This window comes from Excalfactoria chinensis, chromosome 5 (genome assembly GCF_039878825.1).
Source record: "Excalfactoria chinensis isolate bCotChi1 chromosome 5, bCotChi1.hap2, whole genome shotgun sequence".
NCBI lineage: Eukaryota > Metazoa > Chordata > Aves > Galliformes > Phasianidae > Excalfactoria > Excalfactoria chinensis.
In genome coordinates, this window is record NC_092829.1 from 1214842 (window position 1) to 1347764 (window position 132923).

A 132923-nucleotide genomic window follows, 5' to 3' on the forward strand; every position below is an offset into this window, starting at 1 on the left:
TTTTTGGACTTATCCAGAGCTTTCCACAATGCTTGTGATTTAAACCAGACCTGGAATACGAATGCAACTCTAATATTTCTACCTTACTGAGTTACAGTGATGAGTCAAAGGGCTGGCTGAGGCTGAAGGCAGCAATGTATGTATATGGAGCTACGGCTGAAATCTCCCTTTGCATAGACACCTTGTCAGCTAGGGCTGGATCCAGAAGGTTAATAATGTTCTGTCCTTTTGGCTAATTCTGCAAGCATGGGAAAGAGAATATGAATTTAATTTAAAATCTAGACATTCCTTCCAGCACTGGGATGGAGAAGACAAAGCTCATTTCACCAGCGGGTGGGGGGAGGCACATCCCTAGCTCTGCATCCAGGCTAAATCTGGCCTGGGAACTCACTTCTAAGGGTGCCTGAGCCAAAGATATGGGGAAGTGGTACCATTCTGTGGGAAAGAATGAGGTTGCACCCCAGTATGGGGTGGGGAAGAGGAGCAGGTGACTGGGATGCGCATCAAGCATCTCAAAGATGAGCACCCCTTACTGTCTGGGTGCAGGTGCAGCAGTGGGGAGTGCCCCCAATGACTCACCTGAAGGACCAAGGGAGGGATGTGAGCTCAGGGTTGAACTTGTGCAAGGAGCAGAGAAGTTCTGCAGACAGACGTCTGCCCAGTGCTGGGAATGGGCACGGGGCATTCCTCAGCCCAGCCAGAATCCCTTCACATGGCCTCTGCTCCTCTTTCAGCCCTCATCCCCATCTTCTGCCTTCTCATCCCCCTGCCAAATAAATCTGCTTTGAGTTTAAATAAATGCCGTAGTGTCCTAAAAGTCTTGCTGCCCTGGAGAGGGGAAAAAAAACACCAACAAAAAAAAAAAAAAAGGAATTAAACTGAAAGAGAAATAGTAGATGTGCATCTTCTTCCCTTTGGTCTCTCTGAAGGCAATTAAGTGATGCAGGGTGACTGTGGACAGGTACATGCAAATAATAGGATCAAGGCAGCAGTACAAAGGTTTGTCTCCCAATCTTAATGCAGGTGTGGGAGACACAAACCAGGTGGCTAAAAGGCTCCTTTGTTTGAAGCTGTCAGGAGAAGAAGCTGATAATCTCATGCCTCATCCCTAAACTCTCTTTCAGCCGTGTCAAGGCATCTCCTCACATCAGGAAGTCTGCAATGACATGGCTATGTGCTAAGCTCAGTTAATGTGGTCCGAGGTTTAAACACTTCAGGTTGAAAGTGGATAATTGGTGGTAGTGGATTTTAAAAGCTCACGCAGGTGCCTTTGAAAAGAGGTCAGGAGTCAAGTGCATCTCTCCTATGAGAAATGGTGAGCCTTTCCTAAGGAGATCAAAATTCTTCCACGGAGAGCCCCAGGGCCTTGTAAGAACTGTTATTAATTTAGTTCTGTATGTTCCAAATAATGGAAAAACGATACCACATGTGTACACGCCTAGGAACAGGGGCATGGTCTCTCCGACAGATAGGATTTCACCTGGCTCTCATGGGCTGTTAATTAACTAATCAGCTCTCAGGAGCAGCACAGCAGCCGATCTCCCAGCTGAGACATCCAAGGATGCTGTGCCCTCGGCTCAAATGGGCCCCATGGGGATGAGGACAGGCTACCAGCAAGCATCCACCTGGGGATCTGGGGGCTGCAATGCCTCCTCTATGGATTTTCAAAGTAACACAGGGATGTGGACTCCCAGGGTGCAGCTTTGCTGCCATGGGTTGCTGCAGCCCTCTGTTGTCCTGGTTGTGATGCATCGTCCACTACCCACAGGCTGAGACCACCCTGCCCCTCTCAGAGCCTTTTCTCAGCAAAGAAGGCTCTGCACCTAACCCATGTGCACCTTTAAAAGACAACCGCTCTGCCCCTTCACTCCATCAGAATCGTGCTTAACTAAGGGGAAGTTAGAGCAAATTAACATCCAGTAATTTTATTTTGGTGGATGTTTTTGTGTGTGTGTGTGTCAGTTGCAAGACAGAAGCTTGCCTAAACACGCAGCACATGAAAGCAGCTCCTGCCCATGGCAGATCGGGTTGCAAAGGCTCTGTGACTGCACCGAGCTCTGCCCAGCCCAGCCCTGCACCTGCCCAGAGCTGAGGGAGCAGATCAGGGCTCAGTGTGGGGCGAAGACAGCTGGGCGGATCGGGGCCAGGAGGAGCTGGTTTTGTCCCATGCTCTGCATGTGTTTGAGTTTGCAATCTGAGCACCCAGAGTGACATGTGCCAGTAAAGCTGGAAATAGCATCACTATTACTCATATTTGCATTGGAAGGAAGGGATGGCTATTGCTAGCTCCTAAACCCACAAGCACACACATCTCGGGGTCTACCTATGCAAACAGCCCCTTTGCTTGGAAAATCACATAATTTGGCTGTTTGGAGCTTGCAGCCCAAGTAAGCACAGAGAAGGGCGTCACATGAGAGCAGGCTTATTCCAATTACAAGAGAGCGCAAGGAATTTGCTCCTTGAAAATGCTCAGATGAAATTATTGATGTCCTCTGAATGGGATGATACGGCGCTGTTGGCAATGGCACACCTACCCATCCTGCTGGCTGGATGCTCTGTGAGCAGGTGGCCCTTTTGCCAACAAAATAGCTGTTCCCATCTGTCCCCCTGAAGTCTTTGGCTCCTTTCGTGGCTGGGGCCAATCTGGGAAAGACTCCCACAGATGAAAAGATGTTACAGATTTGTTATTATTCGCTGTACACTTATTCATCTTACAGTAGCACGTCAGAGATCAGCATGGGGCTCTGAGCAGAAACAAAACCCCCAGTACGGTCCCTGCTCCAGAAACTATGAGCTCCAGCTCCACATCCTCTGCACCAGTGCTCAAGGCTCACCCATCCCATCTCAGCTTTATACAGCATAGTGTGGAACTAGAAATTGCCGGGACATAAAACCAAAGCCTTCCCCTCTGCAGTGCGGAGCATGGGAATTACTGAAATGCTTCATTTTGTTTCGGTTTCTTAGATGAGAAATGATCAAACTGATGCTTCCTTGCAGAAAAGGTTCGCTTTTGACAAAGTGATCTTTCCCAAAGGGACAAATAACTCATTCAGAGACATTTCTCCAGCTCCGGCTGTAAGGAACTTAAGAACAGCACTTCTCCTTTTTTATTAATATTGTTTGTTGGTGAAATGGCTTAATGGCTGTGGGGTCAGTTGACAGATAGGAGGTAACATTGTTCTCCTCCTCCAGCGAATGTAGTGTTTGGCATGACTTCAAAATAACCCTATTGTTTGTCATCTTCTCAGAATACACTATAAAACCCCTGTTAAAAGGGAAGATAACGTTTTCTAAGCATAAGTCAAGTGCCAGGTTGCCTTTTTTAAAGCTGCCTGATGAGAATTAATGGTGTTGGATCTCCTGTTTTAAACACATTTGGCCAGGTTTTCTGGAGGCACCTAATTTATCTTGAGGCTCTTTCATCTATTATCTAGCTGTGAGCTTGTTCGTAGCTCATCAGCCATCCTCGTTTTGACAGGGGGCCTTGTGATGAGCAGCCAACAGCGCGCGGCGGCGGGGCCGAGCATATCTCTGGCACGGAGGTGATGGGAAAGGGCTAACCTCCTGCCACTCCGCCCAGCACTCCCCAAAAACAGAAACAGAGCCCAAGACCGTCACACTGAGCCCTTCAACATGTCAGATCCCAGCTATCGAGCCACACAGCAGTTGTCACCTGTTTCCCCGTGTGGGAGCTTGGGGGAGTTTTGGGGAACCTCCTGTTATCGAGGGGGTGTTCTACGACAGAGAATCGCTTGGCTGAAAGCACAGATGGTGTCCATTAAGCCATCGATAAAGAGGAGAGAGTGGCAGAAGCTTTGGAATAAAAATAATGTTATCTAACGAGGGGAGGGAAATAAAGATCTTATGCAAAAGCTCTTGAAACAAAATAGTGATTTTTCCATGGTTTGGACACCCAGACAAGAATGATCCTGTATGTGATTCAGGACCGTCACAGATGTGCTGCAAGTTTTGGGCATCAGCTCCAAAGCCCCGCAGGAATCAGGCGGAGAAGTTCTGCAAAATAAAGACGTCGCCTTCTTTTTTCTGCTTTCAGCACGGATGGACGCGGGCGCTTGGAGCAGCAGCGACAAAGCTGCTGGGAAGTTTGTCACCATAACACTGGCTGTTTATGCTTTGTGTGGATGAAAGAACAGCTTTCTTCAATTAGGCTTTGTACTTCAGCTGCCAGGCGGGTGCCGGCCGTCTGAAAGCCCAGCTCTCGCGCTGCTTGGCCCTGGAGCCAATGGATGCCATGCACGTCAGCAGCTTCAGCATGCTGCCCAGCCAAGCCCTCCTGCTTGTGCTGGGACTAAATGCGAGAAAATGGGAGACATCCAACCAGCAACAGCAATCGTGTGAATTCTATTGTATTCGGTGATTCTCTTTGGATCGGGCCTCGTGCAGCTTTCTTAATGCTTTCCCTTTATATTCCCTGCTCCATGCAGGTGCAGGGAGCTGACATACCAGCGAGAAGCCTGCTGGTTCCGAAAGAACAGCTCAAGCTCGTTTTGAAGCCAATGGTCTTGTGGGGAAAGCAGGCTCTTTCCATTGACTTCAGCAAGTTTTGAATAAGTTGCCTGGATACCTAGCGTTGTAACAGCATGAGTGATCGGTCGATAGACATTTGTTTAATAAGAAACAGTGCATGGGAAAGGAACTGCCTCGATACTGAAGTGGATTTATAAGACGCTGATTGCACTTTGTCATGCAGTTCTGCAGATTGAGAGAGCTGGAGTTTTATGGCTTACCGGAAGCTGATAGCAAAGCCATGGCAAAAAATCAAAACACAACACCCATGGCAGCCCTTCACAGGGAAAACTGTTGTATAAATTAGGGCCCAGAGGAGTTTGTGATATTGCCTTGGAATTCTTTTAGAGTGAAATGTGTTTCCTGGGTCATACTGTGGCAGGAAAAAAATAAGCAGGGACTCTGAGGTGTGTGAACGACAACATTTAATAATTAAAGCCAAACATCTTTATACCCAAACAGGTATTTCCATCAGCAAAACTGTGCCAACTGAACTCTGTTATTTCTCATCTCTCCTTCAGTGCTTGTGTCATTCACCATAACCATTCCATAAAAGGAGGGATTCAGGGGTTGTGATCTTCTCCAGTTGGGAACCTCGGAGGCGTGGTGTGACCTGGGCACACACAGAATCATAGAATTACCCAGGTTGGAAAAGACCTTGAAGATCATCAAGTCCAACCGCAGCCTAAACCATAGTACCCCATGCTGAAGCCTGGGCAGCTCATGCTCGTCATCTCATGCTGAAAATGGACTCAACCATAGAGGATGGATGAATACGCCCAGGAAATATTTTCCCTTGTGCATCTCCCATGCTGGCTCTTTAGATTGGATATTAGGAAAAATTTACTCTCCAAAAGAATGTGCTGCAGTGGCACAGCTGCCCAGGAGTGCTGAGGTCACCATCCCTGGAGGTGTTCCAGAGATGCGGCACTGAGGAACGTGGGCAGTGGGCATAGGGGGATCTTGGTGGTCTTCTCCAACCTGAATGATTCTGTGATTCTCAGCAGGACTCTTCCAGGATCAGAGCAGGCCTAGGAAGCTTGGGATGGATGAGTAGTGAGTGGCATTGGTGCATGGAGAAGGAACAGAACTGTGATTCGGATGGCAGCAACACTTCTTGGTGGCACTTCATAAGTGGTTTCTGTGGGACTAAACACAACTGCCGGTGCTGTGAGACCCTGCGGAGAGAGAACTGGTCTTCACGCTCTCCACTCAGTCACTCTATTTTTTTTTCCTTTACACTCTTAATGATAACCAAAGGAGAAACAATGGCCCATGCTTGGGCACATGCAGATCTCCACATCTGAGGTCCAAATGCCACCAGGAGCTGCTCCAACCCACAGCCTGGCAGACTCAGATATGCTCAGTTCTCCTGGGGATTCCCAGTCTAACCCGAGCCGGGTAACTGGGCAGCTAAATCCCTTTAAGAGTTTGGGCCTCTTCCTCAGCTCTCACTCTGTAATTCCTTGTCTTGCAGGTGCGTTGTGAGATTAAACACATGAAAGACTCAAGGCACCGAATGCCGCCGTGATGAGACCCATCTGACAGAAAGATCAATTTGTGCTGGAAAATGCCTGAGATTTTTCTACCCAACAGTAGGATAATTTATCTCCCTCTCAAAAGACTTGGAGTATGTTTTTAGGAAATGCAAACGTTGGTTTTCGCTACCCATTTCTCTCCGTTCCTCAAATAAACTCTGCTTTCCTGCACACAGCAGCTTTGAAAATTGAAGAAGAATCTCATTAACTCCCCCAGAGCCTTAATTGTCCCATTTATTCCAAGGCCCTCCGGAAGCCCATCTTTCAGTGGCTTGCTTGCCCTGCTAACAACTCACCATAATCCTTTCCATAATCCCCAAGAATGCCGATCACTCGGGTGGCGTTGGACCTTCCTTGCTGATGAATTGCAGGGTATTTCATATCCCCTCCTCAAAAACAGCTCTTCTTCTGCCTTTAGTCTTTCAGCAAGAAAAGTCACTTTTATGTCACACATCAGGCCTTCCCCCGCCATCAGCGACATTTTCTCTTAGGTACACAAAAGCAAACAGTTCTGGAAGCTCTTTAAAATACCTGAGCAACTGGTAGTAAATGAGTCATTTCCTGTTGTTCTAACCTTCTTTTTTTTCCCCTTTGGCTGCTGAGAAGTTATCTCAGCTTGGGATGTTAAGGCGGTTGCACGATCCCCTGTGTTTGTGCAGATAAACATTATCTCCTCTCATTCCTGAGCTGATCAAGCTGATTTTATAAACAGCCTTTCATAGTGGAAAGGGCGTTTTTTTTTTTTTACTCTTTGTGAACCTTCCTGGCTGGAGTTTGGCGGATGCTGGCATGCAGGAAAACTACTGTATGTGTGCTTGCATTGCGGTAACTGCAAATCTGTCCATTTCAATCTCTGTTGAGTTAACACACTGGGCAAACTAGGTGGTTTTGCAATGACCTCATCCCAGGATCTCAGCAGAAAACAGCCCGAGTACATAGCTGAGCCTGGAATGCGAGTGAGACCTCATTCATAAACTTCCTTACCATTCCTTTACACTCCAAGGCAGGAATAAAAATCAGCCAAAACAAGCAGAAATGGTGTTCCGGAGTTAACCAAGTGGGAAAATATATAGATGTGCTTTCTTTTATTTTATTGCATTATTGAATCAGGATGCTTTTAACCATCTGCAGGAGACTTTCTGTGGTATCGCATTCACGCTCTCCCTTGAATTATGCTAGAAAGCATATTGTTAAGCTGCCTTCTTTTCCTTCTTTTGTAAGGTTTTTTTGTGTGTGTGTGATATCACCTCCTTTGTTTGTGATAACACCGCCACCTGCTTAATGCCATTGCACATGCAGAGCTTGGAAAAATATGTTATAAACAGCGGGTGGTATGAATATACTGTGCCTCAGAGAAGAGGTCTTAATACAGTGACAGTTGTTTTGAACAAAGCTGTTAAATAGCAAGGGGAGAAATGCAATTAATTTTTTGTACTCTTTCTAAGGACGTCATAACCTTGAAGTCCTTACACCCGAGGCAGACTGTGCGCTGTGAACAGTGAGTTAATACACAAGGTTATTCTGCATTGTTGGACTGAGGACCAAATTCAGCCTGCAACGTCTGGCCTGGAGACGTCACCCTCCAGTGGGATACAGTACTATTTGGGCACACTTGTAGCCCCAGCCAGTTGAGAGTTCCACTACACCAAGCACTTCTAAGTCCTCCTTTGTCAGCTTGGTGGTGAAAATCAGGCTGGATGATAATTGCAGTCACTGGAAGAATTTGTCTGTGGTCTAATCTGAGTGCAACGAAGGATCTCTGGCATGTGCCTCCAGCAACTTGGAGGTCCAAGTGGTCTTGCTTTTCAGTGCTGGACAATCCCAGGAGGAACTTGGTTTCCAAGAGAAGATGACAGTGGGTGTATTCAGTCCAACGCAGCTGTAGGTACGGTACATACACACAATTAGAGACAGTTCCTGCCCTGGAGAGCTTGGATTCTAAATAGACAAATAGATCATCTCCAGATGGCAGAGGCTGGAGTTGGGTTGGTGGGAGAGCACACAAGTTTGTGGTACTGCTGCTTCTGGATGCAGACAGCTGGTCACAAGGCAAAGGGAGAGAGAAATGGAGATGTTGGGGGGGGTCAGCCCACAGGATGGGGCAAGCATGTGGGGATAGCTGCGGGCCGTGGTATGACACATAACAGGAAGAGCTGGAGGAGGGAATGGAGGAGAGAAGGAAGGAAGTCCATCTATGGCAGCTCCCGCTGAAATGCTGGGGGGTGCCAACACATGCCAGTGCCTGGTGGTGAGGAATGGACAAGTGGATGTGATTTAACATTGTTAGACGCTTGGGACTTTATTGTAGAAAGAAGGATTGATGAGGGCACGAATTCCAGCAAATCTGTAAAAGAGGAGGGCAGTGGTGAAGAGCTTTTTCACCTTTCACCACCACCACCAGCATGGAGAGTAGGACTCATGCCTTGAGATCAGAGGATGGGTTGCTCCAGTGGAGCCAAACAAGTAGGACTTCAACGACTTGTATGATGTGAATTGTATTATGTATTATGTGAAAGATAACGAGGAGTCCAGATCAACAAGCACTGCCAGGGATGTGCTGGGGGACTGGGAGCCTCAGCAGCACTGGATAGGCCTGGGTTTGGGCAGTAAGGAGCCCAGTCAGATGGGAAATGTTGCAGGGCCTCTGGGCAAAGCAAGGGAAAAGCAACAGCTTGGAAACAAGAAGCCCTATAAATGCTTGTGGCAGGACTCTGGGTGTGGTGGGGATCCCACAGACATATCTACAGAGGAGAAATACACTGAGGAGAGCTACCAGCAGTCACTGTTGGCTCAGAAAGTCCCTGATCTGCATGTTGGTGGAAGCTGAGTAGGCTCTCGCTGAGGGTTGTCTAGACCTCATACTCTTCCCCAACACTCTTGAGGTGTTTGTTACTTTCCAGCAGCAGATTGTTGGACCGGGGAGACCTACGGTCTGATACACTGGTTTGCTTTCACAGCCCTGCTCTTTATCATTTGCTCAGCTTCGGTCATCCCAGCATCCATTTTGAGGGAATACAGCTGAAGTGAAGAAACCGACGGTTGTCTGGGAAATCTTTTGAGTATTCATTTCAGACCACAAGCACTGTAGGTGGCTCGAAGATTTGGGAGGATGCAGGTGAGAAGGATTTGTGGGAAAGTATTGGATTTCCAGTGGCCAGAACAATAAAGAATAATAAGTGAGAGGCACCTCTCCAAGCAGACATGGGTTTCACTGGAGTGGGACAAAGAGCAGAACATCCACCAGCAGTCGAATGCCACATGCTAATTGCAGGAGTTTACCACCAAACATGGGAAAGCTTTAGTATTTAACTTGGCAAGAAAGAGGTGACTTAACTGGTATAACAGAGATGCGGTCAGGCAGTATAAATCAATGGGCCACAAATTACACAGGAAATTTGGGTCTAGCTTTCAGAGTTGAGGGAGGTGGGAAGATGGAGGAATTAAAACCTGATACCATTAAAATATTGCTTCAGGGCAGAGAAGAACTTGCTGTAATGCTGCTTAGGTTACAGATTGCTGCTTAAAAGGGTCAGAAATACACAACAGGTCACTCTTTAAAAGAACGATCTGGCAACACGAAGAACAAATTTGGAGCAGGTAAGATGGTGGGAGTTGCATGTTGGAGTTGCATGGGAGTGATCCCAGTTCTTCAGATGAAAAAACAGTATTCTGAGTCAAGGTGACTGAGACATAATGAACTCATGGAGCCCATCCCCTACTCTTCAGCTGGGCTAAATTGCTAATAGGGTTGTTAATGGATGAGGGTTCTTATGAGCTGCAGCTGAAGTTAGACCCATCAGTGCCTCCGTCTCACAAACCAACTAGCTCAACTCTGCCACATCAGTGTAGACACCAAGTCTTTTGCATGCACTTGGTTGTGACCAGGAATATTATGGTCTACTAGAACTTTACCTGTTCCTACAGTTGTACTTTTTGCAGAGTGCTGTAAGTTTATTATTTCAGGCTAAGAAGGAATCGCTGTGATTGGTTTGTAAGGTTTTGCAAATTGTCTCCTTTGGAAAGAAGTTCTGCTCTTGTTTTGCTTAAAGACTCTTCATGGCTGATAATACTTCACTCTAGATAAACGGAAAAAACACACAACTAGTTTCTGGTCAGAATTTGTTTAGCTGCATGTTTCAGCTAATGGATCTTCTTTTCTTGTTTGCATGTTTGTTTTTCTGTTGATATATTTAGCTTTCCGTCTAGTCGGTGAGCCTATTCCATCCAGTCGAGATGGATTTTCCAGCTGCCTTGTGATTTGATTAAGTCAAGTTAATTCTCATCAGATGATTTGAAACAATCTGGTCCAACTTCTTCAGATACCTCGTTATTGTTGGTAGTTGCAAACTGATCTCTGCCTGCTCAGAACTGCCCAGGATCACTTCCGATAATTCAGATCATCTGTGTTGCCTTTGGGGACTGATTCAAATTCTGCTAAACCAGCATAACAACCCCCCTTGATCTAACAGGCTTTGGACCAGCCTCCCATCTCTGTGAAACAGCAGGTCGTATATCTGACTAAAGGTAAAGGTTTTGGCCAAATGCCTGCAAAGTGCACTGTAATACAAGCCAGCAATAATCAGAAGACAAATTTTGTATATGTGTGAAGTATTGGTGCCCCTAATGATAAAATGTCCAAAATTCTTGGATCAGGCTTGAAAACAGTGGGCTTGAGCTACTGTTCACATGGGTGTTATGGTTTTATAATTTGGTTGGTGTTGGTATTCCACATCAAAACATCATGTAGGATAATGGGAGTTAAGGGGACAAGTTTTTTTTCTGTGGGCTGCCTTAAATGGGCATGTGGGGAGCGGCACCGGAGGGGAGGTCGGGAAGGGGACGGGCTCTCTCTCTCTCTCCCCGGCGCCCGGCGAGGAGACAGCGTGGTCGGAGTTTCCCGCCTCCCACAGCCCGTCGGTGAGATTAGGATTTGGTTTTCTCATTGTTGAAACTCTCTCGTTGTTGTTTAGTGTTACTGGGTTTATTAAACTCCCGTTCGTTCTCAGATCATCCTTTCTTCGTTTTTTTTTTCCTCCCAGACCCATTCGCGGTCTCCCTACCCGTCCCCTCTCCCGGAGCGCACGTGGCCGGGCCGCGCCGCGCCGTGCCGCGCCGCACCGCGCTGTTAGGAAAGAGAGGTACTTTTGTTCCTGCTCCCCTGGGTTTGTTCCCTTGTCACGAGGGAGCTCTAGAGAGAACCCCGTGACATTTTTGGTGGAGAATGCGGGCAGCGTTCTGGGCAATGTTTTGGGCAGTAGTGAAGTTGCTTATTTCAGCAGCCCTGTATGTAGGACTGCAGGTCCTTATGTTCCTGTGGTCCCGGCTTCAGAGCATAGTGATGTGGGGGTTAGTTGTACAATCATTCTACCTATGGAAGCCAGTGATAGGGATACCTGACTGGCTCCCTTTCAGCCTAACAAACATCACAGACACTGTGCTCGGACTGGCTTATGAATGCTCTGAGTTCCTTAAGTATGACTGGGGTGTCAAATGGGATATGGTGTTGTTAGTCTCTCTGATTATAACAAATATAGTATCTTCCTATAAAACACAGAGAGACTGGCAAACAGTAGTGAGAGACTTAGGAAAAAGGCTAGAAGCATCGGGACCCCCGGTGTCAGGTAATCTTACCCCTGAACACCAGAGGGACCTTGAGAAAGGGTGTAGCTCAGGGGGATCTCAGAACGAACGGATTATGATGGAGATAGAGAGTCTCAAAAATGAGATCCAAACCCTAAAGGAAAACCTCCAAGTCAATCCCAGCAAACCACAGGAAGCACCAGCATCAGTGTCAGTCGCCCCAGTGGAAGGCCAGAGATGGGAACGTGGATCTTCACGTCTGGAACGGAAGGAGGAAGTAGAGGAAGATCCCGGCGAGGGGCCCTCCCCAAAACCACCAAAGAAGGCAACTCAGAAGACTAACAGACATGGAGAGGATAGTGATGATGAGGGGGAAGTCACCATTCCCTCTACTCGTAAACCTATGAAAATTACTGAAATCCAAGGCATGAGAAAGGAGTTCACCCGAGTCCCAGGTGAAAGCGTCGTCACTTGGCTGCTTCGATGTTGGGACAGTGGGGCCGGCAGTGTGTCCCTAAGCTGCAACGAGGCTCGTCAATTAGGAAACATCTCTCGAAACCCATCTGTTGATAGAGGGATCAGCAGATGTCTGGATGGAGTCGCCACTCTCTGGGACAGAATACTATCAGCTGTAAAGACAACTTTTCTTCTCAGAAGTGACTTGGAGCCTGTACTGAAAAAATGGAATACGGCTGAGGAAGGCATTCAGTGCTTGAGAGAAATGGCTGTGGCAGAGATGCTGTATGATCCCATGTTTGTCCCTGAGGACCCACATGATGGCCATGACCCGGAGAAGGTGAGCACTACTCCTGAAATATGGAAGAAGCTCATACGGTCAGCACCGGACAGATATGCCAGTGTACTCTTAGCAGCCGCTAACCGGTATGAAGAAATGGATAGAAGACCTCAAATCTTTGAGCTTATCCTTGCACTCCAAAATACGGAGAGCACACTAGCGCCAACCCGTGCCTCCATTGCAGCCATCTGCCAAGTGGGGAACAGACTGGACCAAGTAGAGAGAATACTAGACGGCTTGCTGAAGAACTGGTCCGCGGCAAGGAATAATAGTGAACCTGTGGCAGTCTCAGCCATCAGACGCAAACGCCCACCTGCTCGAGTGAATGACCGCAGTGAGCCTATGTCACGTGGTGCCCTGTGGAATTACCTGCGTGAGCATGGAGAGGACATGAGGAAGTGGCACGACGAACCCACTTATGCACTACGAGCACGAGTGAAAGAATTACAAAAGAGGTCAGCCAATACTGAAATTGCCTCTGCTGCTGCAGGTAACCAATAGAGGGGCCCTGCCCTCAGCCAGGGGGGGGAGAGGGATAATAGAGTGTATTGGACTGTGTGGATTCGGTGGCCTGGCACATCCGAACCACAGAGATATAAGGCACTGGTGGATACCGGTGCACAGTGCACTCTGATACCCTCAGGCTACAAAGGGACAGAACTGATACATATACATGGAGTGACTGGGGGTTCGCAGGAACTATCTGTGTTGGAGGCCGAGATAAGCCTCACCGGTAAAGACTGGCAGAAGCATCGTATAGTGACTGGCCAGGGGGCTCCCTGCATACTTGGAATAGATTACCTAAAAAGGGGACATTTCAAGGACCCCAAGGGATACCGATGGGCTTTTGGAATAGCTGCTATAGAAACAGACAACATTAAGCAGCTGTCTGATTTGCCTGGCCTATCAGGGGACCCGTCTGCTGTGGGCTTATTACAGGTGGAAGAACAAAGGGTACCAATTGCCATGAGAACGGTACACAGACGACAGTACCGTACTAATAGGGATTCCTTGCTCCCCATCCATAGACTAATTCAACAACTAGAAAGTCAGGGAGTAATTTGTAAAACCCATTCACCCTTCAACAGCCCCATATGGCCAGTGCGTAAAGCCAGTGGAGAATGGAGGTTGACAGTGGACTATCGTGGCCTTAATGAGGTCACACCCCCATTGAGCGCTGCTGTGCCAGACATGTTGGAACTCCAGTATGAACTGGAATCGAAAGAGGCAAAATGGTATGCCACCATTGATATTGCCAATGCGTTCTTTTCTGTCCCTTTGGCCACAGAGTGCAGGCCACAGTTTGCCTTTACTTGGAGGGGTGTTCAGTACACCTGGAACCGTTTGCCCCAGGGGTGGAAACACAGCCCGACCATTTGCCATGGGCTGATCCAAGCCACGTTGGAACAGGGCGGTGCTCCAGAGCACCTGCAGTATATTGATGATATCGTTGTGTGGGGTGATACAGCAATGGAGGTTTTTAAAAAAGGAGAGCAGATAATCCAAATCCTCCTGTCTGCTGGTTTCGCTATTAAGAGAGACAAAGTGAAAGGACCTGCCCAAGAAATTCAGTTTCTAGGGGTGAAATGGCAAGATGGGCGTCGTCACATCCCAACAGATGTGATTGACAAAATTACTGCTATGTCTGCACCCACTGACAAAAAAGAGACACAGTCCTTTCTGGGTGTGGTGGGCTTTTGGAGGATGCACATCCCAAATTATAGCCTCATTGTGAGCCCCCTCTATCAGGTGACCCGAAAGAAGAATAACTTCGCGTGGGGTCCTGAACAGCAGCAGGCCTTTGAGCAAATTAAGCAAGAGATAGCCCGTGCTGTGGCCCTAGGGCCAGTACGAATGGGACAGGATGTGAAGAACATCCTTTACACTGCTGCTGGGGAGAAAGGTCCCACTTGGAGTTTGTGGCAGAGAACCTCAGATGAGACCCGAGGCCGACCCCTGGGATTTTGGAGTAGAGCATATAGGGGGTCGGAAGAGAGCTACACTCCAACTGAGAAGGAGATCTTAGCCGCATATGAAGGGGTCCGGGCTGCCTCTGAGGTAATTGGCACCGAAACACAGCTTCTCCTGGCACCTCGACTGCCGGTGCTGAATTGGATGTTTAAAGGGCAGGTTCCCTCCACCCACCATGCCACAGATGCCACATGGAGTAAGTGGGTTGCATTAATCACACAGCGGGCCCGGATGGGAAACCTCAGCCGTCCAGGAATCCTAGAGGTGATCATGGACTGGCCTGAAGGTAAAAAGTTTGGAACACCACCGGCAGAAGAGGTGTCACGCGCCAAAGAAGCCCCACCATACAACGAACTTCCGGAAGATGAAAAGAAGTTTGCCCTTTTCACTGATGGATCGTGCCGCCTTGTTGGGAAACATCGCAGATGGAAGGCTGCTGTGTGGAGCCCTACACGACAAGTTGCAGAGGCCACGGAAGGAAGAGGAGAATCGAGCCAATTTGCAGAGGTAAAGGCTGTCCAGCTGGCCCTAGACATTGCTGAGCGGGAGAGATGGCCAGTGCTTTACCTCTATACTGACTCATGGATGGTGGCCAATGCATTATGGGGGTGGCTGCAGCAATGGGAAGAAAACAACTGGCAGCGGAAGGGTAAACCTGTTTGGGCCGCTGAACTATGGAAGGACATCTCTGCCCGAACAAAGAATATGGCCCTAAAGGTGCGTCATGTAGACGCCCATGTGCCCAAGAGTCGAGCGACAGAGGAGCAACAAAATAACCACCAAGTAGATCGAGCTGCCAGAATTGAGGTGGCCCAGATAGACCTGGACTGGCAGAATAAGGGAGAGTTATTCCTAGCTCGGTGGGCCCATGAAACCTCAGGCCATCAAGGCAGAGATGCAACACATAAGTGGGCTAGAGACCGAGGGGTGGACATAACTATGGACGCTATTGCGCACATTATCCATGACTGTGACACCTGTGCCATGATCAAACAGGCCAAGAGGATGAGACCTCTCTGGGGGGAAGGGCGATGGGAAAAGTATAAATATGGGGAGGCATGGCAGATTGATTACATCACCCTGCCAAAGACTCGTAATGGTAAGCATTATGTACTCACCATGGTGGAGGTAACCACTGGGTGGCTCGAGACATATGCGGTACCCCATGCCACTGCCAGAAACACCATACTAGGTCTGGAAACACAAATCCTGTGGCGACATGGCACCCCAGAGAGGATCGAATCAGACAACGGGTCTCACTTCAAAAATTCACTGGTGAGCACTTGGGCCAAAGAACATGGCATAGAGTGGATCTATCACATCCCCTACCATGCACCGGCTGCTGGTAAGATCGAGCGCCACAACGGTTTGCTGAAAACCACGCTGAAAGCGATGGGTGGTGGAACATTTAAGAACTGGGAGAAACATCTAGCAGAAGCCACCTGGCTGGTGAACACCCGAGGATCAGCCAACCGAGACGGCCCTACGCAGTCCAACTCCCTGCATACCGTGGAGGGAGACAAGGTCCCTGTGGTGCATGTAAAGAGTATACTGGGAAAAGCGGTTTGGGTTCTCCCAGCCTCTGGAAAGGGGAGACCCCTCCGCGGAACTGTTTTTGCACAGGGACCTGGGTGCACTTGGTGGGTGATGCAGAAGGATGGGGATGTTCAGTGTGTGCCACAGGAAAATCTGATGCTGGGGGAGTGCAGCCTGTGATTCCATGTGTGTATATATATCTATGTATGTACATATGTAATGCATGTTAACTACTGTTCTGTTTATATGTTGATTAAGCATGATGTAGTGATGTGGAATAAGGGGTGGAATGTTATGGTTTTATAATTTGGTTGGTGTTGGTATTCCACATCAAAACATCATGTAGGATAATGGGAGTTAAGGGGACAAGTTTTTTTTCTGTGGGCTGCCTTAAATGGGCATGTGGGGAGCGGCACCGGAGGGGAGGTCGGGAAGGGGACGGGCTCTCTCTCTCTCTCCCCGGCGCCCGGCGAGGAGACAGCGTGGTCGGAGTTTCCCGCCTCCCACAGCCCGTCGGTGAGATTAGGATTTGGTTTTCTCATTGTTGAAACTCTCTCGTTGTTGTTTAGTGTTACTGGGTTTATTAAACTCCCGTTCGTTCTCAGATCATCCTTTCTTCGTTTTTTTTTTCCTCCCAGACCCATTCGCGGTCTCCCTACCCGTCCCCTCTCCCGGAGCGCACGTGGCCGGGCCGCGCCGCGCCGTGCCGCGCCGCACCGCGCTGTTAGGAAAGAGAGGTACTTTTGTTCCTGCTCCCCTGGGTTTGTTCCCTTGTCACGAGGGAGCTCTAGAGAGAACCCCGTGACAATGGGAATACCTTACAGGCAGTAAAGAGCAGATGGAAAAGATCAGCCTAAAGGAAATGAAGTGCTCCTCATGCTATGGAACCCAAGATCTGTGGATGCAGACTGCTGCCACTTTGTTATTAACTGTATGCACCTAAACAGGCATCCTCACAACAAAGGGAAAACCTTCCTTATGGGAAGAGGCCATGCTGAGTGTGTTGCATTCAGTTGTCAACTAAACAACTGAACCCACCTTAGGGACTATCTGTGAACATCTGCTGGCTCCCCATCAGGAAGTTGTTCTCCCACTGATTTCAGCAAAGTCCAAGTCAAACTGAGGACCTTAGGCAGGGATGAGGCTCCTTTGCTCCCACCTCATCCAAGGAGGTGCAGAATCTTCTCAGAAAGGGCAGCGCTGGAACAGGCTGCCCAGGGAAGTGGTGGGCTCACTGTCCCTGGAGGTGCTCCAGAACTGTGAATATGTGGCACATGTGATCTTGGAGGTCTTTTCCAGCATGAATGTTTCTATGGTCCTATGATCTCCTTCATCTACACAGATTAGTACAGCACCCAGTGTTGACCTAAGAAGGAGCACCCAGGACCACATCTCAGCTCCAGGCAGTTCTGACCACCTTCAGATACCAAAGAACCTCAGAAATAAAAACATACCAAAAAGTCATCTGCGCATGGATTTTGGGCATAGAGAGAATTTAAGATCTGCCATCTAAATAAAAGACCCACTCCCAGCCATACTACACTATGAGGGTTTCAGCCAGATGCTGTTGCTTCTTGAGCTGTGGGGCTGGAACTGCAAAGTAGCTGAATCAAGAGAGCAGCCATACAGAAGGAAGTTGTGGAGGAATATGGAAAAGATCTGTCTGCATCACAGCACTCGGTTCATCTCCTTGGCAGGGCCCTTTCTATCAGCAGCACTGCCTAATCATTAAACAGATGGGCTGAAAAACCACTTCGCAATATAGATGGGCTGAGAAGAGAAGCATAGTTTTAAATCCACGTATAGGCTGTTCATTCACAGAGTTTTTCCAGAGGGCTGTCTTTGCTGGGGCCCGGCTGACCACATGGCACAAACAGGTCCATCTATTAACAGTGGGATCCCTGCCCCTGCCTGATGTCCACATGTCTCCTGAAAAGCTTAAGCAGCCATCACAAGATGCTCCACTCCAACTGAAGGTGGAACTGAGGGACATCTGCCTTTTGCATGGTATCACCCAATGAGGTTGGAACACTTTGGCAATGGAAGTGCATCCACACCGGGGTGTTTTTGCCCACAGAGTGTTGGCTACAGTTTCAATCTTTTCATGCATCCAACCAGCAGAGAAAAAAAAAACCAACAGAATTCTATCAAGTGCCCAACATCGTACTTGCTAAATTTTTCTTCCTCTTCCCTATCAGCTCCTTGCTTCACTGTTTTATTTATAGTGTGTTCCGGGCCATAATCAAGTGCTCTGTTGTGTAAGAAGTGGGCAAGAAGACAACAAAAACCCCTTGGGGAAACTGAAGAGCTATCCCTGCTTACCGAGGAAAGACAAGACCCAGGAGGATGTGGTAACTCAAGGTCTTGACAGTAAAATATCCCTGAACTCCTGCACCTACAAACCCCTGTTCCTCTGAGCGGTCCTGGAGCTCATTCTCATCTCCCAGGAATGCAACATCCTTCTTAGAAGCACAAGATGGACGGGGCACTGGGAGCACACTACTTGGGAGGACACTGAGACTGGGGAGTTCTCAACAGGATTGGAAAAGCCAGTGTTTCACAAAGAGGTCATTCACCCATTTGTTGTGGTTATTGATTTCTTAAAAATCAGAGACAGTTTTTTATCCTGGTCCTCCAGCTTCCCAATCAACACTGCTGTGTTTCAGCACGGTGTTCCTTCGCATCAACCAGCCGTCTCCACGTGCTCCTGCAGGAATGGCCATGCGGGACTGCGCGAGTCCTTCGCTTGCTGCATCTCATCTGTGGTGGTGACTTGAAGGCATGAGCTCTTCCAATGGAAATGCACAAGTAGAACAGTTAGGGAACAGCCAGGCCATCTGGCATTTCTGTCACTCCTACTTACACTTAGTGTTGCGTGGGTGCCTGAATGCAGCATCTGAAGTGTTCCTTGCCTGATTTTCATTTGTGTAGTATGCGGGATCAGCTGATGTTTGTCTTCATGGGATATGCCTTTGATCCTTCTTTGAGCCCTACTAAGTAACCCTTATTATGTGTCAAGTGACTGTGACTATGACTGTAGGAATGCACCATCCGAACACACAAGAATGAAGTTTCTGGCTCCTCTGACTGTCAAACAGAGGGGGGAAAAAAAGTGGCTGATTTTCCTTTCTTTACATAACAGCTACTCCATGTGGACACTAAGCTGAGACCTGGGGCAAGAGCTGAGCTGCCTCATGCAGCCAGTTCCATTAAAGAAGAGCTGCAGGTGCCTAACAGAGGTGAAGCTCTAAACTGCCCCTAGGGAAAGCACTCTTGCTGATATTCCATTAGAGATGAAGATTAATTCAGCTACTATATCTATTCATTTAACTGTGTGTAACGTGGGGCCAGCAACTCAGAAATCCCAAAAGACCTGAGTGAAGCCTTCATTCTCAGAAGAAAACACATGGTGTGAAATCATCTCTACAAGGAGACAGGTGCTGTTTACTTCTGAACGGAGTACACAGAGATTTACTAGGTGTATCAGCAAAGCATGAGCTCAACCTGACCAAACAGGGGATACCTTATCACTGGAGAGTGTGCCAAAGGCTGGGGAAGTCTGAAACAAGAGCAGGTACTGCAGCACTGCTCAGCAATGGGGTAGAAAAGGCACTACAAACGTCCAGTGAAAGCGTGTACCTTTTAACCCAACAAACACAGATGTTATTATGTGCTCAAATCAACTTAGGGAGAAAATGAGGGTGTTTCCCACTCATAGAAGGAATGGAGATGAATGAATTAGTCACAGGGTGCAGGTTCCCTAGAAAGCAGCTCCTATTCTGTAAAAAAGACAAAACCTCTTTTGTTTGAACTCCGTGAAATATCAGCTGGGACGCAGCAGTGGGACATGGGTTACAGACAGGATAGCTGTTGCTATCGATCCTGTTTGCTCAGAGAGGCAGTCTCACACAGCAGCATCTGGAATGTGGTGTCTGCCAGTCTAATTATGATGGGAAGAGCTAGAGTTTATCACTTCAGCATGGGCTGAGAAGTGTCTTCTGCCACTAGTGACTCTGCTTGCAGTTCTCCTTGTTTGCTGATGAACTTCTGGATAGCAGTAAGTTGACCTTCAGCTGTTGTCTGGAAGCTTTTCCTGTATTTTCAAGCAAGTGATTTGAATTCTTTCTAACTTCCGATCTACAGAATAGGATTCCTAAAATTTTACGGAGCTGTTGTGAAGATTGTTGATGTGCATGAGATACTCGTGTTGGGACTGTGGGCCAAGGAAGCGTCCCAAGACTATTCTCAGAGGAAGAGAAACAACATTCTTAGGTTTTGAAGAAGCATTACTGTGAATACACAGTAAAGAGGTCAATGTACCCACAAGTTTCCCATAAACACTGGTGACCAGCAGGTAGCTTTGCAGAAACAGAAGCCGGTTCGTAGACAAGAAGACAGCAGATGAAACTGCTGCAGTGAGTTCTGAAATATCAACAGGAAAGGAAGAACAGCAGCAGATCCCAAAGTAGTGACCACGGTCACAACCATGAGCCTTGACCTCAAGGAGCCAAGGGCCACCGCCCTCCCACCCTCTGCTCCTTCCTCCGTTCTGAGGACGCCACCATTCACACATACTGTGCTCCTCAGGCACAGTAAGATGATCCTGAGATCCTGTTTTCCCACCCCATGCTGCTATTTCCCTGCTAGGTACCTTCAGTCTGCAACATGGGCCTCTGCCAAGTGTGATTTTATAAGAGTCAGCCACTACGCTTAAGCAAACTTTGGTTGCCTCTAAGTTCACGGCTATAAATAGGGGCTTTCATAAGGTGGTGCCCGCAGAAGTTCTGGCACAAACAATTTTTAACGTTTTGAATGAGTGGGGCTTGATGGGAAGCCTGCTGAGTGCCGGCCTTGGCAAGCTCCACAAACCTGTTTGGGTTGAAACATACCGAAACCCAGCAGAATGAGCTGTTAGCCTGGCTGAGACCATCGCAGCTTATTGCATAAGTGACTTAGACAGATGTTTAACGGATTTATGTAAGGCTGGCTGAAGTCAAACACAGGTGTAAGAGATGAAAGGGGAATGGGAAAAATGCACTGCGAAGATCGTTTTTCCATTTCTCTGTTTTTTTTTCCCCTGGCTGTTGATTCTATTGCCCTTTCCATGCAATTTCTGTGCTGTGAGTCACCAAGAAAAAAATACACATGCACACACACACAAAAACCCACTATTTTTGTTTACTACCAGCAAGGAATGAAGTTTTACACAAAGCTGTGCTGTAGCTGTACTCGCTTCTCCTATTTCAGCTATCTGGTTTATTTCTGTTCCAGCCCAGCTGCATTTTGCTCCCGAGATGTGCTGAGCAAACATTGCCACTCTGAGGAAGGGGAGAAAATGAAAGGTAGATCCGTGCTGCAGACTGCTCATTATTTGACCTTCCCAGTGTGCTGTACATGACATTTTCGTGCTTGGACTTGGAATGTCTCCAGCAGCAACAACATAAGCTTTCTCCTCCTGTGGTGCAGCACCGGTGCTCAGACCGAAGTGGATCAAGATGCGGTCCTTCAGGAGCATTCACCAGCTAAGCATCTCTTGCAGCCTTCACCCTGGGCACTGCACAAGAATGTTGTCTGTAGAGATAAAATACTGCCTTGCACCAGCTCCTCAGCCCCCACCCCAAATGCTGGGCACCCACCACCAGGCAGCTTCAGTGGTGAGGAACAGAGAGGAAGGAGCAGTGAGGGCCCTGGGATGTGCCAAAGTGGGCTTCTGCCAGCCCATCTAAAACACGTGGACCCTCTCCTGGCTCTCCAGGGGCACGCGACAGTGAATGAATCACAGAATCACTAAGGTTGGAAAAGACCTAAAAGATCATCCAGTCCAACCGTTCACCTGTTTCCAATAGCTCCCACTAAACCATGTCCCTCAACACAACATCCATTCGCTCCTTGACAACATCCAATTGCTCCCTGGCCTTCTCCACACAGGTGATTTGGGCACAAGGCAGGTCTGCAGTACTGATGAATATTTCTAGGGGTGTCTGACCTGACAAACCATCCCCAAACTGAAGGCAAAGCCCAGTGCATGTTTTCTTGTTGGCAAAACATTGGAATGTGATTAGCTGAGGATGATGAGAGGGTGTCTTTAGCCCTGGATGTGTTGCCACTGTTGCAGTTGTCCAGGCAGTGGTACGCACAGCTGCCCAGGGAGGTGGTGGGGTTACCTTCCCTGGAGGTGTTCAAGAACCATGGAGGTGTGACGCTGAGGTCAGTGAGCATGGTGGGGGTGGCATGGGGTTGTGCTTGGGGATCTTGGAGGTCTTTTTCAATGTATGTATTTTCTGTGATGTATGCCAAGCTCAAGTGGGAAGATGGAGAGAACAGTGATCCTGGAAAGTCTTGGAAGAGAAAAAAAAGGAGTAACTATAGCTTGGGGACAAATCCTCAGTGGTCAGTACCCTCAGTAGCTGCAGTGCTGTGCCCCCAGCCCACAGGTAGAGCAGAGCAGCCCAGCACTGATGTTGGCCCCAGAGCTGGTGGCAGAGCCAGGAGCTTAGCTCACATCTCCAGGCTCCCCAGCCAGTCCCAAACCCATGGGGCCATTTTTTCCTCTCTGTTCTGCCTCATTAGCACCAGTAAGCACTTCTGTCACCAGGGACATGCATGCTCTGGTGGGGAGCGTAACAGAAATGCCTATTAATAAATGATATAATACTTTCCAGTTTTCAAGGCTCTCTGTGGCGTCCACTCAGCAGCCCTGGCTCAGTCAGGCTCTTTTATTTACACCCTCAGCGCTGCCAGATCTGTTGTTTGCCACAGCCTGGGCTTGCCCAGAAGCTGATGAAGGATTGACTTGAGCTGGCCACATAGATGGGGACCAGGGCACCAGCAATGCCAGTGGTGAGGCAAGCATGGATGGATGGGAGATAACAGGAAAGGGTCCCCGGTGCTGCATGGGAGGAGAGGGACAGCTCTGTAACAAATGGTTCATATTAGCCCCAAATTCCCCATCCCCTGGCTGGGATGGCTCTGCATGCACAGAGCTGGGATGGGCACTCACCCGGCACGGCTTGGAGTTCATTCTGCTCACAACAATGTTGCACAACGGGATGTGTTTTATGGGGACATTAATCCTCACAGCAATGGCCTTAATGCGTCTCACCACCCGAGGTGTATATTAGCTGCCTTTATAACGTATACCCCAGTGGATTTTATTGTTATTGCAGCATAAATCCTGGGGTTTAGAACCTCTTAAAACTCTCCTCTTGAGATCCACCCTTCCAGGGCCCAATCCAGAAGATGGTGAAGAAAGCCCAAAGCCCACACCCTCACCCCATCTCCAGCTGACACAAGGTTGTCTGGCATGTCAACAGCACCAGAGCTCTCCTCTTGCATTTTCCACGTGGGAACAACAGTGATGAGGAGGTTCGGTATGTTCTTCCTTCTTTTCTCTTCAGATGCTCAGTACAGTGCATTTCCAGTGTCTACCGGGGTCCCTGGTGCCATATCTAAGACCTGTATTCCACCAACACCCCAATTCCGGTCACCCTTCTCATCCTTGAATGTCATTTGGAAGCAGATCCCCTCTGTCTGTCTTTTCCTCACTGAATTCCTACAAGAAAAGGGGTAAGAAGAGAGGGAAAAGGTGCTTTTTTTTTTCCAAGTCATTACAGAAAACCAAACCCAAAGTTAATAGAGACAGTGATCAGAAGCTCTGCCCTGGCCCACATGCCATCCATGCAGTGTGGTCATGCTCTAGAACCACCCCACCATAGCACAGGGCTCCGAAGCCACTGCTTTTGGCTGCAGCCACAGAAGTTCCCCTAGAAGCTGCCTCCTCCTCTGTTTCCAACCCTTGTGCTTTGCACCAAGCTCTTCAGTCCACTCTGTGAGCACTAGATAGAGCCTTGTGTTTGCCACCAGAGTGTCCCTGGGTTATAGGCCCCCACACCCAGCCACCTAACATGCACCACGGCCCTAGGAGGTTGTATTTTGGTGCCCTTAGATACTTTCCATGCTTGCCCCACACACCCAGATCTGTCTGCCCTCACCATAAAAACAACCCAGTACTTTGCACCAGAGACCTCCCCACAGCAAATTCACCTCATTGACAAGGACCAAATTGCATTCATTCACTAAGCCTGCACATTTTGGCCCAGCTGCCACTCTTCAGAAGGTCTGTACTTAACATTTGACAGAAATGCCAGTAGTTTGGATGCCTAATGAAACTGGGGAAGGGCTTATCAGCTTATCACTCTATGTTAATGTCCCTTCACATCTGTACTGATGTCACCATGCTGGACGCTGTCCCAGCCCTATGGTGGAGTGTGGTAGTCACATAGGAAAGCAGATTTGGAGACAAGGATGATGGACTTGGGGCTAAGAAGTCTGTTTTGGAGGATCTGGCATGTAGGACCTGTTCTCCCCACACAAGCATGGAGGCCTCCAGCCATCATGCTGCAATGAGTTCCTTGCTATCCTCTGTCTCACCAAAGAAAAGCTGTAAGAAGCAGGATGGTTACCAATTAAACAAAACACCTGGCAAATCTGACAGCAGAGATTTTTGCCTAAAACAGGCCCTAACTAACATCTCAGTGTTCACCTTTAGGCTGGTGGACACTTTGGTCCAGGAAGGCTACTGAAATTGTCAGAAAGCCATAAATTTTTGGACAATCCCTTTTTCATGTTTGCAAGAGCACTGTGGCTCCCTATTAAATCTCTTTCAGGCTGTGTCCACAGACAGACATGGGACCCTCAAATGGGGGCTGTGGTAGGCTGGCTTTCAGGGGTGGTGGCCAGCAGCCCATTTGGGAGGCTAAGTTTTGCTAGACCAGCCCAGTACTGGTGATCCGAAAGGTGCTAAAGAGGTGGGAAGAGATCCCAAAGAAGGACGTTTTGGTGTAGGAACAAAATGCAAGACAAACTCACCAGTTTTGGGTAGCAAGGCTGACTAAGGGTAGCAGGAGAACTTCAGGCATTTTTCTTGAGGCATCTCCCACCTTAATACAAGCAGTTTACACAAACACTTCATGGATTTCTAATTGTTCACAGAGGTCTCTCCTGAACACAGAAGCTGGATTCAACCAAATGGCATCACTTAGTTGTCTCTCTCATTTTAAGAACTGTTGCCTGCAGACCCCATCACACACAGAGAACTTGAAACACAGTAAGATGGGATCTGTATTTAACTCTTATTCAGCTGCACTCCTGTGGCGTTGAGTGGCACAGGATTTTTCCCATCTATTCTTGACTGCACTGTAATTGCCAGTATCATGGAGAGATGTCCCACCAGCTCATGAGTACATGCTAAAGAGGGAACCCCAGTACAATAGTATATAAGGAATTAGAACATTTCTCCCACTGCTGCCCCTCGGGATGCAGTCACCATGCCACATGGAATTATTTTCTAGCTGGAAAAATAATCCTGAGCAACTGCAAGACAATAGACAGCCAGGCCTGGTTGTCTCTCCTTGCTTCCAGGAGACGTGTGTGGTGGATATGTAGGGCTATTTTTGCTGCATGCTGAACATTGTCACAGAGAGCTGATTTCTTCTCTGCTTTGTGTCCAAAGATGACTTTGGAAGCTGAAAACTCGCTGTAGCCATGAACAAACACAGTTTTGGAAGGTCAGCTTGCTGCATTGCTGGCTCAATGGAGATACGTGTGCTTATCTGTTTTGGTTATCGGAGTGACATGGTTTCTCCGTCTGTCATGGAAAACTCATTCACCAAGCAGGAAGGAACTGAAGCTGTAGTTGACCAATTAAGTGCTTTGCATGTCTCTGCTTCCCACTCTTTCAGACTTGGTCACTGACCTCACACGGTGACTGGGAAGATGAAGCTGTCCTGCTCTTTGGATGTCGGCTCACACACACGAGCTGTTTCAGTTGGGTACACACTTCCATCCCATTCACATAAAGCCCTTAGAAACTTTTTCCACTTGTTTTCTTCATCATTACACTGCCTACAGCTTTCAGTGGGGAGGACATCACAGCAATTTTGATCCCTTGGTTAAATCCTCCTCCAAAGCCTTGAACAAGGAAAAGGAAATGATGAATCTGAATTAAGGACTTTTTTAACCTTCTGTTCCAAAGGGAAGGGCCTTGTCTTCACCTTCCAAGTGCAGATAGTGTCACACCAGTAAGTGCAACTTCTCACACCACTGGAGGTGGGGAAAGGTTGGTCACACAAGGGATGTGGTACCTTGAAGCACACTCAATTGCTCAATGGTGTACAGTGAGCTCCTACTACAAACAGAATGGAAATCTTACCAAAGGAGGATGCAGACAGTTAAACACAGAGGCTGGATGACGTGTGACTTAAAGACAGGCTTGAAGTTGTGCTTCCTGGTGTGAAAGGCCAACCTGTGAGCAGATACAAGACTTTCAGGGTTTTCCAGCGTGGCACAAGCCCAAGGTGATCTCAGCACATCACTGAAGACCTTTGGCACAGAAGAACCGAGGAGGGTGGAACCGACCATTATCAACAGGTTTATATCTCTTGCCAAAGCCTTGCCAGGTATCACAGAGCTGAGCCAAGGGATATTTTGGTTTGTGGCTACAGCTCAAGCTGAAGCCATTGAGCCATCAGAGCTCAGCATTCAAAGCCCAGCTTTGGCTGGACTGCGGCCCAAGAAAAAAGTCACTGCTCCAATGGGTCGCACATCCTGCAGGGTGCGGCTGTTTGCACCATGCATGGGATTGCATGGGATGAAGGAGAGGATCTGGGGGGCACTTGTCTGCAAAGGAAGGGCTGTGTAGTTTTTGTTTAGTCTAGTCAGAATGTCATACTTTATATATCCTTCACCATTTCCTCGTAAGGCTGCTTTGCTAATGGATAACTGCACCAGGAAACTTCTGTGGCTAGACAGCCAAAATTTTACCTTATTCACTTTCAACCCTTCCTTATAACTCTGTAATTCCTCAGGATTTATGTCATTCCAATATTTGTCTCGTTCTTCCTCAGCTGCTGCTAGCCAAGCCAGCTTCATTCATTTTAATCTTTCTTCCAGAACTTCCATTTTTCCAAGCTCAATCTTGGTGCCTTTTTTTTTTTTTTCTTTTTCAACCTCATGTTCATCTCATATGCCAAGGAAAAGCTAAGGTAATACGGCATTATTTCCCAACTGAAAATGATATTAGAGTAGCCAGTCGGGCTGGAAGAACTCGTCTTAACCAGAGCTGGTCATCTTCTTTGCCTTTTAACGCTGATAACAGCAACAATGACAGAGACCTAAGATATTAGACCTAAGATATTATAATTATTTTAACATTAAGTGGGGAAAAAAGAAAGCTGTTTGCACAGGTGTGTGACCATATCAATAAACTATTTTTGGTTGCTTCTGTATCCCTTTGAATTTGAGAAACAATATGACCTTTTTTTTTTGCTAGGAATAGAAACATTGAATCACCAAGGTTGGAGAAGACCTAAAAGATCATCCAGTCCAACCATTCACCTATTACCAATAGCTCCCACTAAACTATGTCCCTCCACACAACATCCAGTTGTTCCTTGAATAGTGACCAGCCATGGATGTTCACACTGCATTGTGTAGATAGAGGCTCAGCAGAGTGAACACAGGGATTTCTCAGAAAACAGTACTGATTAGAAAGCGCTCGGTTATCATACCATGCGGGTACATCCAATTAAGTGCATTGATCCTGTATGTAAAATGTTGTGACTCGTCGTCATGCAGGGGCTCATTGTGAGCTGCAGTGGGACTGTCTCGGGATGAATACACCTGTCAAGGAGGAAGAGATGCTATGGCAAGCCAGGTGATGGAGAGGAGTGTTGCCGGGCTCCTTGATTGCTGGTGCCTGAGGTGCTCAGCACTCCCTGTGGGAGATGTGGGCAGGCTCTGAGCGCTGCTTCCCACAGCTGCCCAAAGCCATGTGTGTGATTTTCCATCTTGTTCACCCTTGGGAATGGAGCCATTTCATTTATCACTGTGCTGATGAAGGCCCTGCATCCCCTCCCTGCTGGTGAAGGAGCCCCACACACCCCCAGCCCCCGACCCCTATTTGCCCCATTCTCCCTTTTGCTGACCCAGTTGCTGCCTTCCCACACCTCAGCTCCGTCCCCTTTCGTCTCCTGCTGATCCTCCCAGACTCATGGGCTACCTTTGATTTTAAAATGCTCGTATTCCAGTCCCTTCTCTTCTGGTGGAAACTTTAACAAATGCACCAACATCTGCTATAGTTAGTCATCACACTTAATGTACGGGATATTCCAGCTGGATTCACTCTCCTTTTATTATGTATTGGAAAGACGTTTCATCTGCACTCCTCTGGCTTGGCCAGACACAAGCCCAGACTCACCTCTGCATGTTGTGGACATGGCTGGGGTGCCACAGGGTGCTGCTTGGCCACACACCCACAGCACATCCCATTCCAGAACCTCTCTGCACCCAACTGCCCATACAGCCAAGATGGGACGTGCCTGGGCTGTGGAGAAGACAAGATGGGCTTTGAAAGCAGACTGAGCAGCTGGTAGGTAGGAAAAGGAGGGAGAAACGGGAGAAAGGATGGAGGGAAGGAGGGAAACAGAAAGGAAAAGAGAAAGAAAGAGAAAGGAAGAGAAAGAAAGAGAAAGAAAGAGAAAGAAAGAGAGGGGAGGGGAAGGGAAGAGGAGGGGAGGGAAGGGCAAGCATTTTCAGAGAGCTGGTAAGAGGGTGCCTTGCCATCCCTGCCCTACACAATCTCTGTCCTTAATGGCAAGACCCCCTGGTTTATGCTTGGGCATAAAGATGTATGTTTTTTGCAGGATTTGCAGGTAAATCATTTTAAAAGCTCATGTTCGCCTTGCTAGTAATCAGCCCCTTTGCAGAAGAGGAGGGCAGAACAGCCACCCTGTCTTTGACTCCAGAAATGAACTCAGCTCCGTGGCAGAGGAATGGAGTTGATATAGTGATGGGAACCCCATCCCATAGCCCTCATCTCATGGAAAGCATGGTCAAAGTGCTGGGCAGGGCCTTGAGGAGAAGTAGACATGATGAAGAGACACAAGGCTACAGCAGAAACACACTGAGTCCACGTGCATCCCAAAACAGGCCTTGTGGCTGACTTCACACACAGAATGTGTCCCTGGGAGTTGCCATTTAATTCCCTTTGTGAGACAAGTGGTTTATTTGCCTTCCTAGGTAAATACAGGCTCACGCCATGCACTTGCTCCCCTGACAACTCTTCACAAAGGAGCATTTTTCTGACGTGTTTGACAGTGTTTAAGCAGATGGTGAACACAGTTGTCACTTCTCTCTAATTGTAGGTGAAACTCCCAGGTCAGGAGGATTTCCAGCTGCTGGGGCGTTCTCCTCCTTTCTGGTGTGAAATGAGTCAGCGTAGGAACGAATGGTGCTCCTGGTATTGAGGTGCCTCACACCTGGGGTCTTTTGGTAGGTGGTATTCTGGGTGAGTAAAAGCTGCCCTAGGACAGCTGTGTGTTTTTCAGTAGATTTGGTGACAAAGATGTAAATTTCTATTGAAAATAACGTTGGCAAAAGGACCTGGAGAAAAAAGCTCGATTCCTTCTTTTGAAAGGCGGAGACTGAGGGATAACAAAGCAATAGAGTTTATCCGCGCTATCGATAATAAAGAAAGCCAAGTGGAATCTCCCCGAGGTTACGTTTGGTACTTTCAATTTGAAATATTGACAGTAAGTGGAAGAGCCGTCCTCCTTACAGAGTGACATCACCACAAAGGGGGCTGTGGATGTGCTTCATAAATTTCCCTGAAGTTAGTGCAGGTGACAGACAGCGTCTTCTAGGAAACGGGGACCACTCAAGGAAGCAGTAAATAACTTCTGCCCTGCCATAACCACAAAGCTTGATGTGATGAAATATTAAAAAATCCCAAGAAATGTGCTTGGAAATGGCTGATTCGAGAGGGAAGAATGCCAGATGCTCTTCCAAAAGAGCCGATCATGAAAGTATTGGAAAGTGCTAAAGCACTAATTAAGCGAGATTAATTTCTACGTGGCTAAAAAGGTATGGGAAAATAAAGAGAACACCACCAGAGGAAATATTTACCTTTTCCAGACCTCACAAACCCAATGCTTCGCTCTTGTGAGCGATATCTATCTGAGACTCTAAATTTTGTAAATGTTCAACAGTCACCCAGTTTACTTTGGAAAATTCAGGAAATTATTAATTTGAGCTCACTGATTGCAGTGTCCCAGTGCCCACTCACTTCAGACATTTTCTGTTTTATTTTAATGCTGGAATTTGCAAGGAAATGCAGGGAGAAATTTATTTTTAGATAAGTATATACCCAAATATAGGCTGCAGTCTAAATACCAGGTAGAAAAAGTGTGCATATTTTTAAGGTATAACCTCCACATGGTCTAACCCGAGTGCCATCATTGCATAAGCTCTGGTGTACAGGAGTGAAAATCCCAAAAAATATGAGCATTTGCAACAGAGACTTCCGTTAATAAAATAGGATATTGATAGGATATCATAATACGTGTTGATGCAAATCTAACAAAACATGGCTCTGGGCAGCCTGGGCTGCTGGTTGGCGACCCTGCACAAAGCAGAGGGTTGGAACTGGATGAGCACTGTGGGCCTTTGCAACCCAGGCCATTCCAGGATTCTGTGATGCTACGATTTTATCCTTGCTCATCTCTATAAAGAAATGTTAAATCTAACACACAAGGAAACCATGGTTACTTTAAAAAAAAAAAAAAAAAAAAAAAAAAGGCTGTGATCGTTAGCCCTACAACTGATGTTTCTTCTTTTAGCAAAACCAAACCAGCAAGGCCTGGAATAGTGACAGAACTGCTCGGGTTCACAGGGGCAGTGCCTGAAGTCAGCCCAGCCCTGCTGCTCCATCAGCTTCTGCCCTCCGCCCTACATGCCCATTGCTGGAATGGCCACGCTGTGATTTAAGCCAATATATTACTGTAATTAAAAAAAAATACACAAAGGAGTGAATTTGACTCAAAACCCACCATCCCTCATGCTTTACATTTCCTACAAAGGGAGTGAACTGGTAAGACGTACATGTTTATTGGTTTCCTTCTTTGTGCTTTTACGAGTATTTTTCTCTTTGATGATCTAAACCATATGTTGAGGTACTTTGGAGGATTATTTATCAGTTCCTCTACAGTAAGAGAGAAATACCAGGGCAGAGCCCATAGGTTTGCACACATACGTGCTCCTAAATCATTCCTTGTTCCTGAGCAGCCAAGCTGCCATATTGATAAATAGTCCGTGTCACATTAATTTAATTCTGAATCACTCTGAGACAACGTTTTGTTACAAATATAAATTTTGTGGTGTAATGGAATGTGTTAAGCCTTTAACAAATGAACATTTAATGGCCGCTCACAAAAAAACATAAATAATCAGAAATAAAATTAGTGGGATTGGTAACGAACCTACAGAGCTGAGCAGCGCCGCCTTGCTCCCCATGGCAGGGGACAGGTGGGAGCAGCATCCACATTCCTTCCTTCTCTTTGGAGGCTTCAGCTGGGCTATGAATGTGTGAACCTGACATACAACGTGTTAGACCTATTTTTATGAACAAGCTGAAGTTTGAAAAATAACCCATTGAACGATGTTTTGGTATTGACGTTGATGATAAGCCTAGTAACTTCACTGCACCTGCCCTTCTTTCCATTCCTCTCAACCTTTGCTCTCTTGCTATCATTCCCACATACCTTTCATTTCTTCCCTTTGGCTCCCAGATGGGCTTCACTGATTTCCAGAAAATAACAAAAACAAAAAAAAACAAACCCATTTTCTCATCATGGGCTCTCAACTTGCTCATTTCATGCCTCATCTGTGTGTCAGCGTTTGCACAGTGCCAGGTTCAACCAACATTTTTTTGTATTATATGCATATATATACATAATATATGTATGTATGCATAGATATTTTATATATGTGTTTTTTTTTTTTCCCCAGTGAATCCCAGCAGTGTTTATTAGAGACAGCAGCCCAAGAGGCTGTTCTGGCCTTGTTGGGCTCATCTATGCACCACTGCTTGGAGAACCATTCAAGGATGGGGACCCATTAGTTCCTGGGTCAACTCGAGGGCAAGATGTTAAGCACAAAAGTGTTGCGTGATTAGTGGCAGTCATTGGAAAGGAGTTTTAGTATCTGTGGCTATAGGCAGTTGGTGGACTCCAGCCAGAAGTCTCTCTTTAAGCATCAGAAAGTATCCCTAAAATTGCAAGCCTTTTGAGACCGCGCCACTCTGTGCGCTGCCAAGAAAAACAACACGTAGCACATAAATCTGAAACAATCACTTCTTCCAGCTATGGAGGGACCAAATGACAAAACGCTTAGCTAAATACTTTTTATTTGCATTAATATTTATTCTGAAGCGGTCCAAAAGTCGTTGTGCCTCTATGTGTCCCTGCACGGCTGCTGTGCAGAATTCCCATCCCCAAGGCTGTCGGGAGGACTCCCGCTCCCCTCTGCATGGCTGGGATGGGACACAGCCCCCCTGCACCTCTCACTTCTCTCTGCTGTTTCTCTTTCCTTTGCACCAGGAATAGCAATTTCTGCACAGCTAGAGCACTTCTCTGGCTTTGCTCCCCGCACCCTCGTGCGGTGCCGTCACACAGCATGTCCTCACTGTCCCTTCAGCTCCTGTTCTGTGTTTCCCCATCCGAGACACAGCCCGGTGATATGTACTCAAGGTCCACTGTAAATCAGCAAATCTCTCTCCCTAGGATTTGCTCATGATTTGAAAATCTGACTTGAAACAATTGCCTTTCCCCAAGGGCACCATATGCAACTCCAATATATTAGTGGCGAAGGAAAATATGCTGTGCTTGGCGTTTACAATTCCCACTCTAATTTAGCAGACAGGTGTTTCTGAGGAACAGCTCATCTGGCAAGGAGAAGGAGGGTCGCTGGGTTGGGGCTTTTTTCTCCTTCTCTTTTATTTTCATTAGAAGTACAGATTTGCATAGGAGGAATTGCTTGGAAGCAGGTCGGGAGGAGATAGTTGTACTTGCTTGGGTCCAACCCAAGTTCCATGACTGTGTGAAATGGCTCTCTGATTATCTCCACCAGAGAGGTGGGGGATGCCCCATCCCTGCAGACTCACTCAGGCTGGACGAAGTGGGTGTCCCTGTTCATTGCAGAGGGTTGGGGAAGATGGTCTTTAAGGGTCCCTTCCAACTCAAAGGATTCTCTGGTTCTGTGATTATCAGCCATAACTGGTGGGACAGACTGCCCAGGAGGGCACAGTGTGGTTCCCCTTTTCCTGAGATAGAACCATTATCTGAGGCTTTCAATGGGATGAGCAACCAGCACATTGGTCCCAAAACTTGTGACTTGCATCCTTGCTAACCAGCCAGCAATTTATTCCTTAGAGATAAAAAAAAAAAAAAAAAAAAAAAAAAAGCTAAACTAAATTAATCCCATTCTGAGAGCTAAATATGGTCAGGACAGCTGTGACCTCCCCTGACTTCACCCTGGCTGAGCAGGGACAATAGCTGCCATGTGCCGCCTTCTGTTGTTGAGCCTGGAAGAGATCTCTGATCCCCAAACAACACGCATGTGCACCCACGCACGTAGGCACGCACACACCAGTGTGGCTGAACTCGCAGTTCACATCCAATGGGGAGCCATTGGCAGCAGGACTGCCCTTGCAGTGTTGGAGGGATGAAAGAGCCCCCCTCGGCTTCATAAAATCCCTGTGTACACAAGGGTTTTTCTTTCGTCTACAGATGTCCATTTCTAGTGTTACAAGGTGCAAATTCCGAGGTTCGGCAGGCGCTGGGAGCTGTGTTCTCGTGTTGAAATGCCGGCATGTGGTCCGCGTGTCTCTGATCTCCAGAGCTTCCTAGCATGACATCTTTCATCATCATCATCAAGCCAGAGGATGGGGATACATGTGGCCACCAGATTCCCTTGCAGAATGAAGACGGGTCACATCTTCTAACTCCCCTCTTTCTCCTCTTCCCAGCGATGCTTTAAAGTCGCTTCATGGGATGCCTGGCCTTGTTGCACTGAGCCAAGAGAATGCTGTAAACAAGGGCACGTGCCCAGAAAAGAGCTTGGGGCCTTCTCTCTGGCCAGGGACACTCCAAACAATTCCCATTCTCTTTGAAGGGTCACCCCATGAGCCCGCAAAACTCATCCCCTCAGGAAGCGGGGGCCTTTTGGTTTGTTGGAAGGAAGTGGTTAACTCTTCCTTCACCACCCTTCAGTGGGACGTATTAGCAAATGTGCTCTTCAGTCGAGAGCGAGGGACACCACAGAGTTGGCTGGTGAAGGAGGGAGGCAGGAGAGTGGGATCCCATGGAGCATAACCATGATCGCGCACTATAGAGGTTCCCTTCTCAGGGCACTCAGGGCCATCCGGGCCATCCCACTGCCCCTGGTCCCACAGGTCCCGCATGCAGGAGACCTGCTGGCCCTCTCAGAGACCTCCCTCCGGTGTTACCATTTGCATCCAGTGGGTGTTTCTAATTCACATCAGAGTGGAAACTGCAGTAAGCGTGTGCCGTGTCAGCTTTGGCAAGTCTTGTGACCCTCCCTTTTTTTCCTTTCCTTTTTTTTTCCCCTTCCTTTTTCTTGTTGCTGCTCAGCCCTGCAGAATGTAATTAGAAAATGAGCCATTTATAAAACAAATGTTTCCGGGAGAAACTCCCCTGAACGCCCGTGTCATAAAATTACTGAGTGCGGCATCTGAGAGCACTCGGGATCCAAAACTTCCTCGGGGCTCACCCCTATCCATTATTCTGTCACTCCTTCAACTGGGCGGTGACATTTTACTGGCGTCACCCCGTTCCCCTCCAAATGAAGTTGGCCTTCTGGGTGCTCTGCTACTAAACCAGAGCGCTGCTCCGTTGGTGTCCTCTTCCATCCATTAAAATGGTGTTGGGGATGCTGCGAGCCCAGCTCATTTCCCGGGGCTTTGTTCTCATCCCCCTTCCTAGCACATCTCAGAGGACAAAGAAGGGTGATGGTCCCCAACCAACGTGCTGGTGGCATATTCAGTGCTAAGCAAAGCCCTGGGCTTTGGGTTGTCCCCTCCTTCAAGAAATGCTCACAGCTTTTGCTCAAGGTGAACGTTTTGGGAGCATTCCATAGTTCACCCTCTGCTGAGGCTGCCTTTGCCCAATGCTGCTGTTCCCACTGGACCACCGTACGGCTCACCAAACTTTCCGACACATTCAGAATCTACAAAGTGCTTTGAGATCACTGCCAGATCCCTCTCTGGTCTTCTGGCGCAGCTCGAGAGGCAGATATTAATCTTAACAGCTATATGCTGGCCAGGCCTCGGTTGCCTAAGAGATTCTCTCTGAATTTATTTATTTGGATTTATACAAAAGAGCATAAGAAGGAATACTCCTCCCGGACTCCAGGCTCACCAGCCATAAATCACAAAAACAACTACAATGAAACCACCCACAGTACCTCCTGCCTCTGACACGGCTGTTTTCCTCCAACACCCAGCTCTGCGGCAGCACGTCCAGCTTCCCTGCATGCCTTGGCATCCCCACGAGGAGCTCTCAGCTGCGGCCAGCCCAGGGCTCAGTGCTCTGGGAAGCCTCATCCTCCCTCCTACTTCAGAGCTGCTGGGGCAGCACTTATCTGAGAAGTGGAAGAAGTGGTGGATGCAATTTCCAGCAAACATCTTTTAATAAGATTCCTTAATAGTTCACACTGACTATGTTGAAGTAGTTAAAGTAAATTCACATCGGACAGATATAGCCAGATAGACCTCAAGAGGGTCTTCTAGTCCCTATGGGTCTTCCCGTCCACCTAGTCTGCCCTGACACATAGCTAAGCAATTTCTCCTTGAAACCCTCCAGTGATGGAGTTTCCACCACCTCCCACACAAGAAATCACAGTTCTCACCCTCAGAAAAAGTTTCCTAAAGTCTGACCTCAGTCACCCTTGCCCTTAACCCAATCACTTTATATGCTATCCCCAGCAGACACCAAGGACTGCTTCCTATCTCCCATCCAGCGGGGAAAGTCAAAATACTTGAAGCCTGTTATCATGTTTTCCCTCAGTTTTTTCCTCTCTAGACAAAACATCTCCATTTTTTTTCAGTGTCTCCTTGCAGGTCATGGTTTCTAGAGCTCTGATCCCCTTTGTTCTTCTCCTCTGGACCCTCTCCAAGGAGTCCTCATCTTTTCTCAAGTGCAGTGCCAAAAGCTGGATTCAATATCCAGCCGAGGTCTTCCTGGGGCTGTGTGGAGCAGATGGATTGCTTTGCATGTCTTTGGCGTAGCACTGCTAGCCTGATGGCTGCTTTGCCTGCAAAAAGCAGAGCACTGCCTACTCCTCTCCAATGCGTGATACACTATTCCCTTCCCAGTGCACCAGAGCTTCAGACAGGGTCTCCCCTTATCAAGGCAGTCTTCTCTGACTGAAGGTTATTTGGCTTTGCTCTCCAGCTCTTCTTGCTGAGTTTTAGCCATTTCAGCATAGTGGAAGCAGCCCCTTGAGATCTGGGTACCCCAGGGCCACGTTCCTGCAGAAACAGGGACAGCTTACTCTCATTAAACATTTTGCTCTCACTCCCTCTCATTGCATCAGAGCTCAAGGATCTGTCCCAAGAAGGTGGGAAGTTTCCCAGGGCTTGTTTCCCAAAGCCCAGAAGGATGCTATGGATGCTTTGCTGAGCTGATTTTTGAGGTCATGCTCATCCAGCCCATTTTCCTTTCCACACTAACCCATCTGAAGATCTTCCTTCTGCTCTCTGAAGTGGAGAACCCCCAAACCTTGCCTTGTCCTTCCTTGAAGGTCTGTCTCTTCCTTAGACCACAGAAAAAGAGCAGATGCGGCACTGAGGGACATGGTCAGTGGGTATGGTGGGCATTGGTGGGCATGGGTTGGCATTGGACCTGGGGATCCTAGTGGTTTTTTCCATCCTTAACAATTCTGTGATTGTACAATTATCTGAAAGGTAGAAGAAGAGAGAAAGCAGAAGCAATGAGATGGCTATCATGTGTATGGACACCCTGGTGCTGAGGTTCAGGCCAGGAAAGTTCCTAGCACATGACTGGGCCCAGGAGAGTGAGCTTCATCTATGGTCAGAGCTGGGGCATCAGCTGCAAACGGCCCCATCATCTGGAAAATGACCCGATAAACCCAGCCAGGGTAACTGAGGCTGGAAGGAGTACCAGGAGGTCTCTTATCCAATGTCTGAGCTAATACCAGCCTGCTTAGAACTTTATCCAGTTCAACTTTGAAAACTTCTAAGGACAGAGACTGGACAGCCTCGCTGAGCCGCCAGCTCCAATGGCCAGCTGTTGACTGTCCTCACTGTGAAAAAAGTTTGCCCTTATATCCAGAAATTATACTCAGATGTTACTTGATGTTTCTTCTCTGCACATTTGCCCCAGCCCTAAAGTCTAGACATAGATTTAAACCAACCCTGGTTACTGCTTTGTTGACTTTTTGTTAAAGCTTTATTGTCTGAAGGGTCAGAAATGCTGCCCGCTTTGTCCAGAGCGTGGTCACAACATGGTCCTTTGTGACAAATGAGAGCGCACATGGTGCTGCAGGGTCCAGACCTCAGTGTCAGCAGGAGAAGGAAGCAAGAAAAGGACACTGAAGGCAGCAGGTGACCCTCAGCTCATGCCATGGCCTTTCCCTCAGAAGTAGCTACACAGTTTTTTGAGCTGAAACTGCCTCGTTGGTACGTGTTGGTGCAAATTCTTGCACAGTGGGGCCTGGTCCTGGAGGGGACCTTCAGATATTGCTCCAATTGCAAAATATACGCCATCTCAAGCAGGCACGCGGGGCTGAAGCGCAGGCCGCAGGTGGAGTAACACCATTACAGAGCTGTTGGATGCATCCCAAGCCCCAGGAGCTGGGGTCAGAAAGAACAAAATTAAATTGAAATGGGAAAGAAATCCAAACCAGTCCAGGGTGTGTTCATTCAGGATATTCTTTCTTTCACTCTGCCCTACAGTCAAGAAATAATGACGCAGTTATAATTCAAGCATGGTTATGTCTGTAGCCCTTGATTCAAGTAATTAGATTCAGCAAAGATTTTTCTTTCTTTCTTTCTTTTTTTTTTCTGTTTTCCTTTATTCTATTCAAATTTGTGGTGTCATTTGGGGAGGATAAAGGCTGCCAAACAGTTAATAAACCAGCACATTCTCAGAACGATCGCCTCATTTTACTCCCAACAGACCGGAGATGCACATGGGGGAGCGCAGGCTTTGGCTTGCTGTTGGCATTGCCCGGTCTGTACCTGAGCTAATGGTGAGCCTAGGAAACTGCAGCTACAGGGCAGGAGGTCTGGTGGGTTGCTTGTGGGGTTTTTTTTCATACTGCTACGTTATGCTGTGACCCCTGTGGCCCTGCAGGGGCTGTGGACTCTCTGGGTTATACAGCTGACACTGAGGCACTGCACAGGATGCCCAGAGAGGCGGCGCTGCCCCATCCCTGCAGACAGCCAAGGTCAGAAGGTGGGCTCTGTGCACGGATGGAGCTGTGGGTGTCCCTGTGCATGGTGGGGGGTGGAACCAGAGGGCCTTGAAGGTCCCCTTCCAACTCAAACCTTTCTGTGCTATTGCCCTCCCCATCCTCTTTGCAGGTGCTGGATGATAAGGCACAGCTTCAGGGCAGGACAAACTCATCTGAGCTCAGCTGAGCATCATTGAGCGATGTTCTTGCTGCACCATGCTCTGCTCTGCCCTCCCCTACAGATGTTACCTTGCTACCAAAACTGCACTGTTTCAACATCAACAACTTTCTTTACAACCAAGTCCTGCTCCCTGAAACACTCACTCAAAAAAAACCCAAAACCAGTATGTTTCTAAAGCATGTGTTTTGTTCTTTGTACTGTGAGGGTTCTGAAGGTGATCCCAGGTTTCACACCTTGCCTGAGGAAAGTTTTTAAACAAATGCTGAAATTCTCACTTAGTCACACAACGCCATGTATCGAGACTTAAGGAATATCACAGAGCTCGCAATAAAACCCCACGAGTTGGCAGCTCTGTCCATCTTTAAGCTTTACTCAGAGCAATCAGTTTCAGATCCGCAGTTCCTAAAAATACCAGGAAAATCCAAGTGTCCTAAGCCAGTGGAGGAACATGTTTCATCCCTCTGCATAACGCAGACAGTGCAGCTCACCGTTCCCCCAGCCTTTGCTCTTCTGCAGGAAAACCCTCTGCCAAGGCAGCACTCAGCACATTGGCGGTAGCAAATCCAAGGATGTTGGACCAACGTGTTCATTTTTTGCTGAGAAAATCATAGACTTCTGGAATGGTTTGAGTTGGAAAGGATCTTAAAGCCCATCCAGTTCCCACCAATGCCATGGTCAGGGACACCTCCCACTGGCTCAGGCTGCCCAGGGCCCTATCCATGGCTTTGGGCACCTCCAGGGATGGGGCACCCACAGCAATCTGGGCAACCTCATGGGGTTCTGGCAGAGAAGCAGAACCACTGTCCTGGACGAGGTCTGAGACATCCCTGAGCCCCTGGATTCTTATACACACTGTGGTCAGGTTGATTTAGCTGAAATGGATCTAGGTGCTGGCTGAAGGCCAGAATACATGAACACACCTGTACCCAGCCTTGCCCCAGAGATGGACAGTGAGCACAAAGGGGTGAGTTTGGCAGTGATAAGCTGATTTTCCCAGGATGAGCACTGAGGATTTCTCAGCCAAGGGAGCCACAGGGAGACCCATGGATGCCAGCTGGCAGAGCGGGTAAATGCAAGTGAGAGCGTCATGCATTCCTCTGCGCATCCCTCACCTACAGCTGGGCCGGAGGAGGAGGTGGCCAGCTTGCTGCGGAAGGGAAGGGTGTGTTCAAACAGCATCCCACTCCCCAGTGAGCCCAACTATTGTTTGATTAATCAATCGTTCGATCCAGCTCCCTGCCTCCCTCCGCATCAGCCGAGCAGCACACACTTGTGGCCTTCAAGGGCTGGCTTAGGCAGCCCCGATAGCGCTGTTTATACAGCTTCCCGATGGAAACAATGTGGATTTTATTAAACGATCCCATTAATGTTTCTCCATGTTGTCATTGCAGACTTCAAACGATGATTTATGTTGGCTCGTAGGTCTTTGTCCTCGCAGCCGCACCGTGAGCAGCATCCAAGGACAAAGTGTTCTGGGACGGGACGGTGGGAGTCCTGCGCTCCTGCTGCTCCGCCTGCACGGCTGCACCGAGCCCTGCTCTGCCACTGCCACATGCTGGGGAGCAAAGGGGACCACGAGGGACAGCCACCCTACGTGAAATGGCCGGGCTTCTTTTATGCCAGGAAAACTGTACCTGCTTGACCCATGCTGGTTCTTATCCCTTAGGACAACACTTGCACAGCTAGGCTGCTTCTTCCCTGTTCGCCTCTTTTTCTCCCCATCATTCCTATTCTATTCCAAAAGCTGTTTTGCCTCTTTGCTGCCTGTTTTGCATATATGTCTGTTTGCACCAAAACAAGGCACTCAGAAGACAAAAGGCAGCCATGGAGAAGATCACCTTCCTTTTGAGGCCCTGCAAGCTGCAGAGCACCACAGAGCAACGTCTGGTGAGACTGAGCAGTTGGTGCAGGTGGAGCCAGGAGGGCATGCACCCAGGATAGCTCTCTGTAAATGCTTTGGGAAGTGTCAAAAGCACTGCAGAGCCCACTTTCTTCAAAGCACTCATCTGCAACTCTCAGGTCCAGGGCATTTGGGTCTCAGGCTGTGGGAAGAAGACTTCCCATTTGAAAATAAATAGGATTTTCATCTGTGGATCACTTTTGTTTGCATACATGAGCCTCTATGGGTTCCTTGGTCTTCCTGTCAGACAGCAAGGAGCTCACTGCCCTCAGCCAAAGCACCACAAGAACATGGTTCAAGATGAATGCTGAGATCATCAAGGAGACTTGTAGCTAAGCTGCCTTTCAAGCAGCTGGGACAGCAAAGTGAGTCTGTTCCTTACCCTATTTCTTGTCTGAAGGAGCAGTGCTGCAGTGGCACAGCTGCCCAGGGAATGCTGGGCTCACCATCCCTGGAGGTGCTCCAGAGCTGTGGGGATGTGGCACTGAAGGACGTGGGCAGTGGGCATGGTGGGGTGGGCTGGGGTTGGGCTTGGGGGTCTCAGATTTCTTCTCCAACCTGAATGATTCGATGGTTCTGCAACAATACCAACACACACACACAGTCTCCACTCTCCTTTCTCTCCAGTAGAAATGGCAGCACAGAACCCCAAGCCTCCATCAGCTGGTTTTTGGAGCTGCCCAAACTGATGACCATTTCCAGAAAGCCATGAAGGTGCCTGCGTGAGCCATGCAGGTGAAGCCTGTGCCTGGGCAAGGTGAGCTCCTCGCTTGGGGTTCTGCAGGAAGATGCTTCTCCTGAGCACAGCATAAAGTCTTTCCACATTACTACAGGCTAACAAAACCGCTAAGAAAGCAAGATAAGGCTGAAAGGAAGACTGCATTGGGAAGGGACTCATATGGTTGGGTGGGAAACGCAGGGCTTTGAATGAGGATGGGGAGGGACAGGAAGAACATTCCTTTCTCACTACAAACGCTGCGAGCCACTCGGGAAACATCCGATGGGGCCGCCCGCTCACACCGACAGATCCCAGACCACCACCATGGCTGAGTGCCTGGGAGCAGCAGCCTGAGCCCAGGTGTCCCAGGGGGAAGCCACTGTGGTGTGAGCTCCAAGCTCACCTTGTCTGCAGTCATCACATGTCTGGAGCGGAAGGAATGGGGATGGTGGTGATGGGTCAGTGGTTGGACTTGATTCTCGTAGAGGTCTTTTCCAACCTTAATGATTCTATGATTCTACGATGAGAGATGTGTTTTGCAGTTCTGCATAGGTGGTTTCCCTCTTTCCTAGGAAGCAGAGTGGGTGTGCTGGTTTTGTGCTTTCACCCCAAATGGGAAACCCTTCCCCTCCTTTCTGGGGGGCACAGACCATTGACACCAACTTCAGAGTAGGTCACCATCATCTTTCTGCTCATCGCTCTGCCCCTGTCCTTCTCCTCCCTGCTGTTTAATTGGGTTGCATCCAGGCTCTCTCAGATCCCTTTGTTTGGACTCCTCAGGTGCCCACAAGAAGAAGAAAGGAAAGGGGCCTCAGCTTTCCTCCCTTGTTCCTGCATGCAGTGCCAACCGGTCAGCCAGCAGGCAATGCCCAGTCCCACAGTGGGTGTTTGATTGTTTTCTTTCTGTTTTTATTTTTCCCCCCATATTTACTGAGGGACGACATTTCCTTTTGACTTTTCTTTCTGGTAATTATCAGCCACACTGATGTGCTTTTGCTCCCTTTGAAGTCGCTTGCGTCTCCACACATGTTTGCTGCTGCTCTGAGACACGTTTTATCCTAAACTGCTGAGGACACCCATGAAGAATCATGGCAGGGAAGCGGCCCCACTGCTTGTTCCCTGGCAGAAAACTGCACGAGGAAGGACTCTGCTCCTTCCCAGACAGATCTGTGCTTCCCACCAAGTGCCAAAGGCTCATTTCCTGCAGGCATGACATTGCTTGAGCACTTCTTATATAGAAGCCTTCACTCAGAGGATGGTGAGGCCCTGGCACTGCTCATAGCTGTGGGTGCCCCATCCCTGGAGGTTCCCAAGGCCATGGATGGGCCCTGGGCAGCCTGAGCTGGAGGGCACCCAGCCCACAGCAGGGGTTGGAAATGGATGGTCTTTGAGGTCCCTTCCAACCCAACCCAACCTATTCTCTGACTCTACAATCTCCCCTATGGCAGGCATTGAGTACGAGGCAGAATTTCCCCCTTTATTTTCTATTCCAGACCAGAAAGGAAGATTTTTGGAGCTGCTGAGAGAGGCGTAATAGTTCAAATCAACAGTTTGCTGCTAATGCTGAAGAAGCCTGCTCTGCACGTTAGCCAGTAAACAAACAGCTCCGAGAGAGAAAGGCCTGTTTATAAAAGCTCCTCTTGACATTCGCCTCCTCAAACATAGCAAAGCATGTGCTAGAAACAGTTGCATGAATGATCGAGTCTGTTTTGAGTCTCCTCTCTTCAACAACCAAGGAAATCCCTATGTACAAACATTTAAACTGTAACATCTGGAGCGCAGTAATTTTATCTTGAAGATCCACATCAAACAAACCTGCAGCTCAGCCCAAGAAGATATACAAATACTTCCCCAAGGAGAGCTCGCTCTTACAGCTTGGGTACCGGGAGACCTGTGATTTAAAAGAAAGATAATTCAGCATCCCTTTATCCACACCTGACAAGCGTGCTTTCCGAGGGCGTTAGCATGAAATGATCGCTCTTCACCGTGCCTGACGTAAAAGAGATTAGTCCCAATTATTCGATGCGGGCTTTGAAATACCCTGCTTCAAATTTACAGCCCCAGCAGCCCTGTGTGCCATTTGCAGCCAGAGCTTCACACAAGAAATTTTGCTTGTGCTGCACTCTTCTCTGTACATCCGAACGGCTAAAATAAGCACCCGGCCATATATAGCGCACTACGTTGGCACTCGCAGCGGTGGGGAACGACTGGATTCAATTTTCCATGGAAGATGACAATTAAAATTGCTTTCTTTGGTCTATCCCATCCTTTCTGTTGTTTTTCTGTGCTCTCCAAGTGCAGAGTAAATTTAGGACGCCGAGCTCCTTTCCCTTCAAAATCTCACTTCCAGTTTCCATCTTATTAAAGACATGACTAAACTTTAATGTGTGTAACATAAACGGTATCGTAAAGAGGAGGAATTAAAACAGCATGGGATCACTTGTAGTTTCAGGAGGGGCGGAGGGGGGGGTGGAAATGGCACAGCTTATTTCCTTCTGGGTTGTTGTTGTTTATGCAGAGGATAAACCCTGACGTTCCCCTCCTACCGAACTGCAATAATTGGGAATTCCACGTTTTGCGGAGTTGTTACTTTATATCCACAAATAATCCGTCTTGTCAAGTCCATCTCGTCCGTCGAAGATAAAGTTGGAGCTGAGTCACTGCAGACATCTGGAGAAGGTTCATTACTTGTAATTGCGAGCCCCTCTGTTAATGCACCCCATGAGAAAGGAGCTGACAGGCTGCATATTTCTGCAAACCGTTCCCAGAAAGAACCAATTTCCTGACTTCCATGTGGTGTCAATAATATAGGCATGAGATGGAGCAGTGCTTATGAAATATTAAATCTGCTTACAGGACCCGGCTATAAGCAAATGCAGACCACCTGGGAGATGGAGCGCTGGGTACGCAGCTTGGCGCTCACCTGGTACGTGGGGCCAATGGGCTCTGAGTGCTGCATTTGGGCTTCTGTGCCGCGGAGCTCCCTGGCTTTATTGGGGGGTGGTGGAGGAGAAGGCAGCGGGCGGAGGGGTAAAGCACATTTCTTCACGTTTAGGATTCGAACCTTTCAAATTGCTGACATTATTAAATTTACTATCATGAGTGGCCAGAGATCTTATTATTCATCAGCAAAAAAAAAAAAGAAAGAAAGAAATGAAGGCTGATTTTTCATGGCTTTGGAGTTAGATCATTTTGCTCCGTGCCAATGAAAACAAAGCATTAGTGTTTTGATGTTTTAATATAATGATTTAATTCTCTCATTGATATGAGAACCCAGAAACCCAACCAACACAAAGACCCCTTCCAAACCCCTCAGTCAGGGCAAAGGCTCTTCAACCCCTCCAGCACCACGACCTCCTGTTTTGCAGCGTATTTCATGCCAGAGACTTTGCCAAGAGGGGGTCCTCGGCATTGCAAGCCTGCAGCTTGGTGTTGCTGACCTGCGTTTAAGTCTGCCTGTGCAGAGAAACATCTGGGCTCTTTCTGCTGGCGAAAGCAGCATCTCCCTGACCTCGGAGCAGATGCAGCCGCTCGAGCAACAAGGCAGCCTTTGCACCAGTTTGCCCCCAGTTTTCTGCTGTTTGCTCATGGTCCCCAGCATGCCTGGAGATACAGAGCCATGGCAATGGGGAGAAGGGTGTGAGGAGAAGCCATGTCAAGCAGCATTGTGCCTAATTCTTTGTGTTCAGGGCTGAGGGTGAGGACCTGTCTCCATTTTCCCTAGCTGGATATAAGACTTTTCCCCTAAGAAAAGCAAGAAGAAGGATGGGGGGGAAAAAGCTTCTCATGGAGCAGCAGCAAGATGCCAGTAAGCCTACTGGAGACACTGCCCCTTAAATTCAGACTTGTGCTGCACAGAAAATTGAGCTAAAATATTACATGGGACTTATTGACACAGCTGCCCAGGGAAGTGGTGCGGTCACTGTCCCTGGAGATGTTCAAGGACCGTACAGAGACGTGGCACTGAGGGACATGGGCAGTGGGCATGGCATGGATGGGCTGTGGTTGGGCATGGAGATCTTGGAGGTCTTCTCCAGCCTGAATGATTCTGTGGTTCTAATGCTATTAACAGCACTTCCCAGGAGAAGGAGCCATCTGAAGGTGGAGACGGGGGCTGCAGGTGGAAGGAGAGATGCACATAGTCCTGCAGGTTAGGAGCTGCCCAGCCCAATCTGGATGAGGAGATGGAGGCTGAGGCCATTCTGCCCTGCTGCACTGACCACTCCGCATCTACCCCAGTGCCGCCCATCCCAGCCATCTTCACAGGACATGGAGACCTGGGTGCATGGACACATTTCCATCTATTTATTTCACGTGGACAGGTAGGGAATACTTTTTGTTGATGGCCTCTTTGCTGCAGCCAGCATCTTTCAGCAGGACATGATGCATAGTGTTGCATGACGGCTCAGCTCCCCCCTCCAGCAACAGAAATGCCTCTGGATTTCTCTCTGGGGCTCAGATGCAACCAGACATGGCAAACAAGGCACCCCATCTCCTCCTGCCCAGTGTCCAGATGCTAGTGGAGAGCTAGAGGTGTGTGCATGGCAACTGGAGAAGTACACAAAGATCCTCTCCCACTCCTGCCCTCATCCCAGTGATGATGACTTCCAGTGTCTGATGGGCGCAGGCTGAGAAGATCTGAGCTGGATTTAGCCCCTGCTATGCTGCTCAGACCAAAAGGGTCTGATGTTGCTATCTTCTGCTTTCTGTTGTGTTCACGTCCTGCATCTTCCATCCATATGTCCCAGAGTCATAGAACCATTAAGATTGGAAAAGGCCTCTAAGATCGTCAAGTTCATCAAAGCAGCCATGTCTCCAAGCCTCCAGAAGGACATTTAGCAGCACTCATGTCCAGTTGCAGATGTCATGCACTGGTGAGATGCAATGTTTCATGCTTCTCATGCAGCACGCATCTTGCACTACCCAAACAAGAAAAATGGGAAATGTGAATGAAATAAACAAGAATGGTCCTGGAAAGAGGAAAATAAAATCAGGTTCTGGTTTAGTGATGGATGACCTGCTGCTCCCAACAGCAAAGACTCACACTGCAGCCTGTTCTAAAGCAAGCATAGCCCAGCTGCTGGCAGTATGGGGCAGCAAAGAAGTGCAGACAACAGCAGAGATGTACGGCACCGAGTCTCACCGTCCTCTTATTGCTTGAGCAAAAAGAGCTTGGTAACAGGCTGTTATCTTTAGCAGTAAGCAGCAGCAGAAAGAGGACACCAGGAGCAGTCCCCCATGTCACCTGCCTGGCCTGTCCCTTATCGGTGATCGGTGTCTGCAGCTCTCCAGGTGCTTGGTGAGCAGAGATACTGCTCCCACCTGCAGATCATCTTACCTATGCACCAAAAACCCAGGCAGCACAGCCAGGTGCTGAGGATCTCCAGCACACATCCAGGCTTCTGCATGCAAACGTTGGAGCTGCACATCCCTTAACCACACTGATTTGCCCTAAGAGAGGCCTGTACCCTGTGTGTCCTCCCAGCGCTGCAATGGGTCCCAACGTCCCTTCCTCATGGGGAATGAGTCACATCACCCCCAGCCTCCCCTCTGCTTGTTGCTGATGGATTGTAGAGGCTTTTTCAACTTATTTCCTGGAATGTTATGAGTGTTATCTGAATGGGCCTCTTGCAAAAAACACCATAAACCAAAGCAATTTGGGTAACGATGGCCTTTTGGTCCAGTTTATCCCACACCAAACTCCATAAATGGCAACTTTGAAAGTTTCCCAGACCTTCACAGTAGACCTTGGAACTGTCGGTCTGATTTATCGGTTGTTTCACAACACATACATCTCTCCTATATAATCCCAGTGTTTTACTTATAAGACATATTATAACTGGGAATCAATCTTCTTTATTTGAACACCCAGGACAGATTCGCACATCATTTCACCATTAATTAGAAGCGACTCAGCCTTGCAGATCCTTCAGCTTTCAAGCCTGGCTGTGGTGTTTCACTTCTTTGCCCCTTGCTCGCATTGCATCAAAGACTTGTGGGCTTTGGGGCTTTCTGCTGTGGCTTGAAGAAGAACACAGGTTGTTCCTTGCTGCTTAGGAGACACGCTACCCGGCTCATTAATTCACAACAGCTCTTGTTTTCTCTGCCTTTTCCATGCTGATCTGATACACTGGTGAAGTCCGGGGTTGTACTGCAAGTGATTAATGCTGCAGTAAAGTCTAATAAACTGAGATTCCAACGAAAAGTGTGAAAAATGTAATCTCTGGTGTTCTGAAAGCTTACATATGACAAAACCCATAAATCACCCCAGAAGTAGTCATTATGGTGAGTTACTAACTAGATTATACAGCTGCATTTGTCATAATTTCCCATTACGTAGAGAATAAACCTATCAGCCTGATTTATGGCAGAGGGCTTCACAATATGGGAACTGGGACCTGTGCTGTGCTGTGGCAAATGAAGAGAAATGTTGTGTCTGTTCAACTGCAGAATGGAAAAGGAGGGAGGGGAGATCTTCCCTCTACTCTTTCATTTGGAAACACTGATCCAGGACCAATGAGCCCACCGAGTGGGCTTAGGTCCGTGTCCATGGGATGGCAAAAGAAGAGCCACCAGTCTGCCCTATCACCAGCATCAGAAGGTCGTAGAATCATGGAATGTAAGTTGCTCTCTACAAGTGTGGGGAAGGGAAAAAACAGGAGGTCTTTTGGGGGGAACAAAGTTGGCCACGGGGAAAGTGGGTACTGCAGTCTTATCCGGGCACTTGTAAAGTTGGTCATGGGGAAAGTATATATGGTAATCATATCTGGGCCCGTTATCTCCATACCCCTTAGATACATCAGAGTATCATGCTCTGAGCACAGATCTAGGCAGAGCTTTCCCAGTTTATAGAGGAGAGGACAGGGAGGGCTGCTATGGGACAAAAATGTTCACCCTCAGCCTGCGGAAAAGAATTTGGCTAATGCAAAGAGATGGCCAAATCTCATGGCCGAGGACAGGCCAGAGGTCCAGTTGTGTTTTTCAGACCTCTACAAAGTAAGCTAACCTGCTTCTACTGTGACCCCCATATGGCCACACCGTTCTGGATTGCACGAGAACTCCTGCCAAGATTTGAGACTATTCCCAGACCCTCCGCAGCAGCAAGCAGCACACTGAAGTGGCTGATTTACAACAAGCACAGCTGATGAAGGCAACATCAATAAGGACACTTGGCAAGCCCGACTGCACACAACCAGAGCCTGCCTGTCTGCGGTGGTACAGCCTGTAATTTGCTAGCACTCATCTGCTATATGCAGCGAGGATAAATATTGACAAACTTTCCAAGGGGCTCCGTTTATTCGGCAGCTGCTGGAAGCACCAGGTGGTGTGGTGGCTGGGTGCGTGTCTGTCACCACAAGCTGCCACCCACCCCATGGCAGCTCACAGCCAAGGGCAACGGAGAGGGTGCCCACATCCTCCACTTCCAATTAAGCATCACTGGGTCCTGTAATGAGGACGGGGGGCTCCAAGTAGTGTGAGCTCCTCATGGCCTTGAAGTGGGTTGGGCTTTATGGATTCTTTTGGGTGTTTTTGTTGGTTCTTTGTGTCACTTCCTGAGGTTCTTGAAGAAAAGAGGGGTCTTTGGAGGGCAGCCCTCAAAGTGAGCACATGTCATTCATGCTCGCTGCAGGGACAGCGGGTGCTGTAACCCGAGCGAGGTGTGTATGGCTGTGACACCTGGAAGGCGACCTGCTGGTGGGGATGGCCGAGCACTTCTTTGATCTACCAGGTGGGAGCAGAGGGAAGGCATCCCGTGTCCTCCTCAGGAGATTTCTCCCTGCTGAGCCCTCCCTGCCCACCTGAGCCCATCTTCAGCACACAGCTCCAGCTCAGATTCCCACTCCAGTGAAGCACCTGTGGAGCTGAAACCTACCTTGAAAAAACAAGCAAGAAAAAAAAAAAAAAAAAAAGAATAAGAAATCAAACAAACAGGAAAATAAGCTTTTTCTCTTTGCAGCCCAGCGAGCTGTGCTTTGGCCGGGCAGCAGAGCCCTCTTCAGCACAACAGTGGGTAGTGAAGAGCTGGCTGAACCAGCTGGGCCTCAGTGGGCTTTCATGGTGACGGCAGCACTGGGACACAACTAAACACCCCATCATGAAGCTCTCACCATAGACTGAGGACAAACATCTGCCAAAAACAGAGGGTCGAAAGTGTGTCGTCTAATCACAGATCACAATTCTAGAAGGAAACGCTGTTTCATAGAGAAATCTTGGGGTGGAGGAGGAAAGCAGAACCGGGTGGGAAGAGACCCATGTCCTGAAGCTAAAAAACACCAAAAGTGATTCAACAAAACGTGTCGCCGTGTGACAAGGTGCTTCTTCTTGCAAGCAGGTGCACCACAGTTTTGGAAAGACGACATCTTGAGAGGTTTGCGTTGCACAATAGATGGCAGCTAGAAAGCATGTTGATGTTTTTTGGCAGCATTTCAGATGTCATGGTATTTTTTGTCTTTAAAGCTTCCATCAGCAGGAGGGAAAGCCGTGCCAAGGAAAAGGAATCAAATCTGGATGCAGCGAGGCTCGCGTTCAGACGGCGGCTCCCTGCCAGATGCTACGGGGCCAAATCGGAAACAACCACATTGAGTTCATTACGACAACTGCATAATCAAAAGCCTGCACAAAGGCAAAAGGGAAAAAAAAAGAGAGAGATAAATTGATCTGTTTAATACTTTGCTAAATTCTCAACTGGTGAAATAGATTTGAGGAAAAATTCATCACAATCCTCTCTTCCTGTTGAGAAATTCTGTCTTGTTCTCGGCGGTGTCCATGAGATGGCAGGAGTGCACTCTCCTCTGGTGGCCAAAGGGACCACAACACTGTGATGACTCCGGAGCCACCGGTTCCCAACCGGGAGCTTTGCTCCAGCTGTGGGCGCTGCTGAGAAGGCAACCCTTCCTATTTATCCCTACTTGAAAGAGATGGAGGAGCAGCACCAAAGGGCACGTCTTCACAAAGCCAAGTGACTGATGCCAGCTTCCCAGGGAGGTGGGAATGGCTCCATTTGCTCCCCTTGCTTTCAGCCCCTGTTTGGGCAGTGCGACCCTGCTCAGTGCAGACTGCTCCATGTGCTCGTCCTGTGCTGTGCTCGGGCACTGAGGAACCGGGAGCGTGCAAGGAGAGAAGGACCCGGACACCAGCCAGGAAGAAATCTGGAGGCTGTGATTTAGAAATCACAGCCCTGGCATTTATGGCTGAGGAAGGCTGTGGAAACAAAGCCTCAGGGATGTCCCAGTTGTCAGCTCTGTTTACGATCCTGAGGCCTCCCCACAACTGGGGCACAGCTGCACGCTTCGGTTCTGAGCACCAGGACAAAGGACAAGCTGACAGTTGTGTGTTGCTCGCCTTGGCCTTGCTGCAGAAGTGACAGTCCTAAAGCACCTGGATGCTCCAACAGCTTCAAGGGAGTACGTTGCATGAAAGAGCAAATTTTGGGGGTTTAAAAGACCCTTGAGCTGCTCACAGGTCTTAAAAGCAGACGGTCATTCAGTCTTTCACCTGCTGGTGTGCTAAATCCAGTTAATAATGTCACAGGCTGTTGCTGCAGTTTTGCATGGAGTGAGTAGGACCATGTGCATATCTCAGTCCTGCGCCAGGTTCTCACCTGCTCCCTCCAGGGTTTAAGTGAATTATTTTATGTATTTGTATAGGAGGAATAAAATCATGGCATAAACCCCATCTGAATGCCCCCTGATGTCAGAGGGAAAGTCCCTAGTAACGTTAAGGGTCTTCAGATTGGGCTTCAGAAAAGCAGCTGCAAGATATTAACCAGCAGGCTCAGAATTCAGCTTTGCTTTAACTCAGCCCAAACCTTTGTAAATAAGTCACGGTAGGTCAGGGGAAAAGAAGCTCCAATCTGGCTGTGCTCCCCTGTCCTACAGAAGAAGCTCACACTGTTAAGAAAGAGGAATGCTCACTGAACAAGTTCACCCTGAGCAGAGGAGTTCCCTTTTCACACACCCAAGCATTCAGGAAGTGCAGAAATTGCTGCAGTGATTCCTCACCTTTCTGCCGTGGCTGACAACAATTTCCTCCTTGTTCTGCTTGGCATTCTCACTATGGCCATTTTCTGCTGCTCTCGACTGCCAAGAAACCCCTCTTGCTGTGGCAAGAAGTGTGACAGCTCCTCCTGGCACATAGAAGCAGGATGGAGCAGGGAGGAGGAGCCACTGGAGATGCCCTGGACTATAGGGGGCAATGGGTTGTCGTCAGAGGGGCATGGGTTGGTGCCACCTTCCTCCAGCTCCACTTGTGCCAACCATTCAGCCATGAAATGAATTGCACACTTTATTTCTTTATTTCTTTTTCTTTTATTTCTTTTATTTTTTCTTTACTATTTGAAGGTCTTTCTGCAGCAGCAGGTGCTAATCTGTCACCGATTGCTGCTCCTGCAGTATGCAACGTGATCATCACTGCCAAATGGGGGGGCTGCAACAGGCCAAAGATGGGCAGTATGAGTATCACAGCATATGGAGAGCTTACATGGGCCGAAATGTGGAAACACCAACATATCTTCCATGATGCAAACAATAGGACTCCTGTGTCTCACTGGTATATGCTCAGCAACTGAGGGACACCCTCATCAGGAGTGCCATGCTGTCACTTGTGGCAAAAGCAGCCACAGGCACTGCACTCCTTGCAGCTTGGACCAAATGGCTTTAGAGCAGGACTTCCAGACTGGTACCTTGACCTCTATGTGGACTCTTTGTGATCTTGGCCACTGGTTCCAGGTGGGCTCTAACATCCCTTCCAACACAAGCCTTTCTACCAGTCTAAGATTCACTGATCTTATAAACGTCTTACATGAATCCATGTAAATGTCCTTTTTTGTTTTTCTACCAGAGCAATCACTTCTGCCCCTGAACCTCTGCTTCCCCATTTGTGTTTCCCCAATTTCTCTGAGGACCAGAACAAGGCTGAGAGGTCTCTGCTCTGGAAAACTACAGGCAAAAATCATGGAAAACAACCAAACAAACATGGAATCATATCATAGAATGGATTATGTTGGGAGGGACCTCAAAGACCATCCAGCCCCAACCCTGCCATGGGCTGGATGCCCCCCCAGCTCAGGATACCCGCAGCCCATCCACGACCTCGGGCACCTCCGGGGATGGGGCAGCACAGCTCTGGGCAGCGCTGGAGCCTCACTGCCCTCTGCATGAAGGATTTCTGACCTCACAGCACGGCGTACACCCAGATGCACTGCTGTTTTCCTATCAGCAGGGATTACGTTGCTTAAACCGTTTATTCGATACTGACTGATCGAGGAGGGCTCAGAGGAGCTGAGAGATGAAACGGGAACGGGAAATTCTGAGCGCACACAGGCGAAGCGTTCGAAGTGAAGCGGTGCAGGTGCACATTCCCGAATGCAGGCAGTTTTCCACGGGAGCTGCTGTGCCTGTGAACCACTTCTCAGGCTCCGGCTGCCATCTCGTGGCCTTGTGAGACATCGTCCCCATCCCTCCGGTCAATGCAGCCCGGCAGGACTTTTCCAAGTCTGGTAATGGCAAAAAATTCCAGGAAGTGTTTCCCCCAGGAAAGCAGTTCTTGGGAGCCCCATGTCCTCACATTGCAGTGGGTTTGACCTTTTCACCACACATACAGAGCGTGCTTTATTTTCCACCAAGTGACATTTGGAAAGGGTAGAATCCAAGTAGGGGAGGGTTAACATCGCTTGTCCATCTGCTTGTCATCCTTGAGGGCTGCAGTTCAAGCAGTGCTCAGCAATATGCTCAAGACTGAACTTGCTGCTGCTTTTCCCATGTGATGGTAGTGGGACACGGCATGGCACAAAACAGGTTGGCACAGCATGGCCCAGCATGGCACAACACAGCTTGGCAAAGCATGGCACGGCACAGTGTAGCATGGCATGACACGGCATGGTGTGGTACACCTCATCATGGCATAGCATGGCCCAGCATGGCAAGACACAGGTTGCCAAAACATGGCATGGCACAGAAAGGCCTGGTATGGAGTGGTACAACTCATCATGGCCCAGCAAGGCACAGCATGGCACACTTTGCCTGCATTGGTCCCTCCTCCTGAGCTCTCACTCCAGCCCAACTCCAGCAGCAGATCTCAGAGCCATCTGCTGCCTCAGTAAAACCACTGAAGCTCTGAGCAAGCCCAAAGATCCACCTGCACAGAACAGCTTGCATGATGTAGAGTCCCGGGGAGATGTGGCACTGAGGGACGTGGGTGGTGGGTATGGTTGGGTGGTGGGCTTAGTTGGGTGGTGGACATGGTTGGGTGGTGGGCATAGTTGGGTGGGTTGGGCTTGGGGATCTCAGAGATCTTTTCCAACATGAACAACTCTAAGATTCTATGATTCTCTGACATGAGCTGGAACAGCTTCCTGAGAGACAGCCATTGGTGGCATCACAGGTAAGGTGAGATCATCTCTCATCTACCTTCGGTCTGTTGGCGGTACACCTGCAGCAGCGCTGTGACAGTGTTGGCAAAGCTTGTGCCCAGTGCCAGGTACCTGAGCAGTCCTAGAGGCATCAAGTTGTTCCACATCATCCCTTCTCTAGAGCAGATTTAGACGGTAAAAAAATTCAGTGCCTTGGGGCTGGCCCCAGATTTCAGTTCTAGACGTGCATCAACCTGAAGGCAGCCTGAGCCTACAAAAAAAACCACTCTCATAAAGGAAACTTTTGAGTATCACATCCCTGTAGGACCATTGGACCAGGCATTACTGTAAGATGTTCATGACTGTGTTGTGTACGGTCCTAATACCAAAAGAGCCTCATGGGGCTGGAGAAGGTGAGATCATGGAAAAACTGAAGTAACACAGAACCTGTTGTGTGGATGCATGTTCAGCCAACCAGCTCCTTCTCCACTCAACCTGCCACCAGACCGGGCAAAAGCACATTTCATCTACTCTGTTCCACTTGGAGATAAAAGTCACTGGTAAGAAAGGAGGGAAATCTGCCTTCTTTCATTCCCTTTCTGGATTTGAGGTGAAGGTTTAATTAAGTTCAGTGCCCTCATGGGACACAGAGTCAATGTCAAGCCTAGGCACAGGCTGTACACATTAGTGAGCACCCTCGCACTTTTCCCAGCAGGGTTGTGCAATGGATCTGATGTTTCCCAGCAATAATGGTGGGGAATCTTTGCCTTTCTCATGGTAAAATAGACTTTGTTAGCATGGTAGCTGAGATTTTTTTTGTAAAACCACATGATCTGGGCTGTATGAATGAAATTCCAGCCCATCCATAATCTCTCAGGCTGCAGTTTCCCCACCACGGTTTACAAGCCTTCCTACACCACGACTTGCTCCATATTCATGCTGGCAAACAGCAAGGCTGAGGCCACAGCCAGTTTACTACACCGGGCTGTGATAAGCAAACCCTGTCCTTTCCAAAGGGCTTTTGCAACAAGCTCGGTCTTGCTGGGTGCCACGCGCTCGCGGTTCCCATGAATTACAGAGGAAGCTCTTGGCAGTGTGCAGGAGTTGGCTCATCCCATATGAAGGAATGTCTCAGCATCTGTGGCACTTGGACTAGCCGGCTTCCTCACATCTTCAACCAGAGCAGCCTCAATCTGATTAACGTTGCCTAATACAAAGTTTTCAGTTTACGGTCATTGACCTTCAAGAAATCACATGTGATACAACCTCTTGCAGCGAAAGTCGGGTAACTGCTGTGTGCAGAACAAGGATCCAGGTGCAGTTTCGATTCCTCAGACTGCACACGTGGCCTCCCCAGGGCAGAGCAGAGCAGAGGAGTATCTCCCTTGCCCTGCTGGCCACGCTCTTTGTAACACACCCCAGGACACCGCTGGCTTATGGGCCACCAGGGCACACTGCTGGCTCATGGTCACCCTGTTGGCCACCAGGTCCCCCATGTCCTTCTCTGCAGAGCTCCTCTCCAGCAGCTCAGCCCCCAACCTGTACTGGTGTATGAGGCTCCTCCTCCCCAGGTGTAGCACCCTACACTTGCCCTCGTTGAACCTCATTATGTCCGCTCTGCACAACTCTTCAGCCTGTCCAGGCTAATAAGTGCTGGTTTGTTGCAATTAGACTTATCACTTATTGCTAATTATCGCTTACTACCAACATTTCTATGAGGATTTCTGAATCACTCCCTGTATTATCTCCTGGTGGAGTTCCACGGAAGCTACCTGACATGAGAAATCAGCATTTATCCATCAGTGACAAAGGTCTGGGTTGCCATGGGCAGTTCCCCTCACTGTAGGTAAATCTGGTAATGAAAGGATGGAGATGGAGAGGGACAAAAAAACCAATAACACAGCAACAAAAAGAAACAGAGCCAAGGTATTGCAGGGTAAGTTTGAAAAGATCCCCTTCAGTGATGCTTGTGGAGCCACAGGAGGTAGGGAGTTTAAGTATCTGATCCCCTTATTGTGAGCTTTTGACAACACTGGGTGCTCACTTTGCTGTTAGCTCAGGTTTCTGGCTTTCCCCAGGCACTACAAGCAATAGGCTTCTTCCTACAAGTAGATACAAGAATGCAAGGTAGGGAGAAAAGATGAATAAAAATAGAATCACTGCTTGACTTTGACTCTCATTTGCAATTTGGCTGCTGGGGAAAAAGATACTTTCCCCATCCTAGCAGCAGCCCTCAAACCTGACGCGTTTTTGCTGGCTTTGGGTTCTTTCCTTGGATGTCAGACATAGAACAGATGCAAAGCATGGATTCTTGGCTGGCTCCATTTAGAAAAGGAAAGAAGGAAAGAATATGCAATTACTGGGGAAGAAACAAAGACCTCACGAAAACTGTAGCAACAGTGGAAGATGCGTCTCTTGTTCCGAGCAGTCTTCAGGGCATAGAAAAAGCAGCAGGAAGGACAGACACTGCTGATGTTTGCATAAGGCTCCAGGACGCCATGGATGTGGATGAGGACAACTCCCTGCCATGCAGATACTTTCCTCTCTGGAAATGTTCTTCCCTCCTTTTTTTAAGGAGCAGAGCAGAAAGTGATGAACAAACGGACCACGTGCTGGGAGTTTGGGCAATTGCAGCTTATCTGTTTTATTCAGTTGTGCTTTACCATCTCCAGTTGTGATCTGCAGTCCTGGCTGCCCACCGAGACCGGGAGGGGTGGCAATACAGAGTGTGCTTCTGATTTTACTCCTCCCACCAGAAAATGCTGATTTGAAATCATTGTAAGAAGAGGACAAGGCACAGGACAGGACATTACGGCTGAGTGCAGATGTCCAGATCATGAAACCTGTCCTACTTGTGACACTATGGAATGCTGACACCAGGTTTGGATGGATGCCTCCATCACCAGCAGCTCCCTTATGAAGTACAAATCCCATGTAATATCCGGGTGATAAAGTCCCATAGGAAAACCTAACCCTCCAATCAGGGTGTGGGATCAGATGCAGTGAAGGTGACACAACTCATCCCTCTCCCACCCACCACTCGCACCACATCCATTTTCGAGGGCAAGCACCTGTTTTCCAGTGCAAGCGCCTGTGTGGGGAACAGGGCAGGGATCATAACAGGCATTTGCACTGGAAAACACTGCTTTGCAGCTCCTCCCATTGCAGCTTGCTTTACAAACAAATTCTGGCTGTAAGCTTCTAACCAGACACAAAGTTCACCTGGGGTGAGAGGGCTGCAGGGCCCTGTGGGTATTTAAGCCAATAAGCCTTAGCCCAGGCTTCTGGAAAGTTGTAGGAAGGGAAAATATTCAGAAAGGATAGTGAAGTGTGAAGTGAACACAATGTGGTGTATTTATAGCAGGGATCCAAGCTCGGCACTAGCTGTCACCTGACCAACAACAGCTCCAGCCAGGAGTTCTGGCTGCACGCTGCCATAGCAGCTTTCCACAACCCTCCTGCACATTTCCAGCCAGGCACAGCAAGGATCCCACCTTACCCAGTGAAACGCAAGTCACGAGGACGTTCCCTCTGGGCCACTATGACAAAGATGATCCAAGGTCGCTCACCTGCTATTTGGTGTCGGCTTACCAAGACGTAGCGTCTGCATCTCCCTGCAGCTTTAAAGGTCTTCTGAATCACACTCTGCTCCAGAGAGACATTTAAGACAGAATCTGACTTTACATGAGTGTTTCCATTACTGCTCTCCTGCCTGAAGTCATGTCCTTCAGTACCTCCATCAAGGATGCAATGGCAAGCACTGCTCCATGATTTTCTAGAACAGCGCGCACCGTGAGGACAAGGTGATGCATTTTGCATCTCTTATGATTCGTCATGCCTAATTTTCTTACCAGAAATGCATCCGGTGGATTGGGTTGTGATCAACTAACAAGAAGCACTTGGGAGGGGAAAGGATGAACCACAGAGAGCAGCTGAAATCTTAATCCTGCTGAAACCAATGGCAATACAGGATAGGTCCCGGTCAAGGCTGGGATTCACACAGCAGCACACTGACAGCAGCTCCAAACTCACTTCTAGTGCCAAGTGCTCCCAAGGTCCTGGCACTCCAGCAACGCCTCCTGGCACTACGAGACACAACACTTGTGTGCAGTCCTTGAGACCTGGCACAGAGAGCTTGGAAATGCCTCCATCCCCCAGCTGACCCCACTCCTGAGATCCTCGCTGCGACCTCCAGCACAGCCCCGCACTGCTACAAGATCCTTTGCTCCTCCTTACAGCCCTTTGTGCAGCACTTTCTGACAACTCGTAACCAGCTCTCATCCTTTGCTTTTCAGCCACTCACCAACCTGAACTTCTGTGCAGGAAAAAGGATTTCTAGCCTGTGCTGTGCGTATTCCATCCTTTTTGAACACAAGGTGTAAGGTGCAGAAGATGCAGTGACCTCCAACTCTTTATTTCACCATCTACAGAAAGGAACAAGGTCTCCATTTTGCAGGTCGATGGTTTCCTCCGGAGGTCTTTGTGCTTTATCTCTTGGCGTATCCGTTGGCACAACATGAATACAGAGCCCTTGTTTGCATTGTGATCTGGTCAAGTCCACAGTCAACACTTACCAGTAGGTTACACAACATTCCCCTTCTCCCCTCCAAAATGTCTGTGCCAGCTTTATTGGTTTTGGAACCACAAAACTCATTTGCTTTCCATATGCCCACACTTTAAGCACTTCCTATATCCTGTTGCATCTGGAGGAAAAAAAACACCAAGAGAATTACCTTCTCTATCTATTTTTATTTGCTCACCATCCCTAGCAAGGAAGAAAACCAGTAACAACCCTTCCAACACTGAGAACTACCCAAATCCCAGAGCAAAGGAACAATAATCCTTCTTGGAGGAGTACCTAGGGGGAAGGAACGCATTACAGGACTGTGTGTATCTGGAGTAGCTGTTGGCGACCATGGAGTTAGGCAATGTCGGCTATAAGGAATCACAGAAACATCTGGAAAAGACACACAAGATCATCATGCCCAAAGACCTCTAAGAAGAGCCTGGATCTGAAGGGCTCTTTCTGATGCATCTGGATTGCAACCACATCTCTGGGAAAAGCCTTTTATCCACCTCTACAAGCACACACACCACAGTGAGCCCACCTACGATAAGCTCTTCTACAACAGCTCTCATCAGATGAAAGCTGAAGGGTTCTGCTTGGAGGACTGAGCACGGGTCCCTCCCTTTGATAGTTTTATATCTTTCACATCTTTGTCTCCTTCCTTCATAGAGACAAGCGCAGGGCCAGGCTATCTTCTAGGGAAAGAAAGAGCAATACTTTGTGACCCACAAATCTGTGACAGCTTTAGTTTTTGTGATAACAGATGGACTCACCATCAGAAATTCTTTCTTTAGTGCCATCAACCCCTCTTTGTCTTGTTGAAGAAGAATGCTGTGGATGATCTAGGTTGGAAGGGACCTCAGAGCCCATCTGACTGCAATCCCTGTCACACCTTCCACCCGACCAGCCTGACAGGGCCCCATCCAGCCTGGCCTTGGGGCTCTGCAGCGATGGGGCTGTCACCCTGCTCTGATTCACTCCAAAGGGCAAAATTTAGCTCTCAGAAGAAGAGAGCAGGAGGAGATGGGGCAGCTGAGCCCAGGCATGGCTCTAGTTCAGCCTTTTCCTTACCAGCAGCCTGCCGTGCATGGCTTTCTATGGGACTCATCAATGCACAGACAAGCACTTAACGTTCAGTACATGCGAGCTTCACCAGACCAAAACCTGAAAGGGTAAACACTTCTGTCAGGGGTCATTACTTTGCTTTCTTCCTTTTGTTTGCCCTGGAACAATAGCAAAAGAAAAAGAAGGGAGAAAAAACGGTTGGATTGCACAATGCTGCCTTGAGAGAGACGGTATGTGATATCTCAGAAATGACCCCTCCTTGCCCCCAGTTCTTGTCTTTTACAGCCAGCGGGATATTCTGTGCCTGTTTGCAGCACAGGAAAAGGGACATGAAGCTGCAGCTTTGGAAGAACATCTCAGTTCTAGAGAAAGGCAGATTTGACCTTGGCACAGAGGATGTACCAGAACTGCTGGTGTTCAAGGGAAAGAAAAACAAGCAGACAAGCCTCCCATGGCTGAAAGCAGGACAGAGGTCTATCTGGGAGGGGGGTCAATCCAGTTAACCAACATCCCTTCTAAAAGCCCGAGAGTCAGTGTCTTCTGAGCAGAAAGTATCACGTTGTGAGCAAAGATTTTTGGACGCCTGCTTAGTTTGATGAAAAACGTTTTAACAGAGACCAATTCCTCACACTGCCAGTGTACCCAAATATATTTGGGTAGCTGTGAAACCGAAAAAAAGCAGAAGTGTTTGATAAATATTTCCCGCCTGTATTTGGGACAAAGTTGAATGTCATTTCCATGTTATATAATGATGATGAAATGCTTCCCATGCGAGCAACTTAAAGAGAAAAGAACATTAAACATCACAACTGGCATTTTAAAAGCAGCAGGTCTAGAGGACTTGCACATCAGGGTTTCAAGAGCTCGCTGTTCAGATGACTGTGCTCACACACAGGGAATATGTGAGAGCCTAGAGTTGGGCCAGAAGGCCATTTCTAAGGTGAAACTCAGTGCTGTGTCAATATTTGAAGCGTGTAGCTGAGGTAAGACCAGGTCGTTTCACGCTGGTTCATCTGACACTTCTCCTGACCTGCCTATAATGAAGTGGTACGTGCCAATTAACAAGGGGATGGAGAGTGGGGGGTGTAATGAGATGGCAATCAGCAGTTCTCATGGGAAATGTAAACGTTCCTGTCAAAGAACCAATTTCATTCTGTTCCTTGATAAAATCACAGGTACTGTTGACAGCAGTGACTGTGTTGAGTCAGAGCTGCACCGTGTCCAGATTTGAAGAAAAAGTTATATACAAAATCAATACAAGTGCATGATAAATGGTTTAAAAATAGCTAAAGGGAAGATCTTCAAATGGCTTTCTTAGAAAGGATTCATCAATGAGTAAAGACTGTCACTAATGGACTCCTGCAAGCACTCGGCCTTGTGCTGTTCATTGTACTTTATTTAGGACCTGGAAGAAAACACAACACGACTGCATCATTTCTGCCTTGTGTTCAAAACTGACCACGCTGTATCAAGTACCACCAACAGGAGTAGCTTCTCCTGAGTACAAGAGTGCTGGGATGGGGGTAACTAGAATAGCAGCAACAAAAGGAATCCAAGCTACTTGGTAAAATGAGCTTAATTAAAGGAAGCTCCTTACGCCTTCAGCTATAGCCATGCTCCCCAGGTTCAAGGGGAACCATCTTACCCCTTACACATTTGCTTTTTACATGGTGTAAGTTGGCAGCGATGGGAGTGGAGTCCTGTGTCATGCCAGGAACTTTTGTGCTACTCCACAGCCATGAACTGTGCGCTCCTAACCATACAAAGAGGAAAATATTCCTCTTCTGAGCTCTAGAGAGAGGTCTGGGCTCCCAACTTCCATCCACATCAGTCTACCCAGCAAAGCTCTCCCCCACAAATTCAAAGTGAACAGAAATTGGACATTTTTGGGAGGGAACTTCAGGCTCCATGGATCCCTTCACTTCCCATTCAGTAAACCAGTTTTCTGCCATGTGTCTTTGCAGGTCTCCAAAATGGCTCTAAAAATGAAAAGTCAAATTGCAGCTCTCGATGTGGTTCAGCCTGACGATGATGAACAATCTCCTTTTGCCTACTGCCTACAGGGACATCGTGCACAAGAAAGTGGTGCCTGCAAACAGACAGCAGACATGCAGACCCAGAAATGCACGAGAAATAAACCACCAAATCGTAGATCAAATGATCTGAAATAATATGCACATGAGATAACGAACATGTAACGTGCCCCTTGGCCATCTGGGCAATCTTTCCTTGTTCTCTCAAACAAGGAGAAAAGGGGGGAGCATTTGAGTAGGGTGACACGAATGAAGAAGGGCGAAACACCAGCTGAATGACAAAAGATGGTGAAAACCCCACCGGCTCTGACAGAAATGAGGATGAAAATGAGAATCTCATGAGATGTGTCTTCAAAGCCATCGACAGCCTCCGTCCCCGGAGGTTCTCACAGAGCTGTGGGGATGTGGCACTGAGGGATGCCTGCTCAGTAGGCATGGTGGGGTGGGCTGCCAGATGGATGAGGTGATCTTGGTCATCTTTTCCAACCCGAAGGACTGTGTGACTCCATGGCATTCCCCTCTGACAATCTGGGGCAGGTTTCGTGGAAAGGAACGTGACAGGACGAGGGGAAATGGCCTCAAGTTGCGCCAGGGCAAGTTTAGGTTGGATATTAGAAAGAACTTCTTTACAGAAAGGGTGGTTAGGTACTGGAATGGGCTCCCCAAGGAGGTGGTTGAATCGCCATCCCTGGATGTGTTTAAGAGCCGTTTGGATGTGGTGCTCAGGGATATGATTTAGCAGAGGGTTGTTGTTGTGGTGTTGTTTCGTGGTTGTTTTTTAAGAGATCGGCTACTGGTTGGGCTGCGGTTGGACTTGATGATCTTCAAGGTCTTTTCCAACCTGAGTAATTCTATGATTCTATGATTCTATGAAAGCATCCCTTGTTGAATTGGTTTAGAAATGCAAAAGTTAAACAAATAGCTCGTGTCCCTGTTGCCAGACTGATGTGGATATGAAGTCAAGCAGTTTCTTCTGCTGGCCCTCTGCTTGTATTTTATCTCCTCTCTTATTCCTTCTTCCCCATCTGAGAATGCAGAACGGGCACTCACAAAGCTCCCGTGCTAACCAATGCTAACCAAGTGTGTGGAGTTTTGAGGATCAGAAGGTGTTGCCAGGCATTCAAACTGCATTCACCCACAGTGAACATTTTATAATAGCTTCCCCCGTCCTTCCAACCTGCACTTAATCTGGCATCTTTCTGCTTTAATGCAGTCCATTAACAGGATTCCCCAGCTGAAAGTGGATATAGGAGGCAGGGCACAAACCTATTCTGGGAGGTACAATGCCATGCAATACAAAGAAGCTCCCTCGCAGGGCAGAGCCAAGCAGAAGGGAACGATGCATCAAGCATGTGGAATCCCAGTTCCAGGAGGAGACGTGGGAATTGGGGAACATGTGTACTGCGTCCTGTTTTTTCCACAGCTGATGTGCAGGTAGGACAGGAGCATTGCTCACGTACCCTCACCCCACCTCCTTGTTCCGGGCTGTGTTGCAAAATGGGGGGTTTCATGCAAACAGGTGACCCCACCCCGGTATTTCAGGGTGTGTTTCTGGGAGGTTCTCCCTCTGCCACCTCCACAACAGCCATGAGATAAGACAGCAGGGCTGGGGACTGGGAACCATCCCTCATCCTCGCTCTTGACATAGCAAAGTGTTTTATCACCTGGCACCGATACGCATCTCAGCACCCTGTCCTGCCAAGCACCAGGTGTGCACAGGGCAGGGAGGGGGCTGGTGCGGCTCACACACACCAACAAGCACAGGTGAGCCCCAGCACCTCCTGTTTTGGGGCCCAACACCTGCCTTTCTGGTACTCATAGTAAGTATTTGGAGGACCGGGATCTCACATGAGGGTGAGACATCCCCAAAGCAGCAGGTGTGGCCTCAGCTCAAGCACCAGGTGCAGGATGGGCACCACGACACTAGAAGGACATAAAGCCACCAGAACGCCATCAAAGCAGGGCTATGTGGATGGGTCTGGAAGGCAAGGAGTGCATGAGGCCCCGTGGTTTGTTGGGCCCAGAGCAGAGCAGGCTGAGGGGAGGCCTTGTGGCTGCTGCAGCTCATCACAGGGAGCCGAGGGCTGCACTGAGCTCTATGGGGAACAGCATGGAGCTGCGTCAGGGGAGGGTCAGGTGGGGTCAGGGGACGGTGGGCCCCAAGCTGCCAGAGCTCAGGGAGCATTAGGACACAGCTGAGCCATAGAATGGCCTGGGTTGCAAAGGCCCACAGTGCTTATCCATTCCAACCCCCTGCTGTGTGCAGGGTCACCAACCAGCAGCCCAGGCTGCCCAGAGCCACATCCAGCCTGGCCTTGAATGCCTGCAGGGATGGGGCATCCACAGCCTCCTTGGGCAACCTGTTCCAGTGAGACACAGGGACCGTGCCGTCAGCGTGGAGCCAGGAGCTCGGCGACCCCTGTGTGTTCCTACCAACCCGAGATACTCTGATACTCGTGTGGGTGCCACGTAACGCCGAGTCGTGTCGGGGCTCGCGGCGCTGCCCGCAGTCTGTGTACGGCAGCCCATGCGCACCCCGCACACACCGCACGCACCCCGGGCCTCCTCTCACCCCCCCTCCTTCCCGTCCGCCTCTCCCCGCACCGCCCCCGGCCGCGTCGCGGCGCGCGTGACGATGCGGCGCCGCCCCCGTCCGGACGGAGGAGCCGGCGGCTGCGGCAGCCCCGAGCCGGGCGTGAGCGGGGCGGTGCGAGCGGGGCGGCGCGGGGGCGGCCGAGGTGAGCGGCGGCGCCGCAGCATGGATTACCCCGAGCGCGGCTCGCCGCAGGGCGCCTGGGAGCCGAGCGGGGAAGGCGGCGGTTACGGCGGCCGCTACGAACGGGCGGCCGGCGGCGAGGAGGAGGAAGAGGAAGCGGCGGAGCATCCCCTGGCCCGGCCGCCCCGCCGCCCCCGGCAGCGCTCCGTGCCGCCGCTCCGCGCCGCGCTCTCCACCTCTTCCTCCGAGGAGGGGGAGCGGGAGGCGGCCACCCCGAGCGACTCGACCGGCGGCGCCGAGTTCGATTCGGCCGAGTCCGGCGCTTCGCTGCGCCGCTCCTCCAGCGCCGGGGAAGGCGGCGAGGGCGCCGGGCTGGCGAGCGGAGAGAGCGGCGGCGGCGGCGGCGGTTCGGCGCTGCCCGAGAGGAGACGGCCGCGCTCGGCGGCGGGCGGCGGGCGGCCCCGCTATGAGGTGGTGCGGGAGCTGGGCGCCGAGGAGGTGCGCTGGTTCTACCGGGAGGACCGCAAGAGCTGGAAGCCCTTCATCGGTTACGACTCGCTGCGGATCGAACTGGCCTTCCGAGCGCTCGGCCCCGGCCCCGAGAGGACGGCGGTGGAGCCGGTGTGCGTGCGGAGCGGGCTCTACGAGGTGGACGTGGCCAACGCCGAGTGCTACCCCGTCTACTGGAACCGTGAGTGCGGCCGCTGCCGGCACGGGGGAGGGGGGGAGAGGCAAGAGGGGCCCCGCGGTGCCGGCGAGGGCAGGTCCCGGACGGCAGCTCACACGCAGACACTGCGGGTCCCCTCGGGTGTGTGGGACCGAAGGACGCGGAGCTGACGGGGCGCTTTTCCATCCCAGAAGGTCCAGACCCTCGGGCTGCGGGACGCCACCTCACTCCTGTCCTCCCCAAAAAGGGATGCTGGGTGTCCCCTGCCTGCACAGCGAGCTGCTCGGAGGAAATGGGTTCAACAGGCGGCCCTTCCTGCCCCCCTGATATGGATGGGAGGGGGCTGAGTGCTCCCTGTTGCACCCATTTGATGCTCACGTTTGGGGGTAAGGGATGGGGCCCGATGGGTGACACGTGGCACATGTACTTGGGCGAGGAGGGTGTGCTCCCCTTTTGGCATCAGGCAGCCTCCTCAACCAATGCTGTGCATCCAGGAGCTGAGGGGGTGCCCAGTGCCCATGGAAATTGGGGCACCACTTTTTGAGAGGGTGGGCAATGAATCCCCCTAGTGCATCCTGAGGGTAGGAGGCACTGGGTACCCCCGTGCTGCATGCAGACCCATGGGAGAGGAAACCCTGGGGACCTCTTTGCACGCTTCTGGCGGAAAAGGGATCTGGGTATCTTTCCCTCTTTTTCCCCCCTGTGCATCTAAAGGAAAGGGGCATCTGGGCATGCACTCCCTGGCATACAGAGATGGTGGAATGGGCATCCCGTTGTTTCTTGATAGGTACGGAGGAAGGTGGCTGAGAACTTCATGACTGTGCTTCCCCTTTCACAGAATCACAGTCACACACAGAATGGCCCAGGTTGGAAGGGGCCTCAAGGATCGTGAAGCTCCAACCCCCACCACAGGCAGGGCCACCAACCTCCACATTGAATACCAGCCCAGGCTGCCCAGGGCCCCATCCAACCTGGCCTTGAACACCTGCAGGGATGGACGGGGCATCCACAGCCTCTCTGGGCAGCTGTTCCAGCACCTCACCGCTCTCACAGTAAAAAACTTCCCCCTGACATCCAACCTCAATCTGCCCTCCTTCAACTTCAATCCATTTCCCCTTGTCCTGCTGTTATGTGCCCTTTCCAAGAGTTGACCATTTCCCAGATGGGGAACAGTGAGTGAGAGTGGAGATTTGCTGTCACTACTCACCTCTTCCCGCAGTACGCATACCTGCTCTTCAGGAAGAGCAGAGTGATATCAGGCAGTTATTTGTCCACTGTCTCCCTGCCATAGTCATGCTTCTGATCTCTTTTCTTTGCTGAGGAGCAGTGGAAGAGCGGGCTGGGACCTGGCTTTTCTGCTTGTCATCTTCTCTTCTAGGAAAGCAACGGAGCTTCATCTCCCTAACCCAATCACCCTTCCACTGGGAGAGGCTTGAAATGGGACTTCTGCTTTCTGCTTCAGGGGGTTGCAACAGGCATCTCAGATGCACAGTCCTTACTTCTTATTCTTCCAAGTGAAGGGTGTTTACCACCTCAACTTCAAAAGGATGTGGTGATGTACGCCTTCTCTCATCCTTCCTCAAGAGGCACCATCCCTTGCATTCATCTGTCTCCTTTGATGGAGGAGAGGGGACCTTTGGGAGCAGAGATACAAGAGTAGGCACCTTTCTTTGGAGGGAATGGGTCTTGCTGGACAAGCATCAGCTCTCCTGGAGCAGACAGGCAATGCCACTGCTTGCCCTCTGTCCCTAAAGACTTGCTTTCCAACTGTGTTCCTTCAAGGCCATGGGAGCTGTAATGGAGCGTGATGCAGGCTGGCCAAGCAAGAGGTGTTATCCTCACATGAACCTGGGAGAAGAGCGGGCAGTTTTCTCTGGTCTCTGTAAATTTGTGAGACTTATGTGGGAGATTTGGGGCTGATGAGAGTCGCAGAAGAGCAGATCTGTAAAAACTGAGGCTCTTGCTTGTTTCCTCTCTTCCTTGTTGTTTTTACAGGAGGGAGATCCATAAAAGACAGCAGCAGGTGGTACAATTCACTCAAGGTGTGTGAAACCTCTGTTTTTCAGCTTATCGCCCCAACAGACAGGTAGTGAGCCCAGGGAGCAAGGGGAGCTCTCAGCCCACACACGCTTTGAGTTAAAGAGCAGCCTGGGCACAGCTCCGTGTTTGGACAGTAGGGTGTTTTCTATCACCACCCTGAAGCGCTGATTGTGCTTGTTGCATCTGCCACGTGGTTACAGTTCAGCCAAGGGATGAGCAAACTGCGGCTGTCCCTCTTGCTGCCTGTGCCATAGGGACAGAGGGGACGGAGTGAGCAGAGCTGCCAGGTGAGGCAGGATAGCTCCTGGTAACGGGAGCAGGAGGCTGTGCTCATCAGCAGCTTAAAGGTTTAATTTCTTGACCCTTTGCCTGGTCCGTTTTGGAAGCTGATTCAGTCTCCTTAAGCCTAAGGAGCAGATGTCTGAAATAATAACGTGTGCTGTGCAGAGACAATTTCTGATGCTTGGAAGGAGAGATTTCCAGCAGTTAGCACCAGAAGCAGTGCTAGACAGAGAAACAAACTCACAGTGCTAAAAATGGGGATCGTTTTTCATTCTTGGAAAGCTGATTAAAGAGCGCTCAAGTCTTCTTATCTGGTCTGCTCATTTGCAAGACTAAGATAAACTTGTGGTGTTCCAGGGATCTGTCGGTGCCTTATGACCTAACGCCTCCTTTTGCTCGCACGTTTCGTTGCCTCTTCCCTGTATATGTGAGAGTTCTTGCCTTTCTCCCATTCTCTCCTCCCAGGTGAGGCGGTGCGTTCCCCTGTAGGCAGATGGCCAGCATGGCTCTGCTGCGCTGCTGCCTGGTGCTCTCTGCCTGGTTCTCTGCTGCGCCCAGGCCCCAGAAGATTGCAAGGTCAGATCCCAAGGATTCTGTCTCATCTCCTGCTTCTGAAGACCTTGGTGTGGCTGTTATTCCCATCTAATGGCGTGTGTGCAGTTCTGGATCTGAAGGGTAGATGCTGCTTTGGTCCCTGTCATATGGGAGGGAGCTACTGATGGCATACCAGATCTCACACTAGATACATGTGTGGGTAAGGGAGGAGGATCTTGCTCTCTGATTGCATGAGCATGGAAAACAACGGGTACAACTGACATAAAACGTGCTGAGGTGCGCGTTAAAGAGTACAGAAACTGCTGTCTGTTTTTGCTGATTCATGTTTTCAGTTCAGAGCAAAGGTCAAAAGCTTTTATCTTTCTTCTTCCCTGTTGTTCTGTTCCACGTATGTACTGCTCTTCAGGGACGGCTGCTATCTCACAGCAACAACGTTGGGTGCCCTGACAGTTCTCCAGCTGTTTTATAATCTCAATGACAGGAAGATGCTGATTGTGGCTTGGCTTGTGCTGAAATACTTCTTTCACTCTGCGTTGTCTGAAATCTTAAGCTCGCCACAGGATTCTTTTGTAACATCAGAAATATCAGACTGAGTTACAGTTTGTAGAGATTAATTACTGAGGATTTTACCCTTACCTTGTGACCTCTGGGATTTATTTAATTAGAATTGTAGAAGTAGCAAAGACAGCACAAGAGAACTGAAATTATTAGTGGAGGCTTCCAGATAAGTGAGTAGCTTGGAGCTGGGCTTCTTGTCTTCTGCAGACACGGTGATGAGTGGTATTTGCTGTGCAAATCTGCTCTTTGAATCCTCTCAGAGTGCCCGGTCCTCTCTGCCCTCCTACTCAAAGAGGGCTGCTTTGCAACTGTTTTTCTGTAGATTGACTTGGGCTGGTTTTCAAAACCTTGATGAGTCTGTTTAATCTTTAAACTGCAGACTTCTGGGTGACTGTCCTATTCATTGGCTTGGAACTCATGACTTTGTCTCGTGCAACTTTTGCCCTGCCTTTCCTTTGCTTTTTGGCCATCGCAGTGTCAAGTGACTGGTTTCTTATATATTAGTCCACTTTCGCTCTCTGGGTAGTTGTCCTCATCTCAACATAGAATCACAGAATGCCCCGGGTTGAAAGGGACCTCAAGGATCATGAAACTCCAGCCCCCATGCTGCAGGCAGGGCCACCAACCTCCACGTTTCATAACAGACCAGTTCTGCACTTCCAGACCATGTTCTCCACTTTGAATTCAGGCTGCTGGGGTCGCATCACCTCTACTGCTGTCTACCATGAAGCAATGCCTCTTAAAATAGAAGTAGGACTTCTATACAGATCTGTTGGTATGTGGGGAAAAGCAAACTCAGTAAGAGCTTTGTTTGGTATTTCTTTTTTAATGTGTATGCTTTTGCACCTAATAGTTTGCAGGCACCTATTAAATAAAATACCACATACTGTATTAAAAAAAATAAGAATGCTTCATTAGGACCATCCATGACTGAAGATACGGAGGTAGCTTCCGCTGCACTGCTTGCTAGCAGAGATTCTACTTAGCCCATGTGTGAATGCATAGGGGATCGTGGGATCCCCAGATATAGATTTTAGAATCCTTAAACTTCAGCTTGGCCATGTTTAAAACCTGTTTGAGGTTCCTCTAAGCTTGCACTGAAAGGAGTCTCCAAGAACTCCGTGGTTCTTTGGTAAGCTGTGAGCCGCTTTGTAGGTGGCAAGAAGGAGCAGTCGTGGTGAAAAGCCTCTGCCAGGTGAGCTTCCTGCACAATGAGACATGAGTGCCAGGGACGTGTTGTCAGCCTTTGAACTTGGAGTCAGAATCACTGGAAAATGTTGGAGTTCAGTGGGTAATGCTTGGCACCAGCTGCTTACAGGCGGCTGTTCTGTTAGTGGGTTGTTTTGATGTAGGAGGTGGAGGTCAGCAGTGAGATACAAACCCTTTTGTACGTCAGCCACTGCTTTGCTGTTGAGGCTGAACATCAGTGTGCAAGAGCTGCTAGGTGCTTCTCTGCTGTGTGCAGGGGCACTGGCTGCTTGTGCCTTCTCTAGGCAGTGTGGGTTTCCATATTGGCTTCTTCCAGGTGGGCACCTTGAGCCCATCCAAGGGCGCAGGTCCCATGGCACTGCTTCCCTGGCTGCTTTAATTGACATCTGGTATTGTGAGCTTGAGCAATTGCTTTGTGGGTTTTTTCTTCTATTCTGAAACAGAAATAGCATTAAAACACATTTATGAGGTAGGTGAAAACTGAGGGTTTGGATCTAATAGTTTCCACTACGTGGTCTGCATTTTGTAGTCTGTCTTCAGCAGCAGAACACTTCTTTAATTGCTTTACAGCATGCCTAGAACACCGCTTTTGGTTGTTGGACACTCTTTGAACTGGGTTGATACCATTTCCTAAAGGAGTTTTTTACTGAAGAGTTTTTTTCTCACCAGGCACGTGATTCTTCACTTGCAAATAAAATATTGATAGCTTCCATGGCAAGGTAAAGCGTTACTTTCGCTAACTGAGATCTTTCCTGGGTTTTACTTTTCTGCCTCTCCTCTTAATTGCGTTGCTCAATTCCTTCCCAAAGTGTCTCGTTAGTTTCAGTCCAGCCATCTCCTTCCTGATCAGAAGGCTTATGTGATGGCAAGGCACTTTGCAGCTCTGCAGTGCTCAGTGTGCATAGCTTCTGCTTTCTGGTGCCTTTCTCCCTTTCAGTAGGGGTAAGTTGTGACTTTTAGGATGCTTTTGTAAAGCACACAGGAGACGTTGGTACTTTGCTTGGATGTGCCTTTGAAGGTGAATTCCTTTTGCAAATTCAGCTTTTATTATTGTGATTTACAAGCATTGTTTAAGCAAAACTGATCACTTTTCCTCTAGGCGATGTCAGAAACACTGTCTGCTGGGTGTTGTCAACTCCAGCTGAGTGATCCTGCTTACAGAGTGAGTTGTGCTCACCCCTTGGTGTGGTCCATCACTTCTGGTGGCTATGATGAACAAGGAGTAAGGCAGAGATGCTGGGAATGCTGTGGGCAGTTCCATCAGTTGTATTTCTAAGGCCAAAAAGGATGCAGGTATGTAATGGCTTTAAGTGTTGGCCAGAAAGAAGGTCAGTAGGGTGGTCCTCTCTGAGTGCAGACTGCAAGTAGCTGTGAAGACACACCGGAGCGTGTCTGGCAGGAGGCTGGAAAGGAGACACTGCAGAGACAGTGGACTTGGTGAACAGCACAGTAAGTGAGCAGTGGAGTGGAGGATAACCCACTGCAAAGAAGGGAGAGGGAAGGAGGTGAGAGAAGGAGTTGGTACACCCTGAATGTATTTGTTCGTGTGGTTAGTTAGTGCTCGAGGTAGGTGTTAGGTATGCATGGGAGAAAGCTTGCTTTTGTAAATACAGATATTCCTATGGAGAAGGGCCTGCTTTCTGAAACTGCACGTACATAATGACTGCTGCTTGGTGCTGGAGAGAGCTCGCTAGCAGGGACCTGCTGAAGAGCACTTTCCAGGAGAACACAAACACTCAGCGCTGAGGATGTGATTGTGCAAAAGTCCCATGACTTTCAATGGGATTAGAGCACGTGCTCAAGTTCAGGAGGTGCTCGCATATGTTTGTCATGTGGCACAGTCATTCTTTGGCAGTTCAGCTTAGCTTTTGCCTAATGCTCTTGCAAAAAGTGCAAGCTTTGTGTGTTAGAAAAGAGCTAATGAGGGACTATCTGCTAAAACTTAACGACTACAGCAACAGGTGCTGCTGGTGCAAGTGCTTCACTTCAAAGTACTGGAATTAACATTGGTTAAATTGCATTAATGGATAAGAACTCGATAAAAGTAAGGCTCTAAAATTAAGGCTGTAACCTCTTGTGATTTAAGAGTCCTGGGTTTTTTGATGAGTGTTGTTCCATACACCATTAGGGCAGCTGATAAGGTGAGCTGCAGGATTTTGTGTTAAACCATTGGCTTCAGATCTGAGAGTAATAGCAGTGATCTTCCTTCAGCTACTAACTTAGAAGGAAAACCCTTCCTGAAAAACATGATGCATGCTTTATTTTGGGGGTAACTTCCACCTGCTATCTTGAAAGTGGCTCAGTAAAGCAAATTAGAATTATTTGTGGACCAGCATAATATCCTTTACCACTCGGTGAAGGAAATCTCTTGATCTTGGATGCTCAGTAAGATTCTGGCTCTGAATTCACATGGCTGCCTCTGTTAAGTTTTCAGAGTTGGATTTCACCTGTGAATTCCTTTTCAGGTGGTGGTGTTACTTCTGCAAGAGCAGAACAGGTTGCTGTGTTTGTAGTTAAACAAAGGAAGGTCGTTTTGGCTGTGATTAAAGGAATGGTGCCATTTATTTAAATACCAGCAACCTGCTTTACACTGCAGTGATGGAAATAGCTGGAAAGCTGCAGAGCACTGAGCTGCAACAAAAAGCCTGTTCTGTTACCATCAGTCAGGAAATAATGAAATGTTAGGTTCTGTTTCATTACGTCTGTCTGTTTACCCTGTGTGCATGGTCACATCACTGGCACTCAATTTAGGAATCTCATGATCAGCTTTTGTAGCCATCAATTCTCTCGTGCTTCCTGTTCTCTTGCATTCCTGTCCCTTCGTGGGGCTCTGCAACCCTTCCATAGTGGAGCTAGAAGGAAGATATTGCCCTGCAAACTGTGCTCCGTGCATTTGCATTGGCACAAATAGAACCTGCACGATGCTGTGGCTCTATGGGCAGTGGTGGTGATGGCTGTTGGGTGTGAGGATGCACCCTGGTGCAATGTGGGAGAGTCTGGACCTCGTACGTAAGTGAGAAGTCCTATGGGTTATGCAGCAGTGGACGTACCTAAAATCTCATTGTTACAGCTGTCAGGAGCTTCATGAGTGGATGGTGCTGGAGGTGCCTTGACTTTGCCCTCAGGCCCTCTGAAACAGTTGATTTGAATGACAGAATGACCCAGGTTGGAAGGGACCTCAAGGATCATGAAGCTCCAACCCCCACCACAGGCAGGGCCACCAACCTCCACATTAATACCAGCCCAGGCTGCCCAGGGCCCCATCCAACCTGGCCTTGAACACCTGCAGGGATGGACGGGGCATCCACAGCCTCTCTGGGCAGCTGTTCCAGCACCTCACCGCTCTCACAGTAAAGAACTTCCCCCTGACATCCAACCTCAATCTGCCCTCCTGCAACTTCAATCCATTTCCCCTTGTCCTGCTGGTATCTGCCCTCTCCAAGAGCTGATTCCCCACCTGTTTACAGACTCCCTTTATGTACTGGAAGGCTGCAGTGAGGTCACCCCACATCCGAAGCTCACTGCATCTTGCTTTCACCCCATTTTATTCTATCTACAAGTCTTCCAGGTTGCATGTCAGTTTGCGTTGACATTTCTGAGAGACCTTTCATTTTCTCCTTCAAGCTCTGTTTGCTTTTAATTAGAAGTTTGTGTGGTCTCCGTTTTGCAAGGTTTCTTAGTTCTGAATCAAGAGGGGTGGGAGGAGCCAACATGAGCCACAGTTCATGCTATGTGCTATTAAATTCAGGTGTATGCAATTTCAAGGAACAAACGATGGTGATCATTGAGCAGTACAAGAAGGAATGCAGGCAAAGTTAGCGCCATCGTTTGTTTTCCCTCTGTGTTACAAGGGATTTCCATAGCTTTTATATGCAGTTTTTGTGGTGTGCAGTGAAATGAAACGGGGTATATATGTGTGTCAATACAGTATGGGTGTGTTGAGTCGTGGATTGTTTCAGTTGGAAGGGACCTGTGGAGGCCATCTGGCCCAACACCCTGCAGTGCATGGGGACGTTCAGAGCCCCATCCAGCCCGATGCTGCTTGTGTTATCCTAGTTCTTCCCCTTCAGAGAACCTAGGAGGTTATGATGGTGTAAATTGCACACGCATCATTAATTACAGCTTTTGTATTCGTTGAATTTTTTGGGGGAAAAAAGAATGGGCTTTTTGTTTAAAAATGCATAAATCCTTTGTTGCCATTGCTGGAACTGTTTCTCTTTAAAGCGGTGAAATATGTATGACTAATTAAAACGAAGTGCCTTTGGTTAGCTCCTAATCTCTGCCATTCCAACTTAAGTTCTGGTGTAAACACAGCAAGTCAGCATGTGCTGGCCAAACACACGGGGCCTCACTTTGAAGCACCGCCAGCTGCAGATTACGCGGTGTAAGACTTAAGGCAGGAAAGAAATCAAGGCAAATCCTTTCCTGGGGATCAAGGTTGGAGTGGCAAAGATAAACTCTTCATGTTACCTCTTACAGGGTTTGAATTCCGTATTGGGGGAGAGAAAAGTCAAATTACAGCTAGATGTAGATATTTCCTTCCTTTCATAGAAGGAAAGGATGCAGGGAGAGCTTGGCTTACGCTTTCTGCAGTCGCCGGTGAATATTCAAGATGTGAGTGAATGAATGGATAGGAGTGCAATTGGGCCTTAAAATAGCAGGTTTGGTACAGCGCTGCTTCATGGTGATTACTGTAATAACTTGCATCGTGCTGGATGAATCACAGGATAATCTTGGTGGAAGAGCACCTGTCTGGGATTAGCGGGGTTGTTTACCAGGGCACACCTTTGAGGTTTCGTTCAGCCAGGTGATACGGAAGGACCTGCTGCTGTGTTGTCAGTCCGTGTGCTCCCCTCCCAGCCCTGTGCCCACAGCCATTGCCTGAACACACTGCCCTTCCTTCACCACCCAGTGCCACTACGGGAGCTGCTGGCTTTGAGGATCAGAAGGTTGGCATCGCCCTGCCTGGAGTATGACCTGATGTGCAGCCCAGCACTGCACACTTGTAATGCAGCCATCATAGAATCACAGCATGGCCTGGGTTGCAAAGGCCCACAGTGCTCATCCAGCTCCAACCCCCTGCTGTGTGCAGGGTCACCAGCCAGCAGCCCAGGCTGCCCAGAGCCACATCCAGCCTGGCCTTGAATGCCTGCAGGGATGGGGCATCCACAGCCTCCTTGGGCAACCTGTTCCAGTGCGTCACCACCCTCTGGGGGAAAAACTTCCTCCTAAGATCCAACCTGAACCTCCCCTGTCTCAGGAGCTCAGGGGCTGAGGTTGACTGATGTCAATCCTGGGTCTCCCTACAACCCCACTGAGCTTTGGAAAATGGAAGGACCTGAGCTTTGGAAACTCTGGCTCCAGGTTTGAAGTCCTGCTCTGCAAACAAAGCCCCGTAATGATCCATCTCTGGATCTGGAAATGATTTACTGATGGAGTGTTTTCCAGATAAATGCCCTTTCCAGCCCTAGAGCCAGATATATTATTTTATTCCTAAACCAAATTAGGCCGTAAAGATTTTACAATAAATGTTTTCATATTTCAATCGTTCCATTTTTCTCTTTCCTGGCCCAGCTTCTCTGGAAGAGGCCATTACCCATCTATTATTTGAGAGCTGCTGTGCAGTGCTGTGCTTTACTTTAAAGAAATGCAGTGGGAAGGGGGTTTTTTTGTCCAGGAGAAAGAGCCTGAAAATGTTTATTTTAATTCCTAATGCTTCGAATTCTAGAAGCCTGTAGGTAGAAATTCCCAAGTGAAAACCTCCAAACCCTTCAGAAATGCAAAAGAGGTGTGTTGCCTTCTGTTGGTTAGCAGTATGAAATAGTGTTCATATCGCCTTCTGTTCTGTTGTTGTTTTAGTCTGTTTATGGATTCAGTGAATGGAGCCTCATCAGAATGCGTAGTGAGGAATTAAGGAGCTGCTTGCAGATTTTTCCCAGCAAGGATCAACATCTGACACAGTTGTGCCATTGCTTCGGCAACAACGGGATCCTTTGTGCTCTCTGCAGTTCTGGGTGTGCTTCGTCTCTTCCTGCAGACAGAGCTCTGTTGTGAGAGCAGCAGAGCTGGATGTGGATGCATTGGCCCTGTGGAGCAGTGTGGGTGTGTGACAGGTGTAAAACAGGGGGGCACAGCTGAGGTGAAGGCAAGCACACGGTGAGCAGCTACTGCTGAACTTTGCTTTCTGTTGTTTGTGCAGCAGTGATTAATAGTGATTAACGTTGCCATGGTTAACAGGTTGAGTTTGAGAAAGTTCATTCCAAAACCTGACGTTCGGCACTTGGTTCATGGGATGTTGACTCTAGAATGAGTTTTAGTTTTCACAGGTGAGTTTTCACACAGGCAGGGCCATCAGTGTCTGTTGGCGTTTTGGTCAGGCCAGCCAGACTGGTGTGGTCCATCTGGTGCTGTAGCAGTGACCAGAGCATTAAAACAGGCTTTGAGGATCTTGGAAGGGAGGAACAAGAGTGCATTGAGATGTGCAGGAGGTTGGGATGAGAGAAGCTGGGGGTCACCGGAGCCTTTGTTTCAGGGGGTTTGCTCCCTGCATCGTGCTGCATGCATGCTTACAGGGCTGCCTGCGGGTTTCCCAGTTATGGCTACAGTTGGGTAATCAGCAGAGCACCCATGCAGCACCCAGAGGTGATGCGGGCCACTTGCTCCAGTTATGCCCCAGCAGCTGCTTCTTTCCCTGCTGCTTTCCTTGCTGTGCTGCAGGAGCTGCCCAGCACCCAGAGCCTGCCCCGTTCCAGGTGCAAAACCAGGGCTGTCAGGAGGTGATCAGCATTTCTAGTATTGTAGAAACAATGTTGGCTTCTTCTAAGTCTTCTATGGAAAAGGTTTTGAAACTGGCTTTGGGACGTTCCCCTGCCCAGAGGGAAGATTATTGTAAGGAGATTTCCCTTTAGCCTTCCTAGCTTGTAGCTGCATTGGTCTAAGAGATGAAGAATTTGGAACATATGAGGGAGGTGCTTGCAGATCTCTGCTGCTTTTCATTCTCCCCTGTGAGCACCCAGTATGAAAGTACTTCACATCCTCCTGCTGACGGGCTGGGCATCTCTGCTTTCTGTTCTTGTGCTTGGGAACTATTTGTGCTCTCTGTTGGCTTTCCTGTTTCTTTGGGCTGTTTTTTTCCTTTGCATTTCTGTATCTACTTTTCCTTTACTATTTTTGTTTGTTTGTTTTTGCATCTGTTGTTGCTTTTCTCAGCTGTCCTTACCAGCTGCTTTCGCACCATCTGTGTAGGAATGGTTCTTTGAATGGTAAAGCCTTGGTGCTCTTTTTCCCTCCATCTCCTTTCTGAAGTCTCTCCTTTTGTGGCTGAGTGCTTCCTTGGGGAGCTGAGTTTGTGTGCTGTGTGTGTACATGTGTTCAGGTTGGCTATGAGGAAACATTTCTTTGCAGAAGGAGTAGTTCAGCAGTGGCACAGCTGCCCAGCGGTGGTGGGTCACCGTCCCAGAGGAGCTCAAGAACAGTGGAGATGTGGCACTGAAGGCCAGCAGGCATGGTGGGATGGGCTGGGGTTGGGCTTTGGGATCTCAGCGGTCTTTTCCAGCCTGTGTGGTTCTATGAAGTTCTGAGCTAAAATGGATAGTATTGTCTCATTGTGCTTGCAGGGATCTGTGAAAGGAGAGTTCTTACTCCCTGCAGTCACGGTACTGAATCTGGGTGTCAGTCATGGTTTGTTGAAGAGCAGTAGGTTCTAGCACCCACTTTTGGAGAGAACTCTGTTTTATCACATGGACAACACATGCCCAGCACCCAGCTTCCCTGTTTGGAGTGCTGGAAGTGAAACTAGAGGGACAGTGACTGAAAACAACCCCCACTGAGGACTGGTTGTAATTAAGAAATGGCTTCACCCTTTAAAATCATCCTTTATGTGAACTGATGCACAAATGGAGTTATCTTAAGTGGAGTTCCCAGAAGAAACAAGGCTCTGTGCAGTCAGGGCAAGCATGTGTGGTTTGCTTTCTCCTCCTTGCTCTGCATCTTCTTTACAACTTTAAACCACTGGTTCCTGTCGATCAAAGGAACACGAGTCTCACAAAGTTCCTCATTCTTTTTGAAGATGCAGGGCAGCCATGTAAAGAGGGGTAGAAATCCCATTTTTAACCCAACTCTAAATCAGTTTTGCAGAATATACATCTTGCTGTGTGTTCCTTGCATCCTCAAACACACTCAGCCCCATGGGGAAGACGTGGTGTTTCTCGGTGTGGTTGGGGTTTCCCTCCCTCTTATCTGCTGTCAGTTTGGGCTCTGTTGCATAAAGAATCTCTTGTTTGGTTTTCAGAAACGGAGAAGATTCCGGTGATGCGCGGGCAGTGGTTTATTGATGGGACGTGGCAACCCCTGGAGGAGGAGGAGAGTAACCTGATAGAGCAGGAGCACCTCAACCGCTTCCGGGGCCAGCAAATGCAAGAGAGCTTTGATATGGAAGTATCAAAACCTGTTGATGGAAAGGAAGGTAAGATTACTTTTCATAGCGTGTCTTCTGGACAGCTGGAGTCTTTTTCTTAACTAAGAACTTAATCTGGGATGGTTTTCTGTTCTATGTAATGGAGAAGGTTATAGGGTGCAGTTTGCTGTCCCCCTCTCCACTGTATCTTATTGTAGGATTTCCTGCTGCAGCACATTTGGTGAGCACTGTAAAATTACATTCACAGATAGACCCCTTGCTCCCATTTTGCTTAATGTTTCATATCTTTTAATTGTGTTTGAAATCTCATTTCAAAATGTAATCTCTTTATGGGCTAAGAAGTGTGTCAGTGTCTGAATGCAAACTGGCTATTAGCTCTCTGGCTGGTGTTCCTAATTTCTGCCCTAAAGGGAGCATCCGTTTTACAGATCACATTTCATTTTCCATTCCAGCTCAATCTGTGACTTTATTAGAGTAGTTTTCAGCTATGGTAAGTCTCGGGCATTCATTCAGTTATGGAAGTCCTTATGTTTCAATCACCAAACGGCTGAGGGTGTTCAGTTAGGATTCTTGGCAATCTCAGTCAAACACATTTAACCTTAAGAATGGTCTTCTGAACTCACCGTGCAGTTGAACTGGTTGCTCTGGGTAAACGTAGCACAGCAGAAGTGTATTATTTTTGGCTTTCACACTTTGCTTCTGTGTGTTGGTTGTCACTTGTTCAGCTTTCACCAAAGAAGAGCTGTGAGCACAGAGCCCTGGCAATAGGTTTCAGTGGCATTTTGGGCTATCCTTTACAAAGCTCAGATTCTGAATGCAGTTGAGGAATGGGAAAGATACAGCCCTTGTTATTTACAGAAATGTAAGAGCCTCCAGCCAGCAGGGACTTCTCTAAAGCTGAACTAAAACAATAACAGCGATGTATGCAGTCCCTTCAAAAGGGAGCAGCAGTCACCAATAACTCTCTATAGACTTTTTCCTAGTAATTGGGGAAGCTGCGGAAAAAAAAGTAATCAACAGTAAATGTGAAAAGTGGATTTTTCACCTTAATTAGCCGCTCAAAACATCTCTGGCTCTGGCTGAGATCCGTGATTGCCATCTGCACGTGGCGTGGGGGAAAGCTTTACAACTTGCATTGCTGGTGAAGTAAACATCATTAGTTGGAGAAGTGCTGAGTTCAGCTTAAACTGCTTAATTGCTTTGGTGCTGCAATTTGTTGTCATTGTGTCCCGTGTTAATACACCTTGGCCCCATCAAGGCTTACAGGTGACTGTTACCTAAGACTAATGAAAGCTGGGATAGACCTGTAGATACCACTGGGAGGCAAAATGGCTGTTCACAACACTATGATACAACCTTGTGAATGCTGAAAAGCTGGCAATCTTATCTGTCCCCTCAGCAAAAGGGAAGGCAGTCTGCTGATTTGCTGTTATAATGTCTGTTATTACCTAGGGATAATTACTTTATTGTTTGCTCATGCCTCATTACATCACAAATAATGAATAACAGTGAGGATCTTGCTGATGTTCAGCTGACAGTCTTGTTGGTTCCTGATTTTACCCCAGCTGTGTTTTAAAATGGTGGCAGCAGGTTGAAAAGTTAAGAGTAGGTTCCACTTATTTGCTTTCTTAATTCTGCTCCTGGATTGAAGCATCTTAAGATGGACATAACTAAGCTTTATCCAGGACTTTTGTTGGCCATAGACTGCCAGTGAATAATTGCCCCACTATTAAACTGCTAATGCAAGAATGCCTTCCTCTGGAAGTGCACAGCATCTCACAACAGTGGTCTTCTCCAAACTCAGCAGTGATGTGACTTCCTTGGGTGAATCATTTCTTAGGTCAGAACTCCAAAACGGAGCACTTTGCTTATTTCTTGGCATCATCAAAGCAGATTAATGTGAGCTTTAATTTTTTAATATCCAACTGATATTTGGATTTGAGATTTGGGTCCCAGATGAAGTTCCAGAGCTGTGTCTGCTGCTTGCAGAAATCAGACACATGTCTGATATTCCTGGAGGGGTGCTGAGCAGGAGGCCAGTTCCCCTCACCAGAGATGTCTGAAGTGCAGCATCATGTATATGAGATGTTGGCAGCTAACAGCTGATCCCCCAGGCCACCACAGAGCAGGCAGTGTGTGTGTGTGTGACTGTGCAGGATGTTCTCCTTCCTGCCCCAGACCAGGCCACAGGAGTGCTACCACAGCACCAGTGCAAGCAGAAGCTGCAAAGAAATCACCTCTCACCTCCTTAGCCTGACTGCCCTCAGAGTTTGCTTTGATCCTAAATGGATTTTAAGTACTTTGTTCAGCTTGCAGTGTTAGACTAGACAGAGGAAGAAACATTGCAATTCCAGTACAGCTGCAGGAGGAATCCACACTGAGGATGAGGAGCAGAGATTTGGCTGCATTTCTCTGACTGCTTTGTTGTAGAAGAGAATGACTGCAGCCTGTGCAAATCACCATTGTAATATTGGCAGATTCAGGACAGTATCTTCTAGCTTGCCATCACTTACGTAGCTTAGAAATCAATTTTTTGAGCAGAAGTAGTCCTCACGTTGTCATGTGGTTGTCGTACTGAGAGCTCGATGTTTGCTGCTCGAGTCCTTCCTAAAGCAGTCGGGTCTGACAACTTAAACCCTTCAGTGAGATGCTGCATTGCTGAAGCAATATCTGTGGGTGGACCACAGACTCCCAGCTCTGCGACTGTGCTGACATGCAGATGATGCTGGAGGCTTTGGGCCCTCACATTCTTTTGCCCACGAGTTGATGAGGTTTTTTTTCATCCGGGCTTTTTTGATAAGGAAGAGGGTTTTGCTTATCTTTCTTTGGGAAGGTTCATTCTTCAAGCTGAACATACGTAGATGAATATCAGCACAAGGCGGTAGGTGACATTTTGATCTAAATTCTTAGGTTCAAAAATTTAGATATAAATAGTGAAACGTGAAACTAAGGAGTTTATTTGGTCACGCTGAGTTGGCTGTCACTGCCTTCCTGCAGCACTACTGACCTTTCTTGTACTGTGCTTGTAGCCACGTGTGATGCTTAAATATGCTGCTGCTGTAAAATCACTATAAATATTTGAGACCTTTATTATAACACTTGTTCTGTGAAAGCAGTATTTAAAGTGAAAACATTTTGAAGGGGATACAAAAAGGGTATTGTAATACCTTGTTAGCAGACAGTAAGATTAAAATGTACAGAATAAAGTAAGATTTACAAGCTTAATTTCATGCACGCTAAGACAGTTTGTTCAGGACTTGCTTATCTGAAGAGCAGCATTCTCTAGCAACCTCAGTGATATCAAGGCCACTGTCAGATAAAAACAAAACCATGAACTTGGATAATAGCAAGTTCTAAAAGGATCTTAGGCTAGATGCTTTGCTAACATCATTTAGCCACAGTAAAGGCAGGGATGTTCTGCAGCTGAAGTGTTGCTTTCTCTCCCTTGCTGTGCGATGGGAGCCCACGCACCCCCTGCTGTGTGCTCCTGCAGCACGGAGGAGCTGTTAGCAGGCAGCACAGCTCCAGCTGCAGAGGGAGAGGAGCAGTGTCTGCAATACAGAGCAGTCTGTCATTGAGCTGCAGGTTAGCTGTTAGTGTCAGGTATAGTTAGGTACCCGTCTTTTGTTCCTCTGTAGGCTTTTCAAGAATATTTATGTGACCAGGGACAAGTGATGCTGGAAGTTTAATGTATGTGATAATAGAACAGGAACAGATGTAGCTGATTGTATTTGCAGACAGGTGGGGGAGCATCCATCCATAAAGATGCTCAGAATTCAGCTGGAAATTGCCGGAGCAACCTGATCCAAATGTGATATTGAATTCAACTGAAAAGCTGATCCTGTCTGTGAGAGAGTGGAGCAGATAACCCCCAGGAAGATCCTGCAGTGGCAATCAAAGCTGTGTTCCTGTGAGAGACTGTAGGAAGTGTAGGAAGCAATCCCACGAGTCAGAATTAGAGCACGTTTTATAATGCATCGATTTTGAAACCTCATGAGTTTCTGGGGTTTTGCTATGGGCTTCAGTGTGTCATTAGATGCCACAACAAGTATAGGAATTGTGTTTGGGGTTTGTGCTATTTTGCCTTAGGTTTCAAGTAGAGATTTCTCTGTTCATTTAGAAAAGAAAAAGGCACATTAACAGTAAGTTTTTGTCGCAGCTGCCTGTGTTAACCTTCAGAAAGGGAAGTCTCATTCATGCAGTCACAGCCAGGACCAGAAGGGATCTATGGAGATTGTGAAAGCAGCAGAGCCAATGAGGGCAGGTTGCCCAGGATGTTTCCATGGGGCTTTGATTATCTCCAGCAGAGGAGACTCCACAGCATCTCCGTGGGCAGTCTGTTCCTGTATTGCCACAGCCAGCACAGTATTCTGTAGGCTGAATTGTTCCATTGAGTCCCAATGCAGGAATGATGAGCCTAGTTTTCCTCTCCTGTAGAAAACTGATGTGCAGCAGTGATTTGCAGCATCTATATGAAGGATGCTGACAGAGCTGTGAGCTGAGAGTGTGAGGAGGTGTGAGATGACATAAGCATGGAATATCACTGACAAGTTGCTGGACTGCAGAGCATTAATTGCTTCTGGTCCCTGTAAGGGAGGATGTCACGTCAGTTGCATTTTCCCATTCTCCAGCAGGCAAGTTGATTTCCAGTCATTGCAGCCTCAGCAACGTTATGGATTCAGAAGCCCATCTGGAGACTCTGACTCCTCACTGGCTTTAAGCACACACCCTCCTGACTACATAAGGTTTTTGAGGCTCCTGATGTTTGCTTATGACCTGAGGCTGTTGGTATGAGTGCAGAAGGTGGGTTGGTAGGAGCTCAGCCTTGCTGTGTAAGTGCCAAGAGAAGCAGCCGTGTGACTCGATCTGCTTGGCAGCAGTTTCCCCCTTCCTTAAAGCATTCCTTCCATAATTGCACAGCACTGATGTGAAGGTAAGTCCATGAAAAAGAACCTTTGCCGCAGCTGTGTGGTGTTTCAGGAGTGAAGTAGAAGAAGTGAGAGTCTAATAGAAGCTGTGGGCTTGCCTTGCCATCCAAGGGAGGGTCCTGTTCACGGTGGGAGGGCTGTCAGAGACATAGTGCACGTGCTGCTGTGTTTCTCTGCACAGGTTTACAGTGGGATGTCTTTTCTAGTCTAGCTTGTAATGATTCTCTTGCAGCCTCTGGGGGAAATAATAGAGCTGTAATAATAATAGAACTCATCATTGAAGATGAGTTGTTGTTTATTTTTCCAAATGTTTCGAGTCTGCTTAGAAGTGCCTTTGTTCTGCGCTGTGCTGAGTTATGTATTAATGCTTTGGTACGCCGTAATGCAGAGGCACCCAGTGAAGCTGTATATGCTGTCACAGCTTTCCTTCCCTATATTGTGGTGTCACAACTGCTCACGAAGAGCAAAGAGATGTGTTTTGGCTGACGTGACCTGACGCTCGTGCTACAAAAGCAGTTGAAGTGTATGTGCTTTGTCAACACGTGTATCAACTCTGTTTCTTTTTTAATGGCAATGTTAATGAAAAAAGCAATGACACTCCTTTTAAAAATTTTACTTTGAAGCTCAGTGTTTTTACTTTTAGTTCTCTACTACCTCCCTCCCTTCTCCCTCCCTTCTTTGTTCAAATGGAGAGGATATAAGGAGAATTCAGATGCTGCATGCCTTAAACGAAAGCGTTCCCAAGGTACAGTAACTGTAGATTATTTTTTATCTTGTAGTACTCCTGGCATAGGAAGCTTTGCCTTCTAGTTTGCTCGTATCGGTTAAATGTGCTAGAATTACATGCTTCAATTTCTTGCACTGTGTTGTTGCCGTTTTCTCCACATGGGAAGGAAAAAGCACTGTGGGACTTAGGAGGAAAATAGCAGTGCTGTGAGTCGTAGAGAAAAGTAGATGCTAGCAATATCGTGCTGTAGTCTTTATTATAACTGCTCGTGGCTCTGATTAATAACTGTAAACTTTTTGTTCCTTACGCACCCGCTTTGTGGTTTGACTTTCTCAGTAAAGCAGAAGCAATGCTTTTAGAATCTCCACATGCCCAGCAGATCGTGCTGGGGAGGAACTGAATAGTTTTGTACTGGGCAGAATTTGGTTGGCTGCTCTTTGGATGATGGAGGAATCCTTAATTTTGTGTCGGAAGTTATTTTTCCTGCAGCTTTTTTTGTACTGGAATGAAAGAAGTCACCAGATCTAGGATGTGAAACAGGGAGGCTGTAGAGAAACCTGATCAAGGCTGCTGTAACGCAGGAGGAACTTTGGGCTTTGACACAGCTGATGTTGTGCCCATTTGCTTCAGCAGGGGGGAGCAGTTCTTACAGGAGCCGTTCAGGATCACAGAAGGTTCCAAAGCACTTCACCACAGATCTTTGCCACTGTTAAAGCTGGCAGTGATTAATCTCTTACTGACCACATTGTGGACATTGGAACCAGGCTGCTGCAGAATGCACCTTGGATTTAAAATGTCAGTGTGGGTTTAGAGTTATTCCTGTCCTACCGTATATTCTTTCAGTTCCTAGGAGTATTCTGAAGGATGAGGATCTACTTTGGTCTAAGTATTTGCCTTGGAATTCCTACCATCATATCTTCCTGTAGTTGAGTTTAAAATGTGAATGTCTGAAAGCAAAGTGATGCCTTGTGAACCAGTTCCTGCCTCTTCTCACACGTGGGACTCAGATCTGTTAAAGGTGAAAAGAATCATAGAATCATAGAATTACTCAGGTTGGAAAAGACCTTGAAGATCATCAAGTCCAACCGCAGCCCAACCAGTAGCCGATCTCTTAAAAAACAACCACGAAACAACACCACAACAACAACCCTCTGCTAAATCATATCCCTGAGCACCACATCCAAATGGCTCTTAAAAACATCCAGGGATGGCGATTCAACCACCTCCCTGTTTATCCCATTCTAGTCCCTAACCACCCTTTCTGTAAAGAAGTTCTTCTTAATATCCAACCTGAACTTGCCCTGGTGCAACTTGAGGCCATTTCCCCTCGTCCTGTCACTTGTCACTAGTGAGAATAGACCTGCCCCACTCTCACTGTAAGAACCTTTCAGGTACTGGCAGACGGCAATAAGGTCTCCCCTCAGCCTCCTCTTCCTCAGACTAAACAGCCCCAGCTTCCTTAGTCTCTCCTTATAGGGCTGATTCTCCAAGCCCTTCACGAGCCTCGTTGCCCTTCTCTGGACCTGCTCCAGTACCTCCATGTCCTTCCTGTGCTGAGGTGCCCAAAACTGGACACAGTACTCGAGGTGAGGCCTCACCAATGCCGAGTACAGGGGCAGGATGACTTTCTTAGTCCTGCTCACCACACCATTCCTGATACAGTAAAAGCAGTAACTTCTGTTGGGAAAAGTCAGAGAAGACTTGTGCCTTTTGCTTTGTAGTCATCCTTTTGAAATTATTTTGTATGTTATTTTTTCTCCAAATCGTGTTCGTTTGTAGCATCGAATAGATTTGAATTAAAGTTGCACATTGGGCAATTAGTGATGTTCTTGAGTCAGAAGCTGAAAATACCTGGGGGAAAAAACGAAGACAAGAATGGACTTTCAAGCATTGTAAACCTGTTCTCTGGTCTTGAGCTCTACCCGGAATGCCAGTGCCTTTGTGGAGCAGGTGGAGATAACATCAGCTCATAACACTTCAAAGATGCTTTTCCCTGTTGATTTTGACTTGCATTGACGCTCTGGTGGGAAAGAGTCACCCCATGCTTCGGTCTTGGCAGGTGGATGAAAGTGCCAAGTTAAAAGCAGGTGCTTTTAACCTTAAAGGGTATTTAATTTTAAGCTGCTGGCCCGGTGAGATGCCATCTTCAGGTCCTTGTCTGCAGGTGCCTTCTGCTGGAAGCATTCAGCTCCTGGAGCACTGCAGCCAGCATGCTGTTTGTGCCCACCATGCCCACATCCCTCAGTGCCACATCTCCATGGCTCTGCAGCACCTCCAGTGCCACCACTGCTCTGTGTGCTGCTGTGCCACTGCCTGACCACTCTTCAGAGGAGAAATCCAACCTGAACCTCCTCTGGCACAGTTTAAGGCCATTACTATACTTCTCTCTGCTGTCTTCCATCTGCAGCTGGGCTGTGGCTTCCATCTGTTTGTACTCTAGGTGTCTGTCTTGCCTGGGGGGGGAAAAGAAAGGAAGTTTAATTTCTCTTTCCTGAATACAAAGGCAAATAAAGCTTGATCTCATTTTCAGAGGCTTTGGCTTTTTATGCCAAACTGCAGAACTGAGCAGCGTGCAGAATACTGAGGGGTTTGGGCAGCAAGGAGAGGGGTACATGCAGTGACTCCTGCTAAGAAAGCTGCGCTTTCTTGATGTCAGAGAAGTAGTTCATGAAAACAAAGCTGCAAGAAGCCTGATCCAGAGGGATGTTCCTGTCCCATGGCTTTACCAGGAGGTGCTTTCATCTTCTGTGCAATCCACATAGACAGACAGAGTGCTCCAGGAGGACCGTGAGGCAGAGGAATGAACATGAAGGGCATTCATTCCCCTGTGCCCTACCTGCTGCCTGAGCTGAATGCTACAACTGCTTCGGTGAAACCACGGCACGCCTTGGTGACTTCCTGACACTCAGTGACATTGTTGGCTCCAGAGATGTCACTTTGACCACCTCTGTGCCAAGTAGGTGGTTTATATCACAGTCAGCAGTTCGGTCTGAAAAGAAAATGTATATTGTTATCATCTCATCTTCAGGAATAGATCATTCTCTCTTCCTCAGGTTTGAAATAGCAACAGCAGTGTTTGTTATCCCACGCCTGGAAAACATGTTTATGTTTTTTGGTTTTATTTTATTTTTAAGTGATTATTTTCACATTGCTATCAAATCTTCTCCAAAGACGTGTTTGTTTCCTGCCTCCCTGTTAACAAACTTTGTGAATGTCAGCAGTAAAAGCCCCTTTCATTAGGGGTAGGCTTTGAGTCTTGAGTCTCATGAGAATCCTAGAATGGCCTGGGTTGCAAAGGCCCACAGTGCTCATCCAATTCCAACCCCCTGCTGTGTGCAGGGTCACCAACCAGCAGCCCAGGCTGCCCAGAGCCACATCCAGCCTGGCCTTGAATGCCTGCAGGGATGGGGCATCCACAGCCTCCTTGGGCAACCTGTTCAGTGCGTTGGGTTTTCTCACTTGGGGATATGGATGAAGCAGTCCGGGTTGGAGGATAAACTGACATCCCAGTGTTTTTGAGAGTCAGAACTGGGACACAGAAGATCTCACCCCATCTCAGGAAGCACATGGGTTGGTCTGTGGAACGGGTGCATCAATCCTCAGGCAGACTGTTCAAGCAGGGCATCCCAGGAAGGAAAACTGAGAAACAAGAACTGCTTATTTTAAACATTTTCTTTTGGGTTTTATGGGGGAAGGGAAGGATGTATAGAATCCAAGTGCTGAAAAAGATGTATTTATACATATTTGTACCTGGCCTTGAAGGTGATGTGTATCTACCTTGACAGCACATCTCAGGGAGGTAAGATATTCTGTTCCCAAGAGACAAGGCAGCACAGTCCTGAACCTTACTGATGGTTTCCTGTGGTGCTGTTAGAAGCAGACCCAATTTTTCAGGTTCCCTTTTGAATGCATTGCTAAATATCCAGTGAGACAGTGTTGGATGTTCACTTGCAGTTCCTTAGTGCATGCATGCACAGGTTGGAGTTTATTTCAACTTGTCCTTCAACACAGACACTTTGGAAGAGGAACGTAGGAGGGAAAGTTAGGATTTATTCGTTCCAGGTGAGAATAATGAATGCAAAATGGAGAAAATCAGCCACTTTCTGTATTTCCTTTCCAATGAAGAGGCTGGACTTGATTCCAGAAAGCACTTGAGGATCTCTGCTCCTCACACTGCTGCTTCTTTCAATGGTAGCAAGCAGTTCATTCGGAGACTTCTCTGCTTCTTCCTGTGCATGCTCAGAATCTTGAGCATGACGTTCTCCATCGGCATCGTGCTTCCAGTGCTGCTCTGTCAGCTTCCCCAGAAATTACTGAGAGAAGCATTTCACAGAATTCACGTGGAACAAACCTCTGCTGCTAAAGACCTGCTGAGTGGGTGCATTAAAAGGCTACAGCGATCTTGGGCTCGTGGGTAGAGGAATTAGCAGCCAGCCAGAAGGAAGTGATGTGCCTTTGCCACTGGACTGCTCGCCTCCCCGCACATCGCAGCCCGCTGCATTGGCTCCACATCTGAAAGCTGTTGTTTTGCTACGAATTTCCTTTCTTCTCCAATTCTAAACTGAGATCTCTGGATAGGAGCTTGTCTCTTCACCTGCAAGGTTACTTAGGAAAAACCGCTTGGCTTGTTCGTTGTGTTCTCGCTATGTTACTTCTTGCTCTATGTTGCTTCAGCCCAAGCTGCCACATCTAAGCCAGGCTGGCTTCCCTCCTTATTTGCCACTGTAAAACAGCAGCGTAGTTCTACTTGTTGTGAATCAGCTGTTAACTGTGGTAGAAGGGGGCGACCCTTTTCTAATCTCCTTGTTTCTCAGAGTCTTCATTTGGGTTTTCCTCAGGCTACTTTGGGGCCGTCTGCCTTGGAAAAGAGAGAAAAAAGGCTTCAGGGGAAAGGTTAATTAATTAATTTGAGCCAAAAGAAACTTAAAATAGGAAGCCATGATGGCTCATGCTTTCTCAGAATGTTTTTTGACTACAAGAAATTAGGGAGCTTCAAGTAAAGGACAGAATCGAGCTGAGCTTGTTATGGAAAAAATAACATAAAACCCTTGTGAGTGTTTTCCATGGCTACGCAGCCTTTTCAGTAAGACCCATGATGTGGTTAAACAACACAGGGCTATTGCTGTTAGCTGTCAGCTCTCCAAATGCCAAATGTTGCACATTGGCTGAGACCTGAGCAGCAGATTTCCAAGCACAGGTGATAGCCGTGTTGCTGGTAATACAGCATCAGTGATGCTGCTTTGCACACAGAGCTCAGCTGGGAGATTCTGAGTTGCATTATTACGTGCCTGCTGCGCTTCACCCCAGCAGTCAGGCAGTGTGTCATGAGGTTGGTTCCAAATCTGGAAAGCACAATCACAGCATAATAAACACTAGAGCTCTTAGGAGCTTTTTGAAAGAGCAAAATTCAGCTCTGTGCCAGAAATTGCTCATTCAGAGGCTTTCTCATTGAACCACATTTTCAGCTCCCGGACAAATGAAAGAGTAGCGGAAGCAATGGAGCCTTCTCATAGTGGAGCCCTGAAAGCCTCCGTGTTACTCTGGTGCTCCGTAGCCTTGGTCAGAAGCAGGGATCCCACTGTATGGCTGCAGGAGGGGCAGCAGTGCAAGTGTACTTACCTAGCAGAAGCGCAGCAGTCAGCAGTATTGTGGGGGTGCACCTCCCCCCTCATTTTTTGCTTTCAGTTAAGGATAAGCTTTAGAAGCCTACCAACCCAAAGGAGGGTGCGGGGGGATGGTGTGCAACGTCCTCAGGGGTACTATCCAAACTGCTCTTTGTTCTGGTCAGATTGATCCTACATGTAAAAGCTTTCCAAGGTAAGAAGTAGTATGGATTTAGGTGTAATAGAGCAGTAGATATAAATGCGTGTGTGTGAATTATCCTTCTCTCTGTTTGAAGAGGCTTTTGTTTTCCCCTTACCCATCTAAATTCAATGTTGTTCCTTTTTGCTGCAGCTATTCATAGTCTAAAGTTGAGTCGCAACCATGTGGACTGGCACAGTGTGGATGAAGTGTATCTGTACAGTGATGCAACAACATCTAAAATTGCAAGAACTGTTACACAAAAGTTGGGGTTTTCCAAAGGTAATATTTCTCAGAGTTTGTCAAAAGATATTGCAAATATCTGTATCTGAAGTTTCTATATGTGACGGGCCCCTTTTTGCTGGTGGGTTTTTGTGGGGGGGGGGGGCGTATAGTGGGTTCCGGAGGTTGCCCTGCATAATTGTACCTAGACATGGATTGGTTTTGTTACGTTTGTTCCTTATTGCTTTGGAAGCAGCAGTTTGCATGTACTTACTGCATGGTGCTGATGCTGCAGTGGCAGTGCCTAACAGCCACAGTGTAAGAACTGCAGTTGCCTTTGCAACCTTAGCTTCCTCTCTGTGTATTTACATACCATGATGTGCTCCTTAAATACACAGCTGGACCTCCCCCTCTTGCCAGCATTTGCCTTTTTCAGATCATTAAACAGACCCGTGAACTGAGAGGAGGGGCGAAGCAGTTCCATCTAGATGGAGAATATTGTCTGTAGGAATCCAGGCTCATTTTAGCTCAGAATGACCAATTTTATAGCTGGTGAGGCTGCAACAGTCATGAGAGAGGGTGTTCCTCTTCAGAGCAGAGGCAGATTGCTGCCCATCTGGAATAGTGGGACTCATCCTCCCTGCCATGCTGCTCCTGCACACTGCTGGACTACAAAAACAAAAAGAGGCACGAGCTGCTTTTGTTTTCTTCCTTGGTTTTTGAAGAGACGAGGTCAGGTAACAGGTCTGGCTTTCATCTGGTGCCTCTCCTCTGTAATTATTGCCCTCTTAACCCACAGGGCTCTTGGCTGGACACTTAATTAATGTTTGCCAAGAATTAATATAATTTAAGGCTGTCGTTGCACAAGTTTCCAGGAGAGATGAAGTGTTCTATATCCACAGTGTGATTCTGGACAGCATGAAATAGATAATTTAGACATTCTGTCCTAAACAGTTTGGGAGGAGAAATAGCAAATAGAAGCTCCTTGATAAACCTGTCGCATATAAGAACTGCTCTCGCTATTTTTGTTGTGTTTTCCTCCTCCTTTGAACCAAAATGAGTTGCTTCTTGCTGTTTTTTTGCCCATGAGGAGCGATGCTGCCTTAATCTGTGTGGCTATCCGAAGGGCTCGGCTGGATGCGTGCTGGTGTCGCACAGCTCTCATGGCAGGCTGCTGCCTTCTGTATGGCTCTGTCACTAGAGGGGGATGAAGCCACGCTGTGCCCATGGGTTTCAGCAGCCACCTGCAGGGTGATGCAAGGATATCCATATCTGCTTGCAGAATTGGCTTTTGCTTTGGCCAGTGAACTGGAGAATGCCTGCGGAAACGTGGGGCTTAATTGGCTGGAAAAAAACGTACAGTTTGTCACTTTTAGCAGGAAAAAATCTAAAGCTTTTCAACCACCCCCTCTAATGCCATCAGAAATTGAGTGACGGTGAGTAGCTGTCTGATGGCGAGGTCGTTTCAGTGATCGCCTCCTGGGGAAGTAAGGTGGAGATATAAGAAACTCTAGTGGCTGAGATCTGTAGAAGAAAAGCATTATGTAATAGAAGTTAATGGACAATCACACAACTCTTCTCTAGGAAGTCTCTTCACAGTGGAAATGCCTTCTGATACCTTGAGTGACAGAATTAACATCACCTGATTGCTCAGATCTCCCAGGAGTTGAAAAGTGCAGATTACTAAGATACATACTGAACCTTTCTGTGTAATTGTATTTTCACAATACTTTTTAATGTCTTGGTCTGGGACAAATTAAGCTTCTGTCAACATGTGAGACCATTGCATTTCATAGAATGTAACTGATCTAGGATCATGTTTTTTCTGCAGCTTCAAGTAGTGGGACAAGGCTACATAGAGGCTATGTAGAAGAAGCTACGTTAGAAGACAAGCCACCACAAACTAGTCACATTGTGTTTGTTGTGCATGGTATTGGGCAGAAAATGGACCAAGGAAGGATCATCAAAAATACAGCTATGTGAGTCCTTCATAACGTTTGCAATAGCAACTCTAACCTGAATAAAATGCTGACATTGTAAATGACAGCAGATCCTTCAGCTTAAGCTCTATCTCCTCCTATTTCCTTCTCCCCCTGTCCCCCTGAGTCATTGCTCTTTATACTGTGGGTGCATTGCTTTCTATGTTAGCTCAATGTGTGAGCCTAGGGAGAGTGGCTTCAAGCCAGAAGAGCAAGGATGTATTTTGTTTTCCTGACTGACACTGCTGACTTCTAGGGGACTGTTCAGTGAATTTCAAGCACCAGCTCACAGTCACTTTGCCAAGTGAGGAAACATTTTCATTTGACCAAAATCAAGGGGAATCTCCATTGCTCCTGCAGGTTGTCAGAAGAGCAAACAAGTGAAGTGTGTGCTGGCAAGAGTGAAAGTGAGGAGCTAGAACGAATGCTGGTGTTTGTAACAGTGCCGAGTTACTTAATATGGTGGGAAGCTGTTGCTGAGAATCTGTTGATGGAGTTCTGTACACAGAAGCTTGATGAAAGGCAAAACATAATGAAATGCTTATGGGGTCTTTTCATTAAACACCTTTTGTGCAGCTTGGTTTGCAGATGGGTTTGGATTTGACACCTGAGCTAACTCGGGAGGCCACTTACAGCGCTGGTGAATGGGAGGACACAGTGCTGAGTTACTGGGAATGCTGTCCCTGAACATAGTTCTGTTGAACATTAGGAGCTGGGAGGTCCTGATGACAGAACTGAGGAGACAAGCTGGTCTTAAGGTTGGTTAGCTGAAAGAAGGGGCTAAAATGCGTTAGCTGCAGATGTGTGTTGTGCAGATGGTTTAGTACGTGTGTCCCAAATAGTTCCACATTCCATCAAAGCCAGCAGCAGTAGCAGCATGCCCACTGCCTCTTGTGGAGGTGTGATGTGGAGTTGATTTCATGGTAAGAACTTTGTGACCCTCCCTTTAAACCCTGTGCAGCACTCTAGATTGGTGCTTATGTGAGTGACTGAGGTGCCATTGCTCCTTATGTCAGCAGGCTCTCCAGCTTCTGCAGCTCACTGTTCTGCTCTGTCATCCTCGGCTATAGTAGAGTGGGCCTCTTGATTTCACTGCTGTCATCTGTCATCTCAAAGCAACAACCTGCAATTCCCTGCTCTCCTCATGCTAGCACTTCAATGCTCTAATTTGTGGTGTTTTAGGAGCAAGTGGGCAAAACCACTGAGGAAGAAATCCACAGCCCTCGATAAAAGCCTGAAGCTGGTCACCAAAATACATGTAAAACCTTTTAGTTTTTTAGGAGCCAATTGCATTGGCAATGCAGATATCCTACATGTGGGTTGCTGGTTTAACAGCCACCAGCAGTCATGAAGTCGTTAAGATTTTTTACTTTCTCTTTCTACTCCATTGTGCATTGAAAATGCATTTGGGGTTTGTGTGTGTGGATTAATTCCAGCTCATGACAAAGTGCAGGTGTCCATTCCATAAGAAGCCTCACTACAAATGGCAGCACATTATATGAAATCACAGCATGGCCTGGGTTGCAAAGGCCCACAGTGCTCATCCAGCTCCAACCCCCTGCTGTGTGCAGGGTCAGCAACCAGCAGCCCAGGCTGCCCAGAGCCACATCCAGCCTGGCCTTGAATGCCTGCAGGGATGGGGCATCCACAGCCTCCTTGGGCAACCTGTTCCAGTGCGTCACCACCCTCTGATGAGGGTGAAAAACTGCCTCCTAAGATCCAACCTGAACCTCCCCTGTCTCAGTTTCAAACCATTCAAGCATGAGCTTTTGTGCTTCAGCTAATTTCACTCTGGTCTCAGAGTCCCTCGAGAGATATCAGGCAATCATTTGGCATTGCATAATGCTTTAAAATGCGACTTACTGGCATAAATTGTGTATTCTGTGCGAAACCTGCAAAGGAAAGCATCATGTTAGATGGATTTATTTATTTCTTGACTGATTGGTGGGGAGGATCCCATATGTTCTAGGGAGGGATTTTAGAAGCAATGTCTGCCAGACCAATGCAGTGGCAGTTCTCACGAGCCATGCTAACACTTTCTGTTAGCACTTCCATCTGTGATAAGTCTGTATATTCTTTTTACTTCTTTTTGCACCAGGAACACAAGAAGTGAAATGCTGCCTTCTGAGCATGGACAAGGATGGGGAGATGTATTTTTTGACCTTTAAGACTTCTAAGTGCACTCTAAGGAGGAAATATTTCAGTATTGTTTCCTTTAAAATGGACATGGTTTAGTAGGAAACCTGTAGTTGCAGCCATGCTGTCTGTATAACGTCATTGCCCATCATCACCACCATTCCTTCTTCCTTCCCTCACTAATGTCTGGGTACAACCAGCAGCTGCAGACACATTAGCAGCCCTCAGAGCTCATGAAAGCTCTGAAAGACTAGTGTGTCACTTGGGATATTGATGTTCCATTGTGGGAATGAGGGATCCAGACTGGGAGAGAACAAAGACAAGGCTGGTTAGAGGGGACATGTAGGCCAACCACCAGGCCGAGAAGCAGATGGACTCTCACGGTGTCTCTTCTCCTAGGCCTTCAGGAGACACCCAGGATGCTAGTTTAGTGTCACGCTGTATAGTTTATTACACACCGGGATGCTGCTGCAGGTACGAGTAGGTGGCATCCATGTCTTTGATAGGCAAGTAAGCGTAGTGCCTGCTGTACGCCGTTATCCCAGTATTCAGGTAGGTAGAAAGAAGCAGCACACTCCATGATGCCTCTCATTGCTTCGGTGTGGTGCTTGTGGGGTGTCCAGAAGGAGATCTCCCTTCTCCCATACCTCTCTCCTGCGTTATATCTTTGCCACGTACACGTATTCTGGCATCATTCAGATTCAATCTACCCTGGTATAAAACCTTTGTATATTGTTCAGCCTGTGTGAGAGCAGCACTTGTATTCATAGCACAAAACCATTGCCCCACTTGGGCAAGTGGCCTTAAAATAAAAAGAAAACAAAGTGCAGAAGTGCATCTTATAACTCAGACATGGAATTCTCTGCCTGCGACACAGTGGGCTGAGAGGCACAACCAGAGCCCAATTGATTTGCTGTCCTCGGATTACTGCCTCGGGAAGAAACTGATGCACCTCCTGATGTATCTGCCTCATTAGGCAGATATTGTTCAACACAGAGCTGAAAACAGAGCTCTGCTTCCAGGGTAATTTAAAATTGTATGCACTAATTTCATTAAGAAATGGAGTTCAGCCTCCTCATTAGTGTGGTTCGATGCTGGGGTTGCAGGGTGTCTTGTAAGTAGGTAAATGGAAAAGATGCATTCTATCAATGTTTGAGCGAACGGGTCTGAGCTGTGACACGATTTTGTTTCTGCACAGTACAGTTAAACACATTTATTGTCTAAATGTAGCATGGCAGCTGGTACAACAAGCTGCTCCTGTCAGTGCTGATATTAACAGCAAGACTCGTCTGAGAAGAGACAGTACCTCCTCCAGGCTGGAACAATGATTCAGCTGACCTGCTGTGAGCAGAATAACGAGCTGCGAGTTGTTCCAGAAGAAAAGGAAATAGGGTTTTTGTAACGGGAGAAGATGCCACATTCTGTATTTCCATGTAACAGAAACCAAGATAGGATGGCTTAGTGCTCTTTGCTGGCAGTTTTGGTTTCCCATCAGGTGCATCATTCTGGCGTCACGTGACTTCTGAGAGGATGCAATGCGGACGTTAACAAATAAGAATCATTTGGTTCATCCTGTTGTCTCACCGCACCTCGCTCCTATCGTCTTCTAAACTCCTGTGCTTAAAAACTGAATGGAGCTCTGTGTGTTTGCACAGCAGCTGTGATGTTATGGTGCTCCCCGACTGCTCTTTCTCCAGGCCTGGTGTCTGTCTGCCTCTCTCTGAATCTCGTTTTGATCCAGATTCCAACTTGCCTTTGCTGCAGCTCACAGCACAAAAATCGCTGTCTGTGCGATGGCGTCATCTTGGCACTGCACAGCCACCAATTACGTCTTTATTGCATGTCCCATTAGTAAGCTTTTTAATTGTGGATTGTCATTATAACAATTACTTCAGAATGGCTATTTTGGTAAATTTCCAATTATATGCAAGCCCTTGCAGAGCACAGAGCATCTCAGAGCCCTTCCAGCCCTTTAAATGTTTGCTGCTTGGATCTTAAATCCAGATTTCCCATGCGTTTCTTTTTGTAAGCTTTTCAGGTATTTGGCTGTTGTGATTATTCTCCATCTCAAAGCTTGCATTGCGCTGCATGCACACTGTGTGTTTGTGTTCCGTTCTCTGGTGCTGGTAATAACTGAAGGTTCTTCTGAAATTAAGCATGCAAATAGTAGTGGTTGTTGTACCAGCCTCAACTCGAGCTTTCTTTGAAAGGCAGATGAGGAGTTCAGCCCAGGAGGTGAAAGGTGATGCTTAGGGTATTAATAGTCCTGTAGGAGCTTGTGCTGTGTGCATTAATAAGTTATCTGACACGTGAGTGCATGTTGGACCAAAGCTACAGTAGGCATTACGTGCATCTCTGCACACGTCTGTTCTTCTTCCCTTCTTCTCCCCAGTCCTTTCCACTGCCCAAAATTGCACCTATGCTGCCAACAGCAGCACAGCTGACTCCATGCTCCTGTTATGATCCGGATCACTGCAGTTACTGAGGAGCTAGAACCCCTTCCAGAATAAGGGAGAGAGCAGTGAGGAGGCAGGGTAGGGAACGTCTGACCTGCTTTGCTGCCAAAACCAGCATCTCACCAAAGGGCAGCCTTGCTGCTGTCTGTAAGCTGTGCCAGGTAGGGAGGCACTGGGAGTACCTGAACTGAACCTCTGCAGTCTCCCCTTGGGGATCCCGTTGTCGTTACCTAACATTTTAGGCTCCTTTGATCACGCAGAGCCCCGTTAATCTTGAAAAGGATGAAGTATGAATCACGATTATGTTCACTTTGGTTGTCTCCTAGAATTTGCAGCTTTCTTCTGAAGTAAAATGAGTCTCCATATGTCCTGGAAGAGCACTCTGAATGCCTTAAGGTCTGAGAGCAGATGAATACCCAGAGCACAGTGGCAGAGGACAACACGTGTTTTACAGGTGCTCTTTGAAGTCTGCCTTGGATAAAACTGGAGTTTGCATTTCTGAAATGCAGCTGAGCTTTTGAACGTGGTGTTACTTTTATTTCCTCTGGCTTCAGCAGAACTCGGTGTTTATAGCTCATACCCACTGCTCACACTTTGACTTAGCAGACATAGCTTAAGCCAGCCCCATGTTTTCCCAATAGCTTGTGGTATTATCTCCTCAAGGAGGTGTGGAGTGCTGGGCTCTATTGACGGAGCTCCAGAGTGGTGAAACCAATACAGGAATGCTTTTGAAGCAAAATGTTTCTCCTATGAGGAAAAGCTGAGGGAACTGGGCTGGTTTAGCTTGGAGAAGAGAAGACTGCAGGGAGACCTCATTGTGGCCTTGCAGTACTTGAAGGGAGTGTATAAACAGGAGGGCCACATCCAGCCTGGCCTTGAATGGTAGCAGGGATGGGGCATCCACAGCCTCCTTGGGCAACCTGTTCCAGTGCATCACCACCCTCTGGGGGAAAAACTTCCTCCTAAGATCCAACCTCAACCTCCCCTGTCTCAGGAGCTCAGGGGCTGAGGTTGACTGATGTAATGCCTCCAAAATCCGAGACCGTTCCTCATGCTTGGCTGTGGGCTGTCTGGTTGAAGAGTGTCTGTAGGGATGATTTGGGAACAAACAGAGTACAATGTTCTACCCTTCAGGTGTTTTGCTGCATTACCAGCTATCAAGGGGATCTTATAAAATCTGTGCACTAGATTAATCTTATTGTAGCTGGTTTCTTTTTGTACCAGTTGTGTGTGCTCTACAGAAGTAAAATGAGTGCCATAGTGACTAAAAAAGAAAGGAAATTAAAAGTAATAATTGTAAATGCATTAATACATCTTTGGAATATACTTTCTTATGCAAGGATATCTACCTATGTCAGTATGATGGCGTTATTTCATTGCTTTAGTCAGAGAGAGGCAGCCAAGTGTGTTTTATTTATGGTGAGTCTCAAAAGTATTTATTTTCAGGCCATTACTTCTTGCTTGCAACGCAGCAATACGTCTCAGTGCTTTCCGAGGCATGCGTTGCATCTGTGCTCAAGTGCATTTTCTCTTAGAAAAATCATAAATTCTGGTTGTTCCGGTGTGCTGGGATATATAGATTTAAGTAATTGTTGCTTTGGGGTCAATATTTCAGCTTCCGTTTGTATTGGAAAGGGGAATAACTGTGCCTGGTTAGATGAGGATTTATCACTTCGGTTAGTGTTAATTTCACAAGTGGTTGGGGAGTCTTGCCAGCTAATAAAACAGCTGAAAACATTAGGGTTTTGTTAAGCCAGAAGGCATTCAATTAAGAAAAAAAACCCAAATAGCAAAGCAGAGATGCATTGATATAGCAGGTGTTTTGTGTATGAGCGTAGCCACGCTGCTTAGCAATTACATCGCAGCTTGGATCTGAATTTGTAATACAAAACTGTTGATGAAAACCAGTGGGAGATGCCATGTAGGGCCATTCGCTGTGCTTGAGATGTGCTGCCCTGGGAATTGGCCTTCTAATGTGTTTTAATGGCTTTGTGACTCTTGGTTGGCATCAGGTCAGTGTGACGTTGCTGCTGTAATACAGTGGGGGATCTTTCCGGTTGCATTTGTCCAGTAGCAGAGCTGGATTATCTAAGGAAGTTCAGATTTAGGCAAAGAAATGATATATTTTTTTCTAACTCCATGGTTTGTGATCTGCAAAACGTCAGTCACTGGTCTTAAAGCATTAACCAGCTCTTGAAGGTTAAGTGGCAGTGTGGCATAGCGAGCAGAGGAGCACGCTTGGACATAGACTGAGAACCGCATTTGGTGCACACCTGGTCAGCGGTCCGGATCACTGCAGTGAAGTGGCAGTGGACAAAATCTGTTAAAACACAACTTGTGTTTACTTTGTTGGAGCGTGTTTTGCAAGGCACGAGAAGGATGCATTGATTTTCCAACGTGCCCAGGTGCATCTGAGCTTTGGGTTCCCAGCAGAAGCTGGAACGTTTCTGGGCAGCCGCGGTTGATGTGGGGGCAACCCCCAGATGTGGGTGAAAGTTGGAATTGTGCTTTGAGTTTAGCAGAGTGTTGTAACTTTGTTTCCTGGCAGGGAGTTGCAGTTCAGCCCCTCCTTGCCTTAGTTGTGCAAAATACATTCAGAAAGCACATGCAGCTCTAAGCAAGGAAAAGGTTTGTCAGCCCTAACTGAAGCAGATTCTCTTGCCTTTCCCCCACCTCCTATGGGAAGGGCACTGTGCTGTATTGCATCTTTGCCATCTTGTTCGACTACAGACTTGGAGATTAGAAGTGCAATCAAACCAGGCTTTAAAAATAGAGATGTCGATTAGTTGCATTTCTTGGCTGCTTGCTCATGCCATTGGTAACTGTTTTGAAACACTGTGTGTCGAAGGATGTGCCCCCCCCTTCCCCCTCTTCCCCCCCTTTTCCCTTTCTTTCCCTTCCCTTTCCCTTCCCTTTCCCTTCCCTTTCCCTTCCCCCCTGGAGAAGCATCAGTAATGGAAAATATTTTGACAGCCCCCTTCCATTGTAAATGTGGTGCATCACAGAACTACTTAGTACCATATGAACTGTCAGTAGGAGCTGAAAATCAGCTCCACATTTGTTCCTCTGGACACATCTGCCTTCAGCCTTCCTGCACAGCATAAATCCTGTTATGGAGTTGGGTCTGCGCAGGGCAACAGCAACACTGGGAAATTAAGGATGAATTTTGTCAACGCTTCTTCCTTTTCATCTGTGCTGTCACCTCCCGTGGCAGTCCTGGTGTGGCAGCTCCCTGCCGTGTCCTGCTGCCTTTGTTTTGAAGAGGTAAAGATGGACTTAATGTCAAGGCAGGAGTTTGACAGAGTTGTCTGTATGGGATACCACGTAGTGCTGACACTGCTGTGATGCAGACAGTTTTGCTCATCAAACAGAGGAGCTTAAGCGATTACTGTCTCAGGTGCTGGCGATGCAGGCTAAATGGTTGCATTTCTGTTAAGCAGAACAAGAGCACTCAAGGAAAGTATCTCAGGTTGGGGGGGGGGTTAAACTTCCCAAAGCACGTTTGGGTTGGTAGAAGTGCTGACGGGAGATTAATGTCACCGTCATTCGGTCATAGCAGTGATGAGGAGGGGGCTGGCTTTGAAAATGGAAAAAATACACACGAGGCTTCAAAGCAAAACTCTGATGCTGTAACTGGGAAGCAGCTGCTGGAAGCTGCAAGTTGAAATGCTGATAAATCATCCCGTGTCTCACTCTGAGAACTCTTAAGCCTTCCATTCCGATATGTGAAGTTAACATTCTGACCTGTCAAGCACTGTTGTTATTAGTTTTCTTTGTGTTTAAAAGCACTGAGCTGTCATCCTTAGTGATCTGAATGGTTGATTTCAATGCGTTCAGGATTCCAAGACTGTAGAATTGTTAGCTTTCAGAGCATGTGCTGCTCAAACCAACCAGAGTTAACAGATGGATTTCAGTTGAACTTGGAGGGTTTGGATCAGGCTCAAAGTGAAACACGCAACGAGCTCTGAAGCTCTTTGGAGAACTCATAGCACACTGCTTTCCACTGCATGAGTGCTTAAATGCAAAGTGCATTTAAGCATTTCAGAACAAAATTGAGAGGTGAAGTAATTAGCAACGTTAGTAAGCATAGACTGACATACTTTAAAAGTAGCAACGAGAGAAATGCATTGCACCTGGATGCACCAACATTCTCTGATACGAGCACCAATAGCAGCCTTAACACGAACATGTTCTTTCTGGTTTTTTTCCCCAAGGATGCGAGACACAGCAAGAAAAATAGAAGAGAAGTATTTTTCCAATCTTGCAACACATGTTGAATTTCTTCCAGTTGAATGGAGGTCAAAGCTTACTCTCGATGGAGGTACGTTGGTTGGTTGTTCAGTAGCTGCAATGCAGAACTGCCCCCAGAAGTTTCATGCTGTGTTCTTTGCACGTGCTTTGTTTGGATTTCATCGTTCTCCTGAGTGTAACTTAAGTCTCTTTTCTTTCAGACACCGTGGACTCCATCACTCCAGACAAAGTACGGGGTTTGAGGGACATGCTGAACAGCAGTGCCATGGATATCATGTATTACACAAGTCCTCTTTATAGAGATGAAGTAAGTGGGTTTTATGTGAATTTTACTAAAGCAGGACAGAGAGACTGAAACAAACTGGATTTAGGACTGTTAGCAAAGTTTCCTTCTGAGACCCTGGACTGAGCCAAGACGTGCTGAAGGGGCAGAAACTTAAATGCATTTTGTTTAGATTAAACAAAGCAAGGTGTCAGTGCCACAGCAAGTGGCACTGCCTTTGTCATGTCCTGCTTGTCCTCACCTCTTGTATCAGTGGCTGCACGCAGTGTGCCAGGGTCAGGGATTCCCATCTATCATCTGGATCTGACAGTGTTCACCCTAGGATTTGAAAGAGGAACAGCCAGGCTTCTATGCCAGATGGGCGATAGAAGTGTGTCTTTTGGTAATCTACAGTAGAAAGTAAGAAATATTACCATGTGTGCAAGCCATGTGTGTAATATATGAGGGTGGTAATTAATATCACTGAGAATTAATCAGCAGCTTTAGCATCTCCTGAAAGACATTTTACCTCTGAAAGAGCAGGGATTCTGGGTTCTCCCTTTGTCCTATCAGTGAGTGTGAAAAGTGTGTTGAAAACATCCAGCAGGAGGATCCCCATCCCTGCTGCTTAGTGGCTCTGAGCTTGGTGTGTATCTTAGAGAAACTAAATGAAAAGCTGATGTTTGCATTTCAAGTAATCAAAGCACAGAGCTTTAATGGGGGAAAAGTAGAGAAGCAACAACTGTAATCAGTGCGGTTTTAGAGCAGAAATGATTGTCTGAAATGGATCTTTATCAGCAGATTAGAAACAGGAGGGTTTCTCACAGCTTTTTCATGCATCTGTGTATTGTGCGCTAAGGAACTCCTTCAAAGTGAGATCTTTCTTTCCTCTAACACAGTCCTTGAATGTGTGCCATTCTGTCAAAGCTAAAGTCAGATGGGCCAGCAGCATCTTTAAACTAACCAGTTTTAATGGAGGTATGCGCTTGCCTTGCAAGAAAGGCAGGACCCCACTCAGTCATGTGTTTGTTTGTGTCCTGGAAGTTGCTGTCTTGTCTTGCCAGGTCTCTGTAGGCCCACGTGCTTTATTCTGTTCAGATGTAGCGTAGCCCCATTCAATGGAAAGGCATCAAAGGCAAAAATTACCCTGAAGGTAAAGTACCCCGAGAGCATCCTTTGTCACACATCCTGGAAAAGCCCCACGGGGATGTTTTATGATTAGTTTCTGCTGGAATTCTATATTTCCTATGTTGACTGCATCATCTTGCAGCTTTCATGCCAAACCTAAAACTCCTAGTAATACTGACTTTCCTTATAGCAGCCATGGCTGTGAAATTGCTCTGAGCCTTTTAAGCTTCCAATGCTAGAAAATAAGCGTACTGAAAGCTGTGCTCTTGTTGCTCAGTAATGCAAAGTTTATTGTTCGGGGTGCTCAGCTGTGTATCAGGTTTCATTGTTGTGGAACTGAGGGCAGCATGAGTTGCTGTAGCAAGTGAAGCAAACTTCTCTGGCAGCTCAAAAATAGATTTCTAAAGTGCATTAGAGGCTCCCTGTGTCTGTGGATGTCTTCTGGGAGCTGGGTTGGCTAGCAAAGGTTAGGTGTGCAGGCCAACAGTGCATGAAAAATTGAATTTGATGCTCAGTAGAGCTGTAGTTTTACAGGTATATCACATCCCCAAGGCATGAGAATTGGCAAATACAATGAGAGTACTGTGGCTGTGCTTAGATCTGATTAAGGAAGTTGTTTTCTTCACTTAATCAAGTGAATTTTCCTGAAGTGTTTGCAACAATGCACACATGGTTGCCATTACGCCGCCTTATTCAGCCTGCACCAATAAATCTGAGGCCTATCTCAAAGCAGCGTTGGACAGTTTGAATTGCAAGCGTTTGTCCAAAAAAAGAAAGAAACAAGAAAGTGGTCTCACAGGTGTAACGTTAAAACCCTGAAGAACAGGTTCCCCAAATGAATGCCTGGGATGGATGCAGGTTTGCTGCTTCACTCCGCTGTTCCTGTTCTGACCCTGAGGTGCCGGGGATGCGGCTTCTGGATTGATGCCATTCATTTCACTTGGAGCTGTGTAAGCTTCCACACAATACACGGTTCTGTTCATCTTTTCACCTTTTATTTTGCCTTTAGCTACAAAGGGGAGGCTTGTATTTTTTAAGATAGTCCTCATCCAATTAATTTCCTCTGTGCAGATTGAACCCTGTATTGCCAAGCTGAGCGCTCCTCTGGAGAACCAGCAGGTTTTTTTCTTCTCCCCCGAAGTTCAGTGTTCACTTTGTTCCAAGGGCTCATTCCAGCTGAGAAGAGAGCCTTGTCTCCAAGCATTCACATGGTCACATGCCGCTCAGAATTAGCATTCCTGCTCACCACTTCACAATGCCAACCCACTTCTTTGTGTACTGTTGGCACTCCTGAAGCTTTTCATCCAGAAATCTTAGAATTATAGAATCACAGCATGGCCTGGGTTGCAAAGGCCCACAGTGCTCATCCATTTCCAGCCCCCTGCTGTGTGCAGGGTCACCAACCAGCAGCCCAGGCTGCCCAGAGCCACATCCAGCCTGGCCTTGAATGCCTGCAGGGATGGGGCATCCACAGCCTCCTTGGGCAACCTGTTCAGTGCGTCACCACCCTCTGGGTGAATCTTGAAAGGAGTGAATGAAACTTTACTGTGAAATAAATTGAACAATACAGTGAGTTTGCCCTGGAGAAGAATAAAAGCTGTTACCCACCCGACAGCGCTTAAAAATACTTTGCTATTAATTTTATTTCTAATTCAAAGGACTTTCCCCACATCTGGAAGTAATGTAGCCACTGCTTTAAGCTTCCGACCACTCTTTAAACCCCTTTAGTAAGGGATGTTCAAGTGGGTAAGTGTTGAAGGTAGAAAAGGAGAAGCTTTGTTGTATTGGCTTTCACCTGGGATAGCAGTCAGCTGCTCCAGATGCAGCTGGATTGCTCAGCGAAGCACTATGGGATCCTGGCAGGTAACCCCCTCTCTGATTGCAGGTATCATTATCTCCTGCAACACGGTAGCAGAATACCCCAAAGGTGCCTCTTACTTGTGATGTGCAACATGATACCAGCCAGGTATCAATAATTCAGTGAGCATCTCGGGCTGCCTGGGCTCAGAGCTCAGGATGGAGGATGTTTGCAGCCCACAGATTCAGCTGCAGCGTTTGTGTGAGCTGAACGTGGTGCTGCGCAGCTCCTCATCTGTGCTGAGGTCCCTGAGTAAAACACCTCATCTGTGCTGAGGTCCCTGTTCAGATATTACACAGATGCCAATTTACTGCTTTTCTTTATGTTTTGATGCTTGCATGCCTATCTTGAAATGAGCAATTTCACACTGATCCTGGTCTTGCTGGTGCAAGACTTTGTTTCACATCCACGCCGCTGTAGCTTCATGTTTCTTTAATAATAAATGCTCCTGGCGGAGATTGGGAAGCCTAATTGACACATTGTGAATTCAGCATTGCCACCTTTGTTATATTGTTAAGTGCTTATTTTACTGGTCTTCCATGTGCTTACTTCCAGCCTAATTGTAATTGTGTAAATTATTGATACGCATCGTGGCAGAAAGTGCCTTCAGTACAGGCTGAATATGATCGTAGAATCACGGAATGGCCTGAGCTGGAAAGGACCACAATGATGGTCTGGTTCCAACCCCCTGCTGTGTGCAGGTCACCAACCAGCAGCCCAGGCTGCCCAGAGCCACATCCAGCCTGGCCTTGAATGCCTGCAGGGATGGGGCATCCACAGCCTCCTTGGGCAACCTGTTCCAGTGCGTCACCAATATTATTTCCACCCATCTTGGAAAGGCCTTTAAAGATGCAGTTCAGACAGCGCAGCAGTCTCAGAAGATCAGTTGATGTTATGGGATGCTTCCTCCAGAGCTGAAGTGCAGGGAGGGCAGCAGGTCCTGCATTTCCCACCAGCTGAGGGCAGAGGGGATGATGGCTCTGGGACACAGTGGCTGCAGGCTCAGTGTTGGAGGAGCCTGGCAGGCTGTGTCAGTGAAGCATGGCTTCACTTTGGAATGGCTTAACAGGCTGCTTTTGCGCATGTATTAAAGTCGAGGGATTCATATTTGTGAACCTTGGAACTTGCATTCATTCTTACAACAGGTTTCATCCCTCTGATGCAGGGTCTGGCAAAGAAATGTGCTGCTTTCAGCAATAAAAGGAAGTTGTTTCTATGTCTTTCAAAAGGAGAAGGGTGTGAAGCAGGAAATCTTGAACTGAGACTATTTGAACACTGTCTTTGCTTATTCTGTTGAACCTAATAGGGAACAGCCTGCCAGCGCTTTCATGGCTCACTTAATTCATTTGATTGTCAACTTTACAAAGTGGTCACTGGATCTACTTTCTGTGCAGTCTTGAATACTGTGACTTGGATGCAAACAGCTCAGGCTCAGCTTCTCAACCAGAAAGGGGGTACTGAGGGAGACGTTGAGCTGTGGGCAGATCTGTGCTTCCTATTTATGTAACATGACTAATAGATGAAGCCATTCCTGCCTGTTCACACCGTGAAGCCTCATTCTGGCCTTTCATCTGTTGTTGTGACACTACTGGCACCCATCCACCAGGATATATGACAGCTTTGGGAGGGTCAGCAGCCTCCCCACGTTGTGTGCTGCCACGTTCTCCTGGTTCATGTGAAGCAAACTCTTTCTCTGTGCATAGAATCACAGAACGGCCTGGGTTGCAAAGGCCCTCAGTGCCCATCCAGTTTCAACCCCCTGCTGTGTGTGGGGTCACCAACCAGCAGCCCAGGCTGCCCAGAGATCTATCAATCTTGAGCCGCAGGTTTTTGTTGGCTCTTAAGGACCTTATTCTACCCCCAGTTGGCCTGAGCACTTTCTTATTGCCTGCTTGTTGAACAGGTTTATTCTTCTACGGTTCTCCTGGCACTTGGAGGGAGCTGCTGACAAAACTCTGTTCCACAGATCTCTTTCAGATTCCTTTCCCACAAAGCCTACAAAAACATTCCTGCTGTTTAAGCTGGAGGGCTGCAGAGGTCGGGTTTCCTGCACTCCCTTTTGATATGTAGCTATCCTTCAAGTTTTTTTTCCTCTTGGACTTCAAGCTGTTCATGTGAGAAGACTGTCCAGTGGAGAGCTCCTATGGAGAGGCCAGAGAAAGGCCCTGGAAAGTTACATGGAGAGGTTGTTGGAACCGACTGCTGCCAAAAGAGGACCATCAGCAGAGCCCAAAAGAAGAGAAGCTTTTTTTGTTGTCTTTGACAGATCAAAGAGCTTGAGACCAGAGAGCTGCATGCAATTTTCAGCTGCAAACAAGTCACTGAGGTTTTGAGCAGCAGCCGTGCAATGTCCGTGTCACTGCTGTGCTCAGGGTGCCAGCAGGGGTTCTGTACTCCTTGTTCTCTTGGAAGAACTTGTTTCTTTTATATTGAGGGAAAATACTGTTTTCTATCCTGAAAAGCCAGCTTTTGCCCCAGCAGCCGGCCTGTGCAGGATCCTGCCTTGAGCTCTGCTGTGGGCCAGGAGGTGTTTGTCTGACATGTGCACAGCCAGTTTCCTTCTGCATTGCAAGAAACAGGAGTGCTCATCTACGCTTGAGTCTCACAGGCCCTCCTTCCATCAGAACAGGAACGAACAGCTGTTTCAGATGTTGGTGCCTGTGATCTAGAGGCTTATTTACTTATTTAGAGGCTTATTAACTGCCTCCAGCTCAACACAGGATGCAGTTAATAACCTTCACGTAGGAGCTTCAGTCGAGACAGACAGCAGCTCCAGGTATTTCAGTGCTTCCACAGCTACTTACTCCCCTTCCTCTCTCAGCGGTCCAGACGTACCCAGGTACCCAAGAGCTACTCAGGGCAGGCCCGGTGATCCATCCCTGTGCCTTGATTGTCAGTCTTGGTTTGCCTTCCCCTCAGACTGCAGGGCTGTCACTCTGGCTCTCCGCATGTGTGCAGAACGATTCCTTGCTGGGCTTTTATTTAGGCTTGTGAAGGGCACGGAGCATTTAACCTCAGTTTGTCAGAATCAAAAACGATGACATCGGAGCAACTTGATCCTGTGGGCTTCAGTTTCTTCCACGGGAGATGTGCTGGCAACAGTTCAGCTGATAAAGGAAGCTCCAGGCAACTGGATTGACTTCTCATGGAGCAAGATGAGAACAGCTTCCCAGAGAGCTGCACAGTGGGTAGCAGCGTGCTGAATCTGCTTGGCGTTTTTCTTCCTTCCCTGCTTTGCTGAAATCTTTGACTGCTGGCAATCAAGACTCTCACTTTCCCATAGGGACCAGAATAAAACACGTAGGAAATGCATCCATGACTCGGATGCTGTGCTGTCCAACTGGCAAAGGCTGCATCTCGGGTGTCTTTACTTTTGCACCTCTGAGAATGCAGTAGTGCGTATTGGCTCTCTATTCAGCCTGAGGATTGTGGGCTGCTTAGTGCTCCTGATTATGAGTTGCTGTAAAGTCTGTCGTTGAAATTTGACTGCATTAAGGGCTCCAGGCATTGTGGAGTCTGCTTTATTTGTATGTTATGTGTGTTAGTGGTACAGCTGCATGCTGCACAGCATTCTAATCTTGCACCAAATTTTGCACTGAAATAACTGATCTGCTTCCTGTGCCCAGGATTTATTTCTCCCAGAATCAGAACAGGGAGGAAGGGCTTTCCTAGGGAAGAACAGAGGAATGTTGGAAGATTTCTGGTACCTTTCTGTCAAAGGTTGCTGTGTTTTCAGACTGATGCTGTTGAATGGTCAGCCGGGGTGCAGGGACTTGATGTGGCTCTTGCTGAAGGATTAGGAAGTGTTCCTTTGGCTGCAGTGGTTCAATGGGTTCCATAGGCTGACTGCTTTTCACTGGTCCCTCCTGGAAGAGCTGAGCAGAGCAGGCAGTGGATTAGCCAGCAGAGCAGCAAACAAGGATTGTGGGAGCAGCTGCATGAAAATATGACTCAGTGCTGCCTTTTGTGGGGGTATTTGAGCTTGTTTGGTCTGTGAGAAGCTTTTAGGAGATGATGATAATACATTGGGCAAGCACTCAAGGAAACCCAAGCCATTTTGTGGGTTAAGCCCTACCCAAAGCCCTGGGGAGCAGCTGCCAAAAAACAGCACTGGAGAAATTGCTCTTTGTCAATGATTAAGGTGGAAATTGGGAGGGAGGAGGTAAGAGGAGAGGTGGGAACAGAGAAAGGGGTTGAGTCGTGCTTGCATTCCGCTATTGGTGTGGGTGCCCCATCCCTGCAGGCATTCAAGGCCAGGCTGGATGTGGCTCTGGGCAGCCTGGGCTGCTGGTTGGTGACCCTGCACACAGCAGGGGGTTGGGATGGATGAGCACTGTGGGCCTTTGCAGCCCAGGCCATTCTATGATTCTGTGATTCATTCTCTGAACCAGTGATTTACAAACCACATGTCAGATATCCAGTCAAATTAAATACTCATGCTCTGGTTGGCAAATACAGAGCTATTTGGGACCCACAGTTTCCTAGGCCATGTTTTTGTCCAACTCCGTAATAACAGCAAGTTTCTAAGGATCTGAATGTTTGTAAAGAAGACTGGAAGTAATGTCCAACCTGGGCTTTGCAGGATTATGTTGTCTTACACCCCAAAGCAGCAAGAGAACATAATCTGATAGTGAAACGTGACAATGCCAGAAGGTAACTTGCCCACTCTGTGCCTATGGGCTGTGGGCAGACTAATGCAATATTCTTCCTGGAAAGAATCTGCTTTTCCAGGGAAATGGGGAAGTAGGGTACAGAGCTGTTGAGAAAGGTGGGCAGTGCTGGAAGCACTTAAGGACGTAGCTGAGTTGTTGTGCGCCTCATTTCTAACTTCCCATCAGAAAAAAATAGCGTTGTGAATGTTGAGATCTATGGTTTAAGGGTTTCAAAATCGGCTTGTTTATGGTTTTTAAAACAAGATGAAGTTACTCTTTCACCCTTGTATAGATCGAGTGCCTGGGAACCATAGTGAGTCCTGCACTGGAACATGGCTCCTATGGGGAGTAACTGAGACAGCTGGGGTGGGTCAGTCTGGTGGAAAGGAGACCCAGGGGAGACCTCGACACTGTACAATTCCCCAACAGGGGGTAGTGATGAAATTGGGGTCAGCCTCTCCTCCCAGATAACAGTGACAGGATGAGAGGTGGTGGCCTCAAGTCGTGGCAGGGAGGGTCAGAACAGAACAACAGAAAGGCTCGAAAATGGGAATGTTGGTGCTTGTTTCTCTGAGCTGTTGCAGAGCTTTGTTAATCATTTCACAGTGCTTTGAGGCGTAGGGCTTGTGTGGTTCCTATCTCAGCAAAAATGTGTATCAAACACTGACAGCGCTAGCATCATTCATATTTATATTCAGTAATGATTCAGGCACTTGAAAAATCATGTCCAAATTACATGTTCTATAGCTTTAATCTCCTGTTGTTAACAAGGGAATGATTTGCAATTTCATGTTTGTCCTCCTGTACGCAGCCTGCAAGCATTGCTCAGTCACCGTGCTGAGTACCACAAGCAAAGCTGCTTTCTTTTTGTATTGCCTGTCTTCCAAATCTTGTGTCTTTTAACATTTCTCTCTAAAAAAGAGTTATTTCAGTGAATCTTTGTGTTTCTATGTACGTGTGCACTACTGTAGGACCTGAAGGAGATAAAGCTCTGGGAGATTCAGTTAGGACAAATACAGAACCAATATGTATTTATTATGGTAGCATCATAGCATTAGCTTAGGATGACTGAGAACCTTGTTGCATTATTGGTTTTGTCCCCATACATGAGCAGTGGGCAGATTGAGTTCAAGTGTGCTTTACAAAGATCCAAAAGCAATTTGGGCTATTTTCCCCGTTACACTAACAGAACATGATGCCCAGGAGGCTGATCTATGTGCTGTGTGTACAGGAGCAGTAAGGTATGTTGTTATTAAACCTTCTTCCCTTACCACCTTCAAACAGCTTGTCAAGGGGCTGCAGCAGGAGCTGAACCGCCTGTACACACTGTTCTGCTCTCGGAATCCAGAGTTCGAGGAGAAAGGAGGGAAAGTCTCCATCGTGTCCCACTCTCTGGGCTGTGTCATCACCTACGACATCATGACGGGATGGAACCCGGTCAGCCTTTACGAGCAGATGCTGCGGAAGGAGGAGGAGGAGCTTGAAGACAGTTGGATGAGTTATGAGGAGCGACGTTTACTTGAAGAACTTTACCTAACCAAACAACGGTAATGCAGCCACTTCTGGTTCTGAAAGGAGAAAACCACAGCCCTACATGACGCCCTTTGGGTGTTTCCAGAACCCCCGTGGCTCTTATATTTTACAGCTGATGTTCCCCTGGCAATGCTGAATGGCAGTTGTAAATGCTAAGTGCAGGACTAAGCAGACAGGGAGCTGGCAGTGCTAATAAGAGCTCTGAATCCATATCCTACAGACTATACCAAATGCAAACAAGTAGCTGTTACTCACTGCCCAGATGCACTGGGAGCTCCTTCTGGCCTAGGAGCCTAGGACAGGGTCAGGCCATTAGCCCCACAACTATTTGAGGTGAAACACGGCAGAGTAACTCACAGGTGTGCAGTGAGCTGAAACAGCAGAACCTGAGCAGTGAAATGCCAGAGGCTCTAGAGAAAAATGAGAAGTGTTCTCTAAGACTGAGCTTGGAAATTGAGCTCCACCAGCTGGGTGCAGATGTTGTGGTTGCTGTGATTGAGCTTATGGGATTACTGCTGTGCTGCAGATCATTTACCAGCTTCTGCCTGCTGCCATTTAGAAATGTTAAGGCAGTTCTTAGAACAAAGCAGCACTGCCCATTGTGACAGATGGGATCTTGGTTTCATTGTCTTGCAGGTGTTGGTAGGGATTCTCAGTATTAGGTGACTGTGTAGATAATCACTCTGTCCCCGCAGTGTTAAGGTGCTTTCCCTGTTCTAAACTGGGTTTCAGGGTACTGTGAGACTCTATAGATAGAGAATCTGATAGTGAGAGCATGAACTTCAGTCTTTCCAGTGTTGCTTTGGAAGCGTTAGTATTGCATCAGATCTGCTGCGCCTGAAATCAGTATGTGTGTAATTAGGGATTGGTACAGGACATCTCTAACAGCTGCAGGGCTGGATAAAGCACAGTCTTCCTGAAAGAAGAGACCCAAGAATTGTACCCAGGGGTAAGGTGACCCTTCAGGCATATTACTAGCATGTGAGCAGTGAAAAATTACAGTCTTCATACCCATACTCCAGCTCCTTAGGTATGCACTGAAGTGTTTCATGTTTCATCCCCAGTAATCCAAGTACCATTTGACACAGGCACTTCTGTGATAGATGGAGTGGCTCCCCTGTTCACAGACCATCGTAGTGTCATTCAGTCTGGAATGGTAAAGGATGTCAGTTTTACTATCTTGTGGATTTCGGGTGTTGCAAGGCTGTCAAACACGAGGTGGATTTCTGGAGATACTGATGCCTGAGCAGGGTGTGTGACAGCATGCGTAAATATACTGCATTGTAGAATGTGAGCACGCAAGTTTACGTAATGGAACCCTTCAGCAGCGGCTCACAAGAGTCAAGAATTCTGCACACCTTCTTTTTTAAGACCAAATCACATTCACCGAAGCATACTGACTGGTTGGGAGGACTGCTCTTCAGAAAGCTTTAGCAGCAGACCAGTATCTTTCTACTCATGATGACAGAGGTTAACCTTCATATTTTTGGTTGCAGAATGCTTTAGGAGAAACATGAAAAGGTGCTTTTTCCTGTTTCTAGGAGGGGGTGATGCTCTAGTGCTGGGTTAGATGTTGTTCCTCCTACAGACTGGTGAAAGATAAATGAGCTTTTTTAGTGATAGCTGAAAATGTGGGGCCCTGCCCTTCAGATTTTGCACAACAGTGCAGAACTCCATAATGGGCCATGGATTTTCCTGTGGTTCTGGCTGAACAAAACAAACTAAAACTGGGCAGTGTGGCTGCAGAAGCACCAAGGAAGCAGGAGGTGAATCACCTGATCCTGAGGAGGGAGGATGGGCAGATGCTTGGGGTGATGAGCAAGGAAACTGTCAAGTCATGATTGATTCCTCTGGTGGTCAGAGAAACAGGATTTCACATGCATTGATTCTTAATCAACTGGGCTGCCTCAGAGGAAGAAACAACGCAGTCACTCTCTTTGCCTAACAGACAAACTGATGGACCCTCCATGAATGCCTGTTTGGATCAGATACCTTAATACGTCCGCATTTTTCTGTCTCAGAAAGATCTGCTTGTTTTCCAGGTTGAAAGAGATAGAGGAGAGGTTACAAGACTTGAAGGCATCCACCATAGCAAAAACACCTGTCTTAAAATTTAAGGTATGTCTGCCTGACTGTCCTACTCACGCTAAGAACACACTTGCAGTTTGAGTTATTCTACTTTGTTTTCTTTCTTCCATGCCACAAAACATTGGTAGAACAGCATGAATGTGTACGGATGCCCAGAAACGTATTGCTATATTCACGTGTTACTATTTCTTACAAATATATATGTTTCTGTGTCAATTCATAATCCAGTCTGGGAGTTGCTATCACACCACAGACACATGTGGGAAGGTAAAAACCACTTGACAAATTGCACCAATCACATACCTTGAAAAACTGCACTTCTGCTTTGTTGACTGATCCAACTTCCTCGGGGGCTGCTTCCAACACATCACACCTCTGAGTCAGTTGGAGTCAGTTTCCTCCAGCAGTGGATTCTCCTTTGAAACGACTCTGGCCTGGCAGGTAGGACAGGTAACTTCTCATCTCATGAATGAGATGGCTTACTGACTGGCTCTGTCAATTGCTATCATTTCGTATCATTGCAAAAAGACATTTTCTAGCGTTGTGGTGGGATGTGCAACACTTTCTCGTTGCTCTGCTATATCCTAAAATATTAAGCAATAAAAATGTGACATGATAGATAAGAAGAAAATAGATTATTCTTCTTAACTTGCCATTTGTCTTTCCTTCTGAATTCAGAAGCACTCCCAGAAGCCAAGGTCAATCTTGAGCCGTGAAAAAGAGGAAACTAACTGTAATTCAATTTGTCATAGCTTTCTCCTTCCATCGTGGCTTAAAAACACATGTTGTGCTGTTATCTCTACCATCAAAGAAGCTGGAGACAGACATAGTCCTCTTGCTCTGTGTGAAGATTATTCTTCACTCGGCTGTGTTTATACTGAAGATTTCTTTGAACAGATGCATTTTAGAGGGAGCAGGAGGGGAGGGGAAAAGAAAGTAGAGAGAAGAGAGAAGTGTATCCAAATTACTCTTAGGTAATTTCCCATTGCTGTGTGTCCTCTTTCGTACCCTTACTGAAAAAAGAAAGACATTTTGGTTTTTTATGTCAGTACTCCTGGTGTAAAGCAGCATTCATGACTCTGACTGCTTGAGTACCATGCATGGGACAGACCTCAAGGGGAGGGAAGGAGACTTCAGGGGGAAGAGGAGGGCTTTTCATGAATGTGATAGCAAGGTGCCTCTGCCAAGGGAGGATTTCTGCAGGATGTCATTGAGAGATGATTGCTCATCAGCAAGGCTTCCTGAGAGTGACTGGCTCATTGAAAGAGAAGTAACTGCTTTGTAGGCACTGACTACCAAGCACCTTGGCTCCTAGCAGACAGAGCCATAGTAGGATCTTGAGTTTTTATTCACTGCAAATGCTTGATCCACAAATTGCTTTGGGCTGTGCAGTGCAGGAGACTGGAGTCTTTGATCCCTGATCTCTTAGGCTGTCATACACAAACAAGCAGCTACATGCAGTTGTAATGAAAAGGACGAGCTAGAATATGAACATGTGGGGAATAGTGTAATGTCTGCTTCAGCTTAACATTAAAATTAATCCATCAGGTCTTCTGTTTATGAATCATAACCAGGAAAAAAGTGTTATCCCGAAAAGCGGTGTTCTGAAAAATTGCTTCTCTGTTAAACAATTCCAGGAGTGTTTGTGAAGTGCCTCAGTCCTGCTTCGTGCAGGAACACCAGAATTGAGGAGACGCCTTCTAGGAAGGTTTCAGTCCTCTGCTCCCAGTGGATGTCGTTGGATGGCGGTCTTTTCTTCAGCCACTTGGCTGCAGTGCTAAGCACCTAATGAATTTAAAGGGCTTTATTTTTGGGAGGCTTGCTTTTGATTTTTAGCATTTGCTTCCTTGGTGTTGATTTACTGCCACCCTGTAAGGTACCCTCCAACTGGTACTTTGTCTTTGTGAACTTTACCAGAGATGGAAGATCACGTTGAAAGCTTGTGCATGGAAGAAGATAATACAGCCAAGGACGCTGTGCTCCAAGAAAAAGCGTCTGTCTGTGGATGTTGCTAATCTGATGTTTATTGATAGAGACGTGCACCTTGTGACCATTTAAATTATGTACCTGTTAAGGATTTTTGCATGAGGAGAATTCTGGGAAGCATCAGCCGGCCGTTGCTTTCTGATTTCTTTCTGGAGCAGAAAGTCCATAACTGTGTACTCCAAATGCTGCGTATTGGCATGTCAGATAGACAGGGTTAGAAGTTATGTACTCACTTCAAAGGGTTACACAGTGAATATCTGTTTCTGTTGTGTCTGAAGATGAGAAAGCTTTTTGTCCAAAGTGCAGTAATGTAAGGGTCTCTGTAAAGATTAATTGAAAGAAGGGCTGCTTTGAACCAGCCTGGAGTAACACTGCAGATGACAACAAGCCGTGCTTTGCTGCATATGACATTGAATAGCTTTGCTGAAGACCTGGGTTTTTTCCCATTGAATTGGAACTTGGGCATTCTTTTGGAAGGAAGAGGTGGAGTACCAGTGCCAAGTGCGAGGAGGAAGAATGTTTTGTTCAGTGCTGGAATCTGGTAGATGAAACAGGCCATTATTTCCACACCCTCGCTCCATGTGTTGACATATAGCAAAGGCGTGTGGCAATCCAAGCATTCTCCACGTGCACTCGGCAAGAACGAAGTCATTCCTCTCACCGGTTGAGTAGCAGCACGCTGACAGCTGCTTGGTTGCAGTGCCCTGCAAACCGGTGCTACTACTGGGAAAGCTACAGCGAAGCTGCAATAATGGTCAAATTAGTTTTTCATATAAGAAAACATTCTAAAGGTTAAGAAGTAATTTTGACTTTGAAAAACATTTTTGACTGCAGAGTTTTATGTTTGATGTTCCTGGGAGACGATGTCTTGGCAATGGGATACAAAGCCATTCACCTCTTGGTCGCTGTTGAATCCTGGCCCGTGTTGGTAGTGACCGAATGTCCTTACCACTGATGTGTGTTCAGTGATGTGTCAGATGGGTTTACAGCTGCAGTGCAGGTTTGCTCCACCTGCCTTGCAGTGCAGAGGGCAATCCTTGCAGCTTGGCTCAGTGTGAAAGCGGGCTGCAAGGTGGCTCAGTGTGCTGTGCTCGGTGGTTCTGTTTGTGATGTGGTGACACTTCTGATGAGCACCATTCTGTTCACTTAACACCAGATATTTGTAGGAGATTGGACATTACATAACACCAGCTTGTATGTGTGTGTGTGTGACTACCAGAAGGGTTTTCCATAGGTCATCTTCAGTGCTCAGTGTAGCTTGCACTGGTGGCTTATGTAGCAAAGTGAGTCAAGGAGTGCTAGCTGAGGGTAAGGTTATGGAGCTGTGGTGAACTTTGAAAACTTGCATGAGAAGCAGACTTCAATGATGTGAAACATACCACATTTCTTTCCTTTGTGTCTTCTAAGTTCTTGCATTACTCCTTCCAGTGTTGGTAGACTTCTTCCAGTTCAGATATCCAACGTGGTTTTGAATTCTGAGATGGTGCAGCATCACAACATGCAACTCTTCTCACATCAAAAGAAAACCAGGAAACTTAACTTGCTGTGTTGCACTGTGGATATTACAGTGCTCTTCCCTGTTTCATTTTACTAATAGCATACAAGTCCCTTGGTTGAAAGAGAGAGAAATCAAATCCAGCCGTGTTAGAAAGCGTTATTCCCACCCTCGTTAATACAGTTGAAATCTCTCCTTAGGTTGAGAATTTCTTCTGTATGGGATCTCCACTCGCAGTGTTCTTGGCATTGCGTGGCATCCGCCCAGGAAACAGCGGCAGTCAAGATCACATTCTGCCCAGAACCATTTGTAACCGCTTGCTGAATATTTTTCATCCAACGGATCCGGTGGTGAGTTGTAATTGCAGGTGCAAGCTTTTACCTTTTTAAATGTCGGCTGTGTGATGATGAGTTCTTCAAGGTGTGTGAATCGACACGTGTTCCTGCACAGCACCGTCTGTTAATGATTGCTGTGCAGTGTCTCGGGTTCTGTAACTGTGGAGTAACATTTGCTACGAATAGCTGCCTTCAGTATCATATGCTTTGCTTCCCTTTTCAAATAAGGGTAAGATTTGAGTGTACTCAACTTAGTTTTTTGCAAAGATGTGAAATAACTCTTCCAGTCAGGTTCCAACTTGGGTTTAGCTTACTGGCTTCCATTAAATATCATAGATCCAAATCTACCGCTGCCATCACAAGCAGTTCACAAGATACTGTATTAAAACAAAGACGCTGTTGTTTTTCCCCAGGGGAGTAACAGATTGTTAGGGGCTGGGATAGGCCTTGGGAAGGAAGTATTGGTATAGCTTTGTGCTGTCCTTATACTCTTCCATAGGCAGTCAGTGTTAGCTGTCATCAAAGGCAGGATGTTGGGCCTCTGATCTGTACAGCCTTGGCAGTCTCTTTGACAAGAGTCTGACTGGGGAGTTTCATGCTTTCCTGTGCCGACTCTGGATAGGAAGGGGTCTATAGTTTTCGGTCTTGCCACTCAGTGTTTTCTTTTCTGGATTCCTCTTGCAGGCCTATAGGTTAGAACCTTTAATCCTGAAGCACTACAGCAACATTTCACCAGTCCAGATCCACTGGTACAACACCGCAAACCCTCTACCTTACGAGCATATGAAGCCAAGTTTTCTCAACCCAACAAAAGAACCTACCTCAGTTCCTGATGGTGAAAGTGCTTCAACTGTTCCAAGCCCAACCACTTCACCGGTCATGGTTCGGCGCCACTACGGGGAGTCCATAACCAACATAGGCAAAGCCAGTATACTGGGTAACTGCTCCTTGTCCTTTATTCTGCAGGGTCTTCTTGTAGAGCATCGCTGCTCTGCGGTGTTTAAGGCCCAACTGTCTGTAAGCCACCCCTGCCTGTTTTCAGTGTTTGTTCTGTGTAGGTGCATTGCTTGCTCTAATCCAAACTAACATTTACTCTGAAGAAAAGGCAGTTTACATAATACATCGAAGTCAAGGAGAGGATGTGTTGCAGGGAGAAGATGTGGGTCAGGGAGTTTATGCTGTTGCCACCTTATTGTTGACTGCCTTCATATGGTAACATCCTGGGGGCTTCGTAGTTTCCACTGTACTTCATGGAGAAGTATTTTACAGCTTGTTTTGTGGCTGCGTTCTCTGGTATTGACAAATAGAAGGAAAAAAAATCACTCCATATAGGTTAAATGGAGCCCAATGCTTTATAATTTTACCAAGGGAAATTCGGGCAGTTTAGTGTGAAGTCTGTCCCCTTCTGCCTTTCTGAATTAACTTTCCGAATCAGAGTAAGCCCTGATTTAGTAGAGCTTCAAGTCACTTTCACTGGAGCTTATATTTGAGCACTCACGTGCAGTTTTTGTTGACTCAGGGTCTTTCCTTAGCTCGCTGTGTGGGATCTGGAAGAAGGTTAGTGTGACCTGGGGCAAGAAATGCTGCCAACACAACGAATAGAGTGTATAAAAGCAGTTCAGTCCTTAAGTGAAGGCATGCAGCGTTTTGAAGCAGCGTTCTCTCACAGTACACTGCTTTTTGCTGTTATACTGCAGCAGCTTCAGTGTCTCATCCAGACGGTGGCAGCAAAGCCAGGAGAAAACATCTCAGATGTGTTCCCAGCTTTCACACCCTTCTTCCTGAGCAACCCAAGTAGTTGTACTGAAGGATGGCAGAGCATTTCTAAAGCTCTGTAAGAGTTGTTCCATCATGAGGACCGTGAACAAAAGAGCTCTCTCAGATACTCCCGTGGGATTCTTAGGTTCAGAAGGTAGCATCATGGTTATAAAACGTTTGTCTTAAGCTTTCTGTATGGGAGGAATTGCAGCGCAGACTCAAAAGTTCCAGTTTCCTTTCTGCAAAAACATTCTCGTCTATTTTTTTGTTCCCCGTAACTACAGGTTCCAAATTACAGCCTTGCCTTGTCCACTAGATTAGCGTCACGATAAACAGCGTGCACTTCAGTCAGATAAGCTGTTCCCACCCTAGAAAAGCATGAATGGTGTTTCCCATCACCCCGCTCTAATTGACGGGTACAGCGGAGGCTTTACTTTGCAGTTTGAATTGGCTGACCTCGTGCTTGTTTTCCTTTTGTTTGTTTGTTTTTGCTGAGCTCAGGAGCTGCGAGCATTGGGAAGGGCCTCGGAGGGATGCTGTTCTCCAGATTCGGTCGCTCAAGTACACAGACTGCAGAGCCAGGGAAAGATGGAGCAGAAGGGGACGACAAGAAGAGCACTGTGGGAACGCCGCCTTTCTCACACAGCAGCTCCGGCTTCCTCGAACCCACGTGTTAGTGGCTGGCCCACCTTACGTCCCTGTGGGAACAGGACCTCCAGTGGGCTGCCCGTGTGTGTCGTGTGGGGCACTGAGCAGGTTGAGGGAGGGGATCCTTCCCCCTGCTCAGTGCTGGTGAGGCCGCACATGGGTTGGTGGGCCCAGTTCTGGGCCCGCAGTAGAGGAGAGGCATGGGCATACTGGAGAGAGCCCAGCATAGGCCAGGGGGTGCTGCAGGGCCTGAAACAGCTCTGCTGTGAGGGGGGGCTCAGAGCTGGGGCTGCTCAGCCTGGAGCTGAGGATACTTGGAGATCCCATCCATGTCCATAAATAGCTGAAGGGAGGTGTGGAGAGGACAGAGCCCGGCTCTATGCCGTGGTGCCCAGTGCCAGGACAAGAGGTTGTAGACATACACTAGAGCTCAGGAGGTTCCCTCTGGCCATCAGGCAGCACTCTGTGCTGTGTGGATGGAGAGCACAGGAACGAGTTGCCCAGAGATGCTGTGGGGTCTCCTCTTTGGAGATACCCAGGAACCATCCATGCACAGTACAGCTCTGGGTGTCCCTGCTTGAGCAGAGCATTGGACTGCATGAGCTCTAGAGGTCCCTTCCAGCTTCAGCCGTTCTGTGCTTCTCTGAAGGCTGTCCAAGTAGTGACTTTGTTCTCCCTGTTGTCTTTTTTCTTTTCGTCCTCTTAAAAGACATTTATCTGTGTATCTGTGTCTGTCATACACACTGACACACATACGTGTGTGGATGAGTTTTAGCTAACACAACCTGTCCATCAGTAGTTCCTAGACTATCTCTAGGGATAGCAAAGCCTCTGTCATGAAATAGATTTATGTAAACTTGCCCATGCAGACCTGAAGCAATCTCTATTTATAAAGGCAGGTACTGCTGGAAGCAGAGGCTGTCCTTGTCCTGCTCTGAACAGCACAATGCAACTTTAGCAGCTGGGTTTTTTTTTAAAGCACATATACTTCCTTTACAGACATTCATACTTTATTTTTAAACTTCGCATCGCAAGGCGGGGCTTTTGCAATCTAAGCAGTCACAAGTGTTAGCACTGTTGTATCTTGTGATTGCATTCACATGATGCATTGCAGTCTGTTGATTGCTGCCACTTCCAGCAGATAACCTGCCTGAGTCACAGCTGTGGACAGAGACTTGGTTTTAAACTTGGGAAATGGAGCGATGTGGCCACCAGTATTGTGGAGCCCTTAACGAGGCCCTGTTGCATGGTGGCACACTGAGCTCTCCTGCACAACATCCCTCTATGCTGAAATCCCATCTGCAATGCTGTGTCCAGGTCTGGAGTTCCCAATACAAGAAAGACACAGAGCTGCTGGAGAGGGTCCAGAGGAGGCCACAAAGATGCTCAGAGGGCTGCAGCACCTCCCATACAAAGACAGGCTGAGGGAGCTGGGATTGTTCAGCATGGAGGAGAGAAGGCTGTGGGGTGACCTCATTGCAGCCTGCCAGGGCCTAAAGGGAGCCTACAGACAGGAGGGGAGTCAACTCTTTAAAAGGGCAGATAGCAGCAGGACAAGGGGAAATAGATTTAAGTTGAAGGAGGGAAGGTTTAGATTGGATGTCGGGAAAGATCTTTACTGTGAGAGCGGTGAGGTGCTGGAACAGCTGCACAGAGAGGCTGTGGATGCCCCGTCCATCCCTGGAGGTGTTCAAGGCCAGGTTGGATGGGGCCCTGGGCAGCCTGGGCTGGTATTCAGTGTGGAGGTTGGTGGCCCTGCCTGTGGTGGGGGTTGGAGCTTCATGATCCTTGAGGTCCCTTCCAACCCAGGCCATTCTGTGGCCCATCCATAGGAGGAGAACTTGGAGCAGAGGCCACGGATCTGTGGGCAGAGTGATGCAATCCGTGGCCCCAGTGTTTGCTTCGGAGAGCGCGGCCGCACAGCTTGCAGTGAGGTTTGGCTTCCTCCCAAGCTTCTGTAACAGAGATGGGGTTGGTCGGGGTGTTTTTGCTGCAGAGCAACCGGTTCTGAATGCATGCATCTCAGTGGAAATGACTGTGGTTGTCTCCTGGTATGCGGAGGCTCCGACTCCCTCTCCTTGCTGTGTTTGGAAAGCAGCAGAAGGCCACTGTGAGATGAAGGGCTGTCACTCCCTGGTGCTGCTGTGCCATGACTGCGGAGGCAGCGCTTGTTGTGATGCTCCATTTGTGCTCTCTCCCAGCCAAGAATTAAAATTCCTTGAAATTGCTTTTGATAAATGGCTGCATTTTTTTACTCAATATGGGGTTTTGGCTTTTGTAGCTAAGCAGGCTTTTAGTTTTGTCCTTTTCATTCCGTTGCTCCTTGCAGAGATTTTCTAACCACTGGAGTGCCTTCACAATAGGTCACCCATTGGCCCAGTGAAACATGCAGTGAGAATTGCTCTGAATGTGGTATTAATCAAAGCAACCATTACAATGAAAGGAGAACTGCTGAAACGTATTTGGAATAATCTGGAAATTGAAAAGGCTGGAGCTATGGTTTTCTGAAAGCACGTCATATTGCATGTAGTCTCAGTGGGGATTCAGCTGACAGAGGTACAACAGATCCCTTCATTGCTGCAGGCTCTGAGCATCCCCCTCCTAACAGAGTTTGCTATAGGGACCACCACAGCATCTCCTGGGTATTTCTATGTAGTTACTGTAAGGAGCATAGATTCATTTCTATCATCAGTATAGAAGGACTATATACAGCTACTTAGACATATATATACATATATATATATATACCAGCTCTTTTCAAGCTGTAGGTTTGGTTTCTGCAGAATCAGAACCTAAAGGTGACAGACAAATAAGCAAGGATTTCTCTTCCTGCCACTGACATTCAATTCTAACGGCGTTTCTCTTTCTTCTCCAATTTCTAGTGGAACTGGAGCACAGGATTGATTTCGAGCTCAGGGAAGGTCTGGTGGAGAGCAGATACTGGTCTGCGGTCACGTCGCACACTGCCTATTGGTCATCTCTGGATATTGCTCTTTTCCTCCTAACCTTCATGTACAAACACGACCAGGACGATGCTGACAAGTCCAATTTGGACACTGTCTGAATTTGGACGGGGGGCTGGGAGGGATGGGAAAGGAAATCTGAAAACCAATGGCACAAAACGGATGTTAAACCGCAGTGTGTATGGCATGGAGGTTTCAGGTTTAAGTGCATGTTTGGGGTTTTTTTCCCGTTTCTAAGGAGCGAAAATGATTTGTACGGAAAAGCACTTTATAGTTTCAAACGTTTTGCAGTGCTTAATCGGACCTGAAATTGTTCCAAATCCTTGTTGACTTTGCATAAGAAGACGACACGGCGTGCAGCACCTGGTGCGCACCGTTGTGCATTGTGCTCGGGTGACGTTCTTGTTGATGACCATTCATTGCTGTTCAGTTCATTCAAGTATAAAAAGAGGAGTTGATTTTAAAAAGGAAAAATAATAATAATAATAATAATTAATTTCCATTAACGAAGTCTGTGTTACTTACAAACCTAAAACTGCCATGTTCCAATGTTGTGTGTGTCAGTCAATAACGGGCGGTGGTGTCGTCTCTCTAGGATCTGTTCAGCTGCACATCCTGTTATCCACAGACCCATTCTGAGTGCTGGCTGCTGGGCTGTTCTACGTGGCACGTGGAGAAACCAACGCTGCAAAGCACCACGCGGATGTGAAATACTGTAATTATAATTTATTATCTCCCTTTTCGTTTTATCCCAGTGTATAAAACATTACTTTTTTACTGGTTTCCTTTGACATAATTTAAGAACCACGTTTATTTTCTACAGCGTTAAGACTTTTTCTCAGAAATGCATATCTTTGTACTACTATTCAGATGAATATATGGACACTGTGGCACACTTTAAGTATTTTTTCATTAAAATAAATATTTGTGGTTTCACACAAATGACGTTCATCACCTTCTTCTCAAAGGTGAGTCATCGCTTGGCCACATCCCGCGTGTCTCTGAAAGAAGAAGGCTTTGCCCTCAGTGTGTAGAGGGTCCCTTTGCCATGAGTAGATGTGTATATATGTGTGTTTCTGTATAGAAACGTATGTTTGTGTGTGTATATAGGCGTGCAAGGAGCCGTCAAGAGGAAGGAGAGCAGCGTTATATAAACTCAGTGAGACCTGAGGATACCAGAACTTAGATTGGGTTTGTATCTGAAACGAATTCAGCAGCCTCCAAGATGTGTTGTGATGAAAGGAAATCATCTCCCAGTGAAACGCTAAATGGTGATGGCTGGGATCTTAAGCCATGCAGAGCTCTAGAGCAGAAGTGTCAGATGCACAGCCTCTGTGCTGCCTCTGCCTTGGATGTTTATGGTCTGTGTGGCACGTTTAAAAGCTACAGAATCTCAGCTTTCCTTTGCAAAGGATGAAGTCGTGGTGTTGGCCAATAGCAGTGTTCTCAATATAAACAGATGTGGAACCATCAGCCCCAACTAACAGCCTTCCATCCTGAAATGTGGGAGGGGGAGGGCAGCAGCACTGCTGCTTGGGCTCTTGTTTGTGCCCGAGCGTGTGGTGCAATGGGGGAGGAGTGGGGTGTGAGGCTGTGTGTTGTGGTTAGGGATTTAGCAGCAATTACAAAGGGATAAACAGTGCAAAGGGAGGAATGGGAGGTGGGGGGAAGGGCGGAAGGTGATGGGAACAGTGCTGCTATAAATGCAGCAAGACGTTGGGTCTGTGGAACTCGGGCTATTAAATCCTTTTGGCCTCTGTGAATCGTAGCTCATGCCTGGCAAGTTCACCTTGGTTGATAAATAATCATTAAAAATTCAAGTCTGCCCTTTAAGTGGAGGGGAGTTTGACACCTCTGCAGCAGAAAGCCGGCTTTTGTTAATGGGGCTGCTCTCCTTGTTCAATCAACCCTTCTTAATTAGGAGAACTCGAACGTAGAAGGAGAATCTCCTTTTATATGTGGAACATGCAAAACATTTCCGAGCGTGCCCGGTTTGTGCTCAGGGTTGGGTGCTGTCGCAGCTGCGCCATCCCCTCCCAGCAGTGGATCTCTTGTTTGCAGTGCAGCAAGCAGAGGGGGTTAATTCCTGCAATTCTTGTGGTCTGCGTAAACTCTGCCGTTGTCCAGACCGTGTTTCAGATTTATGGGATGGCTCTTTTCCCCACACTGGGACATGCTGGAGCCTGCAGAGCGCGCTCCATATAAGGGCTGGGATCCTCATGTACCTCCTGTGTACCTCTGGGGCAAGCAGGGAGAGGGGCAGGAGCTGAGCATCGCCTTGCCTTCCTCCTGCTCTCATGGAGAGGATTCTGATCCAGCATTTGAAAAGCATCTCCCAACATTGTGACAAAGCAGGCACACCTGAAAGATAAATGGAGGTTTATTCTAAAGAGCACGCAAGCGTATGGAGCGTGCCATAGGTTTTTGTCTTCAGTTCTCAACAAACCTCTCTTCCTCTCTTGCAAAGATGACGTGCTCTCTGATAACATAACGGCACCTTAAAGCCATTAGGCAACAAAAGGGTTGCCCCATGTCTGCAGCACAGCACAGCCTTGAGCAGAGCCCCATCTCTGCATGCTAGATTGTAAATTTCACACTTAAAACTTTCTGGTCAGATGGCCTGCAGCAGAATACAGGGCTGGAATGTGCTGGCTTCCAATGACCGCCTTGTTTTCATTCGCAGAGCCGTGTTTAGCCTTACGAGCTGTGTTGGCAGGTGGTTTTTCTTGAGAACCCAAGATAAGGGAAATGAACCGCCTTGTTGTCGTCTCCTGACCGATCCTCAGCTGTTTCCTATGCTCGTCCGTCAGTTTCTATGTCCAAATTTGATGCTCGCTGCTTGGCTGTTGTTCTTTTTAATACGAGGTCATTTTGTGGATAACCTCCTTCCGTTTTCTTAAATGTATTTTACTGAATTTCATCCCTTTGCTCCTAATTCTTCCATCGTGGCTCCTAGATGACCAGCAACAGGGCAAGAGGTGACGGCCTCAAATAGTGCCAGGTGAGGTTCAGGCTGGATTTAGGAACAGTTTCTTCTCCAACAGAGCGGTGCTGCAGTGGCACAGCTGCACAGCAGTGCTGGGCTCACCATGCCTGGAGGTGCTCCAAGCTGTGGGGATGTGGCACTGAGGGACGTGGGCAGTGGGCACAGTGGGGTGGGCTGGGCTTGGGGATCTCAGAGGTCTTTCCCAGCCTTAATGATTCTGTGATTCCATGCTTGCTTTCTGGTGCTGCTTTGTTTTGCAGTGACAGCCCAGCTGGCCACCTTCAATTATTTCAGCTCCTTATCAGTTTGAGGCTAATCAGAAAGAAGTGTCCGTTCTCAGGTCTATATTCTACCTGGCTGCCACCTCTTCCTCCCGCACGATTCTGTTTGTCCTGCTGCTCCTTTCCCACCCCACTCAAGCAGAGCTGGCTGTGCCTCGAGCTGAATGGGTGGGAATTGATTTCTTTAACTTCATTCAGCACTATGTCAACTGTTTGCGGTTAGATAGTTAATGTACATTTGTGTGCCCTCTGCCCCACGAGTTTATTTCAAATGTCATTCCCTTTCCTATTTTTCTGTTATTGGCTTGGAGTTGAGGTTTCTGCCTCCGTGTCCCTCTCTGTTGCCTTCAACAGTTTTCATCGAATCACAGAATGATTTGGGTTGGAAGGGACCTCAGAGCCTACTCATTTCCAACCTCCTGCCATAGAGTTATGGAATGGGTTGGGTTGGAAGGGACCTCCCAGCCCCCCGGTCCCACCCCTGCCATGGGCTCTTGATCAGCCTCTTGAAGGGCCTCGACACTTCACTGTGCTGCTTGACAGAGAAGATTCTTGGCCTCCAGATTAAAACAAAACATCGTGCTTGTTTGTGCTGAAGTGGCTGGTTTGGAGGTTTTAACTACTTTCTGTAGTTCATAGAAGTCTCCTTCAGCATAGGTTTTGAATTAGTAATAGCTGTTTGAAGTAGAAATGACTTAATCTTATCCAGTGCCTCATGAATCCAGACTGTTGCCTTCCGACATGCCATCAGAGCACAGGCAGTGGTGGAACCACTGTCCATGGAGGTGTTCCAGAGCCATGGAAATGTGGATCTGAGGATATGGTCCGTGGGCATGGTGGGGCTGGGTCAGAGCTGGTCTTGGAGGTCTTGGAGAGCACCCACAGCTCTTAGGGCAGCTTGTGACACTCTTGGCAATGAGGCCAATGGACTCCCGTGTTCCACAGTGTGTTCTCCCAGTCTGTGCTTCCAGAAGTGAGATACACACTCCTGGTTTGGGGCTGCAAACCCTCAGGTTTTCAGGGTGAGGATGCAGCAGGCTGGGAATGAAGGTAATTTCCATCAACCCGTAGCAGAAAAGAGAATTGTGAATGATTGAAGAGGGTGGACTGGTGGAAATGGGCACAGGGCGGCAATGCCCACGGGGCTGCAGTGCAGGGCAGGGATCTGCAGGGCTTCACTGCTGGGAACCAGGCTGGGCAGGCTGCTTCCCTGGAGGTGCCCAGGGCCGTGCGTGGAGCCCTGAGCAGCCTGAGCTGGTGGAGGCACCCAGCCCACAGCAGGGGTGGGGTTGGGGGGACACTGAGGTCTCTTCCGACCCAACTCAACCCAACCATGCTGTGATTCCACGGTACGATTCTCTCAGTGCAGACGTGGTGAGCCTTCCTTGCAAAGGAGGATGGGTGAGCCGCAGACCAGCACTGCTCAGCCCCAGCTGCTCCCACCAAGTGCGGTGTGGGGCTGCCGGCTCCGTGTCTCGTTGCTGTTTCACAGCACTCAGGTTCAGCCTGCTGTGTGTACTTTGCAAGAAGGACTCGTGTTGAAACAACAGCCAAACGTTTGCTGTTAACAAAGCGTGTCGCAGTGGGATGGGACAGCTCTGCCTCTTGGCACGCTCCTTGGGGTTTCTCCTTGATGCTTACCAGACTGCCCCTTGCATGCAAACCTTATTTGATAACATTTTCCTATAAACAGAATTATTAAAAATCAGCAGGAGGAGGGAGGGAGGGGATGGCTGCAGAACAACAAACAGAAAAAGGAAGAGGGCAGAGCCATTCCTCCCAGAGCTGCGTGCTGTGCTGTCACGAAAGCAACCTGCGTGCTGCAGCCCACATCTGTTCACCAGGGGAAGAAGCGTTTGCTTCCCGTGGGCGCCGACCCAACACTGCACTTCTGACATCTGCAATCACAGCTCCCAGCACATCACTGCTGGGCGCTCACCACTGTCCAGTGCAGGGATGCTGCAGTGAATGCTTTGCCAACCGCCGGCTGTGTTTCATCATCACAATGGCATTCTGGGCCCTCTCAGAGTTGTGAGTTACAGTGATGTGTTCGTGGCCCTCAGCAGAGCGCTTCTGGACGCAAGATGTTTCTGCACGAAGCATTGCGGTCCTTGCAGGTCTGCTCTGTGGGGTCTGGGGAAAAGCACATGTGCACGGATTTGTTTCTCCACACTCAAAGCAATGTTTTGAAGCAGAGCTTCCAAGTGAGCCAACAAGCTTCTGCAAAATGACTTTGCCCTCCCGAACCACTTAGTTAATTAACACGCTGCATCGCCGGCTCCCCCCGAAGATGCCCCTCCTGAGTGAGATTTCTCTTTAGATTTGGATGATACACAACGGTTGAGTCATGATTTTGCTTTCTGGCACTGCTGTCGGATGGGGAATGTTGCTCACATTGCTGGCTGTTGCCATATGCTTTTTTCATCAAGCAAAAAGGGCGCAACTTTCTTTTTGCTTCCCCCGCCCCCCCCCCCCACTGACTCACTCCCCAAATATGTTTCTGGTTAGGATGCTTGCTGCCTCCTTCCTGACATACGGTTTTGCACTTTGCGGTGCTCTCTGCTGATTGTCTCCACCAGCTCCAAAATGGGGCCTGGGGAGCAGAGCTGGAGCTGCCCATGGGCTGCTCAGAGCATCATGGAGCCAGAGGGTCGTGGAAGCACGGAGCAAGCAGGAATCTGTGGAGCTCTGCAGAATCGTAGGGAAGGACGGTGAGTGGGGGCGGTGGGCAACTCCAAGTGCCAGGATGGAGCAGCTCCGCACAAAGCAGACCATGAATCCACCCAACAATAAGCCCAACCTTGCAGAAAACAAGCTCTGAGCGCGGGGGAGGGTTCTGACAGCCATCCTGGGGGGGTTTTGCACACTGCTTGCACTGCAGTCCCACCCCATGATCCCCACTCCAACCACCCCGCAGTGCTGGGGCTGCACCGTGTCCCGTCCTCACCTCCCCACACCTGAACAGCCCAGGAGAGGCCACGCAGAACTGCCCGCCTGCTTCCAGCTGAGGGACTGAGATGCCAAGAGTTAAGCAGCTGGCCCCAAGCCAGAGCACTTGGAAACAAGCCCATATCTTCCTTGTATTAGCTGGGACATGACCGTGGAGCATGCCTTGCCCTGCTGGAAATGTCACCCACGTTCTCTGGAGCAGCTATTTGGCAAAGGAGAATTTTGCTTTTTTCTTTTTTCTTTTCCTTTCTCCTGTATGATTCTATGAAGGGATTTCCCATGTCCACACCAGATCCCTTATGGGAAGGGCACATTGCCAATGACCAGCCCTTGTTGGTTTTCCATGCAGTACCCGTGACCTCTCCTTGGACACCCAGCAGTGACTCTTCCAGCACCATCTCCTTTCCATGGGATCTGATGAACTTTGGTTTCTTGCTGTCATTTTCCTTATTCTTTCCTATCACTCTTTTTCCTGGCCTGGTGCTGCCATCGCTGGGGAAGCGGAGGCTTTCCCTGCAAGGAACACATTGCTGTAACCCATGTGCTCATCTGGCAGCAGCTCCACTGCCTGAAGCATAGGGAACGATGGCAGCACTGCGGCCCCAGTAGGATGGATGGGGCCATTGTGCTTGGATAAAACACAGTGGCAGCCAGATCTCCTGGGCTCTGCCTTGAAAAGAAATCTCAGGACCCAATGGAGCCCAATGTTGGTGTTATTTAAAAGCAAGCAAAATAAAGAGCTAGAGGCTGCAAGCCCAGGATAAACAGCAATGGCTTCACAGGATCTCACTTACAAACCCCCAGGGAGGAAAAAGCACATCGGGCAGCCAAAATAGGTCTCAGCTCCTCTCCATTTCCATGTTTCCGTGTGGATGGGAAAATAAGCGAGGTCCTGGGAAGATCATTCTGTGCTGTGCATCCTGGCACGCTGCAGAGCCGCTCCACTTCTGCTGCTCCCCCCAGCCCCATCCCTGCCATGGGCTGGGTGCCCCCCAGCTCAGGCTGCCCAGGGCCCATCTGAGGCCTCGGGCACCTCCAAGGATGGGGCACCCACAGCTCTATGGGCAGCAAATGATTGGATGAATGAGCTTCTGGTTGGATTATTCCTTCTCCAGCCTCCCCCGAGGGCTCACCTGAATCCCCCTCTAGCAGATTTCCCCATCACTTTTTGCCTCTCTATTGTGGAACTGAGCATTTCTCACCCTTTCATCCCTCCTGCTTTGGGCAAACCCTCTATTATCTGCCTGAAGATGTTATCACCACTCTCTTTCTTTAGGGCAAACAGCCCAAATTCCTCCAAGCCTCCCTCATCAATGACATACCTCCCAGGAGCTCCCAGTTCTGTGGTCTGGGGGGATATTTGGGTGGGTGGGGGGGAGGGGAGATATTCTTTACTTAGAGAGCAGCGAGGCCCTGGCACAGGTTGTCCAAAGAAGCTGTGGGTGCCCCATCCCTGGAGGTGCCCATGACCATGGATAGGACCCTGGGCAGCCTGAGCTCAGGGGGGGGGGGGCATGCAGCCCATGGCAGGCGTGGGGCTGGGGGGGCTGTGAGGTCCTTTCCAACCTACTCTATCCTGACTGTGACTCCCAGATGTCCCCATGTGCCCATTCCCACTGAGCTCCCCACCGCTCTCCAACCCTTCTGCTGCTCTGCCCGAATCATAGAATCACAGAATCACAAGGAAAGGACCTACAAGAAGGCAAAGTCCATCTGATTCGATCACGCCTGCCTTATTGCACCACCCCAATCAGCTCCGTCTCTATTTCTCCAGCACTAACTGCATTACTGCCTGCTCAGCGCTGACCCTTCCAGTGGGGACTGATGCCAGCCGGCACAGAACCACCCTGCAGCATTGGCATCATCCACCCCCAGAGCTTGGCTGCTGCTCAGCGCAACAATGCAGATGCTGTGGGGGCATTTAGGGATGCCCAGCTGGAGCTCTCCCATGCTGGTTGCTCCCCTTGCACTCACAGCACGGGCTCAGGGGCAAACTGGGGTGACTCCTGCAGGGTGAAGCAGCACGATGGCTCCATCAGGGCTCCATCAAGGTGGCACGAGTGCCTCGGTGCCCACGTGGTGTCTGCGTCTTCGCTCCCTTGTCCGTTATCAGCTCTAATTTCTGTGATGTCATGCTGTGATAAGAGCACTCACTCGGGGCTGTTTGTTCTCCAGCAGCACATGAACAAGGGCAGCCAAACCCCATCGGTGGCCAAACCCCATCAATTCCATCCTCCGTGCCTTCCTTCTCTTCCTCTCCCTCCCACATTTGCCAGCTTCGCAGCTCTTCCCAGGCAGGAATGGGATTTATGGGCAGGGTGAGATTTATAGGGCCAGTGGGAATGATGGGCCTACTTCTCTACCTGCCTGACCTGTGGGGCTTTGCAGCAATAGGGAACTCCCTGCTCACTGCCCTGCGGTGTTGTGCCTCGCTCCAGGTCCTTTATTCCTCTTCAAGCAATGGATGTTTGCTCTCAGCATCCTCAGAGGGATGGATTTCCCTGCTTACCCCCTGAGCTGCTGCTGTTGTATGTGGGGCCATGGGAGGTGAAGCAAAAATCCATTCCCAGCACATCTTTTTGGGGCTGCAGCCCAGCATGGAGCACTCCGATACCCAGACTGCAGTTTCTGCAATGGGAGAACCATCTCAGTGAACCCCCACCCCCATCACCCAGCCGGTTCCAGCAGCTACATTTCCAATCCTGGTTCACATTCTGGGGGTGTTTGCCACACTGTGGGGTCAAGCAGTGCCCTGGGAAACTCATCTTCCAGGATGAGGGGAGTTTATCAAAATGCTTGGGTGAAACATGAGATGGGGCGGGACATGGGGTTACTCCTGCTGGGTTTTGCTGCTGACCCCAATTGATTCCCAGCCTCTCCATACAGACACAGCGCAGGGATGCTCCAGCTGTGGATCCCCAAACACAGCACACAGGGTGAGCTCGGCCTCGCTGCTCCCTGCAGCCCCAGAGGAAAAACCCATGGGCACAAGGCCAGCTTCAGAGGGCCGTTGGGGAGGGGAGAGCTGGGGCTGCAGAGATAACGGGAAATGCAGGGCAGGGCATGGGGCTGCAGCCTGAAAGCACACAGATGGAGATGTACGGGGTGGGTTTTCCCACAGCTCTACTTCTCATCCTAACAACCGCCCTGGAAGGGCCCAGCGAGCAGCTAGGAATCATTCATGGTGTGATTTAGGGAATATTCCCCACCCTTTCTCCCCTTGCTGCATCCAAAAGCCATCCAAATGGATGCTTTGCACTCTCTGGCCGGCTCTGTAGATAATTGTCTCTGAGCCATCAGATGAATTATTTGTGATCCTCATTTGTTCTCTTTGAATGCCAGGTGTTCCTCATGGCTCCCCACAGCCGCCGGCTCCATCAGGGCTGCTGATGGAACACCGTGCCATAATTGGTTTGGCCAACCCAGAGCCCAGCCCAGCCTCTGCTCCGTGGCAGGAACTCAGCCTCAGGGCAACACTTTGTGTTCATAGAGCCAAATGAATGGGAGCCTTCTGGAGGTGGAAAGAAGCCAGAATGGGGGTGACAAAAGCTCCAGAAACCAGAGGGACAACAGAAAGGGTTCGCTGTGTTGTGTGTTAGGGGAGAACATCTGGGCTGGAGCTTCTCCCTTTCTCCTGGGCAAGTGCAAAGGAGGAAAGCGCTCAGCAAAGTCACTGCTAGAAAAGAAGCTCTACAGACTGCCTGGATTCTGGGATCTCCTTCTGGAAATGGTGTTCTCCAAAAGGAGTCACACTGACCTTCACTGTGGCAGCACGGAGGGAACTGGAAGGGGCATCTTCAGCCAAAGGGTGAATTAATTTGGGCACAATTCACCAGGATTCTCCCAAATTCTCCATCCCACGCGCTCAAACTTTCTGCTTCCAGCCCCCTCCGGCTCATCTGACCTTTAGGTCAGAGTCTGCTCCAGGAACATCTATGTATAATGACCCTTGGGGTCATCTGGATGACGATTTGGGGCAAATTCCCTCCTTTTTGGGGCCAGGGAAGTGACGGGCAGCGGGAGCAGCTGGAACATCAGAAGGATGTGACCGCGGGATCGAAAAAGCACAGAAGATAAACGGCGGCCGAGGGATTAATGTCAACAGGAAACTCATGCCTGACACAGGCCGGGAAGGAGAGAGCGGGGTGACTGCTGCAAACTGCTGAGTGCGGAGGATGAGGCTGGGAAGAAAAACTCCCCACCCGGGATTTTGGGAACTGAAGTGCCTGCAGCTCCTGGAAAGGAAGAGAAGGGGAAGAGCCCCGCAGCGAGGTTATGGTTTGCACATGGGTGCAGCAGGCTGCAGGGCGCAGGGTGATGCTCGGCAGTTTGGGGTGATGAAACCTTGGCTCGGCTTCAGGGAGGTGCTGCCTCTGCCTCTTATGTGGGAGCAGCTATCTCCTGCCAGCTAGGATTTATTCCAGCCTCAGGGACGAGTTTTGTCACTGCTGGGCACAAGGGACCGTGCTGATGGCTACGACTGTCTCAGCTCTCAGTCCCTGCTTCATCCTACACACCCACAGCCATTGGGATGGCAGATCTGGCCATGTGTCCCCACTAAGACTGGGTGCTCTTCCAGCACCTCGTTTCAAGAAGGATATCATCTCAGAATCACAGAACCACAGAACTGCTCAGGTTGGAAAAAACCTTAAAGATCATCAAGTCCAACCACAATCTGACCATACTACCCTAACTAACAACCCAACGCTACATCATCCCTGGCACCAGGATCACACATTTCCCTTGCAGGGACGAATGGCCCATTCTGAGGACACGAGGACGTGAGTCTGCAGACGTGCAAGTCCCACCTGGATGGAGCTGCCTCCTCAGGGAAATAAAGTTGTACGACTGTGAGAGACCTATGGAGATGCTGATTCATCTTGGCAAGGTCACAAGAGGGAATTGCTACAACGATTCTCTCCTTGCCCAGAGCTGTGGGTGCTCCATCCCAGGAGGTGCCCGAGGCCATGGATGGGGCCGTGGGCAGCCTGAGCTGGAGGCACCCAGCGCACAGCAGGGGTGGAACCAGATGGTCTTTGAGGCTCCTTCCAACCCAACCCATTGTATGATTCCAGGATTCACTCCAGAAAGAGCTTCCACTTCTCCAGTGTTTCATCCATTCACTTCAGCACAGAAATGCCCCAAGATGCTGACACACTCAGCTCCTACCCCACGTCAGTTCTGTCTGTACAAGGGACCTGTGACACAGCTCCATCAGTCTGATGTGCATGCAGAGAAACGACAAAGCTGCTCCACGTGGACAATTCCAACATGGCAAAGCCGGGAATGAACACATGTGGCCAGGAATAAACCAGGAAGCAGAGCTACCCAGAGCACTTCCCTTGCCAGAGTGTGACCTTGTCTCTGCTCGGAAATGGCCTTCTGTGGGAAAGAACCCCGGCTGCATCCAACATGCTGAAGGAGATGGGGATGCACGGGGAAACTGCCCAGGTGGGCAGGGAGGAAATGCTGGAAAAATGCTTCTCTTTTTCTCCTCCTCCTGCTGTTCCCATCACCCTGTGCAGCTCAGAGCGCAGATTTCAGTCAGCCTGGAGGGAGCCAGTCTGACCGGCTCCGCTGCGGCGAGGTGGGAAAGCGAGCTGAGTGCACAGAGTTAAACATTAAAACTCAATTCAAACTAAAAGTGAGCTCTAAAAGAAAAGGCAAACATGGGTTTCACAAAGACAAACTCATCCCGGTGTCCATTAGTTGTTCCTTAGGAGAAGGCAGAAGGACGGCAGCGGGTCTGCTGGGCATCACCTCCGTCCCGATGGAAGCGGCCGTGCGCTCCGCCACCTTATTTGGCTATGGCTGCATGGAGGGAGCACGGAGCTCTGGCAAGCAGGGGGAAGAGCCGGGGATGCTTGGCTGCTTCTGACGCATGAGCCCACGCCGTGCGTTTCTGACCTTGCCTCAAATCTCAGCAGCACATTGGTGATGTGGCCGCCCACCTCCGCGCACACCCAC

The 132923-nt window shown here is 48.2% G+C and overlaps 1 protein-coding gene across 2 annotated transcripts; it reads left to right on the forward strand.

Moving 5' to 3' along the window:
• The first annotated feature begins 63756 nt into the window (after positions 1 to 63756).
• DDHD1 (DDHD domain containing 1) lies at positions 63757 to 121680 on the forward strand. 2 transcript variants are annotated; one of them, XM_072337089.1, is made up of 13 exons: positions 63757 to 64497; positions 77408 to 77581; positions 83105 to 83206; positions 89144 to 89272; positions 91044 to 91191; positions 99998 to 100104; positions 100235 to 100341; positions 109219 to 109481; positions 111510 to 111585; positions 115237 to 115386; positions 116056 to 116308; positions 117631 to 117801; positions 120660 to 121680. In XM_072337089.1, exons 1-13 carry the CDS (start codon positions 63849 to 63851, stop codon positions 120839 to 120841), a joined length of 2511 nt encoding a protein of 836 aa, XP_072193190.1. In that variant the 5' UTR covers positions 63757 to 63848; the 3' UTR covers positions 120842 to 121680. The 2 variants fall into 2 exon arrangements, with proteins under 2 accessions (XP_072193190.1, XP_072193191.1); XM_072337090.1 differs by lacking the exon at positions 83105 to 83206.
• Positions 121681 to 132923: the final 11243 nt, after the last annotated feature.

Bases quoted from the DNA above. Each gene is read 5' to 3' on its own strand.
- DDHD1 (XM_072337089.1), top strand. From the start codon at position 63,849: ATGGATTACCCCGAGCGCGGCTCGCCGCAGGGCGCCTGGGAGCCGAGC. The intron at 64,498-77,407 runs GTGAGTGCGGCC...TTTGGTTTTCAG, and splicing joins CTACCCCGTCTACTGGAACC to AAACGGAGAAGATTCCGGTG. The intron at 91,192-99,997 runs GTGAGTCCTTCA...TTTTTCCCCAAG, and splicing joins ATCATCAAAAATACAGCTAT to GATGCGAGACACAGCAAGAA.